The sequence below is a fragment of the Myxocyprinus asiaticus genome, chromosome 7 (assembly GCF_019703515.2).
Source record: "Myxocyprinus asiaticus isolate MX2 ecotype Aquarium Trade chromosome 7, UBuf_Myxa_2, whole genome shotgun sequence".
Lineage (NCBI taxonomy): Eukaryota > Metazoa > Chordata > Actinopteri > Cypriniformes > Catostomidae > Myxocyprinus > Myxocyprinus asiaticus.
The window spans coordinates 51,165,850-51,310,028 of NC_059350.1; positions in this window are offsets into that span (position 1 = coordinate 51,165,850).

Sequence of the window (144,179 nt, forward strand, 5' to 3'; positions counted from 1 at the left end):
GACAACTTAAATAATAATTTATTAAACAAAAACACACAACTAAAAACACAGCACAGCTGTCTGTAATTCTCTCTCTCTCGAACTGTCGTCCCCGGCCGCCTTTATCCCTCGCGCGCCCCACCAGGCTGATTGGGGACCGGGTGTGCCTCATTCCAGCCCGGCCCCGCCCTCCTCAGCTCTACAACTGTATAAATGTTTGGTGTGAAAAAAAAAAAAAAAAAAAAAGTAGAAATCTGTAAATTAATCCTTGGGACATGGGAGTGTCTGAAATTGAAGAAACTCCCTTTCATGAAATTGTATTTCACAATTCATTTTTTATTTTTTTATCCTTCATCAAATTAAATAACTTCTGAAACTATTTTCTTTTTTGGCTGACATCATCATGGCCACCCATGTTTCAAGCAATAATTCCATTCTGGAATGAAATGCCCAATTTTCACAGTCCAATCAATTCTAGACGGATAAAATCAAGTCCCGCCCTTCATGTATTTTTCTCATTGAGTATCCTGTGTCGTTCTCAAATACGTCACATCTCTTAAGTAAAACAAGTTGTGACCACTGTTGACTTTTGTGGCTTATCCATTCAAATTTCAGAATAAGAAATATGTATTGCAGTATTAATTAACCTCTTTTAAATCCCTACCTTTCATGTGTCTTTAAAATAAGAATACTTAATAAGAAATAAGAATTTAAGTGTTTAATTTAAAAGCTAAATTTTTTAGACTACTATAGCATTTTCCACTTTTTCACAAAATTGACTCTTTCAGAATGTGTTAATACCACCATGATGCATAATATAATGTTTAGAGGGCATTTCTCCATCAGAGTGAACCTGAGTGCAACAGAATTTTGGGTTCCTGTGGGAGACGTTTGGAGGACAGAGGTGTATTCTTGCTTGCGAAAGCAAACGGGAACGAGGTCTCTAGACTGTTCTCTGGTGATAAACTGCCTAAGGGTCTGTATAGAGGAGATTGAGACATTGTAAGCAAAGGAACAGGAAACATGAAATAGCACTCACAGTTAAATATGTATGAATTAAAGAGATTTCTTTTGATTCTAATCATTAGCATGCACTGTGGCAACATTTTAGCAAAATTACATTATGTGGTTACTTACACGTATCACAGCAGTTCCGAGGTGAAATGTCCACTTGAGTGGTGATAAAAGTAAGTCATTTTCTCACAAGCAGATAAGGTTATTGCTCCATCAAGTTTTAAAGGGATAGTTCACCCCCCAAAAAACGAAGATTCATGCCATACCAGATGTGTAGGATTTCTTTCTTTAGCAGAACACATTTGAAGAAAAAATAAAAATATCTTAGCTCAGTAGGTCCTTAAAATGCAAGTGGATGGTGATGAAGCATAATGTCATCCATACGATTCCACTGGTTACATTAATGTCTTCTAAAGCAAAACGATCACTTCTGGTGCAAAAAAGATCAATATTTAAGTACTTTTTAATTATAAATCATCACTTGTGGTTTGCAGCAGTACGCACATGTGACGTAATTGCGTTGGCAGGTTTACCAGCTTTACAAAGTGACAGGAGTGCATAATGGATATACAGTTGCACAGTAAATTTTAATTAGACTAGTGTTTTTTTTTTTTCACACTAATGATCTCATGTTAAAACATATAATGTTTAAATCTAAAATACACTTTTGTATTGTGTATTGTAACGCTTATTCTGGTGCAATGCCTCTCCCAATAGACTTTTATTGTAAGTGACTACTGATATTAAGGTTAATCTGTATCATTTAATACAAATCCTCACTAGAGTAGCTTGGACACTTATGGCGGTTATGATGATAAATTCTATACACTGACCTGTCTATGTGAGGCCCTCAGACATTTTCAGTAAATGAGGGCAGAAACAGTGATGTGAAGAGTTCACATTCTCCCACTGAGAGAAAAAGAGTGCTCATACAGAGTTGATTTGTTAGTCACAGCAGGGCACAACCCAATCAGCTATGCACAGACAGCAGGTCCTCTCGGTTTGGCATTTGAAAACATGGAATTTGCTTGCACAGTCAGTCTTATTGCCTCTTACCTGTTTGATTGATTTCCAAAAATGATTACCATCTCTCATCCTACTCCCCTCGCTGCTATTATGCTCTGCTAAAACAATATCCTCATTGTTATGTCACATGGTTTCTTCCCTTCTTGTTTAAACAACAGCAACAGTCAATGATTCTTTAATTATCCAGGACTTTATAATGTCCCCACTGGTCACTTGTTAAAGTTTGTGCTCACAAGCTCATTTACAAAACTACATTGTGCCATTATGCGTGAACACTAAACAGTGTTTAGACTGTGATCTGGCACTGCCTGGCTTTGCTACAGGAGAGGTACTTCAGACTGAACACTACTATTGTCACAATCATATTTCAAACTAATGAAAGTCATTATAACCAAGGCTAGAGCAAATAAACAAATATGTGATTGGTGCTTGACTGGGCAAAACTCAACGCCATATTACAAGGGTGTTGTGAGTGGCTTTGAGGGCATTGCTATGTGGTTGTTAAGGATTATGGTGCGTTGCCAGGTGGTTGCGAGGGTGCACCGAGTATGCACTTTTTTATTTTGCACATTTCTGCACACAGTTTTTCTAAGTAAATATTAATGGTATAAGACTAGGTAAAATCTACTTTGACATAATATTGATTTAAGTGAGTGGGTAAATTTAACTTTTTAACATTTAAGCAAATTCAGTCACTTTACTTACACGTATGATATACATGGTACTTTAATGGATAGATAATAGAGCTGCATACACAGACCTGAACCTTTGGTGCACAAAACACTATGACAGTGACAATGAACAAATAATTTTTTTGATCATGAATGGGTAATTTTAAGAATAAAATAAACTTAAGACTGAACAAAATATGAAGTTACCAAATGTAACAAAATTTACAATAAAAACTGTTTAAATAAACTTGCAAACAGAGAAGCTATGCAAACTCTTTAATTATTCAAGTCCAATGCATGCTGGGAACACCATCTTCAAAAAGTTAAGTAAAATGTACTGTAATATTAAATTTACTCAAATTAGCAAATGAATATGACACAGTTTTCTACTTTATGATTAAAACATGATGACACATTGTAAAAATAACAAACAATCATAAATAATGTTTACTTATAATCTAGAGCATAATGTTTTTAACATGTTTGAATGTAGAATTTACTTAATATTTCCAAGTTCATGTTTAAATTAACTTATTCAATGTAGAAAGTACTTAATATTTTTCCGCTAAATTTACTTAATCACAAAATCATATACTGTGTATATATATATATATATATATATATATATATATATATATATATATATATATATATATATATACATATATACTACCGGTCAAAAGTTTTGAAACACTTGACTGAAATGTTTCTCATGATCTCAAAAATCTTTTGATCTGAAGGTGTATGCTTAAATGTTTGCAATTAGTTTTGTAGACAAAAATATAATTTATTTCATTATAAAAATAAAATAAAAAAAAAAAGAAAGTTTTTGAAATTGACGACTTGGACCAAATAATAAAGAAAAGCAGCCAATAAGTGCCCAAAATAGATGGGAACTCCTTCAATACTGTTTAAAAAGCATCCCAGGGTGATACCTCAAGAAGTTGGTTGAGAAAATGTCAAGAGTACATGTCTGCAAATTCTAGACAAAGGATGACTACTTTGAAGATGCTAAAATATAACACAGTTTTGATTTATTTTGGATTTTGTTTAGTCACAACATAATTCCCATAGTTACATTTATGTTATTCCATAGTTTTAATGACTTTATTATTCTAAAATGTGAAAAATATAGATAGATAGATAGATAGATAGATAGATAGATAGATAGATAGATATAATAAATTATGAGTAAGTGTTTCAAAACTTTTGACCGGTAGTGTATATATATTAATATATATATATATATAGTGTATAGGGCTGGGTATCAATATATATTTTCCAGTTTGATTGATGATGACCAAATTTGATTAAACTGAATTCAATTCAGATTAATTTGGGTTTATTTCAGTTATAATACCAGTTTTGCTTGCACATGAAAGCAATGTGGCAATTCTCCCAATTTCGATACCATAAATAATTTGAATAAGCATTGTTCTCAAGTAATTATTCAAGACAAGAAAATAAAGTAGTAATAAAGTCAGTAATAAAGTAAAGACAAAAAAAAAAAAAAATTACAAGCAATAGAATAAAACAAAAACAGAAGAACAACGATACGTATTAAGAAATAAGTGCTTCAAGGTTTTAACATCAGTATCAAGTATTTAAGTAAACATTCATAAATTGAAAAAGTTATGAAATGTAACACACATCCAGTTAAATTACTGGACTTCACTGTATGATTACAATTCATTAATACTTTTTAAAGCTACTAAAGTTGTCCAGCCAACAGCACTGTTCTTCGTTTTACACTTGTTCATAGCTAAAAGATACAAACAGTCTATTAGAGAGAGGAATAAAGGGATTTCAAAGAAAATCTCTTAAAAAAAACACTCTTTATTCGCTCTTAAATGGATTACTCCTCAGGGCCTGACTCAACACGGCTGGAATGGTGGATAAGCTTGGTGCAGATTTGATGTAACATGCACACAAAGTCTAAGGATTATTTTAATAATGTGCACCGGTTGGAAGTATATTTTTTTCAGGAAAGCATCCTATTCAATGTCATGGCAATCCCTCTTGTTTTATCGCTATGAATACACTGACCAGTGGCCAATCAATTAGCTTAACACAACAAAAACATTCACAATCAGTCAGCCCCAGATTTTGCCTTTACTGGCAGTTGAGCTGAAAGAGATGGGACAGTTCAGAGAGGAAGAGAGCGCTTTGGGACTGCAGTCATCTCCTCTGCCTGCTCTTCTTTTTTTCTTCTCTGCCTTTCATTTTATTGCATGTCTGTTGTGCATGTTTTCTTTACCCCAGGCCCCCTCCTCTTCCTCCGAGCTACTGTTGTCTTAAAGTCAATTTGTGACAGGTTCGCTCTTGGTTCATTTAGCAGATCCTTGCAATCACAGGCTCTGTTTAACTGAACTGAACTGAATTCTTAAAGGAACAGTTTACCCAAAAATGATAACTCTCTTATTATTTACGTACCCTCATGTCTTCTCAAACTTGTATAACTTTCTTTCTTCCATGGAACACAAACAAAGAAAGGTAATCCATCAGACTCCAGTGGATTAATCCATGTCTTCAGAAGTGATCCAATTGGTTTTGGGTGAGAACAGACCAAAATGTAACTCCTTTTTCACTATAAACTTCACGTTACAGTCTCTAGGCACAATTACGATTTCAAGTTCTATTACACTTCCTAGCACTTGATACATGCAAAGCTTGAAATAATGATCACCAAGGAGACTCATGATTTCTAGTGAACAATTTGTTACATTTTCTTCTGTTCTCACCTAAAACTGATCAGATCGCTTCACCACTCGAGTCATATGGATTACCTTTTATGCTGCCTGTATGCACTTTTTGGAGCTTGAAATTTTTGGACCTCAAGGACTGTCAATCGATAATTTTTTTTAATCAAATTAATTACATGGTATGCCAATTAATTATCAGATATATCACAATTAATCGCCCACATAAATATTAGCTTTGAAAGGCCTTCAAATAACAATAATTCAATATATAATTATTAAATAATTATAAATAGTTATATTAAATTATAAATAATATATATATATATATATATATATATATATATATATATATATATATATATATATATATATAGATAGATATTATAAAAAATTATAATATATTAAAATGCATTACATTATATTGGCAGACACTTAAAGAAGACAATACAAAAAGTGGCTTTAGAATGCAATGTATAGTTTATTTCCATATTATTGAACATTAGCCTATTCAGGGCTCAACGCTAAGGAATTTTTCTACTGGCTCGGTCAGGCCAGTGCTTCAGATTTTTACTTGCCCTGCCAAAATTTTCACTGGCCCCAACAAGATATGATTTATGCCTTATGTAACCCCATATAAGTGCTTTACAGTTATTCATTAATTAATTCATCACATTAACCTCAGTTTTTAAGCAAAGAGTTCTGTGGAGCAATTTATGGGTTTTCAGTCATCCTTTTAGTCATTCTGTCAACTTTTGGGCCCTTTTGAAATATAAATAGAAAGAAACTATTGATTTCTTGTGTTTCTATGAGTGGATTACTAATTTTCACCAACATGTTCAAACGAAAAAAATTGGGAATTTCACGCACTGTGACCACGGAATGTGCAGGGATACTTAAAATTAGGGCTGAATTGATTAGTCGACGTTATCGACAACAAAAATTGGCAACAAAAATTTTCCTTGTCGAATAGTCGTTTGATGTCATTTAACGTAACATTAGATCACATTAAACTCAAATGATGATGCGTGAGATGAGCACTGCAGCTCGCACCTGACTGAGGAGAAGAAGAATTACACAGCTCACAGTCCAGACGCACACTAAACTTTCCAAACAGCTTCAGGTGATGCAGATCACAAAGTATGAGGGTATTATAAAAAAAATACCCACTTCTGTGAACCCACTGGAGCACTCGCAATAGAAAGACATCCAGTTGTGTGTGTGTTGTGTGTTGTGTGTTTGTTGTGTGTGTGTGTGTGTGTGTGTGGGTGGGTTTGGGTAGTTTACAAGGACTTTTTTTAGGTTACAAACTGGGTAATTACAAGGGTATTATGCTATACATGTGGTTTATGAGAACAATTATAGTGTCCCCATAATTCAAATCGCTTAAAAAAAACAAAAAACAAAAAACTAAAAAAACATACTAAACGATGTTTTATTGAAAATGTAAAAAAAAGTTTTTTGTGAGGGTTAGGTTTAGGGGTAGGGTTAGGGTTAGGGGATAGAATCTATAGTTCGTACAGTATAAAAACCATTATGTCTATGGAGAGTCCTCATAAGGATAGCCGCACCAACACTGACAGAGAGGCAAAACAGAGAGTAGTAGAGAGTGATTCTTACACTGAAGGGAATCTCGCTGTATTTATATGGAGTGTAGACTTGCAAGGTCTTAGTTCACTAGAGCAGAAGGGGGAAAAAGCATTGACTTACTGTTTATTTGCTGAAACTTCACCTGGTGCAGAACAATCTGGAATAATATGAAACAATGCAACAGTCCCCTCTATGCAGCCTGAACTTGTTCAGATTGTTGAATCTTTGTGACAACTGCGCTAAAAACAATCTAGACACAGTGCAAAGAATGAAACAGAGTGCAGGTGTCTCAACATGCGTTTTTGAAAATGTGAAGTTCTTTTTAACTTGACATGGTGTTTAAACAGTCTTGCACGAGACGCTGAAGAAAAAGCGAGACGCGGTGCAAATGTCAAAGACATTCGTCCAGCAAGTGTTTAAACAATGGGAAAACAGAACAGATGTGCGCAAAAACACCCTCGGTGTGAATGGCCCCTAACTCGTCCGTTCGCGCGTGTCTATGAGTGAGGGCGCTTGCGCGAAACAAGTTCAGGTAGGCCTGTTTATTTTTTCATTAATTACAAACCTGAACCCGACTCGGGTTCTCGAGTCCTGTCGGGCTGGGTTGGGTTGCAGACCTCTAAATCTTTCTAATAAACCATATATATTTAGGGGGACCGGGGTCATGCTCCCCCGTGAGATCTTTTGTTGTTGTTGTTGTTTTTTTTTGTTTTTTTTTTGCAAAAAACAACACCAAATTGTTCAATTCTGGTGACTGAGATAAGTATTTGTTTTATTTTCTCGAGTATGAATAGCATTCATGTAACTACTGACTAAAGCATTTCTTCCAGTAACCGTTCAGACAGACACGTTTTCGCGCTAAACGCAACGAGTAGTGCAGAACGCAGGTGTCTCAAGATGAGTTTTTATCAGCTGAAAACATTTTTTAACTTGACACAGAGTCTAAAAATGCAGCACTCCCATGAGAGATGCTAAAAACACAGTGAAACGTGACGCAGTTGCCAAAAGACATCCATCTAGTGAATGTTTACATGGAAAACGATTGAAAAACAGAGCGAGCGGACGCAAAAACATGTTCGGTTTGAACAGCCCCTTGTTCACATGACACAGCACTAGCTGAAGTTTCTCAAAATTACCACTCAAAAAGACAGCCTTTTGTTTCATTATTGTAAGTAAATTTACACTGTATCCAACGCTGTATTCGTAAATATCCCGATACTGTTTTACTGTGTGAGAAACCGCTCCAAATGATTCAGTGAGAGAGCACTCTGAACGAATTGTACTGAATCACAAATCGATTCAGACCGTTTTGCAAGCCCGTATGGCCAGTTCACTGAAAAGAACCGACTCAAAAGGATTATTCATTTGCAAATTGGGCAACATTAGTTCTTTTAAACAGCCAACAGAAATATGGGACACATTTCATGATTGATGAAATATTCTGAGAGTAAATATTTCTCAGGGCAGTCGCTCATGGTACACACAGTGCGTATGGCCATGCAGCTGCAGGCGCCCCTGATGTGAATTTCACTAAATTCGAAATCCAGTAACAACTATACACAAACATGCCACAGGCTGATGATGTTGTACAGTGTGATTGAGCTATTAGTTAGTCTTGTGTTGCCAGACCTCTGACAATGGCCAAGGGCATAGGTTTGATTGAAAAGTTGGTAGGGATGTATAGCATGGATAATATTAAAAATTTTCAGTTTAGATTCAGGCTGATATAGGAAAAATAGCATTATTACCTCATATAACAAATCTAATTTCTTAAATTCAATTTAGTTCATATTTCTCTGTCCCACCATATTATATATATATATGTTTTTTAAGAATTTCTTAAGAATAAAAAGATTAAGAACTGACCATGGGCTTCACGTTTAAGAGGAAAAATATGATATGCAATAAACTAGAATAATGTGACAGCAATATGCGATGCGATGAAATCAGATGTTATCTTTTTCAAGAAGATTTACCATGAGAAAATGATATACAAGGGACATGAAGTGACTTTCTGTTAAATGTATTATCCAGCATTAAACAAATGGAAATCTAAACAAAGGGTAGGGTAAATTAACAATGTACATGTGTAAAATGACATCACAAAATAAACAAACACATAATTTTTTATCATTTTGCTTATTTACTTACATTTTTATCTGCAAAAGTATGCCTTCTGAACAAAGTATGCTTTAAGCCTAGCACAAAATGAATGACTTTTTTTTTCTTTACCACAAATGCTTTATTTTATTGAAATATCTAGCATAAATATAACATTGGTATATATATATATATATATATATATATATATACAGTTGTGCTCAAAAATTTGCATACCCTTGGAGAATTGGTAATATATGTACTATTTTTAAAGAAAACATGAGTGAGCAGGAAAAACACATTTCTTTTATTTCTTATGGGATTCATATTCAACTGTAGGTTATAACAGAATGGCACAATCATAAAACAAAACATGGCAACAAAGAGAAAAATGAAATTACCTGTTCAAAAGTCTGCATACCCTTAGTTCTTAATACTGTGTATTGCCCCCTTTAGCATCAATGACAGCGTGCAGTCTTTTGTAATAGTTGTCTATGAGGCCCCAAATTCTTGCAATTGGTATAGCTGCCCATTCGTCTTGGCAAAATGCCTCCAGATCATGCAAAGTCTTTGGTCATCTTGCATGAACCGCACGTTTGAGATCTCCCCAGAGTGGCTCGATGATATTAAGGTCAGGAGTCTGTGATGGCCACTCCAGAACCTTCACCTTTTTCTGCTGTAACCACTGGAGGGTCAACTTGGCCTTGTGCTTAGGGTCATTGTCGTGCTGGAAAGTCCAAGTGTGTCCCATGCACGCTTTCGTGCAGAAGAATGCAAATTGTCTGCCAGTATTTTCTGATAACATGCTCCATTCATCTTGCCATGAATTTTCACAAGATTCCCCGTGCCTTTAGAGCTCACACACCCCTAAAACATCAGTGAGCCACCACCATGCTTCACAGTGGGGATGGTATTCTTTTCACTATAGGCCTTGTTGACCCTTCTCCAAACATAGCGCTTATGGTTGTGACCATAAAGCTCTATTTTGGTCTCGTCACTCCAAATTACAGTGTGCCAGAAGCTGTGAGGCATGTCAAGGTGTTGTCAGGCATATTGTAACTGGGCTTTTTTGTGGCATTGGTGCAGTAAAGGCTTCTTTCTGGCAACTCAACCATGCAGCTCATTTTTGTTCAAGTATCGTCGTATTGTGCTCCTTGAAACAACCACACTGTCTTTTTCCAGAGCAGCCTGTATTTCTCCTGAGGTTACCTGTGGGTTTTTCTTTGTATCCCGAACAATTCTTCTGGCAGTTGTGGCTGAAATCTTTCTTGGTCTATCTGACCTTGGCATGGTATCAAGAGATCCCTGAATTTTCCCCTTCTTAATAAGTGATTGAACAGTACTGACTGGCATTTCCAAGGCTTTGGATATCTTTTTATATCCTTTTCCATCTTTATAAAGTTCCATTACCTTGTTATGCAGGTCTTTTGACAGTTCTTTTCTGATCCCCATGGCTCAGTATCTAGCCTGCTCAGTGCATCCACGTGAGAGCTAACAAACTCATTGACTATTTATACACAGAGCACTAATTGCAATTTAAAAAGCCACAGGTGTGGGAAATTAACCTTTAATTGCCATTTAAACCTGTGTGTGTATGTAACAAGGCCACACATTCAAGGGTATGTAAACTTTTGATCAGGGTCATTTGGGTGATTTCTGTTATCATTATGATTTAAAAAGGAGCCAAACAACTATGTGATAATAAATGGCTTCATATGATCACTATCCTTAAATAAAAGACAGTTTGTTTTTGCATGATCAGTCATATTTTCATAAATCAATGCCAAAATTTCACAATTTCTGTCAGGGTATGCAAACTTTTGAGCACAACTGTATATACCAATGTTCTTCTCCAATGTGAGAAAATAAAACATTTATTGGGAGTTATACTAGCATCTTAAAATCCTGCAACTCTGACACAGTCGTTCAAATTTTAAGGTGTCTTTCTCAAGAGGGCGCTTACCGGCCAAAAAGCGGAATCCTACATTGGCCTGAATGCAAACCTCAGAACATTTTTTACTTGGACAGAAAACATTTGTACACGACAAGTATGCTTGTTTAAATCTATTAATTTCAAGGATGGGACGTAAGATACCAACGGTAATCCGCCCGTGTATTCACCAGAACATTTAAAAAAAAAAAAAATCTTGCAAACTTTGTGATTGGTGCATCCTGAACAGTTTTTGTAAAAGTGCTTTACACATTATTTGATCCCCTGTATCATATTTGTTTTGTTTTAGTTTTGCATTGCTGTTTTCCCTTTTCTCAGACAATTTTTTTGATGAGCAAAAATCTTTGCCTCCTTTGTGTGTTCACCAGTGCTACAAGAGAACCTTCTTCACACGAATACTTGCGTTGTTTAGCACAAAATATTTGCTGAATAGATTTGCGCAGAAAATTGACTTAAATTCCTGGTTGTTTCTCACGACAATCTATCGTATGCCTTCAGAAGACTTAAAATATGATGTGTCACACACTACTTTTATGATCTTTTGAGCTGTCTCATTTTGTATTTCACATAAGAAAGAACAGATGGCTTTGGAACAACATGAGGGCGAGTACATTTTTGGGTGAACTATTCCTTTAAAATGACTTTTGTTGGTGTAACCTAATGTAGTCAGGTTGATTCAGTAATATTAAATCATATTTTAACTTGACTGTCTAAAAATTGTAAACATCCAGTTCTTGATTTGCCAGAATCTACATTAAGCATGCTTTCCACGTTCTTTATAACATAAACAGCATATGAGTCTGTGTCCCTTTAGCGTTGGAATTAACTCCTCCCCAGCTGCAGGAGGCTTTAGTTTGACTGACAGCTGCTCGAGCTGCACAGACAGTGGTGGAATCTGTACACTGCTGTGCTTGTTCTTGGATAAATGGGCAATACAGCAGGAGTATCTTTCATTAGGCAACTCCTTTGAGAGAGAGAGACCCATGCACAAACCTTCATTAATTAGTGCAAGCCCATCACTAGCATCAGCCACAGAATGACAATGAGCTCTACTTAGCTCAAGGAAAGAGAGTCCCATCTGAATCTAAATCTCTCTCTCTCTCTCTCTCTCTCTCTCTCTCTCTCTCTCTCTCTCTCTCTCTCTCTCTCTCTCTCTCTCTCTCTCCCTCTCTCTTTTTTTTTTTTCATAAACATTTTGAAAATTGAATGACTTGAAATCTTTAATTTGATGTTTTTGCAGAAAACCTGAATTGTTGCCTTGTTTTTTTGGAGCTTCAGTTAAACCAGATTCACAAAACATGAATAAGATTCAAATTCTTAACTATTTTGTCCTTAATTTCTGACTTCATATTAGAAATATTTTGCATTCCATTCTCATCACCTAAGAACTTCTTAAAGGTGCATTCAGTAATTTGGGGCTATTTATTTGAATTATTATTATTTTTTTTTTTACCTGAATGGTGTACACCATGGGTATTCAGTTCAAGTTCCAAGAGGTCCAGTCTTTACATTTCCTTCCCAGGAAAGGTCCAGATAATAATACGTAGCTTGCATGGTGTCAGTAGTCATATGGATATGAAATTATATAATATAAATTTTTGAATAGTTTTAAGAACTTGCCACATTGGTTGAAATATTACTTTATAAAGAAATACAAAATAAATCCTAAATAGTCAAAATAGTCTCTTAAAAACTGGACAGGGATGAGGACGTTGGGGGCCCAGAGACAGCCAAAGTGAGGTATGGGGTATCTTCTACCAAAGGATTAAAATATTTCACCACGACTTCATCAGTCAAGGGCACTTGGATATGAATATTAAAAGAGAAATATTTCTCTCTAGTGCAAAATGCGCTATACCTGCTCCTCACGCATATACACGTATGCTTACACAATCACTTAGCCAGGTGTCAGATAACTAGCACAAATATTTAGATCTCAGGCTGGATTGAAGTGTCCTTCGGTCCGGATCCGGACCGGAGTCCACTTATTGAGTAACCCTGGTGTACACTCACATGAGATGAAGACTATACTCATAATAGTTTGTTTTTATTATACATGGTCACCTCCTTCAATGTGTTTCACCCACGGTGTTTCACTAAACGTCGAAGAATAGAATTCTCGCGCTTATTGGCTGCGCCTATGTAGATACACTTGGCTATGCTTAGAGAAGTGTTGTTTGGTGAAGCGAAGAGTGAAAAGAACATAAATGGAACATATTCATTTATCTTGCTTTAGCAGAAGAGACAACAGGATATTTAGTAGCTGTACTGCTGAAGAAGCGAAAAAGGTCTGAAACAAGAAGACAGAAAGACCGGCAAAGGCAAAAAAGTAGTGTAAACATTGGTACGGCACACTCAAGGTGGAAAGATTTGATGACGGAGAAAAACCGGAGTAGTGATTCTGATGTTGCTTCTTTTTGTGGGACAGGTAAGGAATTATTAATTGTTTAGACCACTCTCTAAAATAGTATCAGTGGAATTTACAGAAAACTCATACAAGTTATTTTAGTAATGGACAGTTTTCAGCTGTGTTTACAAATCAACCGGAATGCAACGTGCAATTTTCTTTTCTTTTTTATTATAGCTATAGTAAGCGAGGCCCTTCTACCTCCACCTCTATGAAACGGCATACATCTTTATTCGTCTAGTGCAAATAGCTTGGCACAGCGATTGTTGTGGATTTTGTGTAAACCATGACTTGGTTGCTTGAAAATAAAACAAGTTCACCAAATACAGTATTTATGTACATGCTAAATTTTATCATCAAAAACAATTCTAATCTTCCCTTTACCATGACATTCTGTAACGCTAGATAATTGAGGTTTATTTCACGCTAAGCAGTTCTCTAACAAAGCTAATAACTGTCTTTAGAAATAATGTGAAATGTTGACAGTATCCAAAGATTATTGATACGAGGGACAATAATAATCTGTCCTTAACTGTAGATGTTTTTTCGCTTGAATTCTGACTTTTGTTTTTAGGCAAAGCAATTACATTTTAGTACAAATATATAACTTTAGAAATTACCTCAAAGTTCGACATTTTCCAGATGCAAAAAATATTCCAGAGCTGGCAGGGGCAGCAGAAACGATCATGCTGATCCACATCGATAGATGGCAGTACAGCGTCTAACACCACTGTCGTATCGGTACTTTAAGTACACGAAGAAGAGCAATGTACACGGAGAAGAGCAATGCTAACGTTAGCTGGAGAACTACTAAATGCCCCTTTAAGATTTTTGTGAATGTGGGGCAGGATAAATTATAAGACGTTCGTAAGAAAGTATATAGCTGTAAACTTTGAAGGTTTAAGAAAAAAATATAAGAATGTAGGGCTTTACTGGTTGTTTAGATCAGTGTTACTATCAGAAATAATTAATAAATATTTCTTTAGTTATTAATTAATATTTAAATTAATTAATTGAATCTAACTCATTAAAACCTCATATGGGGCTCCAGTAAATGTAGTGTGCTACGTTTAGGAGCGGGTTTGGTTATTAGCAATAATTAATAATGATCAAAGATCATTATTAATTATTAAAATTAATAGAAAATTGATGAGAATCAATGTTAGCTTTTTTTTTAATCCTTTAAATCAACAATTGTCAAAGATAATCATTAATTGTTAACATCGATGAAACATTAATTAAAATTAACACTAGCTTATTGATCCTGCAAATTCAACAATCATCAAAGATAATTATCAATTATCAAAAATCAATAGAATATTAATAAGGATTAACATTGACGGGACACCACCCTGGAATCAGGGACTAATAACCAAATAGTATAACCGTCTCAATATTAGATTGTTTTCTTAGGAAAATTGACATCCGAAGAATATCGATTTTCAGAAAAAAAAACAATGAATGAAGGCTTGAATCCGAGCACTGACATGCCGTCAGCATGACACAGGTGTATGCAAAACAAACCAAAACACTTCTCTATGTAATATAAACAAAGTTTATTTGTGCAATAATATCAATTAATAATTAATACAATGCAGTCAATAAACTTCCGACTTACAACTACAAACTAAACAGTGATATGATTAGATATGGAAACTAAAATAATCCTATAACACATAAGGTGTGTGTGTGAGAGTGTGTGTGTGTGTGTAAGGAGGGACGCGCACAAAATGGCGGACGTGACTCTCGTGGAAATTATGTCACGTGAGACTTCCGGCCAGGGAATGTGACCGCGAATGGGGGCGGAGAGAAACCAGTCAATGGCGTCTACCAGTTACAGCGTGTATCCGCTGGTACGATAGCTTAGGGACAAAGCTGGGCTTTAGCATTAAGCTAACTATGAGCCAAAAATGTGTGCCAGAATGTTTGTGAGGGGCCGCGTGCATGTGTGTGTGTGTGTGGTTAGTACGAGAGAGAGAGAGAGAGAATAAAGTAATGGCCCTAAAGCCGATTTCGCGATCGTGGGAGAGAAAGCAGCTGTTAGTTTATTGCTCAGAGACGAGGTGGACGGCTCGTAAAAGTCCCGCGTTCTTTGACTCTTTAATGGACAACTCAGTTTGCTGGTTTCACCCGCGATGGCGAAAATGCACAACAGTCCAATTTGGTTGGACCACAATACAGCAAAACAAATTTGTGATAATTAATACCCTGAGTATTAATAATGAGCGGACATGGTGGTCCGTAAACTGTACAAGCAAAAACTTTGAAACACAAGAATAACACACTATAATATTCTATCTCTGCCCAGACATAAACCTCTTACTTGAATCGCATGAGGACACAGGTAGAATGTGTGTCCCTCCATCCTTTAATTCCGACCCGGTTCCTTGAGGCTCGGGTGATGACGGGAGGCTGTTTCCTCGCTCTGTTGGTGGGCACGGCTGTTGATTCTCGGTGGGCTGGCGGAGAACTCAGAAATGTCGACTTGATTGAAGATGGAAGAGAAATCTTTAATCTCTTTACTTCTGCAGGCAAACGGATGAAGATGCGGATTGCTCGGCGGTCTCCTTCGGATTCGTTAGAGTGTTCGGTTGAACACAGAGTAATCTCAACTCGTCCAGCGAGATGGAGATTGTATGGCCACAGTTTCAAGTCGGACGTTACTTCCTTGTGCCACGAGGTTGCACCTGAGAGCAGCGATGAGCTACGTCTATACCCGGTGAACAAAGTTGCTGGAAGCAAATCCCGGAAGCATTTCAGAGGTATTTCTACTCCTGATGATGTCATGGTTGAGGTGCGTTCTGTTGTGTGCCTCATCCAATAGGAGTTGAGAGTTCGATCCTTTAGTGAGCAAGGCTTCATGGGATTTGTAGTCTGTTTTGGACTCCCTTTGTTTGATTTTGGCGCGATTTTTATCAGTAAGATTTACGACTTGGTGTGTGGGGGCTGTGTAAGTCCTGCCTTTGTCTTCTATCTGAATACAGGAGGCCCAACAAGAACATTCTTAAAAAGTCTTGGGAACACAAAATACTCTAACCTTTTTTGTTTAGTTTGCAGAAAATAGAAGTTAAAGATGAAGTACATTATGTAAATTTTTCTTTGTTCAAATACTTTCTCATATCCCAGCTTAATATGCAGAGACAGCTATTAGTAAGCCATTCATAGTTTTGATTTCTCAAAAACTGGAAACACTGTGTTTCTGTTGCACTATAAAAATTGCTCTGTTTGTTTTTGAGTGACCCGGGGACTATGGGTGTGTCTCAACCAGTTCCCGATAAGTGAGTCAGCCATTTTTAGGGCAGACTCATTAGTTCCAGTGCACTAAAACATTCGCTCCCTAAAAACAATGCATTGTTAAAACGAGGGTGCATCGTTGCTCACTATATTCCCTTGTCGGAAACATCGTCATGTCTTCTTAGGCCTGTACCATGAAAGTCGCTGAACGAACTTAGGGTTTCAGGATTGGTTTCAGGTTGACAAATTCAAAACAATCCAATCAGGCTTAATTGGTTCCATGATGCAGCTCATTAACTTTCTCTGTCAACTCAGGCTTTGATCCTGACTTTAAAATTAGATTACGAGCTCGAGCACATGAATGAGTGACATTTGCAGCGCACAACCAATCGTGTGAGAGAATGCAATTCACTTCTCGCGAGAGACTCCGCGGGATTTACCTCCCTGCTGAAAGTTGATGATTAAACAAATAAGAATTTAAATTAATTTAAACTGTGCACACCATTGTTTTAAAAATATTTTAAAAAATGAAATGCATTTACACTGCTCAAGAGTTCAGCATGAAATCATGAAGACAGTACAAGGGATAACTGTAAAATTTACACAACAAGAAGAAACAGCGGCTGCTACGAGAGCTTAAAAGGACTGTTGCAAACTTAATGTGATAAAAAAAATGTTGTATAGTGAGGATGTCTTCAAAAATAATGACATACATTTATAGTGTCATACAAAGTCCAGTAAACATAAAAAAAAAAAAAAGAAAAGAAAAAAAAAAGCTAAATCAATATTCAGTGTGAGCACCTTTGCCTTTAAAACAGCACCAATTCTCCTAGGTACACCTGGACACAGTTTTTCTTGGTTGTTGGCAGATAGGATGTTCCAAGCTTCTTGGAGAATTCACCACAGTTCTTCTATCTATTTAGGCTGTCTCAATTACTTCTGTCTCTATATGTAACCTCAGAATGACACGATGTTCAGTGGGGGGCTTTGTGGGGGCCATGACATCTGTTGCAGGGCTCCCTGTTCTTCTATTCTAATCTTTTCTATTTGCAAAAGTAATGTTTGGGAGTCTAACATTTATATTTCATATTGACACACTAAAGCTGAAGATATAAATAACCATCTTAAGACAAATGTTTTTGTGAAACATCTTATGTGCCTAAGACTTTTGCACAGTACTGTACCATTCAAAACTATTACAAATAAATATAGGCTACTATTGATTGCAAAACGAATAGAGACTATAAAGATGAATATTCTCCCTAAGTTTATTTTCCTTTTTCAAAATCTACCAGTTAATATATCAAAAAGTTTTTTTTAGACAGTGGAATAAACTACTTTGTAAATGTACATGGGATAATAGGAAACCTAGAATTAGTCTTAGAATTCTTAAGTTGTCATAAAGGCTTGGAGGACTAGAATTTCCAAATGTAATAAATTATGATAAAACTGCTCAAATTCAACCTATATTGATTTGGATGAACGAAGAATCTAAAGTGAAATCGAGGAAGATGGAAATGTATCAAATGAGGGAACCTATTATTACGTATATCCCTGTTCCACATTTAAATCAATAGATAATATTTGTATTAATAGAACTTTTAGAATTTGGTTAGAAAAAAAAATAAATAGTAAAAATAAGAAAGATATAGTTAATTTACAAGAAATTGCTAAAGATCCTGATTTCCTGCCAAATAGATGAGATAATACATAATTATTGGAATGAAGTGACTAGACAGGATAATTTAATATTTAACTGCATAATAGAAATACATCCAGAAAACCTTATTTTGGGTAAAATGCCAATAAAACTGAACAAAATATATTTAGAGTAATCAGAATAGCAGCTTTGAAACAGATTACAAAAACAAACTGGCTTAAACCACAATTTCAAAGACGGTGAGAAAGGATTTCGGAAATATACCAAATGGAGAAAGTAACATTTAAAATTAATAACAAAAGTCTGGAATGTGAACATAAATGGGATTTGCTTAAAAATATTATAAACAAATTCAGATAGATTGTTTTCTTCAGATTCTTGATTTTTGAACAAAATTAGTTATTATATGAGGTATGATGTCCTATCTCATTTAATCTTTTTTTTAAAAAAAAGGAGGTGATGCCTTAACTTTCCACTTTATTTGAAATAAAATATAACATGCACATGAATGAATTACACATGTTATTTATAGAGGTGTGAATGGTTATTTGATATGGTTATTCAAAATAACATTGTTTTTTTTTTTTTTAAATATTTTTTTATTTTTTATTTCTCTTTCTTGATGCACAGTACAATTTGTATATTGCCTTTAGTTAAAAAAAAAAAAAGCAAAAATAAAAAGCATAAAAAAGGCTACTATTGATTAATTAAAAAGTGAGCACTTGGAATACTGTATGCAAAAAATTGGTATGCAATAATAAGATTTATTTGTTCCTTTTATAAAAGATATATTTTGTGTACTGCTTATATTGCTTATTGCTTATATTATTATAACTTCAGGTAAAATGCAGGTATCATATTAATCCATCTTACTGACTGTTTTATCGATAGCCTAATATGTTATGTTTATATTTTCAAAGATATTTTTTTGCTGTGGCTAAAGAGGGTAAATTAAAAGCAATTACATTTGAAATAAAATGCAACACAATCTGCTGAAAATCTACATGTATTTTCTCAAATAAATAATTTATCATGAAGAGTCGATTTTTTGGATTTCTAAGATTGTATTTGTAAAGTGTGCTTTAAGAGACACGGGGGAGTGACTTGATTGTGTCAGAGATGTCATTTTACTCACAGCTGATTGGTTCAGCATCTGTTAGCGATCTGTAATCCAGAATGAAACCTGCTACGGTGCAGATTAGCCATGTGGCGTAAATTGCTATGGCGATAAACACTGCAAAAAGCCAACCAACTTTCATAGTACCTAAAACTTGGGGTTGAGGCAAACTAATCTAAAACTTACCTGGTCAGCCACTGAAATGGTACAGGCCTCTCAAGTCTCTCAAGTTGTTAGAAGACGAGCACAAGTGTAAATATATGATGTCAAAGCCTTATTTCCGCTTTAAAAGAGAAGTTGTTTGTCTGTCATCCACAATGAAAGGGAAACAATCTTTTAAATATTAGAGTTGTTAAAAGAAGGTTTAAAATACAGTCCTTTATATTTTATTTCTTTACGCAATTTATCTGTTATAGTAACACTGTACATCTGAATATCTCCAACGGAAATGAACGATAGTGTCTTGGGATGGGCGATACCACTTATTTTCTTTTCGATATTATACCTAGTACTTTTAGGCCAATATCGCCAATATCGATATACCGATACCTCTATTAAATAGAATTTTTACGAATTCTTTGGATAAAATGAGTAACTTTATCATGACTTAATTTTGTTATATATTTATGGGCCTAAACAGAAAATTATTAGGCTGCTTTGTTTACCCTTCATAAATTAGTTGGTATAAGCCACATATAAAACCTCAAAATTAACCATAGGTATTATTATATGGTCACTATTACTAAAACCAAGGTACCATATGGATACTACAGTAATGCTGTAGTAAAACCATGGTTAACTGTATCAAAATCTTGGTTACTGCCAAAGAAAACAAAAACATGGTTACTACATTTGTGGTTACTATGGTCATGGTTACTACAATATTACTGCAGTAAATCCATGGTAAGTTTTCACAAAGGTATCAGTTATTAACGAGGATTGCAGATCATTATCAGTGTTTTAACAACTCTGAATTTAAATAAACCTGTAAAAATTTTCACATAAGCTCATTATAATACCTCACGTCCAGGGTTGTGAGGGTTACTTTTTAAATGTATTCCACTACATATTACAGAATGCATGGTGTAAAATGTAATTTGTAACATATTGCGATAGATTACTCAAGGTCAGTAACGTATTCTAAATACTTTGGATTACTTCTTCAGCACTGGTCGATTTTTTCACTTGTTTTGACTATAAAACTCTGCCAGTACAGTAAGACAAAATACACATGTTAAAAATACATTCTCTGAAAAACCGAAATATCTCATGCAGTGTTGTTTCTAAAACAAGATAAATCAAACTGATATTATTTTAAGGATTTTTTGATATTTTTACAGGAAAACAATAAAAAAAATTATATGAAAAATATGATTTTTGCCCTAATATCAAAGGTCTTACTAGAAAAAAAGAAATTATGATCCAACGTGAATTTTCATGATAAAAAGATATGATCGTGCCTGGTCACATGCATGTAAAATGGCTAGAAATAGCATTTTAGCTTAGCGTAAAGCTGACAATTTACACAAGGGTTATTTCTGTTTCTTCTGCTCCAAACTTACTTCAAACTTACTTCTCTGTCTGCTCGTATGAATGTAACACATCATAAGAAAGTGTTTCACCGCTGTTCAAATGCACTTTGGATCGCATCATTATATGAAACAAATGACAATAAAATGCAAAGTAATCTCTTCAGTAATCTAAATACTTTTTGAATGTAACTGTACTCTAATTACCGATGATTTAAATTGTAACTGTAGTGGAATACAGTTACTTATATTTTGTATTTTAAATACGTATTCCCGTTACATGTATTTCATTACTCCCCAACACTGGTCACGTCTAGGTTTGTGAATAACTCCAGATGCTGTTTTTCTGTCATTACCTCAAGAAAGCACTGCTCCCTCTTTGAACGAGCACTATGACTGAAAGGCTGAGCGCTGTCTGACTGCTAGTGTATTTTAGCATTTCTGCGATTCAAGATTAGCGGAAGAAAAAATAGTTCCGGTGCCATGCAACTATTCCCTAATATTATATTTTTTTTTCCACTTGAAGCTTATGAGATGCATTAATATTCATGTTATCTAAATAATAAGATCACTAGTTAAAAAAAAACAACTTTTCGATATTTTTACATGAGGATCGATATTCTTGATACCACATCAGTATCGGAAGTATCGATACTTCAGTATCGATCCGCCCATCCCTAATAGTGTCATTTATACATCGATGGTGCTGATTAATAACAGCTGCGCTTGAATGCGTGAGCTCCTTATTAAGTTTTCTGTTAACATTACATTTAAGTTGTGATGTGTACACCTTTCATCCACACTGGAACAGTGTTATCAAAAACAAGGACTTTTGAAAATGTTATCTTGTACCATATATATTGGTAAATTATAATGTTAGGAAATGAACTGAGTTTTCAACCTAAACGTTGCCTTATTGATAATTGTTCCATCAGCTCTCAAATTTAATTTGTGTTAATTAAAATATGTTGCATGAATACATCTCGCACCAGTGATTTTGTCTTCAGTCATTTTTACTGGCATAGCTGACATAAGAATTCTCAGTTTACGGTTATCTTTTCCACACTGATACGTTTTTGGTTAAAAATCCAAAAATTATCCACACTGGAACGCAATTATGGGAAACAAGCTTTTGAAAACTTCAAAAACAAAAACTTTAGAAAACGCTTTCTAGAGCCACATACTGTATTTTAGAAAATGACAGTGTTAGAAAACAGAAAAGTTTTCTTCCGAAAATATATTAGTGTGGACATAGCCTAAGAGGCATAAAAAATACAATAAAATAAAAATAGTTATCTTCTTTATTAGCCTTTTTATTTATTTAGTTTTTAAAAAAAAATTTTTATCATGTTGAAAAACTGATTTGTGGTTTTAGTTGGTTATTGTTCTTATGATGCCAAAAGGGGTGACTTCATTGCCATGTTCTCATAGTGATGGCAACATGTTTCAGTGCAAACAGGTCTGGCATACACAGCCATGATTTGGGCTCTCAGCATGTGCACAGATGGCTGAGAAGAGAATGTAGAGAATGACCATGTGTATGACCTATGGCATTGGCACGGAGCACAACTTGGGTATTTCCATCTACATATGTGCAAGACTACATATGGGCAACTAGTGGTCTTCATAAACTTTTATCTCCATGTTATGTTTACACAAAATACTCTGTATCATAAGGACAATTTCAAGACACTGGTTGTCATGCTCACAGCATCTTCCTCATTAGTGCCCAACCTGAATAACGATGTGCCTTGATGAGCACTGACTCTTGCCTTTGGGGGTCTGTTTGCTGAGATGCTGTTTGTCTGTAATACAGTAGAGCAATAGAGATGAATGGCAGGTGGGCACGTTTACTCCCAGCATGCATGTTGATGGCAAACGGTGGATGCAGTCACCCTACTGTTGTGCAAGCTGCTCTTATTTCTAAGACATGACCAAAGCATGTCAGAGGAAAGTTTTTTGTACCTTTAGCAAAACAGTAAGGTCACATTTAATGAAAAAAATAAAAAATAAAAAATAAAATAGAGTACATAGGGTTCTGAAAGTAAAAATCGTTAATTCATTCAATTTCTACACAGATTTTTTTTGCGATAATGTGTACATCTTTCAAGACAGACCTGCCATGAGCACCAAGATTAAGCAATGATATATTCTAATGTAGAAGTCAGTACGATTTCTTTACACTTCAGCATCATTTTTAAAAATCGTATTTAATTGCAAAATTCTCATTGAAGTTCTGTACTACACTACCCATAATTCTTTAGCGAGAACCACCAATCAGAGAAGCTGTTGTTACCATGGTAATAAGAAAGATCTGTAGTGACAGAACACTCATTTAAAACACTGAGAATGGCATAACTGTCCTCCTACACTCTCAACCAATATATACATTTGTATATTTCAACATACAACATTTAATACATTTTATGGACAGATTAAATACATTTTATGGACATATCACTAAATTACTTAAATTTATAGTGCATTTATAACATTGTACATTAATGAATGGACATATTCAAGGTCAGCCTGGCCTCATGCCACATATGATATCCCAAAAGCACAGCAATGGACAATTGTTATGTATCCGAATGTTTAATCAAATATGCTGTGTAAAGACGTGGCAATGATTTTGACGTATTTTTATTTTATTTTTACTAGAAAAGCTGATATAACTTTCAATTCAAGGTCATCTATTCCTTTAAAAAATGATTGTTTTGATACCCAATAATCTGATAATGAAGTTTTAGGCCACTGCCCCTCTAATACGTTTTTTGGTAAAAAAACATTAATTTTGCTAAAAATAAAAATGAACTAAATCTTAGTCATTTTTTTTTTTTTTCCAAGTAAATTTTTATTGGTATACAGTTAAGTAAAATCTACTGAACTTGATTAAATAATATTGACTGAAGTGAGAAAATTTTACTAAAGCGTTTGAGTTAATAAAGTAACTTATACTTACACATCTGATGTGCATTGTACTTAAATAAACTTAGTACATTTTAAATGAACATTTTATTCAAACATTTTGAACCTTTCTTATAATCACGTTTAATCATGTACCCCATGACATACAGAAACCTATCGCATGCAGGAAAGCTAAATGTATGCAATGTATGCAAAATTACCTGGCATTACTGGGTTTGGAAACAATATGAAGAGCTGGGTGTGCAGACCTCAACACTTGCACAAAACATCAACACTTGGTGCACAAAAACAAGATGGCAGTAAACAATCAACAGATTTTTTTAATTTATATTTTTTAACATGAACGAGTACGTTTTAGTAGAAAATTAACTTAAGACTGCACAAAACAAGACGCTACCAAACAGAACAACAAAATCAAACAATAAATAAACTCACAAACAGTGAAACCATGCAAGCTCATTAAATATTCAAGCCTGGTATATGCTGGGAACACCAGCTTTTTTTTTTTTTACCTATTAAACTTACGCAAATTAGCAAAAAAATATGACAACGTTTTATACTATAGGATTTAACTATGATGACAAATTGTAAAGAGAAACGATCATGAATACTATTTACTTAGATTAGTGGTGGTGGCGTAGTGGACTAAAGCACATAACTGGTAATCAGAAGGTTGCCGGTTCAATCCCCACAGCCACCACCATTGTGTCCTTGAGCAAGGCACTTAACTCCAGGTTACTCCGGGGTGACTGTTCCTGTAATAAGGGCACTGTAAGTTGCTTTGGATAAAAGCGTCTGCCAAATGTGAATAAATTTTTACATGTTTTAATTGAGTACAAATGTAGTATTTACTTAATATTTTCAAGTTCACGCTTTAACTTATTCAATGAAAAAGTCCTTTTTTTTTTTTTTTTAAACAAACAAGCAACACCTCAATTTCTCTGGGTGGTCTTGTGGTTCATCTAGGGTCAGTTTGGGCAAACAATAATGTAGTACATGGCATTTCATTATGCAAGTTGGCTTTGTCTAACTGTCAGTGGACTCATAGTTAGCTAAAACAGATGGTCTGTGCTTACACGACTGAGTGGCAGTCCTGCTGTTCAGCGAAGAATTCATTATGGTAAGCTGAACCATCGGTGCCATAACATGCAAATGGATGATTTTGGTTTGATATTTGAAGTCACTTTGGCTCTGTAGGAGTTGGCAAAACAAAATTCTGTTTGGTGACGCTAGTGCCTCAGAAATTACACCTTTAAGTTCCCAAAAACATTAAAAGTTATACTGAAGAGCTTAGATATTCATTTGTCCACAGTTAGACAAATAGTCTATAAATTAAGACGATTTAGTACTGTGGCTACTCTCCTCAGACGTGACCGTCCAGCCAAGATGACTCAAAGAGCACACCGCAGAGTGCTCAAATAGGGTAAAAAGAACCTTAGAGTGACAGATAAAGACTTGAAGGAATCATTGAAACTGGTTAACATCTCTGTTAATGAGGCTACTATACCGAAAACGTTAATTAACATCAACTAAATAAATTAAATTAAAAGTTTATTCAGACCATTTTTATTTATTTGAGCGTAACAACGCATCTCAGTGCTCTGTCAGCGTCTTTTGCCATGCATGTGCCGTTTTAAAGATGATGTGTCAATCAAAGGGCCATTCACACAGAACTTATTCTTGTGTAAAAAAAGCTAGACGCAGCACAATAATTGGCACAGATTGCAGGTGTGTCAAGATACACTTTTAAAAGTTGAAGTACTTTTAACTCGACATGCTGCGGTTGTGGCACGAGGTGCTGAAAACGCATTGAGAGGCTAGATCAAAGACGCCCATCTAGATAATGTTTACATAGAAAAACAATTAAAAACAGTGCAGAGGGACTCAAAAATGCATCCTGAGTGAACAGCCCATTTTGAAAACAACTGCATTCCTTTCCATTCGTTGCACTGCATCTAGATTTTTGTAATACAAGAACGTGTGTGAACAGCCCCTAAGATGTTTTGCTCTGTGATCTCAGTGATCTCTTACATGATACTCCCATAATGCGGAGTTAAAAGTAGATATTTAATGTTTTGTCTCAGGTTCAGGTCTGAGCCCCACAAGAAAAAACAGAGATAAAACAATTGGGAAAGATAGGATTGAAATGAAAATGTACAGTTTACAAGACCTTTCTTCTAATGCAGCATTAGAAGTAAATTCCTTCAGATTCTCGGATGTAGTTGTTAAGGACATACAATATAAATAGCATTATGCATGTGTTTATAAATGCATGTAATTCTTTTTCTTTTTTTTTCTTTTTTTTTTAAACATTAAATAAAAACTACTTGAAGTTTCACTGAAAAGTATAAACTCATAACACAAATAATTTTGTTTTGTTGACATTTACTGTGAGTATAATTGCATGTGAGTAATTATGGACAAACTGAGCAAGTAAAATGAGGGGAGTTCAGTTTATCCATGCAGAATGCACATATACCTCAGAGATCTGGGAGAACGACTATTTATTTACATATGGAAATTATGCAAACTATTTATTTGCATATGGAAATGATAATTAATCAGTCCACAAGTATACAAACTGTTTATTCTCACCATGTACAGTGAGCCTCCACAATCTCCTCGGCACAATTTAGCATGTGTTACTTATATGTTTGCAGTTAATTATGTCTCTGTGCCATTAAGTGACATGTTGAATATGTAGGTCTGTGGAAGACTGACCTGCAAGAGAATAAATTAAAAAAAGAAATACAGCAATACACTTGCTTTTTGAGCTATGCAATCCATATTAATTTCATAGCTCTATACTCAACTGTATGCCAACAGTTATCTATATTTTATATTATTTCTAAGGAATTTAGGAGAAACATCTAAGACAAAGTTGATACCTAAGTGAAAGTGAATGAAATCTCCATTAAGTTTGTGGAACTTCAAGAGTGCAACTCTGAGTAATCAAATGTTCCTTGTCTTTGCAGCACTGTTTGTTCTCATGTTCTGATATGATGATGTCATTACCATGCTATTATATACCATTATTAGATTGTGCTGAATAGGTACTATAGGCTCCGGGTGAAACATTGTTCTGATCATTTCAAAAGGTGTAGCAATTACTTTAATTGGTGCTAAAGACACCCAAGCCAAAGAGAGCCCAATATTTTAGCACTGCATTGAAATCCCTCTTCATAATTTTCAGCAATTAAGTCATTAATTAACTCATACCATACAATCTACAATTTTGTGTTGTAGATTATTTCAGATGAAGTAGCAGTACAGCGTAGTCATCATTGAATAGCATCACAGGAAACACATTCAGAATATTTATGGCATTCAGTCTTCAATGGCAAAAGAAAGCAGACATTCAAGAAAGTTACGAAAATCATTTGATATCTTTTTTATTTTTTTTTTTTTTTTTACAGAACTGGTTCTAAATAGGTCATAAAATGTAATCTCAATCAAGTCACAAGTATAGACAAAACACAATTTGCTTAAGCTAACAACATGCAAACAATAATGATCTGGATTTTTGATGTCTTTATTGAGCACATCTCATTAAAAATTCTCAGTGCTGTGGAAAAATAAGTGATCCCTTGGATTTAATAACTGGTCGATCCTCCTTTGGCAGCAATAACCTCAACCAAGCATTTTGGTAGCTGCAGATTAGACCTGCACAATGTTCGGACCATTCTTCCTTAGAGAACTGCTTCAGTTCAGCCATATTCTTACGACGTCTGGTGTGACCAGCATTGTGGAGTGTCAAGGTGGTCTTTGGCAAACTTCAGGTGCACAGCAATGATTTTGTTGGAAATCAGCAGCTTCCTTTGTGGTGCCCTGCCATGGACACTATGCCTGTTTGATGTTTTCAGTATAGTAGACTCATGAAGAGAGATGTTAACCAGTTCCAGTGATTCCTTCCAGTCTTTAGCTCTCACTCTAGGGTTCTTTTACCCTATTTGAGCATTCTGTGGTGTGCCCTTTGAGTCATCCTGGCTGGACCACCACTTCTAGGGAGCCATAGTTCTAACTTGTCTCCATTTATAGAAAATTTGTGTAACTGTGGAAAGTTAGACAAATGACAATCTAAGTTCTTCAAAATAACTTTGTAACCCTTTCCAGCTTTATGCAAAGCAACCATTCATGATCTGAGGTTTTCTGAGATCTCTTTTTTGCAAGGCATGGCCCACATCATCATCCAGATGCTTCTTGTGAATAGCAAACTCAAAATGCTTGAGTGCTTTTTATAAGTCAAATTAGCTCAAACCCACACCTCCAATCTCATTTCATTAATTGGATGCCAGGTTTGCCAGCTCCTGAATCTAATTAGCTTTTGCTGATGTCATTAGCCTAGGGATTCAATTACTTTTTCCACAGCACTGTGAATGTTACATGGCATGTGTTAAATAAAGACATGGAAGATTGTAATTGTGTGCTGTTAGCTTAAGCACATTGTTTGTCTATACTTGTGACTTTGATGAAGATGATCACATTTTATGAATAATTAATGCAGAAAACAAGCTAATTCAAAAGGGTTCGCATACTTTTTCTTGCCAATGTATGAATCATAGAAACACACACACACACACACACACACACACACACACACACATCTGTGTAGTTAAGACCAGTGTTGGGTAAAGTTACTTTTAAAAGTAACTTATTAGAATATTGCGTTACTCCTCAATTAAAAAGTAACTTTTTTTAAGTTATTTTTTTATTTTTTTATTTTTATGGAATGTAAAGCATTGCTTTACTTTTGCATTACTTTTTCTCAAAGCCATTTTCTCTTCTGCTATGCTATGCATTCCATACAAATAAGCCATGCATTGCATACAAGAGACATTACAGGTCATGCTAGCTACTGTACAACACTCATGTCAAAACAAAATAGTAAACAAACAGATATTTAGAAAGTAGGTCTTAACGTCATATTTATAATAAAGGATCAATAACATGAATATGCATTATTTGTTTTTCCATCAACATGGCAGCCAATATAAATAATGAAGAATAAACACTGTCTTACCTAAAGCAGCAAAGTCCAACACTTGAACCTGCATCATATATGTCATCATATGCTGTGCCCATTGACAATGTCAGAGTCAACTTAAGATGTTCTTCATAAGTCGGGATAAAATTCAGTGGAGAATGCCAGTGTAACATTCAAAGAATAAGTCTAATGAATAAATAAATATTCTTTGCTTAAGTCATCTCAGTGCATGCTTGTTTTGAGTTGATCCACAGTGAGTACAGACGCCACAACTTCAAAGGCGCATGTTGATACAACTTGAATGGAATCGTTTGCTACCAAAATGTCATAAAAACATGTTTTTTTCATGAATCAAATTACTTGTTTATAATAAAACAAACATTTATAATATTTTTAGAATAAGACATTTTCTCTGCGTACACAATCGATGTAGAACGTTGCTCAGAGCCACTGATCCAGATTCAGCTCTTCTCATCCCATTCTCTCAGTTAAGGGGAGCTGTAACACGGAGCAGTTGGGCTGCATAAGTCAGTGAATTGAGCGAGTATTTCACATTGTGTATCATGTCGTGGCCAGTGGAAGACTAGTTTTATAATCCCTCTGCCTAAACGCGTTTACTGATTTTTTTAATGCAGTGTGTATTAACCGAATGTTGACCTCATATTACTCTAAAACACGAAATGCGTATGCGCATTAGCGAGTTGATTGACAGGCGATGTCTGCATCTAAAAGGTGATTGACTCTTTTACCTGCAAGGTGGGACTTCCTTTCTACATCCATTGACTGTTGGGTGCTAGAGCTTCTTGGTTAGGCATTCCAGTTCCTCCCATTCATTTAAATAGAAGTGACTTGTCTCTCTCTGCTAAATAGCCTCTGGCCTCACACTCTGTAGAAATACAATGCCCCCCATGTCTCCTCCCCGATGTTTGCACACTTTTACTCCTGATTTCTCACAATACAGGGACAGCAGAGGTGTACAAAAACACCACTTTATTTAAAAAGTAACTACGATATTATGGTATAAAATTAAAAATACTGTGTTACTTTACTCATTACTCAAAGTAATCACATTACGTAATGCACGTTACTTTTATCGCGTTACCCCCAACACTGGTTAAGACCGAGCACAGACGTGTTGACATAATGAATGTCATGTTTGCTCATGCATGTGTGCAGATAGACAGACAGAGAGAGTGAGAGACACGGGGGAGTGTTGTTAAAGTCTCTGACTGTGCTGTGCATGTTTCACTTGTTCACCCCCTCAAGGGCATTAGGGTTATTTTTACGATCAATTCTTAAAGACATGCCCCATATAATATATCTATCATGGATATTTTGTGTCTCTGGATATACTTTCACCACAGTGGAATTTGAGATGATAATCTTAAAGGAAAAGTTCACCCAGAAATGAAAATTCTCATCATTTACATTTTTTCTTTCTTTATGTGGAACACCAAAATAGAAGTGTTTTGAAGAATGTTCATGGTTCATTGTGACCATGTCCGTCAAGATAAAAAAAAAAAAAAAAAACACCATAAAAAGTCGTTCATGTGACTCATGGGCTGCATTCCTAGTTTGGTTACTCATTCCATATTTATTTATGTATTACCAAACCCCAATGTTTGTTTTCTTCTGTGGTACAAAGAAGTTATTGTCATGGTAAGGTTTAGGGTTTGGGTAAGAGATTACATTTTATGGTTAGGTTTAGGTTTGGATTAGGGGTTAAACTAATAAAAAAAAAAAATCTTTGTTGGTTCATTGTTTTTCTGTTTGGGAGTAGAAGTCGTAAGTTTTTGTGCGAGGCGTTTTGGCATTAATGACGTTGGTTCACCAATTTTGTGTCTGAATGTGAACGCGGGCTTGACTCGAGCTTCGGCGGAGATAAAGATTTTGTAAGGGATAATGTACAGTTAGCCGGTTGTTATCGCAAAATAAACCCAGACAGGGTAATCAGGTCTTATATCACGCTGAAGGGATTCATTTTGTAATTACAACCAGATGACTGTACATTAACCCGCTTAATACACAGCTACTAACCAAAATAAATAAACTGACATGAAATATTGATTTTCGTTGAAACTGTGTTATTGTGCGAGAAGAAATAAATCACTGAACAGCTGATTTGCACCTCTGGTTTGCGTCTGAGTTCTGGTGGTGTTTACAGTATGTTGCGAAACTGACCGTCTGACTGTTCATTATCCAGCTCATTACAAGACTACTTGCTAAATAAATAAATGGATATGAAACATTGAAATGAGTTGAAAGAATTTTATTAGCTTGCTTGTACAGATCGCAGAGTGATATTAGAAGAGCAAAGATGACTCACAATACCCCGATGGCTGGTCTGATATGTGTTAGTCCCCGGATGTGCGGTTGTACTCAGAAATATCAGACTGCTAAATGGCAGCACTGTACAATCAGAATTGAGTATCCTGAGGTTTGGAACTAAATGAAGGTGAATAAATAATTACATCATTAAAATGTTTGGGTAAACTATCCACCTTTTTCCTGAATGCGGACATGTACCATGATTCATAACGGAAGTTTTCGCTTTCCGATCTCCAGTGTTTTCAGATGTTTTTAGTAGATAATATGATGTTAAGCGTATTGCATTTAAAAAGAAATTACGAAAAAAACAACATTTGGCTCCATAGAGTCGTTACTTTACGGAGTCGTGATAATCGTTTTAACAGTGGCCTCACTCGAGTGAATAGATGACATGAAGCGATGGCCTGAGGTTTGTTACGTTGATTTCATTAACTACTTTGAGTTGTTATGACAGCCAACAACTGCACAAGTTGAGCCTGAACTCATTTTTACTCCAACCAACACTCAAAATGGTTGTTGTTCTCTGTCTAGATTGCTTGTTTTGGTAGTTTTTACATTGCTCTTATGGAGACTAGAACCAGAAAACAATCCAGCAGCAATCACAATCATTATGGTACCACCAGTGGTTGGTCAGGAAAATTGTGGTTTCCTTTAAAATAATTGAAGGTTGGGTTCATTGAAATGTTTTGACTGCTTTAGGAACTCAGACGTTGTTTTACTTTGCTAAATAAGAAGTGCTGTTCCTCCTTGATCTTTTATTTATTGAGCTTAATATTTCCTCCTTCCTCTCTGACTGGCTTTCGTCTTGCCAGAGCATGAACGTGAATCCAGAATACAATTATCTGTTAATCCACATCTGTGTTGACAGGTGTGCTCAGATATGCATCCCTGACCTCACTGCCAGTTCCTTGTTGCCAGTTGCTCATACTTGGCAGCCCCACGGTGCACATGGGACCTGATCTGTGCCAAGTTGGCCACCAAAACCCACACAGGGTCTAATCTTAAAAAAAAAAAAAAAATAAAAAAATAAAAACAATCTTAAGCTCAGAGCATCCTACCACAAAATGCACCCACTCCCCAATGGAACAATAGCGCTAATTGCTCTTGTAAGGTAGGCGTTGTGTTAAAGAAAAGTTACCACTGGCATGTCTGTAAGTGTTCTGTGTCTCATTTAATTAAGTATTGCAAGCTTATAATTATCCTTCAAAGTGATAGAAGGCAGGCACTTTCTTCCTCTTTGAAACAGTGAATGTAGTCGCTGAAGAGAAATTACTGGAAATAATTAGTGCTTAAGTTATTGATTATTGCATTTGAGCACATAATCAGTTATTGAGGAGGAATTACAGAAGAATTCACTAAGACAGCATGGGTTTTGAGGGTATTATGTTTGGAAATTCAGATTGGTTATTTATTTTCCCCATTTGTTTTAAAAAAAAAAAGTTTAGTAATATGATATTTTCTAATATAGAACAACAGTACATTAATCAGAACTTATCGGACACATTAAAAAAACTATTTACATAACCTTGCTCATTTTCAAATATTTGATCATATGAATGATTCATATGAATTGATAGCTATTCATATTTATTAAATGAATAGTTCACCCAAAAATTCAAATTCCGTCATAATTTTTTCATCTCCATGTCATTCCTAAACAGTGCATTATGTTCACATAAGAACAATTTTTTATTCTAGATGTGAACACAGTCATTTGGATTTATTTTAAGGTGCTTTATACATCGATAAGACAAAACATTATAACCACATACCTAATATGCTGTTGGTCCTCTGCGTGGCACCAAAACAGCACTGACCCACCGAGGCATGGATTCTACAAAACTCTGAAGGTGTCCTGTGTATCTGGCACCAAGACATTAGCAGCAGATCCTTCAAATCAAAAAGTTGCGAGGTGGAGCCGCCGTGGGTCGGACTTGTTGGTCCAGCACATCCCACAGATGCTCAATCGGATTGAGATCTGGGGAATTTGGAGACCAGGGAAACACCTTTCCCGAACACCTTTCTCAAACCATTCCCCAACAATGTGTGCAATGTGGCAAGGTGCATTATCCTGCTGAAAGAGGCCACTACCATCAGGGAATACCATTGCCATGAAGGGGTGTACCTGATCTGCAATGATGTTTAGGTAGGTGGCACATGTCAAAATGATGTCCACATGAATGGCTGGACCCAGGGTTTCCCAGCAGAACATTGCCCACAGCTTCACACTCCCTCCACCGGCTTGGTGTCTTCCCAAAGTGCATCCTGGTGCCATCACTTCTCCAGCGCACACGAACACGACCGTCCACTTGAAGTAAAAGAAAATGTGACTCATCGGACCAGGCAAACTTCTTCCACTGCTCCAAGGTCCAGTTCCGACGGTTGTGTGCCCATTCTAGGCGCTTTCGCCGGTGGACAGTTATCAATGTTATTTGCTTCACCTGTGAGTGCTAACAGCCACACACACACATACCCCTTTTCACCATGCTGCTCATGTGAGAGCCACTTACAGGGGAAACTTCAGAAACAATCTCAATACCGGCCAGCTTTTCCTAAGACTTGAGAACCAAACAATGATTAAACTGACAACATTATTCCATAACCAGCCCACAAACACACATTGTGAAAGTCCCCCTCATGCCGCCAAAACAGCGCCAACCTGCATCTCAGAATAGCATCTCAGATGCTATTCTTCTCACCACAATTGTACTTAGTGGTTATCTGAGTTACCATAGACTTTAGTTCGAACTAGTCTGGCCATTCTCTGTTGACCTCTCTCATCAACAAGGAATTTCAGTCCACAGAACTGCTGCTCACTGGATGTTTTTTGTTTTTGGCACCATTCGGGGTAAATTCTGGAGACTGTTGTGTGTGAAAATCCCAGGAGATCAGCCGTTACAGAAATACTCAAACCAGTCCATCTGGCACCAACAATCATGCCATGGTCCAAATCACTGAGATCACATTTTTTCCCCCATTCTGATGGCTGGTGTGAACATTAAAGGAATAGTTCACCCAAAAATGAAAATGTGCTGATAATTTACTCACCCTCAGGCCATCCAAGATGTAACTGAGTTTCTTTCTTCATCAAAACAGAATTTAAGACTTTTAGGATTTCATTTCAGGCCTCCTCCTTTAACAATGCAAGTGAATGTACTCCATTTTTTGATGGTCCAAAATGCATATTTAGAGTGCCTGAAAATCCACACGACTCCAGTCGATAAAGTTCTTCTGAACGCAAATGTTCATTATTTTGAGAAACAAAACAATGCTTATATACTTTTTAACAACAAATGTTCGCTTCCATACATCATGTGACGTGCGCTCATGAGAGGGATGACGTAAGCTCGTTGGTAAGGTCACATGTCAGGTGGAGGAGGAGGCAGGAAGCGCGTCATTGTTTATTTGTCGACTGGAGTCGTGTGGATATTGAGGCACCCTAAATATGCATTTTGGACCGTCAAAAAATGGAGGACATTCACTTGCATTGTTTAGAAGGGGAGGCCTGAAATGAAATATTAAAAGTCTTAAATTCTGTTTTGATGAAGAAAGAAACTCAGATATATCTTGGATGGCCTGAGGGTGAGTAAATTCAGAAAATTTTCATTTTTGGGTGAACTATTCCTTTAACTGAAGCTCTTGACCCGTATCTGCTTGATTTTATGCACTATGCTGCTGCCACACGATTGGCTGATTAGATAATCACATGGATGATTGTTGGTGCCAGACGGGCTGGTTTGAGTATTTCTGTAACTGCTGATCTCCTGGGATTTTCACACACAACAATCTCTAGAATTAAAAAGAAAAAAGAAACATCCAGTGAGCAGCAGTTCTGTGGATGGAAATGCCTCGTTGTTGAGAGAGGTCAACAGAGAATGGCCAGACTGGTCTGAACTGACAAAGTCTACGGTAACTCAGATAACCACTCTGTACAATTGAGGTGAGACGAATAGCATCTCAGGATGCTATTCTGAGATGCGGGTTGGCGCTGTTGCGCACGAGGGGGACCTACACAATATTAGTCCGATCGGTGTATATCCATGTTTTGAATCACAATACAATAAGCATAAATAAAGAACTCTTACTCTATCTGTACATCCCAGGAAACCTCCGGCTCCACAAAAAATATAAACTCCAGCAACTTTCCTTGCATTCAGCTCCCGCATCGGCTTGTACCATTCAGAAGTGACCATCCCCATGCCCTATTCTCTTTAAAGACAATTACTCTCCTCTGTGAGAGTCAGATGGCTGAAAGGGGATAGTCAATCAGAACTCACTTTTTAAGCGAGTCTTATTGGAAAATCTGTTTGGAATGACCCTACAGTATGGATTGTGCTTCCTTCGAAAGGCATTATCTATGCCAAATCGAACACAGCCATGTGTGCTGAACAGATGGACAAAGTTTTTGAACCTCTGTGACGTCATGTATTTCCTTGAGTCTTTTGAGCCGGAAGAGAGAGACTGCAGATTTGAAATGCTTATATCTTCTGAAAATGACCGTCAACTTTTAGAAATAGACTAGCACATATATGACATTAAAGCTAATAGATATGGACTATAAGCAGCAAAACTTTAATTTCATGGGGTCTTTCATTTTGTTTTGTTTTTCTGTTGTACTTTTGAATTACTTAAAGTATTTTAATACCTTTAACTTGATCGTTTTAAAGTTATTAAATCCATTTATTTGTAGAAAATGCTGTAAATATTTTTTCAAAAAATGATGAAGCCAACATGGATACAAAGATACATTTAAACTATCGCAACGCATTTAAAATGTGCACTCAGTCATTTTTACCTCATTAAAAACTCCTAAAGGCATGAATTGTAATTTTGCAATATATGCAGGAAATCATGACCACTCACATTTAAATGAAGACTACTAGTCATATCAGTAACCTTATAAAAGCTGTTTTATTCTACATGGAAAGGGTCCTCACATGAAAGCTGCCATGTTAGAATCACATGACCAGCAGAATTCCACTGGCTTATCTCAGTAACCGTCCTGTTATTTGACACTTTCACTCACTGATTAAAGTAATCATGGCTGACTGTGAATACTAAATTTCTGCAATGGCATCTGAAACTGAAAACTATTGATTTTAAATTATGCTGCATCCAAGCTGCTAGGAGTCAAGTCTAAGTGCACCTTTAAACCAGGGCCCGTATTGCAGAAATTTATCTTAAAAATTAGGGGCATGCACTCCTAATTTTAGGACTCGTAAAATTTTCCTCTAAGAGTAATTGATGGCACATTTTAATGCTAAAAGAAGCTACTAAACCCACGACAGATTAGAAGTCATCCTGAGGATATAAAGTTGGTTGGTTTTAACAGACTTAACCATTAGGGGATGCCAGTTGAAGTCTAGCTCACCACAGATGTCCGATTAGAGACAAGAAGAATGCAGCTTAATGTTCTTTGACCATTTCATTATCACCACAATCTTATCCACAGAATGTGTCAATCAGTTATGAATGGGTGTATACTATGTGTGGTTTCTGAAATAAGGGTATATAACAATAATAATAACAACTATTATTAACTATATATATATATATATATATATATATATTATCAGAATGAATTAAATGGCTTCACTATCCCTAAACAATGTTCAACATTTGCATATAAATGTACCGACTATACACCATCCACATATCAAGTCCATTCTGTCTGTCAAATATAAAGTGTCCATTAAGGAATTAAGTAAACCAGGTAAGCATGGTATAAATGGAAAAAGTACCCATAAATCACTCAATTATCACATGTACCATACATATACAACATAGTGAGCGGCAAATACCAATACACAAACAATCTGATGTGAATCAGATGAATATAAACAGGCCTGATATGCATATACTATTCTTATTTCTTTAAATTATCACAAACCCAAAACAACCCTAAGATAAACATAACGTGTATAAATCCCACTTACTTGTTATATGCTGTACAAACAACACAAAAGTGAGATGAAAGAACTACTAACGATAATCCGTTTGGATTTAACTGGCTCCACGCGGAGCCACACACTCTGCAGATGCTAATCAACACCACCTTCCGGAATTAGGCTGAGCTGAGCATCTTTATGCGGTAGCGCTGGCAGCGCATTCAGATAGTGGCTTATTCTCAGCACAAGTCTCAGGTGCAAATCAATGAATTAATTATCTTTTTTACAGAGGACTTCTAACTCCTTAAGAGAGACTCACAAACAATCCGAAGCATAGCTGCTGTCGTCAATCCACATTAAAAACAATATATAAGAACAGCGCTACTCAACACGAGGCCCGCACGCAGCCCTCGAGCGATCTTCTGCGGCACGCGTTATTATATCATCATCAGAAACATATTTATCAGCAGCCTATCAAATCTGTATGAATTGTGAGGTGTCCATTTTCATGAGGATTTACGCTAGATTTCTATATTTCTGAATCACACTAGAGAGGGAATTCAACTGCAAGATGATGTTACAAATAAATAAATAAAAACGACAAATAACATCTGAGCATGGCTAATGTTATGAGAGCGGTGTTCAGTCTGCGCACGCATTCATGCACAGCACATGTGCGCTCACGCGAGGTCTGCCAATTAAACGTGATTTTGCAATCTCACTTGCTCAACACAGTGCAAATCTGTCCAATCTCTTGAATAGGTCATCAGAGATACTATGTGTATTCGTCAAGACAACAGTATTTACAGGGTGACGGCGTTTAGACGTGATCTACTTCGGAGCAAAATGCTAAGAGAGGTGAACAAATCTTTGAACAAATCAATGACTCTTCATTGAAGAATTTTTGGTGCTAATTTTGGATTTATCGCTCTTGTTTATGAACACATCTCTGGTGTGTGTGATGTTGAACACTCATGGTGTTTGTTAGTTGACAATCACAGTGACAACAGAACTGATCTACACTGGTGGCCAAAAGTTTGGAATAATGTACAGATTTTGCTGTTTCGGAAGGAAATTGGTACTTTAATTCACCAAAGTGGCATTCAACTGATCACAAAGTATAGTCAGGACATTACTGATGTAAAAAAACAGCACCATCACTATTTGAAAAAAGTAATTTTTGATAAAATCTAGACAGGCCCGATTTCCAGCATCCATCACTCTAACACCTTATCCTTGAGTAATCATGCTAAATTGCTAATTTGGTACTAGAAAATCACTTGCCATTATATCAAACACAGCTGACAGCTATTTGGTTTGTTAAATGAAGCTTAACGTTGTCTTTGTGTTTGTTTTTGAGTTGCCACAGTATGCAATAGACTGGCATGTCTTAAGGTCAATATTAGGTCAAAAATGGCAAAAAAAGAAACAGCTTTCTCCAGAAACTCGTCAGTCAATCATTGTTTTGAGGAATGAAGGCTATACAATGCTTGAAATTGCCAAAAAAAAAAAAAAAAAATGAAGATTTTATACAAAGGTGTACACTACAGTCTTCAAAGACAAAGGACAACTGAGCTCTAAAAAGGACAGAAAGAGATGTGGAAGGCCAGATGTACAACTAAACAAGAGGATAAGTACATCAGAGTCTCTAGTTTGAGAAATAGATGTCCCACATGTCATCAGCTGACAGCTTCATTGAATTCTACCCGCTCAACACCAGTTTCATGTACAACAGTAAAGAGAAGACTCAGGGGTGCAGGCCTTATGGGAAGAACTGCAAAGAAAAAGCTACTTTTGAAACAGAAAAACAAGAAGAAAAGGTTTGAGTGGACAAAGAAACACAGACATTGGACAACAGATAATTGGAAAAGAGTGTTATGGATCTTAACCCCATTGAGCTTTTGTGGGATCAGATAGACTTTAAGGTGTGTGAGAAGTGCCCAACAAGACAAGATGCATGTCACCTGAGTATCTAGACAAACTGACAGCTAGAATGCCAAGGATCTGCAAAGCTGTCATTGCTGCACGTGGAGGATTTTTTTGATGAGAACTCTTTGAAGTAGTTTAAAAAGTTCTGAACATTTTTTTTTTTTTTTTTCAAATTGTAATAGTAATTTTTCACAATATTAATGTCCTGACTATACATTGTGATCAGTTGAATGCCACTTTGGTGAATAAAAGTACCAATTTCTTTCCATAAGAGTAAAATCTGTACATTATTCCAAACTTTTGACCGCCAGTATATATCAGAAAATTTAACTGTTACACTCCTTATATTTAAAATAATTACTAAAAGATATAATTGATGCAAAAATGAAAAATACTCTCATTATTTACTCACCCTCATGCCATCCCAGATGTCTATGACTTTCTTTCTTCTGCAGAACTCAAATGAAGCTTTTTAGAAGATAATCTCAGCTCTGTTGGTCCAAACAATGCAAGTGAATAGTGGCCAGAACTTTGAAGCTCCAAATAGCACATAAAGGCAGCAAAAATCCATATGACTCCAGTATGAACTCCACCTTACACTTATCTTAAGATTTCCTTACTAAAATTGGCTCTTATCAGTTTTGTGAATAGGTTTTAAGTAAAAACTCCTAGTGGTAAGATAAAAATCTTTGTGAATACAGTCCCAGATTTTTAAATGATTTCTAATTTTTATCACCTCAGACAAACTTATTTGTCAATGTTCTTTATACTGTAGCCTACTTATTTTTGATTTGCACTTTGAACATTTCAAGAAATCTAATTCTTGAAACTGTAATTTTGAACTTGTCTTTGTGGTGGCATAACATAAGAGCTATGCTGTGTTTTGCACTGTAGGCCTACATCTATTAGGCTATATTGTAACCTAATTATGAGGGATTATGGGGATTAATCTGCATGTTAATTGTGCTTGTACTTGTTTCTTGTACATGTGGTGCAATACCAGACTAGGCTGTGGACAATGAAATTTAGCAGTAATTATTAAGAGAGGCTTTCATAAATGCTTTGATTCAGTGAATTATTAATGCTTGCTTAGTTTGCTAGCTTGCAACTTATTGTTGTAATGCTGCTTTGAGACAATATCTAAATGCATGCATCTGGCAGGCACCTTTATGCAAAAGCAACTTACAGTAAATTTAATGTATCCATTTATCAGTATGATTGTTTCCTGAGAATTTATCCCAATGCCTATGGCATTAACAGCAGAATACACTACCAGTTAAGATACAGGAACGTGATTTGTGAAGAATTAGATTGAATTGAAGTTGATAATGATGAACTGTGGAAAGGAAAAGTTTCACCTAGCTCAGCTTAAGACACTATTCAGGTAGCAACAGTCTTGGTCTTTATTGACCCAAACTGCAAGAAAGTAATTGGAAATGGTAGTGACCTGAGGACTGTTGGTTAGCTGAAATCTTAGCCATTCTGCTCAATGCCCTAGTGTAGTGGTTCCCAAACCTGTTCCTGGATGCCCCCAACACTACACTTTTTGGATATCTCCCTAATCAAATACCCCTGATTCATCTCATCAGCTCGTTAGTGGAGACTCCAAGACCTGAAGTGGGTGTGTCAGAAAAGGGAGATATACAAAATGTGCAGTGTTGGGGGGCCTTCAGGAACAGGGTTGGGAACCACTGCTCTAGTGGTACACAGATGATTGATGGGAGCCAGGTGTCCATTTTAAAATGAGTTTTGGCAGTGACTGAGGAGGTGAGAGCGCACTCAGTTTGGATGTGAAAGGTTGAACTTGTTGTTGAAAAAAGTAGGCCCACATCTTTGAAAATAACTTTTGATTACTTTGAAAATATTGATGCTCAAGTACTTAATTTTAAGCTATAAATAACTAGGGCTGTGAATCGATTTATTATTATTATTTGACTTATTATTCGCACAGTTTTCTGTGATTAATCGTGATTAATCATGGTACGCTACACAGTTTTGCTTTTGATACTGACTCAAATGACAGTGATGACATTTTGTTTTTCAGGCGATGTGAAAAAAAATGGCAGGAAGTGGGGAAAACACATTAGTGAAGGTTCAGGAAGTGAAAAAGAAGAATATAATAGAGTAAAATAGAATGTACAATTTTACTCTCTTATATTACATCATGTTTTTGAGAGTAGCAAAGGGTTCCTTTTCACTGCAGGGAAAGAGTAGTTTGAGATTGGACGTGAGTGTTTTACTGTAAGTAACAGGTACAGAGGACATAGAGGTCAAATGAGCTTTTTTATTTTGGTTTGTTTTGTTTCGGGGTTTTTTTTTTTTTTTTTGCATGAACACCTCGAGCGGTCTTTACTCATGGCAGCATAATTTGGTAATACTTTGCAATAAGGTTCCATTCGCTAACATTAGTTAATGCATTAGATATCATGAACAAATAATGAACAATTATATTTATACAGCACTTATTAATCTTTATTTTTATCAGTTAATTCAAATACAATTCTTAGTGCATTTAAGCTGCACTACATAATATTTTTTTTTTTGGATAAAAACTAACAGATTGCCAGTATTAATTGAGTACATAAACAATCAATGTTCAAAACAATGTCCTTACCTTACCCTAATTCACTACACTAAGCCTATAAAAATGATATATATGTTGAGCTGTCGGGTCAGATTTGGTGCAAAATCGATGGCTTATGTCGTTCATCCTTGCATCATTATGTCATGTCCGTAAACACAGGAAAAATTTAGTTTTTTCTCATGTTCTGGCTGGAGAAACTACATTCAGTTCAGTCAGTCACACTCAAACAGTTCAGGGCCCATATTCGCAAAGATTTTTAGCTTATCACTAGGAGTTCTCCAAAGAGTTCCTAGCTAGGTGTTTTTGCTTAAAACCTATTCACAGAACTCCTAAGAGCAAGTTTTACTAAGGAAATCCTAAGATAAGAGTGAGGCGGAGTTGACCTCGGTGCTATGGATGACATCACGTTTTATTAACTCTTTTAAATCGCCTTCAGTGATTGGTAGACAGGGAACTGCATCTCTAACTAGGTTTACAATAATGAAAACACCCTTGTGATTCAGGCGATACCTTTTTTAAAGGTCAATGTGAACATTATAATAGTATATTATTAAAATACATTGACTAAATTGTGATTCAGGCGATAACTTTTTAAACAGTCACTGTCATAATAATATTCTAATATATTGTTTTTAATGTGGATTGACGACAGCAGCCATGCTTTGTGAGTAGGCCTGTTGTGATTACTAAATAACCATCTGATCATGGTTATTTTATCTAACCGTGATTATTGTACACTTTAAATTCCAATAACATTTTAATGCCCAAATAAGGGAAGTTTAGGTGCATATACAGTATAAAAGCGATGAACGGTGCATTTGTGTGTCATTGAGTTAAACTCTGAGCATCACTGAGCCGCACTGCAGACGTCAACCGGAGGAGCAGCTCCTGTTTGGAAGAGCACATTACATTTTCAGCGCTCTGATGCGCACGCCATTAGCAGAGACTTGCGCCAAACTCTCCCGAAAGTATAAACGAACAAATATAAACTTTGATAGTGAACGTAAAGCACTCCGGTTTCACTTTAATTTAACAATCGTGTGATGGAACATGTTCCTGGACATATAGTGTTCATACACGCTGTGTTAATGACACAGTGACACAGAGGAGATGCAGACTTTTTCTGTGGAGTGATAAAATTATGAAAATAAATCTCAGAGGTTTTGCTTCATTAGAAATAAGGGCTTGTAGGTTTAATCAGAGCATTAAAATAATGTGTGAAAGTGAAGAAATTAGGACAGAAATAGTTTACTACTGCATAATATAATATAAAATAATTTGTATTATATTTTTTTACAAATATATATATATATATATATATATATGAAGATTTGCTTCTAAATTTCTGCATTAGGTGCTACTTTTAGCCTTAAGATTTTTTTGTGAATATGGGCCCAGGACTGCATTGTTGCAGTTTGAATGGATGTTTATCTGCTATCTGTTTGGTGAAGTTGTTTACCTACTATAATGCTTGGAAATGTTGTCTGGTGGGGTTGTTGAAGCTAATAATGCTTGTCATGTTTGTATGAATCGAACATTACTTGTGTGTTAACCGATAGCGAAGTATCTACAATGTCGGGGCGAGTTACTTTGACATGTTTACTAATATTTATGACTTCTGAAATTGACTTCTTGTAATTGTTAAATTGCATATTTAAGCATATTATTTTCATGTTTAATAAAGTATATTTTATGCCCATCATTACTGAATCCTTGTTTTGTGTTTTTAGTTTACAGTGTTATTGTGTGCATTGCATAGACATACTATTGTAGCATTACATTTCAGTTGCATAATCAATGGAAACCGCACAATAAAATATAAAAATAATGAAGCCTTCCACTGAACTTGTATGAATGCAAAACAAATACAAAGTGTAGTACAATATACATACAAAGTGTAGTACAATACAAATATTAATAGTAGATAAAATACTTGAATAATCAGATTAAAATATACTGGTAACTGGTGGTGATTGAGGAGAGTCTCCTGTTCTCTATGTAAAAGCGCTTTGAGTGTAGTGTCACTATAACATTAATTGTAAAATTAATTCATCATATGTAAATAAGAAGGTTTTTTATCTTGATCAAAGCAAGTAATATTTCAGATTTAAATATTTAATTGTATAACATATTATGAACATGAAAATAGCACGTTATGACTCTGGCTCTGAATATCTCCCAGTCATGATCACACACAAGCGACGTTCAGGTAAGCTCAAATTATGAGATTCATCCGCCAGAACTCTAATGCCGAAACACAACTGACGTAAAGTGTTCTTCCGCAAATTGCTTGCAATTTTAAGTTTAAACCACAGATGTCCACTAGAGAGCACAACGTTACGTATAGCAGCTTTAAATAATGTAAACATATAGGCGTGCAACCTTTGATTTTAAAAATGCATCACTATATGTTGAAATGAACATTAACCAAGATTAATAAATGCTGTAAAACTATCATTCATTGTTAGTTCATGTTAACTAATGTTAACAAATGGAACCTTATGTAAAGTGTTGTCAATTATTTTTTCAGTCTCTGAAACTGCCCTGATATTCCTTAAACTGAAGGGCAGATGGCACTGGAACAATTCATTTGTGCTTTTAATTTGAAACCACAGATTGACAAACAATTTGAAACATATTTTTGGAAGACACACGTCAAAACTGTTGTGTCTGGGCAAAAAGGCAGTTGGGCTCTGTGTTGAAGCAAATAAATGTGTATCTATAGGGCTGCTCAGTCATGATGTCAATTTGTAGGCCAACCCGTAAAGCTAATTTGCCAGTGAAATTACGTTTTCTTGCCATTTTAAACTTTCTTGCGATGTTCATAAGTGCATGAGAGAAGCTTGTTCACATGAGGACTTCTGCTGTTAAGCACTAAAAACAACCTTTCTGATCAAGCTTTTCTCACTACGCTTATGAGTGTCATAACGTGTCTTTTTAGCCCTTTTTTAAGCTTTAAAGTGAGACACACTGCCATTGTACTAGAAGACGTTCTGATATTCATTAAAACATCTCCTTTTGTCTTCCACATAAGAAAGTCAAATGTGTTTAGGACGACATGAGGGTGAGTAAATTATGACTGAATTTTCATTTTTGGGTGAACTATTCCTTTAAAGATTGTAAAACTTAAGAATCCTCCACTCTGAGTTGATCTGTTAAATCTAGCTAAAATGGGTGTAAACAGCACAGTTTACTTTCTTTCATATTTTTTAAGGACAATGTGACCTTAGCTATTTCTTAACTGTTACAAAAGGTAATAATTCTTAAAGTACAACTTAAAACTCAAATACTGAACTCTGGAAGGTCAAAGCAAGCACTGCCGGCACTATTAAAGTTGCGTTCAATAAAGACGACTGAATGGTCAGGCAGAGGGATGATTTTAGACCTGCTGTAAATTTTGGGCTTTAGTATTGAGAAATCTGTCAGTTTCAGTCTCATAAATCGACCCTCAGTACCCTGAACTTATGCTGTAGGAGAGAGGAATTGGTCCATGAAATGAACAGGTAAGTATGTTGGGGGGCATGTAAAAGTAGGGGATTTTCATAGTGCAATGTGATTTAATGTGATCAGATTAGTGCGTTCCATTTAATTACCCATGTACATCAATTTTGTATACACTTCAGACTGATCTCACAGTGAAATCGGAAACAGTAGACTTTTCTTCAGCTAAAATCGGTCTGTGCTTACCGAAATGTGAAACACTGCCCCCAGTGGCCACAGCGGTAAGTGTTGTTGGGTGTATGGGCACAAGTGAGCTCCATTTTCTGGGTGAAATGTCCACGGAGGGGCGACGAAAATGATTTGTTAAGTGAGTTGTCGCCACAGGCAAAGGTTGACATGCTGGAGCCGATGCAGTAATGTCTGATAGGAGATGCTGCTTGCTGGTGAGTTGGCATAATGTGGCCGCTCTTAGGGTACCGGAAGTCTTGGAAACAACATGCCGACTTCCAGTGTGATCATGTTGTACACTTTGGGGCAAATTCATCAAAGAGTTGAACTACTTTTGCACGTGGTATTTCAGCACAAAAACTTAAGTCTTATTCAGTAACCACCTTCAATCCAGTTTAACCAGACGAGTATTTCAATTAGGCATTTCAATTAGTTCATTGCTATGTCTTTCCATGCAAAAACAACTCCTTTCTATGTAAATTAGGCTCAAAATAGATTGTGTTTTATTCACAAAACTGTGCTATTTGCCTGGCGCAAAATATCACACTATTACCGCCCAAGAAAAGCAAGGATAAACTTTATTTAAAAGACATGTTTGTGTAAATTTTCTATCAATCATGGCCATAGAAATTCATCAAATAATGATCAAATGATGGAGAAGAGCATCATAACCTGATATACATTCAGATGTGTGGTGTAGTCAAGCACACTTTTGGCATGTTAAAGATAAGATTCAGGTATCTGGATCATAGTAGTGGAGTGATGCTGTACAGATTACAGCAGATCACAGTGGTCTGCTGCATCCTCCGCTATATAACACTCAGAACTGGCCAGCAACATTTTTATTACACCATGCAAATTGCATTCAGCACAGATTTTGTTGCCACATTTATCAGTCTTTGTCATCAGAATTACCGAAAACACTCATATAAATGAGCACCATACAATATATGCAAGTGTATTGTCATTTATGTGTCATTCAAATGAGCATACATCTGTAATCTAGGAACATTTTTGGTTCATGTTGCATCCGCCAGACTTTAAATAGATGCAAGTCCAAAATCGAAGATTTTAAATGACTTTTTTTTTTTTTAAAGAGAAGCTTTTTAATGAATTAGCTAGCAGTTCCAGTTTAAAGGATAAAAAAAATAAAATAAATAAAAAAAACGTTATTTTTTTTAAAATATCAGTTATTTGAATCACGATTGGCCACAATGAGCTGTGAATTATCGGTTAATTATCATATCGGCCCAGAAATTTTTAAGGCATGATTTTAAATTGCGTTATTCATTTAAACCACACAATGAGGACATTAAGATGTTACAGCATAGTTTTCTGTAAAGCTGCTTTGCAACAGTGTGTGTTGTGAAAAGCGCTATACAAAATAAAAATAAAAATAAAAATAAATATATATATAATTGACTTGACCCTTAAACCAGAGGGTAGCGATTGGTTTACAGTAGGAAAGTTATTTTGGTCTCTTACACTAACCCCTGACCCTCAAGCACTAGGTATACTTCCATTTTGATGCAAATGCTCAGCGTCTGTGTACAGTCGAACGCGAGCCTGTCAAAGTATACCCCATATAACTGTGCGCGCATAAACAGGCGGTTGGCACATGCGTGCTACAACTGCTATGAGACACCGGACTTTCTCTGCAGAAGTTTAGACCCATAAAGATGTCTTTATATTTCTTCAGACTCAAGCTATGTGTTTATCTTATGAGCACATTGCAAACAACTTGAGAAACTTCTACTTCTAATGTCTCTTTAGATAGAACTGTGTGGAAAATGTCAATGTTTGTAGTCCTGTCACCAATGACAAATCCAATAAGAGAGGTCTGGAAAATAGAAGAGATACACTCCAAGGCTTGCTATTGCAGCTCCACAAATCAAGAACATGAACTAAAGGGTCTGATATCTTTGTTAGATGAGTTATGTGTTCCAAATAGCCAATTATCTGTCATTTAAACTTATGATCTTCTGCCAACATTTAGCAAATCAAAATTTACAATGTGATATTTAGAGAACTGGAGGCATTGCCTGATTTCCTTTTTGTGTATATGCAGTTACAGATGCCTTTTCAAAGTTTGCAATATGGAGCTGAACTTGTTCGAAGTTTGTTGACTTTAAGGCTCTGAAAAATGAAACATTTTGTCTTGATAATAGCTTTTGTTTGCTACAATTTCCTTTTATGTCATCCCAAAGCTGCTGTAAGAAAGTATTAAGAAAGTAATAATAACTTTCAACAATATTGCCATCTCAGATGAGTGTCCTACAATAAATATGGTTTAGCTGATAAATCATATTTTCAAGACATATTGGCTAATTAGGAAATCCAAACAAGTAACTTGCCTGAAAGCTCTGAGATACAATGAAAACTCACATTAGTTGATCATTTTGGCAATAAAGTCATTCTTATCAGAGAACTGTCAGTTCAAGTCAGTTATGAGCAGGGTAAGCACTGACTGGTTTGGTTCCCTTGAGCGCTTCACACTTTACATAAATGTGAATATTATTGGGTATTAACATAGATATGTAAAGACAAATACTAAAAAACTGCATGTTCTAAATGTGTAATTAATTTGAAATCACTTTCAATCTATTTATTTCCAGATTCAAATGAAGACCATTCCAGAGTTTCAATGTGGTCTGAAGTGGGTTGCACATTGGACAAGAAGCTCCACATCACGTCATGTAAGACAAAGTACAGGTATCGCACATAGAATGCGTCAGTGCGGTGCATGAATGTGGCAGTCCAAAATACTCTAGTGAAGGGCAAATTAAACAGCGCCACTTTTGTGCATGGTATTTCAGCACAAAAATCATTCATCTCATTCACTAACCATCCGCAATATAGTTTAAGCAGGCGCAATAAGTGCTGAAATAGCATTGCATCTTGAGTATTAAAATGTAGTCATTGTCATTGCTTTCTGAGCAAACATGCCTCCTTTCTTTGTAAATTAGACTCATACACTCACCAATACCTTTATTAGGAACACTCTGGTCCAATGGACATGTCAATTGAGTGCCTTAGTGTGTTAAAGCATTGGTTCATTGTTTTAAGGATTGTGGGTTCATATCCCCACCTCTGCAAGTTATTCTGTAATTTTTTTTTTTTTTTTTTTTTTTTGTTCTGTTGATTTTTGTAATGTGCTTAATTGCTGGGCTTTTCCACAATCAAATTCTGAATTTGATCTCTGCTGAAAAGTTACATCAATAGGAAGTTGATCACGGTGACTTGTGCTACGCTGTAATAACAATTATTACCATAGTATGTTCCTTTTTGGTGGCTATCAATCTAATGGCTAAGTGGAGCAGTGGTTAGCGTTATGTAATGTCAAATGGAAGGTTCATGGATCAATACCCACCTCAGTAAGACAAGGCTTTTCCCAATCAAATGTTGATTTGCATCTTTTTTGAAAAGTTACATGAATATAAAGTCATGGTAATAGCTGTGCTTGGCTAAACTTGATTTGTTCCATTGTTAGCTAGCAATGCTGTGTGGTGCAGTGGATAGCACACTGAGCTGTGGAAAGGTAAGACATGGGTTCAAATCTGTCTGGTGGTAATGTTATCTATGCTTGCTCTGTGAGATCTTTGGGTTGTAGTTAGCCCTGTTATTGCTGCTTGCAGCTATATTTTTTGTTTATTTTTGTTTTTGCCACAATTCTGAGTAAACTCTAGATACTGCTGTGCATGAAAATCCCAGGAGATCAGCAGTTACAGAAATACTCATACCAGCCATGTGGCACAACCAATCACGCCACGGTCAAAATCACTGAGATCACATTTTTTCCCCATCCTGATGGTTGATGTGAACATTAACTGAAGCTCCTGACCCTTATCTGCATGATTTTATGCACTGCACTGCTTCCAGACAATTAGCTGATTAGATAATCGCATGAATAAGTAGGTGTACAGGTGTTCCTAATAAAGTGCTAAGTGAGTGTAGATCGTTATATAATTGTCTGGCGAAATTAACATCACGCTATTACCGCCCGAGGAAAGCAGGTGTTAAACTGAATTTTATTTTAGAGGCATTTGTGTACTGCTGAACCAAATAAATTTAGTTTTCCTGCAGTTCTCTCTCTCTCTCTCTCTCTCTCTCTCTCTCTCTCTCTCAACTAGTTTCATAGCCCTACAGACACAATGTAAAAACATAAAGCTCTGTAAACGCAAATTCAACATGTATCTTAATAAATACGAAAGATTGGTGTGTCTCTTTTGACTTTTTGCAACTAAAAGCACTTAAAATATAAACAGCAGAGAAAGAGCAAATGTTTACCTCAGGCACATTCACCTACAGGTGAATCGAGGTTGGCAACCGGTTGGTATTCACAGCCACCTAATCATAGTGCCAGTCCAAATTTGAACACACCTAGCCATTTTTGGTTATTATAATACTGTATATTTTCCACATGCGAAAATAATAGTAAAGTCATAAAACTATGAAATAACCAAAAATAGAAGTACAGGAATTATATAGTATCTCAAGTATTTTAGGTAAAAAATCTCTCTCCCTTTCATGCTCTGACTCTCTCATTCTGTCTGATTGTGAAGTATAGTAAAATTAATATGCATGGTTGATCTGTCCACTGCTGTCTTTTTCGATGTTAGACTGATGTGAATCTGTCTCAGTGACACACTGAAATGCACTGTTCTATACAATCCCTTATGCTTGTTTGTTGTAATGGGGTTATCATAGATCAAAGAGCAAGTGTCTTTCTGCATGTCTGATTCACCAGCTGTGTCTGCATTGACAAAGTTACAGCATATGATATTGTCATTGAAAATTAAGAAGAATCATAAATTTGATGATAAAGATGTTATCGAACATCTAAAAAAAATAGTTATTTATGAATAAAGATCTAACCCCTTCTAACCTCACAGGATGCATGGTATTTAAAATGTAAGTTAATTTGTTGTATATACTTTCAGAGTGGCAGGGAAGCTACTTTGAAACTTTAGCTACCCAAGCTACAAGCTACTCATAACTTAAAGTAGTTAACCTACAGTTAAGCTACTAAAAAAGAAAAAAAAAAGAAAAAAAAAGAAAAGAAAAGTAGTTAGCTACACTACAAGCTGCTTACAACATTGAAACTACAGTGGCAAGAAAAAGTATGTGAACCCTTAGGAAAAATCTGGTTTTCTGCATTAATTGGTCATAAAATGTGATCTCATCTTCAGCAAAGTCACAAGTATAGACAAACACAATGTGCTAAAGCTAAAAACACACAAACAAGTATAAGCTTGCACGTCTTTATTGAACACATCCAATTAAACATTCACACTGCTGTGGAAAAAGTAAATGATCCTTTGGATTTAATAACTGGTAGATCCTCATTTGGCAGCAGGAATTTTGGAACATTCTTCTTTATAGAACTACTTCAGCTCAGCCATATTCTTAGGATGTCTGGTCTGAACAGCTCTCTCGAGGTCATTCTACAGCATCTCAATTGGGTTAAGGTCTGGGCTCTGACGGGGCCACTCCAAAAGGTGGATTTTCTTTTATTTTTAAGCCATTCTGTAGTGGATTTACTTTGATGTTTAGGGTCATTGTCCTGCTCCATCACCCAACTTCTACTGAGCCTCAGCTGGCACACAGCCACCCTAACATTATTCTATAGGATATCTTGATAAACTTTGGAATTTATTTTCCCCTCGATGATGCTAAAGCGGTCCAGGACCCGAAACAGCCCCAAATCATGATGCTACCTCCTCTGTACTTCACCGCTGGGATGATGTTTTCATGTTGGTATGTGGTGCCATTTTAACACCATATTTCTGAGTGTTCTTTCCAAACAATTCAACCTTAGTTTCATCAGTCCACAAAAAAATTTCCCAGTAGGAGTGTCAAGGTGGTCTTTGGCAAATTGAGGCAAACAGCAATGTTTTTGTTGGAAAGTAGCAGCTTCCTTCATGGTGTCATGCCATGGACACCATGCCTGTTTAATGTTCTCCCTATGGTTGACTCATGAACAGAGATGTTAACTAGTTCTAATGATTCCTTCAAGTCTTTAGCTGTCACTCTAGGGTTCTTTTTTTTTTATTTTTATTTTAAATTTTTTTTTTTTTTTTTTACCTCATTTAGCATTCTGTGGTTTGCCCTTTGAGTCATCTTGGCTGGACGGCCACTTCTAGGGAAAGTATCCACAGTACTAAATTGTCTCCATTTATAGACAATTTGTCTAACTGTAGACAGATGGTTATCTAAACTCTTAGAGATAACTCTGTAACCCTTTCCAGCTTTTTGATCGTAGGTCTTCTGAGATCTCTTTTTTGCAAGGCATGGTCCACTTGTAAATAGCAAACTATTAAAGTAACTATCAAGGTAGCTCTAACCCACACCTTCAATCTGGTTTGATTAATTGGATGCCAGGTTTGCCAACTCGGTGAGTTGGCATCCAATGAATTCATTGCAAGTGAACTCATATTTAGGGCTCTATTTTTGTGAGTGCGCAAAGCTCAGCGCAGTGCGCTACGATTGTGAGCAACATCTTATCCAATTTTCGTGAGAGCGCTCCATGCCAGTGCAAAGCACAAATGGCCGTGGGTGGGAGTGTTTGCGCTACTGTGGGTGTAGGCATGCAAACTGTTGGTGTATTGTATGTAAATGAAGTGGCACAAAGTGCAATTTGCTATTTTCCTAAGAATTTGGTCATTGCGCTAAGACATTTCAATACCACCTCTTAACTCAGCGCAAAGTCCAAACTCAGTTCCTGCATTTGCAGTTTGGAGATTTCACCAGCAGGTGGTAATAAAGTTCATGTCCAAATTCTGAAAGTCATGAAAATAATGTCCCTTAAATCCTGTTGAAGCCATTTGTTGAAACAAAAAATTATGAGATCTGTGTTAAACTTTCTAGAGGTCACGGTTTATTTTTTCAATTATTATCCTTATTTTTATTGTTATGTTCATATGTATGATTATTCTTGTATATTTACAATTGTATTTATGATTTAATTGTGACTAGTAATTTTCCACCAGTTGTCATAGAGTGATTTTTAAGTCACTGCAAAAAGGGGCCGGTGAAACAATTGAGAGAGAGTAAAATGTTTAGATTTAATAAAAAAATTTAACCACTTCATTATTTTTTATTATATTTTTGTTTCATTTGAAGTGTAATTTGAATTTAGAAATATTTTTGGTTTAATATTTTTTTTTTTCATTTTTTTTTTTTTTTTTCATTTTAATACATTTAATAAAATTTAATTTTTCAAAATCAAAAAATTGACTGGCAGAAGTGAAATGCGTGCCAATACAATCACTGTTTATACTAGCCATGATCTGTGTGTCAGAAGATGAAAATGATTAACAATAATTACTCAATTCTGATGAGAATAACATTGTCCTTGTATATAAAAGGAGCACGTAACTGTCGTAGAAATATGCCTGACATTCATCAAGGACGCATTAATGCACAGAAGAACATAATTTTCAATTCTTCTAATTCATGGCATACAGTCCATTTACACTACCAACTTCTTATTAGTGTGCTGTCTTTGTTTAAATCATTGGTGCTTGAGGTAACGGACTATATAATTGGACACAGTCGTTGAATAACCAGAGAAGAACTTCAGAATTAAATGGCATGTGGTCACGCCTTCTGCGTGTTGCGTGGGCGATTACACCAAACCCACTTGCGCTTAGACTTAGCGCATGCTTGTACGAAAATACCAAAACTTTATGGCCATGCCCATTGACTGTGCGCTTATGAGCTAAGGCAGGATTTCCCAAACAGGGGTTCACAAGTGAACTACAGGTGGTTTGTGAGAGAGTGTAGAGATTGCATAAGAAAATATGCCCGTCATTTACTGATTTTTAAAAATTCCAAATTTTGACCGCCATTTAACAAATAAATCAAAAACAAAAGAAGAACATAACTTAAACCAAGTGCATCAATTTTCCTTTAAACCAAATTTGTGTCTATGGCTTCAGTGCAATATTCTTCCCTCAATTACATGAGAGCACTCTCTCTCTCTCTCCCTCTCTCTCTCTCTCTCTCTCTCACACTCTCTCTATCTATCTCTCTCCCTGTGTGAGCTGCATATGTGTGTGTGTTGTGTGTGTGAGAGAGCGAGAGTGTGCGCTCTCATGCAATGGACTGACGGTGAGAAATGGAAATTTTAATGCAAAAGTAAATTACGTGCTACTCTCCATACAATGATAGCATAATTACTTTCATTATCAGCCACACAATCATGTTTTAAAAGTAAAAAAAAAAAACCTTAACCTCACATGTTTGTTTGTCCTGTAGTCCTGAAAAGCAAGGTGATGGCTATACCTCCTTGCCTGTACTGTTAACCGCTTGTGCGCTGCTTCTGCTCACTGCCTAACCGACCGGTTGATGAATGCTTCTGTTGGTCAGTTAGGCGGCCGCCTACTATTCCCTTGCACGGCAGAAACTTAAAAAATATGCTAATCATGTATAATTTCATACAAAATATACAGTTGAAGTCAGAAGTTTACATACACTTTAGCCAAATACATTTAAACTCAGTTTTTTACTATTCCTGACATTTATTGTGAGAAGCTTATATGTTGCTGGAATTTTGGCGCATTCCTCCAGACAGAACTGGTGTAACTAAGTCAGGTTTGTAGGCCTCCTTGCACGCACACTTTTTCAGTTCTACACACAAATTGTTTATCAGACTGAGGTCAGGGCTTTATGATGGCCACTCCAAAACCTTGACTTTGTTGTCCTTAAGCCATTTTGCCACAAATTTCGAGGTATGCTTGGGGTCATTGTCCATTTGGAAGACCCATTTGCGACCAAGCTTTAACTTCCTGGCTTATGTCTTGAGATGTTGCTTCAATATATCCAAATAATTTTCCTTCCACATGATGCCATCTATTTTGTGAAGTGCACCAGTCCCTCCTGCAGCAAAGCACCCCCACAACATGATGCTGCCACCCCCATGCTTCATGGTTGGGATGGTATTCTTCGGCTTGCAAGCTTCACCCTTTATCCTCCAAAACATAACGATGGTGATTATGGCCAAACAGTTCAATTTATGTTTCATTAGACCAGAGGACATTTCTCCAAAAAGTAAGATCAAAAGTAAAAAGAACTTGCAAACTGTAGTCTGTTTTTTTATGGTGGTTTTGGAGCAGTGGCTTCTTCCTTGCTGGGCAGCCTTTCAGGTTATGTCGATATAGGACTCATTTTACTGTGGATATAGATACTTGTCTACCTGTTTCCTCCAGCATCTTCACAGGGTTCTTTGCTGTTGTTCTGGGATTGATTTGCACTTTTCGCACCAAACTACATTCATCTCTAGGAGACAGAATGTGTCTCTTTCCTGAGCGGTATGATGGCTGTGTGGACCCATGGTGTTTATACTTGCATATTATTGTTTGTACAGATGTACGTGGTACCTTCAGGCATTTGGAAATTGCTCCCAAGGATGAACCAGACTTGTGGAGGTCCACAATTTATTTTCTGATTTCTTTTGATTTTCCCATGATTAAAGCAAAGAGGCACTGAGTTTGAAGGTAGGCCTTAAGATACATCCACAGGTACACCTCCTATTAGAAGCTAATTGGCTAATTGTCTAAAGGCTTGACATCATTTTCTGGAATTTTCCAAGCTACTTAAAGGCACAGTTAGTTTAGTGTGTGTAAACATCTGACCCACTGGAATTGTGATATAGTCAATTTAAAGTGAAACAATCTCTCTGTAAACAATTGTTGGAAAAATTACTTGTGTCATGTAGTTTACTAATATTAAATCTCTGGAGTGGTTAAATGAGTTTTAATGACTTCAACCTAAGTGTATGTAAACTTCTGACTTCAACTTTAAATATAATATTTAATTTCCTAAAAATATTTCTAGAAGTAAGGGGGACATGTTCCCCCACCCCACATTATAACGGTTGTTGGAGCCCTGGCTTTGTTACTTAAATGACATTTTTTATTTATTGAAAATGTAAAAATTGGCTGTGTCATATCAAGATGTCAAATGTAGACTACATACACAAATGTTCATTTACAACATTAAACAAAGACAGAAAAAAACAGACAATTTGACAAGATTTTTATTCTTTGTGTGTGTGTGTGTGTGTGTACATGTTTATACTACATTGTGGGGACCAAATGTCCACACAAGGATAGTAAAACCTGAGATCACCTACCTTATGGGGCCCAGCCAGTGGTCTCCACGAGGGAAATGGCTTATTAAACATACTAAACGTTTTTTTTTATTTTTTATTTTTTTTATTTATTTTTTTTTTTTTTTTGAAAATGCAAAAAGATTTCTGTGAGGGTTAGGGTTAGGGGGTAGAATAATTAGATCTGTATAAAATCCATAAAATGCATGGACGTCTATGAAGAGTCCCCACAATTATATAAAAACAAGTTTGTGTGTGTGTGTGTGTGTGTGTGTGTGTGTGTGTGAGAGAGAGAGAGAGAGAGAGAGAGAGAGAGAATTTTAGCCTACTACTGGTAATGTAGTGCAATCTCTAATTGGGATAGACATGACAATGGTAAATGAAATAAAATGAAATGTATAAATATTGTAAGAAAAGAACAATTGATGTAATAAAGGTTCATTCAGATATAACAATAATATGTATAATAATTATACAATAATACAAATAAAGTGCAAAGATTTAACATTAATTATATTTCGGAAGGTTACCATTACTTAAAATATCAGGAGGTACTTCAAATAAATCATTTAGTTCAAAGGGTTTCGACTGACAAAAAATGTTTGGGAACCCCTGACTTAAGGCACTGCGTTGCACATAACATTTGCACTCTTAAAATAGGGCCCTTAATGTAAACATACACTATATTGCCAAAAGTATTCGCTCACCTGCCTTTAGACGCATATGAACTTAAGTGACATCCCATTCTTAATCCATAGGGTTTAATATGACGTCGGCCCACCCTTTGCAGCTATAACAGCTTCAACTATTCTGGGAAGGCTTTCCAAAAGGTTTAGGAGTGTGTTTATGGGAATTTTTGACCATTCTTCCAGAAGCGCATTTGTGAGGTCAGACACTGAAGTTGGACGAGAAGGCCTGGCTCACAGTCTTCGCTCAAATTCATCCCAAAGGTGCTCTATCGGGTTGAGGTCAGGACTCTGTGCAGGCCAGTCAAGTTCTTCCACACCAAACTCGCTCATCCATGTCTTTATGGACCTTGCTTTGTGCACTGGTGTGCAGTCATGTTGGAACAGGAAGGGGCCATCCCCAAACTGTTCCCACAAAGTTGGGAGCATGGAATTGTCCAAAATCTCTTGGTATGCTGAAGCATTCAGAGTTCCCTTCACTGGAACTAAGGGGCCAAGCCCAGCTCCTGAAAAACAACCCCACACCATAATCCCTCCTCCACCAAACTTCACAGTTGGCACAATGCAGTCAGACAAGTACCGTTCTCCTGGCAACCACCAAACCCAGACTCGTCCATCAGATTGCCAGATGGAGAAGCGTGATTCGTCACTCCAGAGAATGCGTCTCCACTGCTCTAGAGTCCAGTGGCGGCGTGCTTTACACCACTGCATCCGACGCTTTGCATTGCACTTGGTGATGTATGGCTTGGATGCAGCTGCTCGGCCATGGAAACCCATTCCATGAAGCTCTCTATGCACTGTTCTTGAGCTAATCTGAAGGCCACATGAACTTTGGAGGTCTGTAGCGATTGACTCTGCAGAAAGTTGGCGACCTCTGCGCACTATGCGCCTCAGCATCCACTGACCCCGCTCTGTCATTTTACGTGGCCTACCACTTCGTGGCTGAGTTGCTGTCATTCCCAGTCGCTTCCACTTTGTTATAATACCACTGACAGTTGACTGTGGAATATTTAGTAGTGAGGAAATTTCACGACTGGACTTGTTGCACAGGTGGCATCCTATCACAGTACCACGCTGGAATTCACTGAGCTCCTGAGAGCGGCCCATTCTTTCACAAATGTTTGTAGAAGCAGTCTGCATGCCTAGGTGCTTCATTTTATACACCTGTGGCCATGGAAGTGATTGGAACACCTGAATTCAATTATTTGGATGGGTGAGCGAATACTTTTGGCAATATAGTGTATTTTATTATCACTTGTATAGTTATGGTTTTTGAGGATGAGGGCATGTCACACAACATTTACATGCTTGCCTCTTCCTAAAGGACCACAACCAAGGCATTTACAGGTCACATTTTTATGTATTTCTAAAGTTTAACTTAAAAGCACAAAAAAATAAAAATAATAATAATAAAAAATAAATAAAAAAATTTTAAAAAAATTAAAAACAAATCATAAAAATATGGAAAACTTTAAAAACTAAAATGTAGATGTACACCAAAGTTCTCAAGTGTTTTTACCAGAACAGTTGTGGAACTGTAATCTGCATTGATTGTATAACTCAGCTTCTTCATTACATTGTGGCTAATTTAGTACAGTGATCAGACTAATCAGCACGCTAAGTCTTTTCTCATATTATAGTGCAACTTATTACAATTCTAATCAGTTAGTGTGAGAGAAAAAGAAATGGGAATATCATCAGTTGAGGTGATGATAATGAGAAGATTCCAAACAGTAAAGTTTTAAGCTCTGATCCAAAACCTGTTGAACTGCTGTGCTGCCTACTGCCTACATAGTCTGCTCCCTTTTAAGACAGCTTCCTAACCAAAAGGGATTCCATTTCCATTTTAATAAATTACCATTTCTAATGCACTACATAGGCCCCATGCCACCTCAAGTGCACAAGAGACTCAACAATAGCATGTTGCTAAGCTAACAACTCTAATCAAGATAACAATACACAGCAAATATTGAGTAAAGTAGTAAATTATTAATTAGAATGAACTTTTTAGCAATACTTTTCATTCTTGAATGAAACATAAGCATATTTAAAGTCAGTATTTCATAATTCATTATTATGCTGTCTGTTGTTTGGTACTGCCTTTGCAGGAGTGCACCTATAATGCCTTAAAGGGGTCGTGCCATGCCTTTATTATTATTATTATTATTATTATTATTATTATTATTATTATTATTTTAACATGTTCCTTTAGGTTCACTTATAATATAAGTAAAGTTTTTTTTTTTTTTTTTTTTGCCATGTATTTTGTCATTTATTTATAAAACTTGATAATTTTCCACCTTCATTCTGACCCTCTGTCAGAAACGCTTGGTCTTGGTGCTGCTTCTCCTTAAAGACCTGAGAGTAAACGCCCACTGTTATGATTGACTCTGCTCTTGACTGACCTGCTCTCTCTACTTGCCATCTCACTACTCACTGCTACTGGGTGAGCTATGGAAGTGATTAAAGGTAAAGTTGGCATTGATGTGTTGTTGTGGAAGCGGTCAACCATGGTGTGACATCACAATGTGGAGGGAGAAGAGAACGAATCATTTTGGCAGCTTGGTTTCAACAAATGCTCTTTTTGTAGTTTTTAGTTTTGAAATGTACAGTATGTATTCATAGTACAATAACCTCGTATATGTCAAAAGATCAAGAAAATGTTGATTCTGCAAGTCATGACTCCTTCCAAATGCTGTCTAGGTAGGCAGCTTACTTGTTTTATTCTCTGCTACTGTCAGCTATGGAAAGTTCTCTCGCTGGGGAATTAGATTTTTTGAACAAGTCTGCTCTTTTTGGGGCTGCTTGACTCACATACCAAAGGCACTTCTAAACCATGAGCACATGTTGAAAGAGTGAATCTTTTGAACACTTTGTGAACATTGAATGTCCATACAGTACATTGCAAGACTTTATAATGTTTCAACACTGATTTGTTGAGATTGTTACTGTTTGGATCTCAAACATGACCCCACTTATTCTCTTTCCTCAATTGACTGAGGATACTTTTGATTTTAAATCTTTTTTCAACCTCTCCTGACCGGGAACCACCCACTAAGACTGGAAGAGACCATCTGATTATACGGCAGCTAAATCTGAAATTGATTATACTAACATGATCAGCATGGGGGAAACAATTCTGGTAAAAACACAGTATCTTTCATAAATTTAATGCCACAAACCTTGCAAACTTTGTCAAATCCAGTGATTAGTTCTTCCTGAGTGATTTTTTTTTTTCCAAACCACTTGAGCGCAAGTCACACCCTTACTGAAAACTACCGTCAGGCTTATCTTACTGTTGGTCGGCATCGGATCCAATCATGATCTTTCTGGAGTCTGAACCATTCACAGGTGACTGCGTGATTGTGATGACCAATGAAAATGTTCCTGACGGTTTAGTCATGACTGCGGGGCATGGTTTGCGCTCAAGTAGTTTGGGATAAAAAAATCACGTGTTCTTCCTCATACATTGTACCTTGTAAACACGAGTTGCCCAGCAGTTACCCCAACTCCTGAATGTTACAGACAGCCAATTGAAACTTTGGCGATTTCAGCCACCAAGTGGCGCTACTGCGTGAGCAGCCTCAGAGAAACGGGTTCTAGTCCCATGGAGACCTGAACATTTTCCAACCTAGTCTCATAGAATGAACATTACTATAACTTAAGTTTGCAAAATCACTTTTACGTGCCATTATCCACATTTCGCTGCAGTTTCCTGATGAAATTAACACTAGAGGCGCTACAACAACTGTGCATTTTATTCACACAAATCACGACTACGACAGCTGATTATGACTTTATAAACACTTATTTTTCACACTATTACCGAAACACATCTACTATAATGCATCATTTGAAAAACTAAACATTTTAAAGAGCCCATATTATGCTAATTTACAGGTTCATAATTTTAATTTTGGGCGTCTACTAGAATAGGTATACATGCTTTAATGTTCAAAAAACACATTACTTTTCTCATACTGTACATATTCTGGCTCAAATGCTCTGATTTACCTCCAGTCTCTTTAAAGCCCCCTTTTTTGAAAAGCCCAGTCTGCTCTGATTGGTCAGCTGGCCTAGTCTGTTGTGATTGGTCAACTGCGTAGAGTGTGTGTTGGAAATGTAACGCCCCTTACCATAAGCGAGTTTCAGCTCCCGAGTCTTCCTGGGCAGCTCTATAAACAATACTGTAACTATGGTAACAGTGGCGTCGGTTTTTGCCGTACCAGTTAGAGCCCGAGTCTGATAATGAATGAAATAATGAAAGTTTGGAAGAACAAGCTGATCGACCTGAACCACCTTCGCAAGCACGACTTGAGCAGGACGTTTTACAGTGGTAAGTTTTAATTTAGTAGCTTTCTTACAAGTATACAGTTGATTATTGTGAACCTAACAAAGCTTCAAGTAAAAGACACATAGTGCATCTAAGTTAGTTATCTTTTGCTTGAATGGGTGTAGCTGAACTGTTTTTGTCCGAGATATGAATGGAGAACAGAGGCTTTCTCCCGGCTGGACATTATCCGGGATATTAGAGTGTTAGTGAGCAAGTTTGCCTTGGACTACCTTGTAATGCTGTGGATTACAGCTTGTAATTATATAATTATATAAGACTCTTGAGATTGACCATTTTGTTACACAGTTTTAGGTAAAAGCTGGCCCACAGCTGAATAGTAAACCCTTACCAAAACAATAACATGTCATAGCAAGTTACCCGGGCACTAACGTGGAATTGTGGCATTGGTTGTGGTTGTACTGCTGAGGAATATTGGTAAAAATAAATTTTAACCACTGATACTTCAATTCGTCTGTCTTTGGAAGTCCAAACAACGAGGTTTTGCTTTCGCAGTGAAGAAAACAGCATCTTCTTGACATAGCGACAACACTAACCCAACTCATCCTGGCCTCTGCTATTACTACAATTGTTTGAGAGTGGCCCAAAATAGCACAAAATAGCAAGTGTGTTACATAGTGACGTAGATACTTTACGGAAGAAATGGCTGGACTACAATCCAGCCTTTTCTTGTAGTTCTTGAGCAGTGTTGTCTGTGGGAGAGAATAACTCCCTTTTGCGTGGACTTTGTGCTTTGAAACTTTGCCTACCTTTTACATGCACAAACAGCTATATTACACACTAAAGGAAAGGTAAAATCCCAAAAAGCATAATAGGGCCTCTTTAACACTTATATTATAGACCCACCTACATTTACACATATATTCCATGTGTTTAGCTTACCCGGTAGCTCACCTGATAGAATGTTGGACTTTGGACTTAGAGGACCAAGTCTCAAGTCCAGCCAAACACTCAAGCTGACACGTTAGTTAAAAGTGCCACAGAACCGACACAAAATTTAGTGGTTACTTTAGAAAATTAGCTTTTCATTTACTTTTTCCACTCTATCGGTTAGGTTTAGGTATTGGTTTAGAATAAGGATGTCTGTAGTGTTCACTTTGCATTTAGTACACTTTTGGTTAGGTTTAGGTTAAAGTTTTAGGTTAGACTGGTATGTTTTACTCATCTAACTCAATCTAATATTCACCTTAAAACCTTTGTCTGATTACGACATAATTTCTCTCGCTTGTGGCACCCCCCACTGGACATTTCATTAGGAAACTGCAGTGAAACGTGTAATGAAGCACGTCATGTTTCCACGGTCACGTAATGTTCATGAGATCAGGCTGCCATTTTCACAGTTCACACAGCCACAATGTTATGCTTGGAAAAAAAAAATTAAGAACATAAATTTGTTAGCTGGGTAAACTACATGAAAGGCAACAACCAGCTTAATTTTAGTAAAGGTAATCCTATATTATATAGAACATATACAGAACTTATTTTGAACCCTGGCAATTTTTTAGTTAAGATCTATACATTTTTTATTTAACTTGTCAGATTTTAAGACTTAGATAGGAAGTTTCATTAATACAGCCCCAGAAGTCTTTATATGGTGTCCTTGTTGTGCAGGGCGAAGGCAGTATGGCCTGAGATATAAGGAAATTAGATAGGGGTCATCATCTTTGGCCCCGTTTACATCTGGTATTAAGATCCATTTGAAACAGGAAGACACTAAAGTCATGTGTTAACAAGGTCCAAAACGTTTTGAGATTTGTGATGACATTGTGCTCATTATGCATTCTAATGCATTTGAACATCAACGAATAGACTGATCTAACAGTGAAATCGGAAAGAGTAGGTTGACTATTCTTTAGCTAAAATCAGTCTGTGCTCACCGAAATTTGAAACCCTGCCCCCAGTGGCCAAATCAGTAACTGTTGTTGGACATAAAGGCACGTGTGAGCCCCACGTGGGTGCCAAAAGTGAATTGTGAAGTGTGTTGTTTTCAGCTGTACAGGCTGTAATACAGTGAAGAGTTTTAAAAATTGTAACCCCCAAACCTAAATCTAACCATCGGTGGAGTAAAAAAAAATTGTTAGAAGGGAAAATTCAACCTCTAAATCAAGCCCATTACTAAATATATGACCGCCATTACTTCTCATTATCAACATGGGATCCAAACCCTGGTCTCCCACACTTCTCACGCAACTCGCTTCTGGGTGCCAACTTCCTGTGTGAACACGTTTGTGGTTTCATGCAGCATTAAAAGGACATTTCTGATCTGAAAATAATTAAAAAAAAGTGCATACATATACATGCACAAGAACTTCACTGGACTTCTTCAGTGTTCATGCATTTGGTCGACAAAATGCCTGGTTTAATGCAACAGAAAACACAATAACAATATGGTGCGGCTCTTCACATGCTGCCTGCAGTGCTCAGTTGTTGAAAAGGAAGGTGGATCAAAAGAGATTAAGCTTCTCTGCCGTACTTTTAACTGTTTTTTTTTTTTTTTTAATATATATTCATTGCTGCACTGGCAAAATCGAAGCCCAATTCTGCAATTAAAAGAGCAAGACTTAGGGCGTTTTCAGACCTGTAACCTTTTTTTTTTTTTTTTAAATAGGGACTAAATTGTTACAATGTTGCATTTTCTTCTTGGTTCAGTTCGCTTTCACAAGGCAACATTTCAAAACGGACCAAAACTATGTCAATAAAAGTCACATGTGAGCAAGCTGTCCATTATTTGTCACTGTTTGTTCGCTGTTCCAGGATTAAGCTCATCCATTGATATACCGGTTAAAATTATATGCCTGTAAAAATGTCTCATCCATTACAAATTTTAGAGAATTTTCGAGCGTCGCTAGATAAAGGTTGTGCTCCAGATACAAATTATCCGTCACTCGGATGGATATGAGTTGTAAAGTTTCCGTCATGGTTATTTTTATCTGTCATTAGCTGCTTTTGCATTATTTCTCCATTGAAATGTGCCTGTTCTCACAGATCTCTCTCTCTCCCTCTCTCGCACATACACACATGCACACACACACAAAGAGCAGAGTAAAGCCATGTAAAAAAAAAATGTATTTGTCAAAAAGTTGCTAACGCCATCCTACCTGTGTTCTGTTCCTATCCAAAAGAAAGAAACGATCGTACTATCGTACAGGGGCAGTGGTGGCTTGGCGGTTAAGGCTCTGGGTTAATGACTAGATGGTCAGGGGTTCAAGCCCCAACACCGCCACGGTGCCACCGTTGGGCCCTTGAGCAAGGCCCTTGACCCCATCTGCTCCAGGGGCGCCGTATCATGGCTGACCCTGCGCTCTGACCCCAGCTTGGCTGGGATATGCGAAAACAGGGCAGTGGTAGCTCAGCGGTTAAGGCTCTGGGTTACTGATCAGAAGGTCGGGGGTTCAAGCCCCAGCACCGCCAAGATGCCACTGTTGGGCCCTTGAGCAAGGCCCTTAACCCTATCTGCTCCAGGGGTGCCGTATCATGGCTGACCCTGCACTCTGACCCCAGCCTAGCTGGGATATGTGAAAAAGAAGAATTTCATCGTATATGTGCAAATGTATAATGTGTGATAAATGAAGAAAATTATTAATTATTACTAAAATTACCTCAGGAATTAGAAAACAAATCCAATTTTAAACGTGCAATTATATCTAATATAGTTGTCAAAAAGCAATTTCCACGTTTTGATGATGAATTACAGAGAAGTGCTGATCTACAGATGTCTTCTCCAAAGATCCCTCAGTTAAATTCATGGTTTTTAGAGGGATATTGTTTGGTTCGTTGGTCCGTTGGGTCAGTTTGCATTCTCACCACAAGCGAACCGCACCAGAGTTCATTTGCAATCGGTCATTTGGTGTGGATCTAAGTGCAGTTACAGTAATTGTTCATATATGCCTAAACGAACCGAACCAAGGGAGAAAACTCACCAGTTCCAAAAACAAACGCTCCAAATAAGCCAGGTGTGAAAACGTCCTTAGACATACAAATAAGGTCTGTGACAGAAAGAGGGTAAGAAACAAAGATCCTCAGGAATATTTTTGGAATAATCAAATAATTGATCTCTTATCACAAGCAGAGCTCATGAAATTACATTTTTTGATGGAAGACATAGTCCGTAATGAATAATATTACAGAAACCACAGCTCCAAAAGAAGTTAAAAAAACATATTTATACTCTTTGTTATCAGAGACGCACAATATCTAGTGGTTATGATTTTCTGATACAGATGTAATTATAGAAATGAGTCACTATGACACTGTCCTGTCTTTCTCTCTTGGAATGTTAGTGGCCTAATTGCATTAGAACAACCTTTTTACAACCTTTTACAAATGAACAATAAAGGGAAAATTCATGGTCAGTAAATGATGAAAGAATTTTCATTTTTGGGTGAACTATCCCTGTAAATTGTTCACAAAGTGGTAAAAGTATTTAGAGATTGAAAGTCTTTGTCATCTATAAAATAAAATAAATAATTTAAATATTCTAATATTCACACACTGCATGAATTTAAATTTTAAAAATTGATCAAAAATATTGACACATTAATAATGAATGAAATTAGATGTCAAGAACAAAATGGACTTGATGATTTTACAACCAGTGATTTACACTTCACAGCTGTTGTTAAACTATCCTGGCACTCATTCAGCTGAAAAAAAAAAAAAAAAAAAAAAAGAAAAAAAGAAAAGTCATTAATTCCATTAAAAAAATTCTAGAACATTCACAACAACAGCAGGCAATGTTTCATTAGTAATGTAAACATTCAGTTTAGGAGCCATGTAGGTTGTCATTACATGCTAGAGGGTGCTTATACATTTCTATACATTAGCTTTCCATCATTTTATTTTGTGCAATTTCATACAAATGCTATTTTTAAATGCTAAGTAATGTGGAAAGCCTACAAAAAACATGTCTCTGGACATGGGCTCATGTCCAGAGACCCCATGGCCGTGCTAAGTCCAGAGACATCGAGTCATTCTTATGATAAACTCAAAGCTTATTTCTTTTTTCAAGATTTTCTTTTCTTTTTACAGTATATGATTTATTTATTTTTTTAATTAAAATTTTTATTGGTTGCTCCTCCAGCATGACACATAACACAACAAAACTTTAATGTACAGATTCAACCATTATCCCCCTTAAAAACCATTATTTCCCTTCCCCCTCCCAATCCCCAACCTCCAACAAACATCCGTTTGGCCAAGCCCGAGTACACACGCAGATAATATATATATATATATATATATATATATATATATATATATATATATATATATATATATATATATATATAAAATAAAATAATAATAATAAATACACACATTGAAAACTATAAGTCCCTCTCCACTCCGCTCCCTGAGAGCCCTCCAAAAATACCAAGTAACTGCCCCACTTTTCAAACAACTCCTGGTTGCCTAGCTTTCTATGTGACACCTCCTCAAATGCCACCACCCTGCCCATCTCTGTGCACCACTCCTGAAATGAGGTCAGTCCAGCTGACTTCCATCCCCTAAGGATGACCTGTCTGCCAATCATAACACCGGCAAGGACCCAATTTTGTATGTCCTTATCCCCTATATTAATGACTGCCCCATCGCCTAAAATACAGAGTCTGGGGCAAAATTAAATCTGAGTGCCCAATACGTCACACACAAAACTCTGAACCCTCAACTAAAATTATTGGATCCTAACACACCAAAAAAAAAACAAAAAAAAAAAAACATACTGGTTACTTTCGTAACCTCCGTTCCCTGATGGAGGGAACGAGATGTTGTGTCGATGTAGTGACACTAGGGGTCACTCTTGGGAGCCCCAAACACCTCTGCTTTTTGAAAAAAGGCCAATGGGAATTGGTGAGTGGAATTTGCATGCCACTCCCGTGGACATATGGGTATAAAAGGAGCTGGTATGCAACCACTCATTCAGGTTTTGTGCTGAGGAGCAAGACAAGGACCTGGCCATTTCAGCGGGTAGTTCAGTGTTGTGGCAAGAGGGACACAACGTCTCATTCCCTCCATCAGGGAACGGAGGTTACAAAAGTAACCAGGACGTTCCCTATCTGTCACTCACTCGATGTTGTGTCGATGTAGTGACACTAGAGTTCCCTATACAAAATGCCACAACTAGCTGAACTGTGTTACGTGGACTGGCGGTGCGAGACGGTCAGACCACTGTGTGCCTCATAGCCAGAGCAACAGGCCATCACGTAACCTCCCCCAACGCTCTTATGAGCATCGAATGGTCCTTCGGGAACAAGTCGACTGCATAACAAATAGGGACAGGCTAGCCCAGCCGTGGCCTCTCTTCCTCTTTTTTCTCCCCAAAAAGAGTGGAATTTGTTAACCGACTGGGGGCCATAAATGTCTACGTCGGGGGGGGGTGTCACTCCCAAGGGGAAGACACTGTGGAGACCACACCCCACCCAGAGAAGGGGGGTGGTATTTTGAGTGGAAATACATCACATGGTCTTACCGAGGCTTGTCAGAAGTATGTCATGTGGAGAAGTCATATGGTAGGTCCTACCCAAGGGGGGAGGAGTTTCTACAAACATGGTGACCAGGGGCAGAGGGGCCTCTGCCCAAGGAAGACGCAGTCTACCGACAGGGAAACAATTTAGCGGAAGATATCACATGGGGTAACCTACGGGGAACCAGCACATGTGGAGCACCTACCCCAGTACAGAGCCTAATTAGCACACGTACTGGGCCAGCAGCAAGTTTCTCCACAAACTCGTCTGCCACAGGGCTAAGGAGGAAAGTCATCCAGGAATCACAGCTTGTGAACACGACTGGGAGTCAAAAGCACACGTCTTCACCTCAAGGGAGGGGAGAGGCGCTATATGCAAGCGGTACACCCGGCCAGCTGTCCCAGAACTTACCTGCTCATATCTGACAATACACGGGACGAAAGCAGCTCTACCGGGAGATTGTAGAACCTCGCAAAGGTGTTGGCTGTTGCCCAGCCCGCTGCTCTGCAGATATCTGCCAAAGAGGCGCCACTAGTCAGGGCCCAGGAGGCCGCTACACTCCTTGTAGAGTGGGCTCGTAACCCCACAGGGGGACGGCACGTCCTGAGAGTGATATGCCATCAAGATGGCGTCAACGACCCAGTGGGTGATCCTCTGTTTGGAGACAGAGCTTCCTTTCCGCTGTCCACCAAAGCAGACAAAGAGCTGCTCGGAGCTTCTAAAGCTCTGTAACGTCTGTGTAAGATCAGTGATGGCTAATTACACTTGAAAAAAACTTTGTTTGAAAAAAACCTTTTAGCCTTTTGACATTTGCATATAAATTACTGACCTGGTCTCCACGTTTACATTTATATGGGTGCTAAATTGCAGATGGTCTTTATCACTATCAAAAGGATGCTAAAACAGGTCTCCTCTGAAGTGTCTCCATCAAGCTTCAAACACATTCCACAGAGAGGAGGGTGACCCCCCCCCCCCCCCCCGTGCCAGGCACCAGAGCAGTTGTCTGTCTCCAGTAATTCCAATACACGTCACACACACACCTAAAGACATTTTCTCTATTTAGGCCATAGTAAGCAGTTATAAATGTATCTGCTATGTGCATGTGTTGTATGTATATTCCCCTATCATATTAACTTAGTTAAAACCCTTTACTTGTATTAGTTAGACGTTAAATGCCTATATTCAAGTGTATGAGTGTATCTCTGCTTTAATATCGTCTGGAGGTTACCTTCTTGGTATCAAAATGATCTTCCCTTTATTTCTCACACAATAATGTACACCATGTGATCGTGAAATGCATCGAACAATTCTTACTATGTTTTGAATTAAAAGCTGCACTAGCGGTCCAGATCAGCAATAAAATGCGAATGGGCCATAAACGGAGACAAAGGATGTTTCTCCCGCTCAAAATGCATGCCTCTGATTGGCCACTCCACCCACAAAATGGGTGCGGCAATGAACTATCAAAACTCCAGAGCGCAGACTAATCATCGCTCAAAACTCTTCTTCTTGAGACCAACCCACTCCAAAACTCTCTCTTGAGTTTAACCTTCTGGCAGTGTTTACCTTCAAGTAACTTTGTGGATTTCCTGTGGACTTCTTCAACTCACTCCTAAAGAAATCGTCGAGAACCTCGTCTACCGCATCAAGACTCTTATTCAGCAACAAACCAATGCAAGTAACCATTTACAACTGATTAGATGCGCGTTTAAGTTTGAACCCCTTTTAAGGTGAATTGTGCCTCTGATGATTCTCATTTAGGTTGTGGTCAACTGACGTGAAATACTGCCATTCTGTGCTCTCTCTCTCTCTCTCTCTCTCTCTCTCTCTCTCTCTCTCTTTCCGTACGTTCCTTCATTCTATATATGTATGTTTTGCTTAGTTTGTTTGTATGTTAGTTATAGTTTCATTTATTAAATCCCTTATATTCACGATTGATTGTCTCTGTGTTCCGCTCATAATTCAAAGTCACTGAATGTTGCTCCTTGCTACATGCTAAACTACTGCTAACACTGTATAAGTAGGAAGGCTATTGTTCCTTGGCCAGGAAAGTAATTTTCCTAGAGTTGATAAATAATTATATTGTCTGCTCGCTGGACGGACAGATCAAGTAATTGTAATATCGATTCTGCTACAGTTAATTCTAAGATCTAATCTAAATATTTATTATTAATTATAACCAGTTATAATTAATTATAAATAATTCCCTTTTAAGCTAATTTGCTACACTCTGCAAGTGATCCAAATAGATGCGTAAAGCACGCACCGGACACAGCAACGCCAAGGCTGGGTCTGCCTCCCCCTGGGGCAGCGCTTGCAGGTTCACCACCTGATCCCTAAAAGAGGTCGTGGGAACCTTGGGCACATGGCCCGGTCGGGGTCTCAGGATCATGTGAGAGTAACCCAGACTGAACTCCAGGCACGATTCGCTGACAGAGAATGCCTGCAGGTCCCCTACCCTCTTGATGGAAGTGAGCACAGTCAGGAGGGCATTCTTCAAAGAGAGTGCCTTAAGTTCAACTGACTCCAGGGACTCAAAGAGAGTTCCCTGTATACCCTGAAGGACTACAGAGAGGTCCCACGAGGGGATGAGTCACGGTCTGGAGGGATTAAACCTCCTAGCGCCTCTCAGGAACATGATGATCAAGTTCATGATGACCCTAAATACTTACCATCCACTGCATCGTGATGTGCCGAAATGGCGGCCACATACACCTTCAAGGTGGAGGGGGACAGCCGCCTCTCCAGCCTCTCCTGCAGGAAGGAAAACACAGATCCGATTGCGCATCTCTGGGGGTCTTTGCGTCGGGAAGAACACCACTTAGCAAACAGACACCACTTCAAGGCATACAGGCACCTCGTAGAGGAAGCCCAAGCCTGAGTGATCGTGTCTACAACTGTGGGTGGTAGGCCACTTAGGTCTTCCGCGTCCCGTCTATAGGCCAGATGTGGAAATTCCGGAGGTCTGGTCGCGGGTGCCAGATGGTGCCCCGTCCCTAAGAAAGAAGGTCCTTCTTCAGGGGAATTTGCCGGGGGTGGGGCTGTTGCAAGGAGCGTGAGGTCCGAGAACCATGTCTGGGTGGGCCAGTAGGGTGCTACTAGGATGACCTGCTCCTCGTCTACCCTGACCTTGCACAGTGTCTGGGCAAGTAGGCTCACTGGGGGAAACACATATTTGCGTAATCACGGGGGCCAGCTGTGTGGCAGCGCATCTATACTGAGGGGTGCCTCGGTCAGGGCATACCAAAGCGGGCAGTGGGAGGATTCCCGGGAAGCAAACAGTCTACCTGTGCTCGACCGAATCGACTCCGAATCACCTGGACCACCTGGGGGTGGAGTCTCCACTCTATCTGCACGCAAGGTAGTGGCATTCTCGCCCTTCACCGAGGTGAAGTGGATGCCATTGAACCTGGGCGGGAGCCTGGCGAACCTGCCGAGTCGGATGGTCCGGGTCAGCTATCGCGACAGGTTGGAAAGTGCGAGCCACGCGTCCAAACTCCGGGTGAGGGGGACCAAGGGGACAATCAAGTTGGACGTACTGGCGGGTGGGGCCTCACGGCGGGGCGGAGACTGAGGCGCCACGTCAAGGGGGCTCAAACCCCGTGGCCGTGCTGAGTCCAGAGACATCGAAGCACTTACTTGGCTCCTGATGCCCACCATAAGATTGGTCGAGGAGGGGGGAGGAGGAATATCGTCCCTGCAGTCCGTTGGAACCAAACCGGTGTGGGCATGTTTGTGCCAAAGCTTCAGGGGGTCCACCGCTGGAGCGCCAAACCTGCCAAAATGGTGGACGGTGGTCGTGATGACGGCAGTGCGCACCTGACATGTAACCCAGGGAACAAGAAAACCACTCTTTTGTTGAAGTTTTGGGAACCGCATCCTCTTGGCATGCGACAAAAAATGAAACAAAATATTCTCCTCCCGGCCCTCCACTGGGGGATGGAGTGGTATGTCCACCAGCTCCATAGAAGCAGGTCTCCTCGTCCCTGGGTCACCCATCTCAGGGACTCTTTGAAGCCTTCCTTGGGTTCTTGGCGGCCAGCGTGAGATGGGTGGCGTCTGCTTCCTGTGGTGGGCTCCACACCGGGGCTAGGCCGCGGGGGCAGGCTTCGGCAGAGCCGGTGCTGTTACTGCAGGAAGACACCTTGGCGACGAGCAGACGGGGTGCAGATCTTGAGCTGTGCTGGGGCAGGATGTGCTGTATCGCCTCCGTCTGCTTCTTCACCGCTGAGAACTGCTGGGCGAAGTCCTCGACGGTGTCACCAAACAGGCTAACCCGGGAAATGGGGGCATCAAGGAACCGTGCCTTATAACATTTATAACATTTATCATTTGGCAGACTCTTTTATCCAAAGCGACTTACAGTGTATTTATTACAGGGACAATACTCCCGGAGCAACCTGGAGTTAAGTGCCTTGCTCAAAGACACAATGGTGGTGGCTGTGGGGATCTAACCAGCAACCTTCTGATAGGCCTTGTCAGCCTCTCTCATCTCGACCAGGTTGAGCCATAGGTGGCGCTTCTGGACCACCAGGGTGGACATCGCCTGCCCGAGAGACCGCGCCGTGACCTTTGTCACACGGAGAGCGAGGTCGGACGCCGAACGCAGCTCCTGCATCAGTCCCGGGTCAGAACTACCCTTGTGCAGTTCTCTTAGCACCTTGGCTTGGTGCACTTGCAGGAGAGCCATGGCATGCAGGGCGGAGGGGGCCTGTCCAGCGGCACCGCAGCCCTCAGTCGCCAGAGACAACATAACCCTACAGGCGCTGGACGGGGGTCTCAGGCGGCCCCTCCAGGTGGCCTTATCCACCTGGGGAATCGCAGAGTACCCCCTGGTAGCCCCACCATCGAGGGTAATGAGAGTGGAGGAGCTCAGAGAATGGGTCCAGGCTGTGAAAGGTGCCCGCCATGACCTCGTGAGCTCCTCTTGCACCTCTTGGAAGAAAGGGACCGGGGCAAAGTGGGGCGGGGCCCGGCCGTGAGCGGCGCTCCAGGCCCAGGAACCAATCGTCAGGCTGCGAGGGTTCAGGGTGGTTGAGGGTTCTATTCCAGCCCGACACATGCAGCCACCCAGACAAGCATGGCTGCCAGCTGCGCGTCAGGTTGCGACTGGGCGACCACACCCGAAGGTGGGAGCCCAGTTGAGTCCTCAGTGTCAGACTGGACAGTCCACTCTCCGATGCTACAATCGAGAGCTCATCCACTTCACGAGCGCCCACCCTGAGACAAGACAGCGGTCTCATCCCAGCAGGACAAACGAGCATACTGGGGAATGGGAGATCCGTGGGGAGTTACCCGGCGGAGTGGCTCCCATTGGGGTCCCCAAATTACCCCCAGTGCTAACTGATGCGGCCTCAAACCCGTAGGTAGAAGGACCAAGGCGGGGAGCCGCTGGGGTGATTTTTCCCTCTAACGAAGGAAAAACCACGACCGCAACGTTGCCATGGTCATGCTCTCGCAGTGAGAACATGACCCATCCACGAACGCTATCTCCGTGTGGGCAGTGCCCAAGCATGTAAGACCGCTATCGTGGCCATCGGAAGCGGAAAGTTAATGACCGCAACCAGGAAATACACACAAACGGAAAGGCATCTTTAAAAAGACACTCTCCGTTAATGCCACTCTTTTAAGAAGGGAAAATATACTCTATTAGTAGGAAGAATATACTCTTTTAGCTGATGAAGCGCCCAGGGGCGTTCTCTGCACTTCACCAGTGCAAGAGGTGGAGAAGCCACTTTAATGTGCCATAAGTCCAACAGCTTTTCGAGGTGAATGGATCGGCAGAGTAATTTAGCTCGCTGAACACAACCGCTCGGCTCCGAAGAGAAAATCTGAATGAGTGGTTGCATACCAGCTCCTTTTTTACCCGTATGTCCGGGGGAGTGGCATGCAAATTCAACTCGCCAATTCCCATTGGCCTTTTTTCAAAAAGCAGAGGTGTTTGGGGCTCCCAAGAGTGACCCCTAGTGTCACTACATCGACACAACATCGAGTGAGTGACAGACAGGGAAACATGGGTTGTGTCTCCATCTTCTGATTGGCATCACCAGCAGGTGGGTGTGACTTTAAGACCAAGCCTATACAATCTAGAGGGAAATCCAATAGAATCGATGTAAAATATTAAATTGCATAAGGTGAATCCTTGCATCTCTAGATGTAGACTTGATGTTTTTTTTAGAATCCTAGCCCACACTCCCTCCTCCAATACCAAGTTTAAATCTTTCTCCCATAATCTCTTGAGAGAAGTTGAAGCTCCATCCCACAGACTTTGAATTATCGGGGAGTAATACACTGATGCCTCATGACCTTTTCCAAAAGCAGTAATCACCACTCCCTGAGTATCTGTCGCTTTAGGGGGGTGTATGCTACTCCCAAAAATAGTACAGAGCAGGTGGCACAGTTGTAAATACTTAAAGAAGACCTAGGAAAATTCCAAAAAATTGAGACCTGGGAATTCCAAAATGTTGAACCATATTTTCAAAGGATCTCAACACTCCACTCTCATATAGGTCACCGAACGTATTTACCTCCATCACAATCTACTCTGTCCAGCAGAAAGGGGACTTATTAATACATACTTCTGGGTTCAGCCATATGCTTGAAGCAACATTTAAATAAATGTCTGAATTAAACACTCTGGACACTTTTGTCCATACCACGTGCAAATGCAAGATAAAGAGGTGTAACTTAACTTCTCCAGTTAGTTTGATAGAAAGGCTTTGCAATGCCAAAAATGGGGCAAGAACTTCCTGTTCAATACAAAACAAGGGAGGGGCTCTCTCAGGTGGAAGCAACCAATGAGCCAAATGTCTGAGATCGAATGCATAATACTAAAAATAAATCTTGGGTAGGCCTAGCCCACTTTTGTCAATCAGCAACTTACTGAAATGTAATCTGGGATGTTTACCATTCCAAATGAAGGACTTCGCTATGCTATCAAATTGCTTGAAATAAGCTAACTAAATTAACTAACTAAATCACACAAATTTGCTGGGAATAAAATACCCAAATACTTAACGCTCTGTTTGGGCCATTGGAAGGTTCCTGGCTTAAAAGTCATAGTATAGCAGGAACTTTAAAAAATGCTGCCTTATCATGCTTTATCTGAAAGTAGAAAGACATTAAGGCATCTAATAGAAGTGTCCACTGGATGATTTTTGAAGGATTTCTACCAAAAATAATCACTGAAGTCTCTAAAGCTCACTAAAAGAATCTCCATATTACATTAACATCATTAAAAAGTCATTGCTGTATTAAAATGCTGCAGTTTTCTCAATGGTCTTGATCATCAGAGGTTTGCATAGCAAAGCAAACTTTTGCCTGTGGTGTATGCTTATATTAAAATGTATTTTCAACAGTGCTTGATTCATGAGGACCTTCAAATTGTTTTGCCCAGTGGATTTTGTGACCACTGGTTTTGGGCAAAAACAGTGGCAAGAAAAAGTATGTGAACTCTTTGGAATTAGTTGCATTTATGTTTAAATTGGTCTTAAAATCTGGTTTGATCTTCATCTAAATTACAATAATGAACAAACACAATCTGTTTTAACTAATAGCACACAAATTACTATATTGTTCTTGTACATAGTGAATACATCATTCAAATATTTACAGTGTAGGTTGGAAAAAAAGTATGTGAACCCCTAGGCTTATGACATCAACAAAAGCTAATTAGAGTCAGGAGTTGGCAAACCTGGCTTCCAATTAATGATTAGATTGGAGATTGGAGGTGTGGATTAGAGCTGCTTTGACTTATAAAAAGCACTCAAACATTCTGAGTTTGCTATTCACAAGAAGCATCTACTGACTTGGACCATGCCTCGCAAAACAGAGATCTCAGAAGACCTACGATCAAGACTTGTTGCTGTGCATAAAGCTGGAAAGAGTTACAAAGTTATCTCAAAGAGCTAAGATATTCATCTGTCCATAGTTAGACAAATTGTATATAAATGGAGATGATTTAGTACTGTGGCTACTCTCCCTAGAAGTGGCCGTCCAGCCAAGATGACTCAAAGGGCACATTACAGAATGCTCAGTGGGGTAAAAAAGAAACCTAGAGTGACAGCTAAAGACTTGGAGGAATCATTGGAACTAGTTAACAACTCTGTTCAATAGTCTGCTATACAGAAAACATTAACCCTCTGGAGTCAACGGAGGCGCCGGCGCGATCACTTGGATTTTTTTTTTAACAACAGCAATGACTTAAAATACTCTGTCATTGATGGTCATACAGATAAGAGAGCGATATAATTCAAAACTGTAAAGAGGCTACTTTTATTTGTGTCCACAAAATGTTGTGCTTTTGTAAAATACAGAAACAAAAAACAGGATGCACTTGCTGCTGCTTAAATGTCTATTTAATTTGCTTAGAGCACATACATTTTTTTTTACTGAAACTCAGCGTATAATTGTCGCACAGACAAGATAAATATATCAGTAGAAACCTTGTAATGTCTACTTTTAAATGAACCAATTACAATCCAAAACAAATATTGTCTGATTATGTACTTCGTATGAAACTCAAGAGGTACAGTTTTTCCATCTCAGCTCATTAGCGTGGTCCAGGCACGGCCATTCACAGAGCCCGCTATGCATACGGTAATGATCTGACGCCCCCATCAGTGCTGTAAAATGGCATCAAGCTTCATCAGATTCATCAATTTTCAATCGCTTTTGAATGATGGGACACTACACATTCAATAAAGCTCTACAGATGATCCTGAACAGTGAGGAAGAATTACAATTTTCATCAGAAGAAGATCGAAACTGATGAGAAATGCTTGCATTTTAAATATCAACTTGATCCAGCGGAGGATATAATTTCTGATGAGTAAGTCATTCATTCTTCTATTCTTTTGTTTATGTACTGTGTGATAATAGGGTACAATGGGGCAAAAGGCTCTGCAGGGTAAAATGCTCCTTTTATTTTCTCCCAAAACACTTAATAGCATAAACTTTATTCCATACTATATATTATTCCAATATATTATTCCAATCACAGTGGAGGTTTATTTGTTTATAGAATACTTGAGAGGTAATGAAATATCAAACATGATTGAAATGAACAAGAAATGGTGCACCCTTTTCTAAAGTTTAGTTTGAACAAGCATTAACTTCACTTGATACTCTAAATGCATCTTGCTGTCTGAAACGTATTTGCAATATTTGAAAAATTATGCCATAACTATTTCCCTAATATTTTCACTATTTCACGAACAAAAACTAGTTATATTGTTAGTAATAGTTATATAAATTACATTGAACTATGTTGTCAAAATGTAAAAAAAAAAAAAAAAAAAAAAAAAAAAATAAAACATCTTTCTTCAGTCTTCTCACAGTGACATTCCACATTGATAGCCCCATTAGGGGTGGGCATTATCAATCTAGTTGTGAAATACATCAATATTCATGACCATTGACACAGCCTTTCTAAAACAAAAGGCGACTTTCAAAAGTTAAATACTTTTTTTGTTTGTTTGTTTAATGTGAATGAATAGACAGGATGGTCTTCACAACATGATGTTGCAAATACTTTGGTCTACAAAATTCAGCACTTAAGGTCTTGTGAAAAAAAAAAAAAAAAAAGTTTAGTATGTGTTGTATGGCCCTATTTCAGTATCGTAAAAATAAGAAAATAAAATTAACAAGGAGAGCCAAATCACGGAAACTGCCAGGACTGGCCACTGTAATGTCAGGTAAGATACTCACCTTAATTACTCTGCTCAATTCCGTAATGCAATAATTATATAATTTACTGATAAGTATTGTTTATTTCATTGGGTTTATTATAAGCAGCTGCTATTTTAAACTCATGATAATTTTTATTTTAATAGGCTTTTTTAAATAAGTAATTTATAATGTTTAATTTATAAATTACAATTAAATTAAAAAAAATATTTAAAATTAATTTCTAAAATGAAAAGTAATTCTAAATTTAAACTGATCAAGTTGAAAAGATATGTTAATTAAAGTACATTACATTAAATCTCAGATGTCGGGTGATACTAATTGTAACTCATACGTCATTTAGAAAACGAATCCCATCCGGATAGGGCTTTATGTTGAATTGTTTGGCAAGAACATACAGCACTATGTATGGCTTAAAAAGGGTACCACATACCAACATGAAAACATCATCCCAACGGTGAAGTACAGTGGAGGAAGCATCATGATTTGGGTTGTTTTGCTGTTTCGGGGCCTTGACCATTTGCCATCATCAAGGGAAAAACGAATTCCCAAGTTTATCAAGATATCCTACATGATAATGTCAGGGTGGCTGTGCGGCAGCTGAAGCTCAACAGAAGTTGGGTTATGCAGCAGGACAGTGACCCTAAACATCAAAGTAAATCCACTACAGAATGGCTTCAAAAAAAGAAAATCCAAATCCACCTTTTGGAGTGGCCCAGTCAGAGCCCAGATCTTAACTCAACAGAGATGCTGTGGAATGACCTCAAGAGAGTGGTTCACACCATCCTAAGAATATTGCTGAGCTGAAGCAGTTCTGTAAGGAAGAATGGTCCAAAATTCCTTCTGAATGTTTTGCAGGTCTAAACCGCAGCATGGGTGCCTGCAGGATTTAATCTGAGGGTATGCACAGAAATCTGCCTAGAAGTCTGCAAGGGCCTTAAAATGAAACCCGACCCGAACCTGAGACCCTGTGGCCTGACCCTACCCTGCCCGAATGATACCATCAGATTTTAAGCCCAAACCCGACCCAAAATTGCATACTATCTGATTTCTTCTCCTAGTTCCCTCTCCAAAACCTGTCGGGTTCTCGGGACCCATTGGGGCCGAGTCGGGTTGAAGACCTCTAAATCTGCCTAATAAACCTTATATCAAGGGGGGTCAGGGAGTATGCTCCCCCCTGAGAATTTTTTGTTGCAAAAAACAACACCAAAGCGTTCAATTCTGGTGACTTTGAGATAAGCATTTATTTATTTTCTTGAAGATGAGTAGCATTCATGTAACTATTAGCTAAAGCATTTCTTCCAGTGACCGTTCAGACAGACACATTTTCGCACTGAAAAAGCAAAACGCACCACAATGAATAGAGCAGAACCCAACTGTCTCGAGATGCGTTTTTATCAGTTGAAGAAGATTTTTTATTTGACACAGCATCTAAAAATGCAGCGCTCCCATGAGAAACGTGACGCAGTGGTCAAAAGACATCCATCTAGCGAATGTTTACAAGGAAAACGATTGAAAAACAGCGCGAGCGGACGCAAAAACATGTTCAGTTTGAACAGCCCCTTGTTCACATGACACAGCACTAACTGAAGTTTCTCAAAGTTACCTCTCAAAAAGACAGACTAGTAAATTTGCACTGTATCCAACGCTGTATTCGTAAATATCCTGATGCTGTTTTACTGTGCGAGAAATCACTCCAAATGATTCAGCGAGAGAGCACTCTGAACGAATTGTATTGAATCACAAATCGATTCAGAACGTTTTGCAAGCCCGTTTGGCCAATTCACTGAAAAGAACCGACTTAAAAGAATTGTTCATTCGCAAACTGGGCATTGTTAGTTCCTTTAAACAGCCAACAGAAATACGGGACACATTTCATGATTGGTGAAATATTCTGAGAGAAAATATTTATTAGGTCAGTCGGAGCGCTCATGGAATGCACAGTGCATATGGCCATACAGCTGCAAGCGCCACTGATCCTCAGCTACCAGAAATGCTCTGTTGTACTTGTGACTTTGATGAAGATGAGATCACATGTTATGACCAATTAAGGCAGAAAACCAGCTAATTCGAAAGGGTTCACATACTTTTTTTTTTTTTTAACTGAAAGGCTGGAGCATGTAAGCATCACTGCTGTAGCCATGTGATTATTATACTAAAATACACTGGCGATTTCTCAGGGCCAGCAAAGCCTCCTCTGCTGGTGTAACATGCCTAATAAATAAATATTTGTTCATCCTTTCATTCTCATTGACCTTTTTGCCTATGTATTTTCAGTCTCTTTCCACTCCTAATTAATCTACAAACAAATAGCAAAAAAACAAAAAAATGTATCCAATCAGAATTTATTCCTCGATGCTTACAAGTAAAGTGTGACAAGCCCGAAGCCGAAGCAGCGCGTGAGTCTGAGCTCCACCCCGTAAGGCCTTCAGAATTTCCACAGAATCCCTCAACAGTGTAAGTGAATAGGCATTTAAATTCAGATTGTCAGATTCATCAGCCAATTAGATTGATTTATTTGTTCTTGGTGGGTGTGGTCTTTAGGATATCTCCCAGTCCAGGCATTCTAGCTGGCCTTGAGTGACACAATCACGCTTTAAGTGATGTACATAATTTGAAAGCGAAGAGTACGAGCTCTTGCTGATGAGTCGGCTGTCATCACTGCCACTATCACCACTGAGAAATAGATCCTTATGGATTTAAAAACCTGAGATGTTCTGCATGATCGTGCGATTGATTAAGTAAACAGGAAAGGAGGACTGATTTTCACTTTAAACAAATTGGTCAGTGCTTTTTGCATTGTTATAGCAACATCACGAGTATTCTAAGTGTAAATTAGATTGCTTGAGCATTCAGTGTCGGATCAAGTTTTGAAAAGTAACCGTGTACGCTGTACTATAAAAAGGCATGTGGTGTAGTGTTTAAGGTTCTGAGCAAGTAGTTGAAAGGTTATAGTTTCGAGTCCCACCCATGAACAGTAAAACTGTAAAATGAAAGCACATTGCTTTGGAAATGTGACAGAAAATGCTATCCCACAATGAGGAACACATTTATTTAATTATTAAAATTAGAGTGGGGCACACTTTTTTCTTTTATTTTTAACACCATTTTTTTATGTTTTCACCCACTTGTGTTTTATAGATGAAATGGAATATTAAAATATTGGCATCTTCTTAAGTATTGTAAATGTTTTAACTGGCCTCTATAGCAAGAACAGCAAATTGTGGCAAAGTCTCAATAATACATGATTGATATCCCAATATTTGTCTTAAATTATCCAGCAGAACCACCTATAATTGGAATTTAAGTTGCACAGATGGTCTAATCTTTGAAGAGACATGCTTCCTAACATTAGCAATGTTGCAATGTTTTAATTCAGGAACCAGATGTTTTTTTTTTTTTTTTTTTTTTTTTTAAATGCAGAAAGAAAAATAAAGTCTGATTAGGCCCAGCAGCGACAAAAGCACATTTGTTCTGATCTAGCACCAGTAATTTATTCTCTTTCCATGTATGGTATGCAGCTTTTTTGGAAAATCTGAAATTGTCCATGTTACCATGTTTTCTCATATTACAATAAGTAAGATTTACTTATTTTTTATTTTGCAAATTTTTTGTATACATTGTTTCTAAGTAAATATTAATGGTATAAAACTACTAAGTAAAATCTACTTTATGACATAATATTGATTAAAGTGAGTGAGTAAAATTAACATTTTATTAAGTTCACTACACTCTTACAAATATGATATACATGGTGCTGAAAAATAAAACAGTAAAATTTAAATATAATTTTATTAAAACATGTCACGTTTTTAATATTCCTTACAAACACACTGTATGTTTAATTATGTACTAAATGACAACAAAGTTACCAAACACACACAAAAAAAAAACAAAAAAACAATGGTGTAAATAAACGTGAAATCATGCAAGCTCATTAATTTTTTTCAAGCCCAGCGCATGCTGGAAACACCAGCTTCGAAAAGTTCTGTAAAATGTACTGATTTTATTTACCAGTGAAATTAGCAAAGTAGTAGTTTTGTGAATGAAGATACATATTACGAATAACACTTTTTATTGATTCACACAATTGAAACAGGAAAGCAAAACATATATTAACAGAATCAACTTTTAACCCCCATTATTCCCTTTCCCTTTCCCCCTCCCAATCCCCAACCCCACCCTGACCCTCAACAAATATCCCTGTGGTCACAGCTTGACTATACACACACACAAAAAACAAAAAAACAATATATATATATATATATATATATATATATATATATATATATATATATATATATATATATATATATGTATCACGTGAGATATATATATATATATATATATAGTAAACACACACACACATTTAAAACTACACATCTCTCTCCACTGCCCCTCCCTGAGAGCCTTCTATAAAGGCTAAATAGCTGTCCCATTTTTTATTATAAATTAATCCAAGTTGCCTAGCCTTCTATATGACATTTCTTTGAATGCCGCTACCCTGTCCATCTCTGTGTACCACTCTTGAAATGAGGGCGCTCCAGCTGACTTCCATCCCCTAAGAATGACCTGTCTGCCGATCATAACACTGGCTAGGACCCAATTTTTTTTATGTGTATATCCCCTATATTAATGACCGCCCCATCGCCTAAAATACAGAATCTGGGGCAAAATTAAATTTGAGTGCCCAATACGTCACACATAAAACTCGGAACCCTCAACCAAAATTCTTGAATCTTAACACACCACCAAAAAACATGGGTTGTGTCCCCATCTTCAGATTGGCATCGCCAGCAGGTGGGTGTGTCTTTAAAACCAAGCCTCTACAATCTAGAGGGGGTCCAATAGAGTGGATGTAAAAACCTTAAATAGCATAAGGTGCACCCTTGCATTTCTAGATGTAGACTTGACATTTTTTTAGAATCCTAGCCCACACTCCCTCCTCCAATACCAAGTTTAAATCTATCTCCCATAATCTCTTGAGAGAATTTGAAGCTCCATCCCCCAAACTCTGAATTAGCATGGAGTAAAACACTGATGCCTCATGACCTTTTCCAAAAGCAGTAATCTCCACTCCCAGAGTATCTGCCGCTCTAGGGGGGGTGTATGCTACTCCCAAATATAGTACACAGCAGGTGGCGCAGCTGTAAATACCTGAAGAATTGAGACCTGGGAATCCCAAAATGTTGAACCATATTTTCAAAGGATCTCAACACTCCACTCTCATATAGGTCACCAAGCATATTAACCTCCCTCACAATCCACTCTGTCCAGCAGAAAGGGGACTTATTAATACATAATTTTGGGTTCAGCCATATGCTCGAAGCAACATTTAAATAAATGTCTGAATTAAACACTCTGGACACTTTTGTCCATACTGTGTGCAAATGCGAGATAACGGGGTGTAACTTAACTTCTCTGAATAGTTTGATAGAAAGGTTTTGCAATGGTGAAATAGGGGCAAGAACTTCCTGTTCAATACAAAACCAGGGAGGGGTTCTATCAGGTGGAAGCGGCCAATGAGCCAAATGTCTGAGACCGAATGCATAATAATAAAACAAAATCTTGGGTAGGCCTGGCCCACCTTTTTCATTTGGCCTATGTAACTTACTGAAGTGTAATCTGGGATGTTTACCATTCCAAATGAAAGACTTCAAAATCAAAATCAAATCTCTTTATTGTCACTCAACCATATACACAAGTGCAACAGTGGGTGAAAGTCTTGGGTGTGGTTCCAAGCAACATAGCATTATGACAATTACAATAAACATCTGATTTACACTTAACACAGTTTACACATCTTGTTACACAACACAATATACAATATACACCTAATAATATACAATATACAGTATACACAAGATAAGAAGGCTGTATACAATATATATATATATATACAGTATACACAAAATAAGAAGACTGTATACAATAAAAATACACTGTATTCAGTGGAAATAAATATGAAGTGTTGTGTTGACATTCAGCTGTCGGTTGATAGTCAGTTGCCAGTGTGTTATTAAGTGAAGTATAAAATGTGGGTCCAGTCTGAGGCTAATAAAGTGTGGTGCTGATATATGTATCGTGAGCGATCAAGAGTTGAAAAGTCTGATTGCTTGGGGGAAGAAGCTGTCATGAACTCGGCTGGTGCAGGTCCTGATGCTGCGATACCGCCTGCCTGATGGTAGCAAGGAGAGCAGCCCATGGCTCGGGTGGCTGGGGTCTCTGATGATCCTCCGAGCTTTCTTCACACACCGCCTAGTATAGATGTCCTGTAGGGAGGGAAGCTCACCTCTGATGATCACTTCGCTATGCTATCAAATTGCTTGAAATAAGAGAGGGGGACATCTATAGGGAGAGACTGTAGCAGGTAGTTGAATTTTGGAATACAATTAATTTTAATAACATTAACCTTTCCAGTCATAGATAAATGTAATGAAGCCCACCTGCTCACATCGCTCGAAAACCTTTTTATTAAAGGGTCAAAATTAACTCTAACTAAATCACACAAATTTGCTGGGAATAAAATACCCAAATACTTAATGCCCTGTTTGGGCCACTGGAAGGTGTCCAGCTGAAAAGCCGCTACCAGGCAGTATGCTGTCAGAGCCAAAGCTTCGGATTTAGACCAATTAACTGTGAATCCAGAGAATTAAAAAAATGAATTAATAATTCTGTGGAGGCAAGGCATAGATCTAGTAGGGTTGGAGACAAATAATAAAATATAATCTGCGTAAAGCAAAAATTTACAGTATGTGCCACACCTTCCGCCACCACCCCTGGTAAATCATCCTCCTTTCTTATCACGGCTGCTAATGGAACAATAAGGGGGGGAGAGGGCAACCCTGCTGGATGCCTCTATCCAGAATAAAACCGCTGCTACCTGGTGTTTATAAAGTAATTTAATCCACCCAATAAAAGTATTCCCGAACCCGTACATTTCCAAAATCTTAAAAAGATAATCCCATTCTACAATATCAAATGCCTTTTTGGCATCAAGTGAGATGGCATTGACCGGAGTCTGATCGTTCACCACTGCCCACATGACATTAATGAAATGCCTAATGTTATCAGAAGAGTTATGGCTCCGAATAAACACCACCTGTCACTTTAGGAAGTTTTAATGGTTCCACAAAGTTTCTAATATATTCATCAGTAGACGAAGACGTGGAACTATAGAGATCAAGATATAATTCTTTAAAAGCATTATTAATATCAATGGCTGAGGTAAATATTTCACCACCAGCAGATTTCACTGAGGGAATGGTAGAAAAAGACTCTCTCTCTGTTTTACATATCTAGCCAGAAGCTTCCCTGCTTTATCCCCCAACTCAAAGTATTACTGTCTTAGCCAAATAGCCAAAACTCCACCTTCCACAACAAAATAGTATTATATCTTTATTTCAATCGGCTCAATTCCCTGAGGCCATTCGATGACATTCAGTGCTTCAGCTCTGCCTCAGCACTTTTAATATTCCCTTCCTATTCCATGAGTTCTTGTGCTTTGGATTTTTTGGTGAATGAGGCATACTGTATGATCTGACCCCTAAGAACCGCCTTAAGTGCCTCCCAAGCCATGCCTGCAGAGGATACTGAGGACCAGTTGGTCTCTATATAGATATTGATTTCAGCCTTTAGCATTTGCTGGAATTCAGGATTTTGCAAAAGGGATACAATAAAGAGCCAACTATATGATTTCCTTTTCTCCATATGTGGCAACACCTCTAAACACCCCAGGGCATGATCTGAGACTAAAATGTTTCCAATTGAGCAATCAGCAACTGATGAAATGAGGGACTTAGATATATTTAAAAAATCTTTTCTAGAGTAAATCTTATGGACTGATGAAAAAAATAAATAATTTAGTCCCTCCCAGATGGGTTCAAAAGTCTCCAAATATCTGTAAGACCAAGATTTTTACACATCCTGTGAAGTGCCAATGCTGCTCTATGGGGCTGCATACTTTTGCTTCACTATGATCAAGGACTGAGTCCATCAAAAGATTAAAGTCTCCTCCCAATATTATATCATGAGGGGTGCCAGCAGCTTGCAACATCCCTTCAAGATCTATAAAAAAGCCCTGATCATCAATGTTAGGTGCATAAATATTGGCCAAAATAAGACTTTGTCCCTGAATTTCAGCTAAAACAATAATGACTCTTCCTAATTTATCTTTACTCTGTTTAAAACATTTGAATTGTAGATATTTACTTATCAGTGTAATGACTCCCCTACTCTTACTTGAGCCAGCACTATAGAAAACATGCCCACCCCATATCTTCCCAAATTTTTCAGCTTCCTGTGGAGAAAGATGCGTTTCTTGAAGAAATACTATATCATATTTAAGAAGAGAAATAACCTTCCTTCTTTTTATGAGGTGCCCCAACCCATTCACATTCGATGTGGAGAGAGACACTCCATTCATATTAACACTTGACATTTTGACATATAAGAAAAGATAAATTGTGTGTCAAAAACAAAATTATAAAGACCACATTCCAACATTAGTGCGACAATCAAAACCCCAACATCCCCCAGAACAAAACAAGAAGAAAAACATGCACATTAACCCTGCGCACAACAGCACCAACTGGCATCCATCCCTCCAAACTCAAACAGTCCATGCATGCCCACGAGAACCCCCGTGACAACCTTGCTGTCAGATTACTCAAATCCGGATTTTCTATATAAATTTAGTAAAACAGAATTACACAGCAAAAGATAATCTACAAAGCAAACTCCAGCGAATTGGCAGAACAAGCACAAAGAGCTTGTAGATTCATCCATACAACTGTCCTGAAGGTGTGTTACTCTACAAAATAAACTCCAGCCATTAGGCAGAACCAGCACAAAAAGAGCGTGTAGATTCCTCAAACAGTCAAGCGAATGTTCAGTGAGCCTGTCCACTCAAGCTGCAACGTGAGTTCAAACAAATGACTTACTCCAATGACTTTGTAAGAAGTACTCAATGAAATAAACTCCAGCCAATAGGTGGAATAAGCACAAAGAGCATATAGATTTATCCAAAAACTGTCCTGAAGGTGTGTTACTCTACAAAATAAACTCCAGCCGCTAGGTGGAACCAGCACAAAAAGAGTGTGCAGATTCCTCAAACAGTCAAGCGAATGTTCAGTGAGTCGGCCCACTCAGGCTTGCAAGATGAGTACAACAAGATGACTTATTCACTCAGCTGTGGGCATGTGAATGTTTTACGGCCATCCCTAGCATCTACTCTCAATTTTGTCGGGAATATCAGTGCAAAGGTGACCTTCCATTGATGTAAAGGTTTCTTGCATTCCTTGAATCGATCGTGTTTCTCTTGTAAAATTCGCAAAGTCTGGGAACAAGAAAATGCTGTGGTTCTTCCAAGAAAGCCTTCCTTTACTCCTCACCTCGCGTAACACAAGATCTTTATTGGATGATCTCAGAAATTTTGCCAGAATTGACCTGTCTCCCTCCACGGATCGCTGAGCAGGAACTCTGTGAGCTTGCTCGATTTCCAGCTTATAGCCTGCTATGTCGAGCAGATTCGGAAAGAGCCCATCCAGGAATTCTATCATATCCTGTCCCTCTTCTCCCTCAGGAACTCTGACTATACGGACGTTATTCCGCCGGCTACAGTTTTCCATGTCCTCCAACTTCTTCCAGACATGCTCCAAATCCACCTAGCGAATTAGCAGATAATTCCCTCTCCATGGCAGTGAATGATCAACATATCACAGCAAGATCCTCCAATGACCTTCGTCAGCATTGCCGACATGTTCAGCATCTCTCGCCGCATTTCCCGCACCTCCCCGACTAAGTTGACTCCCAGGCTTGCGGCCTGCTCGGGGGCATCTGCTTGAGCATGTAAGTGTTTTTTAATGTCTCCAGAGCCCGAGGATGTTGAATTCTTTGACATATTGTCCTCCTAGAACAGTTATAGAACAGAGTGTATTGAATCTCACCGGTTTATGTCATTAAAAGTATTCAAACTAGCAAAGTGCGCAGAGCTCGGCGTTCACACATCAAATCCACGCATCACACCATGTGACTCCCCTGAATGAAGAGAAATTCAATAATTTGAAACACTTTGTAAGAAGCCTCCCCCTCAGGACCCGGAAGGATTTCTTTGATTACTACAGTATGCATGTTGCCAAGGATTTCTGACTGATCCAAATGTGCCAAGACCTGAGGATATTATGTTACAGAAGCATTCCCTTTCCCATATGCAGTATCTAGAGATTCCACAGCAAAAAAACGAATTGTGATAAATAGCTAATCTGTACCAAATTCTTTTAAATACAGGTTTATGCGGGAAAACAATGCCGACATGTTTCACAGATACAGACTTGGAAAAAATAAAATAAAAAATAAAGCAATAATGAAGTAAAATGAAACATTTGTGCTTTTAAAGAGAAGAGAAAAAAAATTTAGCATATTTTTTGTGCCCATTCTGAAAAGTGTCTTATTAAAAATGAACCATTTTACGCAGTATTTGTGTGTGCTGTCAGCCTGTCACTGTTTAGTCTTATGTAATTATCTGTAGTTAGACATCTTGTCCTAATCCAAAAAAGATAGTCTCCACCTCCATTATGAACTTGTCTTTGCTATGATTGAGAACTTTGAGAGCTATAAACTTCATGATACAATATTACTTAACATTGAGGAAGATAACAAAAACTGCTTTAAATACTCTGACAAAACTGCTGCAGACCTACTGTATGAGTGGATCCTTTTCTCAGGTTTCAAGGTGACATTAATTTATTCATGCCCATACATAAGCTTCTTTGACTTTAGAATAAACAGTAAGAGCATCAAACACAAGCTGCCATTGCATTGCACAAAACTGAAATTTGAACTCAGAATCGATTCAGAATTTTTGAGAATTGATTTAGAATTGTTGGAGAAAGAATCATGATGCATCGGAGAATTGATTTTTTCTTTCATCCATACTGACAGATATTGTCACCATGAATTGTTATCAGATGGAAAAGAGCAGCGTGGAAAAATCTTCAGAAATGAATGACACAAGGGTGAATAAATTATGACAATTTTCAATTTTGGGTGAACTATTCCTATAAAATCATGGCTAACAAACTATGAGGTATGGTTCACTAGCAGTGTTGGTTCACAAGAGAGGCTTTCCAAAAGCACATCTAACCCATATACTAGCTTCATTCTTTTTCATCATGTTCCCATTAATCACAACAAGAACACTGTAATTGCAGAACCTTAAGAACCAGGGACATTTCCTTGGAATGTTTGAGAATCAATAAAACACAAGGATATTAAATTGACTGCAATTTACCCCTCAAGCCATTACACTAATGTAAGATTTTACCTTGACACAGTAATCAAGTTCAGAGCTTCAACTAGTTTTCTTTCGACGTAATAAACATTTGCCACATCCACCAGCCTTGATAAATACATAATGCGTCTCTAAAACTTCTAGTTTAGGAAATGACCTTGTGGCTGTTTGAAAACATATAAAAGTTATCAGCGCAGTGAGATACAGGGGAATAAAACGGCCAGAGCTGACTCATACAATTAGCCGCTAACTACTCAATGCTATTGTCTGGAAAAACACTTCCTTTGCAGACCTTGAGTTTTTACAATGACCTTTTTTTTCCAGCCTAGAGGTTCTTATTGTTGTCAGTGATTAAAGCATAGACTTTTGACAGACATGTGGCTAAGACTGAGAGTTATCTTGACGAAAGGCCTGAGGGAGATCGGTTTCTCAACAAACCTTATTGTATGCTTTCAGAACAATCATGAGTCTCATGGAATAATTTATTAGACTTCTGAATTATACTTTTGCTTTTTTGTTTTTTTTTTTAAGCTTGAAGTGATGGTCACCATAAACTGCCATTGTATGACATCACTGAGCAGAATTTCTTTTTCACAATTTCTCACTTTATATTAAGAAAAAGAAAGAAAGTTATATAGGGTTATAACTGCACAGGGGTGAGTAAACAATGACTGAATTTTCATTTTTGGGTGAACTAATCCTTTAAGTAGTTGTATTCAGATTTGCATGTTAATGCCAGGTTGTGGTGATGTGGACGTGGCCGAGCGACATCTGTGGAGAGCGAGGCCAGGAGATGAAGAGCGGTAAGGATTGACACCTGTGGGAAATCACCTCTAACATCTGTTTTGTGTTGCAGTGAGAGCTGGAGAGGGCTAAAAGGACAGTCCAAACCACCGGAGAGGGAGAGAGAGATGCATGCAGCCGTGTTCATGTGTGCCATTTTGTTATGCTGAAAAGCAAACCCTTTTGTGTCACTGAAAAGTGTAAAATAAAAGTCTTATGTTGGATGTTTGCCCACCTCCCGCTTCCTCTTTAACAAAGAAAGCTACAGACCTGTCACACAGGTTTAGAGGCAGCCATACATTGCTGAATCTGTTTTCACAAGGCAAAAATCTATGTCAGTATTTTACTGCCAAGGCATGTAAGTGTAAAAGCATTTTGTACTGTAAAATATTTTAAATTTGTGGCTGCCTGGAATTTGCATACATAACAGATCCTGTATCAATGTGTAATGTGTAATATTCCTAAATCTCCTTTCCACTAATTTTGTACTTTATTCAGTTTTGCTTAATGGAACCACATAGATTATTAAATGCTTTTATTTTCAGAAAAGATGCATTGATTTTAACTGGTGTATCCATGCAGATTTGCACATTTCTTTCCAATCTGAAACCTTTCTGTTGTTGGCTTGATTACTAATGCAGATGCACTCTTTAATTCAACTGTTATGTCTAAAAGGTGCAATTTAATCCTCCAAGTCCAAGACATTAACCAGGATTGTTTTTATGCTATAATTTATTTATTTCTCAGATTTTACCTCACTTTACAAGACACAGTTTCCTTTAAGCAGTAATGTTGACAGATTGATTGATTTCTTGAAATAGTGATTTTGACATTTTAAAATGTAATTAATGGGCTGAAAACTTTTTTTTTTTTTTTACTATTTGAAGGTCCAGAGAGATTAAAATGCAGTGAACTTGTGGTATGATGGTGTATCATACAGGTCAAAAGTGTGAACAACTGAATCTAACTGAATTTTGATTCTCATGATCTTAAAAAAAAATAAACATTCTGATCTATGATGTGTGCTTAAATACATTAGTTTTGTAGATGAGCAGAAGTTGTGCCTATGTATGGAGTTCTTAGTGCCCAGCATACATGGAATTTTTTATCAACCTTATGAACACACACAAACACACACAAAAAAAAAAAAAAAAAAAAAAAGTTATCTTTGGCTGAACTTGTTTTTATTGTGGACAGTGGTTCCACGTGTTTGAAATGAGTGTTTGTGCTGAGATTACTATGTAATCTAATCACAAACACTTTATGTTGAAAGAACTTAGTTGAACAAAATTCGATGTGTTAATGTAACTCAAATAAGTCTTTGTGAAAGTGAATGTTAGCATGCTTAATAGATGCTGGTTGGAAGCACTACAGAGTGTAGTTTAGTAACAATGCTATAGTTAGCACAGCAATTGCTCAGCAAAATGAGAATCAAATTTGTGTGGTTCATCCACCTGTCCTTGTCGTTAGCTCAATCTCCTCTCTTCACCATAATGATAACCCTCAAAACCCCAACATAACAGAAACTCTTGTAAATCTCAACACACACTGGCGACTAAACGTTTGGAATAACGTACAGATTTTGCTCTTATGGAAAGAAATTGGTACTTTTATTCACCAATGTGGCATTCAACTGATCACAATGTATAGTCAGGACATTAATAATGTGAAAAATTACTATTACAATTTGAAAAAAATAAAATAAAATTTCAGAACTTCTTAAACTACTACAAAGTGTTTTCATCAAAAAATCCTCCACGTGCAGCAATGACAGTTTTGCAGATCCTTGCCATTCTAGATGTCAGTTTGTCCAGATACTCAGGTGTCATTTCACCCCACGCTTCCTGTAGCACTTGCCATAGATGTGGCTGTCTTGTTGGGCACTTCTCACGCACCTTACAGTCTAGCTGATCCCACAAAAGCTCAATGGGGTTAAGATCCATAAAAACTCTTTTCCAATTATCTGTTGTCCAATGTCTGTGTTTCTTTGCCCACTCAAACCTTTTCTTTTTGTTTTTCTGTTTCAAAAGTGGATTTTTCTTTACAATTCTTTCCATAAGGCCTGCACCCCTGAGTCTTCTCTTTACTGTTGTACATGAAACTGGTGTTGAGCGGGTAGAATTCAATGAAGCTGTCAGCTGAGGACATGTGAGGCGTCTTATTTCTCAAACTAGAGATTCTGATGTACTTATCCTCTTGTTTAGTTGTACATCTGGCCTTCCACATCTCTTTCTGTCCTTTTTAGAGCCAGTTGCCCTTTGTCTTTGAAGACTGTAGTGTACACCGTTGTATGAAATCTTCAGTTTTTTGGCAATTTCAAGTATTGTATAGCCTTAATTTCTCAAAACAATGATTGACTGACGAGTTTCTAGAGAAAGTGGTTTCTTTTTTTTGCCATTTCTGACCTAATATTAAGCTTAAAACATGCCAGTCTATTGCATACTGTGGCAACTCAAAAACAAGCACAAAGAAAATGTTAAACTTCATTTAATGAACGAAATATCTTTCAACTGTGTTTGATATAATGGCAAGTGATTTTCTAGTATCAAATTAGCAATTTAGCATGATTACTCAAGGATAAGGTGTTGGAGTGATGGCTGCTGTCTAGATTTGTTCAAAAATGACTTTTTTCAAATAGTGATGGTGCTGTTTTTTACATCAGTAATGTCCTGACTATACTTTGTGATCAGTTGAATGCCACTTTGCTGAATTAAAGGACCAATTTCCTTCCGAAACAGCAAAATGTGTACATTATTCCAAAATTTTGGCCGCCAGATTATCAAAACATTAAACTTAATTTTAAAATTTACTCTCCCTATCAAGTCCCATGCAAAGCATGCTGGGATATGGAAATCCCCTGCACAGCTTCATCAATGCTACATTAACACCACAAAAAGTATTCATGTAGTCCCAACTCAAATGGATTAAGTAAACTTCCATTTTACAAACTTAAATGGATAGAACGCAATGAAATCAAGTTGTGACAAAATGTTCTAGAATTGTGTTGCTTTAGTACATTTTAATTAAGTACATTAAACAAGCAGCATATATATATATATATATATATATATATATATATATATATATATATTATTTTTTTTTTTTTGAGTTCGTTTAGAGAATGTGATCTGTAAAATATAATTAGTTGACTTTAGATTTTTCAAGGCAATCAGTTTGCATGCTTTTCTAAGTAAGCATACTTATTTGGCTCAAGTAAACTGAATTTAAGTATCATTAACTAGTTACAAGTAAACTTAACACATCTGTGATTAAAATATCACTGTTTTTATTTAATTAATTAAATAGCACCTCTTACACAGTATAAGGTTAATTATGATGGCCTATTATGAATATCAATTAGCCATATGGCACATTGGATTCTCATCAGTATTTTTTAATCTGTACTTTTGTAAAGTACAACTGAGTAAAGATGAATGGCTTAAACTGAACAGGCTCCAAGTTCACCAGAGGTAACACTAATCACCCTCATTGTGACTTCACAAAATATAATTATAATTATAAAATTATAAACCAGCTACAACAAAACAATAACATGAGTCAGTCAAAATAATTAAAACTACATACATATTTAAATAACAATTATTATTTTTTCTACATAAGTTTCCTTGTTTTGACCAAACATTCATAATTTATTCAAGCGCAAGGGCTTATGGGTATTCCACACAGCCACTGTTTTGTACTTAATAATTTTGAGTTAGTAGTGCTCGAAGGCAAAGTTTTTTTTTTTTTTTTTTCAAACTTTTTCTCACCAATTTGGAGTGCCCAATTCCCAATGCGCTCTAAGTCCTCATGGTGGCATAGTAACTCGCCTCAATCCAGGTGGCAGAGGACGAATCTCTGTTGCCTCTGCGTCTGAGACTGTCAACCCGCACATCTTATCACGTGGCTTGTTGAGCGCGTTACCGCAGAGACATAGCGCATGTGGAGGCTTCACGCTATCCTCCGGGGTATCCACGCACAACTCACCACGCACCCCACCGAGAGTGAGCCACATTATAGCAACCATGAGGACGTTACCCCATGTGACTCTACCCTCCCTAGCAACCGGGCCAATTTGGTTGCTTAGGAGACCTGGCTGGAGGCACGTCCTGGATTCGAATTCGCGACTCCAGGGGTGGTAGTCAGCGTCTTTACCTGCTGAGATACCCAGGCCCCTGAAGTTATGATTTCAAAATGTGACATTTCAAGTCCTGTTTAATTAGGACCACTAAAATGTTTTATTAATGAAAACTAGGATTTAGAGAGTAACGGTTACTTAATTAAAACTAGTAAGAATAGTAAAAACGTAAGCTTGAGTTAACTAGTTAAGTTAAATTGAGTAAACTATTTTATTTTATATATATATATATATATATATATATATATATATATATATATATATATATATATATATATATATATTTTTTTTTTTTTTTTTTTTACAATTTGAGATAACAATTAAGGCTGGCTACTGTGAAGAATCTAAAATGTAAGAAAGTTTTGATTTATTTTATTTTTATGTCAATACATAATTCTCAAACTTCCATTTGTGTTTTGATTGCTTGACTGTTATTTTCAAATGTGGAAAATAGTTATGAGAATGTGTTGGTGTCCAGACTTTAAGCTTGTAGTGTACTTTACCTTCCAGCTTTGTGTGGACCTCAGTTGCTTCAATGGTTTGATAGATGCTCTTGATTTATTTCTGTGGGAAAAAATGCTGCAAATAACTTTTTGCAGAAAAATCCATCAAACAATTTAAAAATATCTATTTCTGTAGCATGTTCTGTCAACTGGTCTTAAACCAATGATCATTAAAAACATTATTCTTTCTGCCTAATGGAGATTGTGTCAAAACCAAAGTGCATTTTCAGTTTCAATTTCATTGTTTTTTTGGGTTTTTATGCACCTTTTTACACATTTTAATATTATTATAATTTCCCCATGGTAAACGTCCAGATACTACAGCAAGACCTCTGAGTTTTGTGGTCTGAAAATTCATTTGTCTCAGAATATAAAAAGCACAGCTGATATAGCAATCGACACACGGACCAGCACTTTATAATGCTGAGTCTGTATTTGCCAGAACATGCTGGACATCAGGCAAGGCAACTACAATGGACACATTGGGTTGTTATGCAGGAAGATTGTCAGAACTCATTTCATTTGTGACTTTGCCTAGTTGTTTAGGGAGGCAGAGAATTCAACCTTCATTCCGCAAGCTTGACACAATTCCCAGCGCAGAGAATACATTTACTCTATCAATGTACGATATATAGTACACATCGCTTATCACCAGACAGAGCACATATGGGTGTTTCTTCAACAATGGACCCTAAAACACTCTTCAAACTCTCACGCCTCTAAAGTTGTTCATATGTAAAATGATAACGTTTTAGATGCTGTCAATACGTCAATATTATACCTTTCTGTGTATATAAAAACTCAAACAAATACATGTGCTAGTGCCACACATATTCAGTGAATCATATGCACAGCATACATTACAAGGCAAAAACATTTTCATCTGTTAAATTAATTTGTATAATACCCATTCATTGAGTGCATAGACGCCCCCTCATTTGTTTTCTGTTTGTAGACAACATTCATTTGTCTGATAAAGACTAACATAATACACAGAAATGAACTGTGTCTTGTTGTTAAAAGCTTTTTGTCACCGCAAACACGGTGCTCATGATTGTGCCAAATGGCTAATGGGGTGAAGCAGCATTTTCATAATGAAAACTCAAAGCAATAAGGAAAAGGAATGACTCCATTCATAAGGCCTGTGTCTGCGTCTTCCATTTAAAGGCATATTTGCCACACGCCCAAACAAAATGTATTGCTCATTAAAACCTGGGCAGCCGGAGAAGTCATACTTGTTTATATTGAAACACATTCATTGAACTAACTTTGTTTGTCCCTTTATACACATTTCTTAATGGACTGTGTGCAAGTCAGTGAAGTTATGAAATCAGTTGTGAGAATCAATCAGTTGTGTGGTGCAAATATTTAGCCATGAGCAGTAATCTTCTTGTTTTATGCATGTGCATGTTTGTGTTTTTCTGTAATTATGCATTTATTTAGACCACAGTGGTAAATATTTTATAAATTATTATTATTTTATATCGTTGTCCCTTTACCAAGGGTACTAACCAATTTTGTAAGCAGTTATTTTGCAAGGACTGTAAAGGTATTTGCAACTTGGATCATCCCATGCATTATTCGAACCGAGAATCTTGTAGTTACAGGCCCACTAGGCTCACATAGCCAGACTTTTGACTATCAGCATAAAGTCTGGTCTCATTTGCATCTCAGTCTGGCCAAGAACCACCGACTTTACATGTCTGTTAATCAGGAAGAAGATGTAAGCAGTGTTATTATTATTATTATTTTTTTTTTAGTCATAGTTTTAGTCTTTTGAGAAAAAAAAAATATATATCCTTTCAGTTTAGTCAGTATTTCATCATGTCATATTCATTTATTTTTGTCAGATTACTCTTTTAAAATGGCATATATATATATATATATATATATATATATTATTTTTTTATAAAAAAATTTTTTTTAAAATAACATATTTTAGTTGGTGATAATATGCAGAATGACAAAAACGCATACAGTATTAAACCTATAACAGACCAAATTCAAATATTCAAACATTTAAAAAAATTTAATAAATAAACATTTAATTTAAACGTGTACAGTATGAAACATTTAAAGGATACAACAAATTACAACTGTCCTTGTTTTGAAAACCTGCGTGAATAAAGTGATTAGTTTCATGTTTAAATAGGATGCGTTTGAGTGAGGTAATTAACCCATTTGTTAAGAGGTTAATTTTACCTGTGTTCAACTCTTTCTGTTCACGCAGCTCAAGTGGAGAAATCCTCAACATACTGGATTATTAAATTAGATAAATCAATTCTTTCTAGATATTTTTTTCTTCAAAAAACAAATATTTCTTTAGATTCTTCTTCTTCTGTCTGTGCACTATTTTTATATTGCTGAATCATTTTTTTCTCATCATATTTTCATTAAAAGTTTGTTTTAATGAAATTAAATTGTCATCAATTTGTGTATTTATTGTCTTGTCTTCGTTATCATCGACAATCAAAAACCCCTTTGTCAACGAATATTTTCATCAGCAGTTTCAATGACGAGATAAACACTGTTGCCCAAGTAAAGTTACCAAGCATAGTTTTTGTTTTAACCTCCCATTTAGTGATGAGATTATTTGAAAAAGATAATCAACATAGACCACTGTGGAAAAAAAAAAAAAAAACAGCATAGCAGTCTTGGTCTATGAGCTTCTGTGCAGAAAACCTCGAAAACATAGCAAAAAAATGTGTAGACTTTGGATCAGATTTTTGTCAAAAGTAATAAGTACTGATTATTTCATGAATATGAATATGAAAATAAAGCTAAATATACAGTTCTGATCCCTCATGTTTATCTAGCTAACATGCTACTAATCGCCTTAAACAAAAGCTCTGAATATTTCAGATATTTTATGCCCTAAACATTGCAAACTTTGCCAAATCCAGATATTTGTTCTCCTTCCAAAATGCTCATTGTGACCTTGTAAACACACACACACACACACACAAAATCTAGGCGGACTAATAAACGTACATCTCTTGGAAGTTGCATAAAGCCAGGTTTGCCATGTTTACATACTGATCTCATGAAAATTATGTGACAGTGGCAAACATTTTTCAAAAATATATTACGTGATTGTTGACACGTATTGTGGCAGTTCCGGGGTGAAATGTCCAATGTGTGATGATAAGTGCGAGTAACATTTTCTCCAAAACAGATGTTTTTTAAGTGTAATGCTCTATCGAGTTTTAATTCAACAAAATCTACCTCCCTACCCTAAACCTTAAACCTAACAAATAGTGTCATAAAAAGCAAATGAGTGATTAAAAATTCAACTGCTGAAGCAACCACATCATTTTGCAGTCTGATATCATTACATTCACGTGACAATGGCAACATTTTGCAAACCAAAATGATGTGCTTCATTACACGTTTGGCAGCAGTTTCCCAGTGAAATGTCCAGCTGGGGGCACCAGAAGCGAGTGAAATGATGTTGTAAACAGACAAGGTTTTTAAGGTGAATGTTAGATGAAGTTTTAACAAGTAAAATGTACCTCCCTAGCCTAAAACGTTAGCCTAAACCTAACCAATAGTGTCCTAAAAGATAAATGAGAGGTGAACAAAACAGACATCTTCACCCTAAACCTAAACGAAAGTGTTTTAAAAGCAAATTCTACATTAAAAGACACATTTACTAAAGCAACCACTTAATTCTGTGTCGCTTCTATGACACTTTTATTTCACTTTCACTCCGACCATCCTTAGCTGGGCTCGAGCCTTGGTTTCCAAGTCCAAAGTCCAACACTCTATCATGTGAGCTACTATGGAAGCTAATCAAGTTGTAATAAGTGTTTAAATGAAGGTGGGTTTGTAATACAAGTGTTAAAATGTAGCGTTTTTCAAATGATGCATTAGAGTAAAAGTTTTGCCATATCATAACATAGCAGGGTGTGAGTAATAGAGTGAAATATTTGTGTTTATAAAGTCGTAAACTGCCATAGAATCTGTGATTTGTGTGAAAGTGAATAAAATGCACAATTTTTGTTACGCCTCTAGTGTTAATACTGTTAGTTCACAAGGAAACTGCAACAAAACATAGAAAGCGGCATGTAAATATTTCTTTAGTGGTGCTTCTATGACACTTTAAACTTGTGTCAACTCGCCAACTACTCAGTGGCGTATCCAGGACATTTTTACTGGGGTGGCCAAGATGTGGCACAGACCTAGTGTGGGGTAGCGATACCGGGAGAACCTTTATGAATGGCACATGCTCAAAATGTGTAAATATCGCATTGCTTTGCTTCAACATCTACACATGTAGAATAAATGAATTCTTAAACTCATGTTAGCATTCACTGAATTGTTTGTATTCAATATCAGACTGTTGTTTTCCTGTTCTATTTCAACCTATTACAGTTTCTGGGAATCTCTGGTTATTTTAACATAACATCCATTTTTAAATCAGTAATTGTTTAGGAAAAGTCATTTTTAAGAGCTATTCTCATTGTAGAGAATTAATCTGCGTATAACATCAGGCATAGTGTATAATCATAAAAAGTGATAACTGATTGAGGCGCAATTCAATCAATCATTCAATCAATTATTCATTCATTTATTAGCTATAACTGCACTGTCCAGCAGAAATATTGTTAAATTGGGTACAAATCAGTGTGTGAAATTGGCTACGAGGGCTTATAGGTGTCTGTCTGGAAACCCCAAACTTGCAGATTGAGCTCTGAATACAGTAAAAAACAAAACTCTATTTACAGTGTCTACTCAGGTTTATTTCCCACATGTTCTGATAGCTTCAATTACTTTGAATATTACCAAATAAAATAGTTAGTGAAATCATTTGCAGCATTTAAGTGCAATTTGCCCTGCCTCTGCATATTTAAAATGTCAAATAAAGTATAAAAACTTTGAAGATTTTATTGGTCTGACTGACCAATAATACACATAAAGAGCTCATAAATAACTCATGTAAAGATTTAAAGTACAGTCACAGCACAAACCCTTCCATTTCACACACAGGTTAGCCATACATATAACTTTAGCTATTGAACATATATATCTATAAAACGCTTTACACACCTTTACACATTAAATCAGGAAACATGGCATTACATATTTCATGCCAATATAAAGATAACATGCTGAATGTGGTGTAGGGTCTAGCTTACTCTTTAACCTAGCTACTGTAGCAATGAAAAAATGTTTTCACATTCACATGGAAATTTGGGATAAATTAAACGTTAGATTAAATGAACATACCTCTCAAATAACAGCTTTCTTTTTGACCACATATCGACGTCGTCAACTCATTGGAAGTTGGAGGTAGACGCTAGCTCGTATCAGCTTCGTGCTTCTGACCAACCATTATACTCCAGACCTGGCGCCCGCTGCCCGCGACCTGCGGCACCTGCCTGGCCACCTGCGGCCTGCCCCTCCCCCAACTGATCAAAGATCAGCTCACACAGCTTCAGTCCCACCACTACTATAATGGTCAGAAATATAAAGCTGACCCTGGGTCAGTGTGGCTCTAAATCAACAAATGACCTGAGATGTCATCTTTTTTCTTTTTTTTTTTTGGGGGGGGGATTTTTCCCCTTTTTCTCCCAATTTGGAATGCCCAATTCCCAATGCGCTCTAAGTCCTCGTGGTCACATAGTGATTTGCCTCAGTCCAGGTGGTGGAGGACAAATCCCAGTTGCCTCCGCGTCTGAGACAGTCAACCCATGCATCTTATCACGTGGCTTGTTGAGCGCGTTGCCACGGAGACATAGCGTGTGTGGAGGCTTCACGCCATCCACCGCGGCAACCACACTGAATTCACCACGCGCCCCACCGAGAACAAACCACATTATAGCGACCACGAGGAGGTTACCCCATGTGACTCTACCCTCCCTAGCAACTGGGCCAATTTGGCTGCTTATGAGACCTGGCTGGAGTCACTCAGCAGGCCCTGGGATTTGAACTAGCGAACTAGCGAACTCCAGGGGTGGTAGCCAGCATATTTTACCACTGAGCTACCCAGGCCCCTGAGATGTCATCTTTGATTGACAGGTGTTTCTATTGGTTCTTCGTTCTGTGCTGATGAACATGATGAACTACCAATCAGTTCTGGGGTGGCCACAGGGTGGCCAATGAGATTTCAGGGGTGACCCAGGCCACCACAGGCCACCCGCTAAAATCGCCACTGCAACTACTCAGGACCACGGTCCATTGCTATCAGTTGAGCTACCACACAATTTGTTTGCATTGGAACAAGCTTGTAAATGTAATTGTTCATGTAATGCAAACATTAAAATGTATCACCTTACAAGTCATGCACTAAAGTAAAAGTGATAGTACAGTGTTTATGAACTGATAAATTGTGAATTGTCTGAAAGGGAATACAATCATTGTTGTTGTAGCGCCTCTCGTGGTGATTCTATGAGACCAGGTTGGTTTGGTTTCTTCCTTTTCGGATACATTCTTCTTTTCTCTAGATCTATCAAAGAAAATAAGCAACACTTTCATCTAGAATGCTGATCATGCTAATTAACTTGTTTATCCTGTGCAGGGACACTTCTAACACTCTTCAAACAGCCTCTTTAATGCGTGGAATGGAGAGGGTAAATTAATGTGTACTTTCAATTGCTCTTGTACATTCACCGACCTGCAATTTATTTCGGCACACATTTTCTACATCGTCAAGCTTTTTCTTTTTCTTTTTCTGCAAGATTAAGGAATCTTGTACTTTGTTGATCTCAGCACCAGTGTTATTCCAATAAATTCTTAATGACCTTTCAGATTCTTATATAAGCTAATAAGCATTTCTCCTTTTTGTACAAGAAACGAAAAGTTTACAGAATTTCATCAAATTTCAGATGTAGTTTCTGATTTTAAAAAGCCTTCCCTACCCACTTCGGCTTTTTTGAAGCCTGATCCATCAGTCTCAAAAAAGATTAGACATTATGTTAGTCTTAGTCACCTTTCACTCTCATTGCATCTTTTATTTTCCCCCAATTTTTATTATTATTATTTTTATTTTTTTTTCCAAATAATAAAGTAAGTCATACGGGTTCGGAACAACATGAGGGGAAATGAGTAAATGATGACAGAATTTTAATTTTTGGGTGATCTATCCGTTTAACAACCTCAGAGGTATTTGTTGGTCAGTCTTAAAAGGTTTAAACATTTTAGTTTCTCTATGAAGAAAATGAATGCTCTTTTTCCCCTATTGGTAACAACAATACAGGCCCAACTAATGGCTGCCAACATGCTATCTCACACTCAATAGGCCAGTTTGTTCCACACCAACACACTCTTACCTGTGAGAGGCTGATGAAGATGTTGACAGGGTGAGAGCTATTTTCCTCCCACACTGCCAAGCTGTGCTTAATGTAATTAATGTGAAAATAAGTTTTGTGGTGTGTGGGATCAATGGCTCCTTTAGCTGGCTCATTTATTAGCCTCTTTTCCACACTGCTGACCACAGTAGAATGATCTACTCAACCAGCTAACAGCCCAGAGAGAGAGGCTAAGTGTTTCTATGCATGGGGCATTAGAATGGCACAACTAATGAAGCCATTTGGATGAGTGGTGAAACATCTTCAACATATGGATAAACACATTCTTAAGCTACAGAATACATTTTACTTGGCAGGATGATTTGAATGACTGGGAACCTTCATAGATGAATGCCATTTGGATATTTTACTTCTTTATAGTAAAAGGAACAAAGGTAATTAGTATCTTACAATACCAGATGCTCCTTCACCCAAAAAGGAAAATTTGGTTATCACTGACCCTCATGTCATTCCAAAGGAGATGTTAGGCAGAGTGTTAGCCTCAGTCACTATCCACTTCCATTGCATCTTTTTACATACTGTGCTATGAAAGTAAATGGTGACTGAGGTTAACATTCTGCCTAACATCTCCATTTGTCTTCCAAACACTTATGGTTTCAGCATAACCAAGAGTGTTTGGTGTAAATTGCATCAAATGTGGCAGGACACATTTAAAGACATGATTTTGTATCTTTTTTTTTTTTTTTTACAACTTTGGAACTACATAAGGGTGAGTAAATCATTTTCATAATTCAATTTTTTGGTGAACTTTTCCTTTAACTTGTCCAATATTAGTTTGAAAACAATTAAAAGAACAAATTTTTTTTTTTTTTTTTTTTTTTAAATGTGTTATGGTTATCAAAATATGTGTCACACACACAACAGGCTGCTCCACATCTGGCTAATTGGTTGTAGCACAGCAGGAATGAACCTCAAAAGTGAAAATCTTTCAATGGCTTTGAAGAACAAATGAAATGGATGCTTTGATGTGAACAGGATCATAGCTAATTTTTCATCTAAATATATTGTTCACCAGTATATGATAATCTAAGCTGAAGTTAATGCTTTTTTATGGGTTACGGATGATCATATACTGGTGAACAATGTCTTTAGATTAAAAAAAGTAAAAAAGTAACCATTGTGGCCATTAGTAAATTGATAGTGTTTTCCTTTCTTTATAATTCGCCTTGTGTATTGTATGCAAATTATTACCTATAGAGCAACACACTGGTGCAAGTGACAAATAAATGATAAATTCTTTCTCATTATGATTCTACGAAATAATATAATTAACTGAGTAGGCCCATATTTAGAGGATTCAGATTAATGAAATGTCTGATCACAAAAAAAAAAAAAAAAAAAAAAAATCTTAACTGAGAAGAAAATACTAGTAATAATAATACAGTGATCTAAAAGGCTACAGGTCCATTTATTGATTTAAAGGGATAGTTCACCCAAAAATTAAAATTCTCTCATCATTTACTCACCCTCATGCCATCCCAGATGTGTATGACTTTCTTTCTTCAGAGAACACAAACACATATTTTTAGAAGAAGATTTCAGTTCTGTAGGTCCATACAATGCAAGTGAATGGGTACCAACATTTGGAAGCTCCAAAAAGCACATAATGGCAGCATAAACGTAATCCATATGACTCCAGTGGTTAAATCTATATCTACAGAAATGATATGATAGGTTTGGGTGTGAAACAGGTCATTTTTTAAGTCCTTTTTTACTATTATTTTTTCTCCCTGCCCAATAGGTGGCGATATGTATGAATAATGTGACTTGCCAAAAACAAAAGAAGAAGACAGTGAAAGTGGAGATTGATAGTAAAAAAAAAAAAAAAACAAAAAAAAAAAAAAAAAGACTTAAATATTGATATTTTTCTCATCCACACTTATCTCTTCTTTATGGATTCCACCACTGGAGTCGTTTGGATTACTTTTATGCCTTTGTGTGCTTTTGGAGCTTTAAAATTTTGGTACCCAAACACTTGCATTGTGAGAACCTACAGAGTTGAAAAATTCTTCTAAAAATCTTTTTTTTTGTGTTCTGCAGACGAAAGAAAGTCATACACATCCGGGATGGCATGTAAATGGTGAGTAAATGATGAAATATTTTATTTTTTATTTATTTTTATTTTTTTTTGGATTAACTATCCTTTTAAGTAGCCGTATAATAAGCGGGGTAATGCACAGCTAACTGGTCATTACTGCAAAATAAACAATGAAGATTATAGACACTATCAACTGTTGTGGCCAAATAATGCGACAGTGATAGTCATGTGTTGGTGTAACATTTTTAAAGCTTTGAGAGTGCACAAGGAAAGTAAAGAGTTGAGAAGCTTTTGGAAGTTAGAAACCTGTCAGTTACTTTTAGAGCTTGATTAAAATCAATGCTACAGTCTCATGTTTATGATTGACTTTAATTCATTGTCAAAGCAGAATATCACAGACTTCACACACCCATACTGATAAAAAAAAAACTAAAATAAAAAAAACTTAAAAAAAAAAACTTTAAAGTATAAAATTAAGTTTCACACTAGCTTAATGCCTAACTTGAAGACTCACAGGATGTTGATTTGGGGAATTGAGGAACCTACAAACAGCAGAGCTTACTGCAGCATTTTAAAATCCTTCAGATAAACAATCATTCATTTTTAAACACTTCCTTTTAATCAAAAAGTAATGCTGTTCGAAAATGTTCCCTCAACATACTCAAGACTTGATCTTTCTTTAATAGAACTGATCTTTGCTCTCAAACTACACTGCTGCAGCATGGAAACCACCCCACCCCCCTGAAATCCGATTGGTCACCCAAGATGTCCCTGCTACTAGATGACTTGTGATTGGCTTGTTTTTATATCAGTCAGATGGGTTTGTTTTGTTAAAGCTACACTATGTAACTTTTTTTTTGTTAAAAAATAACAAATGTTATTAATGAGAGAGTGCAACAAAAATGTATCTTCCAAACCATGTCTTTACCCAGATACTGATAAACCTATAATAATGATTTAAATTTTAGAGCTGTTGGGACGGATTTCGCAGGAAATTGCATACGTCATTCGACCGTGCGTGTTGACGTCATATCTGTACACAGAGAAAATAAGCTCCGGCTACTGTAGATATGGTGTTGGGGTAGCATGAAGCTGAAAGTTTGTTGTCACAACGAACGAGAACAAATTGACCATGGATCATTCAAAACAGCAAACCTCCGGGGAATCACCGGTTGTAAAAACAAAGAAACCCCGAACAGAGTCTACAAGCAAAAAGGGAAAGCAACAGAGTCCGTAATAAAACCCGAATCAACATCGGATTGGCTTTTTAGAGGTGGCGACAACTCTGAGATCTGAAAGGATTTAAAAGCGACCCAGAGATGGCTTTTTTCTTAATCAACAGGTAAGATATTTTATTGATATTATTTATGTATAATTGTGTAATCACACACACACACACACACACACACACACAGAGTGCAGAACTTCTCACTTGCTAGCACACGTGTGTATTTTTCTTTATATCGGCAATCATTTATCTAAACAAATCCTTTAGTCCTAGGCTTGCCAAGGACATGTGAGTCTTGAAATGATGTTGACCACTGGTTGGTAACAATGACAATCTATAAATCTGTTACTACCATGGTCTATTTGGCCAGAATATACTGCAGTTATGAAAAATGTACAATGTTATGTCTAATGTTAATGAATGTTGCCTAACTTTTGTAACGTCATTCATAACAAAACATCAGTGTTTCCAATAAGTCAAAGCAACAGCATAAGATATGGCACTTACCTGCTCAGATGACATGTTTTCGGATATCTGTCTTTTCCTTTCTTTCGTTATTTGTTTGTCCATTCGCTCTGATAAGATGTCCTGTATCCATGTGTACAATGGTGCCTTGAACCACATTAATCCGTGCAGAGGAGCAGAGCCGAAGCACATCTTGCGTCATTACAATGTTATAAATATTATATACAACGTTATTCCGCAAGATGCATGCAGTTTTATTTTTTAACCATTAGAGGGCCAAAAGTGACATAGTGTAGCTTTAATAAAGTCGGTTAAAAATATAGGTAGTTGAGGGGTGTTTTCTTTTTAATTATTATATTTTTTTTGTATGGATCATTTCCATATTACAGTCTCGGACCGCGATGCATTCGGCAATTGCTGTCTCGAGCATGTGCACGAATTTGCTCTTCTCATATGAAACCTGTGAGTACGCCAACACCTCCCAGTTTATTTACCCACTCAGGGCAGAAGTAACCTGGACACAAGGTAAAAAGAGGTAAAAAGTGAAATTCTCAGTTGTTTCCTAGTCTTCTCTGAATGATTATTAGATATGATGCTCAGTTTTTTTTTACATATAATTCACAATTACACATCTAACATTTAGGTGTTTGTGTACTTTTTAAGATTTTAGGGTTAAATGTTGAATAATCTTTTAAAAACTTGCGGCTGACCTGAAATTTCAAGCACTGTCAAGTCTTATCATTACTTTGCAATTTCATGACATTGTTACTGATATAATACACTGAATTTTAAAATGTGGTTAAAATTGCGGAAAATTAATGTCCATCCATCCCTCTTTCTTTTCCATCCATCCATCCTTCTATCCATCATCCCTCTTTCTTTTCCATCCATCCATCCATCCATCCACCATCCACCCATCCTTCAATCCATGACAAAACAAGGGTGTCCTCCAACATGATGATGATGATGATGATGATGATGAAGTATTTCTCTATTATCTCTATTATCATGTTAAGCTGTTTGCACCAGATGTTCTGATGTGTGATAACCAGAAAGAGAAGCCTAAACATAAAATGTCCTGCCATGATGGCAAAACCCACCCATATTAAACACCTGATATTTTCTGAGCCAGGAAAGACAGAGTGTTGCTATGGTCTAGATCAAAAGTGAACTTGCAAGACTGAATTTGACAAACTTTGCTCCAAGAAAGGTCAGTATGTGCATTTAGCCTGAAAAACAACATTTAGTTTCTCATGTCTATGAATGTGGGAAAGTGGAGCACCTACACATTTTTCCCCCAAGTCTTGAAAAGCAATGTCACCTTCTGAACTGCCCAAAGGGGAGGTTCTTAGTTTTTGCACTGGGATATGCTTTTCAGATTTGTAATCACCCCAGACTAAAAGCTCTTGTGATGCTGCAGGGCTCTGGAACACAAGAGACCCCATCTCTTAATCTTCTATGTGACTAAAATTGCCTCTGGTTATTGTCATGCGACCACTGATCCTAACTATATGCTCTGTGATTGTCATCAGAAAGACAAATTCAACACACTTAATTACTTATTCTGAATCTCTGGAGACAATGGTACAGTAGATGCAACGTCCAGCCATAGGCTTATGTTGTTGGGAAGTGTTTTGTGAAGAAATTAGCCTTGATGACTCAAATATTCTTCAACACCAATCCGGCGTACAAAGCATGACAAAAGCTCCATAAAATACCATATTGTAAAAGTGATAACCTGCAACTGTTACCTTAATGTGCTATTTCTACATGATTTAGCCTAAACCTTAAAAAATGACTTTTGTTGGTGTAACCTAATTTTGTCAGGTTTATTCAGTCATATTTAATCATTTTAGCATTTGTTTAAAAAAAAAAATAAAAAAAAATTTGGTTACCTGACTAATTGTTTTTGGATAAAATAAGTTTGTACAACTCATGTGCTATATAGGCTATGTCTTACTTTATTAGGAACACTATGGTCCTAATAATGTGCCCAACATGGTCTTCAAATTTTTTCCCTATTCTGATGCTCATGACCCATATCTGCTTGATTTTATGAATTGCACTGCTGCCACACGACTGGCTGATAATCGCATGAATAAGTAGATGTACAGGTGTTCCTATTAAAGTTCTCAGTGAGTGTATATACATTATACTATATTCAAACCTGGCGCATCAGAACGTGTCACACCAGGTTTGATGTTAATGATCCCAAATGCTATTGGTTCTCATGTCCTCGTAACCAACTACAACGTAAACTTTTCCTTTAAGATATCATTGCAGAGATTATGACAGCTGTAACACCAGAAAGAGGAAGATATACATATTAAGAAGTGGAAAATTTAATCATTTTCATATGAAAAAGCTTTTATTATCTTACCATACAGATTAATAAAATTGATGAAAATGTATTAATGTCATGGAGCTCTGCGTAGGGCATCAATTTGGCCAGCACTGTTCAGAAGAACTCAAGTGTGCAGAAGATGCTGGGAAACCAAAGAATGTGCAATACATGGATGATTTTTGTAAATAACAGTGGGCAGCTTTAATGCTCAGGACAAAGCAGGGACCCATGCACAACTATAACAAAATCACAAAAAGTCATTGATCATCAAGGAAGCAACACACCATATTAAGAACCAAGGGGATGTAAAGTTTTGTGCAGGATCATTTGTGAAAATACAGTTATTATTTTGTCTTGTTGTGGAAAACATGTAAATATCTGTTATGTCAAACAGCTTCATCAGGGCAGCAATTTTATGAGCTCTCTTATTTTATTAAAATGATACAATCTTGCAGAACTTGCAAGGGGAATGCAAATTTAGGGAGTTAGAATGTAGGTTATAATGTCTGTAAAGATTGGTAGAGACACAGCAATTAACAAAATGCATTTATTGTAATAAGATTTTAAAATGAAATAATCATAAAAGCAGTTATCAAGAGAACAATTCAGAAAATACATTTCATAACTATATACAATGACATCAGTTCCTGGGTCTCTTCCTATTTAGCTGGACAGGCATTGGTTCCCCACTGGTGTCAACTTCAATATGAGGAACATGTCTCTCCACAGAAGGTGCACTGAAGATCTCTGTGATGCTGAATTGACCATCAGGCTGTAAGTTGGTGATCAAGGTGGGACAGTCCAGTGCATCCCATAAACACTGCTTTATCTTCCGTCCTACTGACAGGTTGTAGCGTTGGTGGTGGCCAGATGACGTACCAACCAAAGGATCCAGTACAGAGTGATAGATGTTCTTATACTCTGTTACAGTGTGACCCAGCATCAACAGAGGAGCCTCCTTTCACACTCCTGTGGACTCTCATTCAGCGCTGCTTTCCTTTTTACAGCAGTCTAGATCATGAAGGTAAAGTCATGTGAATATTCATACTGATATTCAACTTAACACCTAATCATATATAAAATATTATAAATAGTTATTATTCACTGTAAATCAATGGAGATTGTTGACTCACTCGAGTAGTTTTGCACACACAACTGTACGTGTGGTCCAGTCTGCTGCTGAGCACTTGTGAACAGACCTCTGTGCTCTCAGACTTGAGACTTCTGGGTGTTTTCACACTGTCTAGCTGGTAATCTCTCAGTCTTGTGGATGGAGCAGTTCTTATTGTGAGGCCGTATCTCACACTGACATTTCTAGTGTCCTACATTAAAAAATAAATTCCAGAGCAGATTGTCTCAGTGATCATGAAAGTTTGGTGTGATCTGGTTTGATCTGGTTGGCTTTGACAGTGTTGAAAAAATTTGTTATAACACACAGATTGACCAATAGAATGATGAGATCAGTTTGAATGTAAACAGTTTGAGGGTAAACAAAATGCAGCCCAGTCAATTTGAATGTAAACAACATAATTCCATGATGACTTTAAGCTAAATTACATCCAGTTTAGATTACTTATCTGTGTTAAAATGCAAAATACACTGTTTGTTTCTTTATTATTATTATTATTATTATTATTATTATTATTATTATTATTATTATTATATTTATTAGTTTTTACTATACTGTTTTGTGAACTATTTATAAAAAAATACAAAAATAAAAAAAAATGACAAAAAAATTTTTAAATATCACTTCACACCAGTATCAAGAGACCTGTTTTTGTGGATGGGTTAAATATGAAAGGCATTTTTTTTTGTTGGTTTTGTTCTCAAGCCAGTTGAGTTTGCTGTTTTTTCTTCCATCCTTAAAATCATTTAGTAATTTCCAGTTACTAATACTGACACTGAAAAACATAGACAAAACTGTTATGTGTATGTTGCCAAAACCATCTGTGTTTTGAATATGTGACCACAAGAATGAACTGAAATACTGTACGTCTCATCATGATGTTGTTGGTATCACAAGTTGGAAAAAAAGTGGTTCCTCCATTCTCTTGCTGTGCACTTTGGTTAGGATAGAACAGTATTTAAGCATGATGGGTGAGACGAGGGAAGTTAATGCATTTAAAATGTTTAAAAATAAATCTTTAGACATTATTCAACTTTTAAAAAATTCTGATAGATTGATGAATTTCAGTACCACATACTGTATGTCTACAGCTCCCTTTAAAATGAGCAAAATCCTTTTCTGAGTTGTTTTGCATTGCTTAAAAAAAAAAAAAAAAAAAAAAAGAGAGAAGTATTGGTGTTGTATTTAGATGAATGTTGCTCTTAAAAAAAGTTTTTGCAGCACTAAAAAAGTATTTTTGTTGCTAACTTTTCTGACTGTAAATTATGGGTCTGTTTCATAAATTAAATGTACTTTCTCAATGTAATGAAAGGTTTCTCTGTTGAATGACTAAAAGACTCATTTGCTTATTCAGTGATGTATTCCTGTGTTATTGCTTTTTTCCTGTGTGCTGGTGATCCATTAATTGAGTTAATTGTTAGTTAATGAGCATGGATTAATGGGTGGTTTTAATACTGGATGCTTCGCGTTATGGCCGCATTACCACCTAGAGGTGTGCATTATCTTTAAATAATTCAACGGTCCATTGTCAGTTACTCCTTACATGATGTGGGAGACAAAGACTATGATTTCTTTGAAAAAAAAAAAAAAAAAACATGTTTACAAAAATTTTAACAATACAAAACAAACATGTTCAGATGTTATGCAGCTTTTTGATTTATTTTTTTACTCTATATTTTTATGAAATATTTCAGTAAAATTCTGACATTTTTATCAGTCTCTCTTGAGCAGATTGGCTACAAAACAAAAAGCTGATTTGTTTAATTTTTGTTTAAATGTATGCCTTTATTTGTCAGGTCAATCTAAGCTGGTTGTCCTGCTAGTTGAGTGCCTCTACATTTTATTTTTCTGTTTGATTTCAGTCTGTTCAAGATTTTAAAACATTCACTTTTTAGATTCCCTTCAGCATCACATCTGTGAACAGCTCCCTTCAAAAATGCACCAAAGCCTTTTCTTAGTTGTTTTGCATTTGCTAAAACCAACATCCAAAGATAAATCCTAGTGCTGTGTTCCTGTTTTAAGAAATATATATACAGTACTGTGCAAAAGTTTTAGGCACTTGTGAAAAATGTTGTGAGGATGTCTTCAAAAATAATGAAATAAAAAGTTTTCATATATCACTTAATGTCAAACAAAGTCCAGTAAACATAAAAAAAGCGAAATCAATATTCGGTGCGACCACCTTTGCCTTTAAAACGGCACCAGTTCTCCTAGGTACACCTGGACACAGTTTTTCTTGGTTGTTGGCAGATAGGATGTTCCAAGCCTCTTGGAGAATTCGCCACAGTTCTTCTATCTATTTAGGCTGTCTCAATTACTTCTGTCTCTATATGTAATCTCAGACTGAAATGATGTTCAGTGGGGGGCTCTGTGGGGGCCATGACATCTGTTGCAGGGCTCACTGTTCTTCTATTCTAATCTTTTCTATTTGCAAAAGTAATGTTTGGGAGTCTAACATTTATATTTCCTACTGACACAATAAAGCTGAAGATATAAATAACCATCTTAATACAAATGCTTTTGTGAAACATCTTTTGTGCCTAAGACTTTTGCACAGTACTGTATGTATATATATATATATATATATATATATATATATATATATATATATATATATATATATATATATATATATATATATATATTGATATTGTAATTTATATAGATTATCTGTACATATCTTAAACTTGTCATTGCCACATTTATTGTGACATTTTAGGGTAAGCCATGCTTCCTGAATAGTCCTAAAGCAACCGCCACTGATCTGTGTTGAATCCCTTGGTTTGTCTAGTGTGTATCAAGACAGTTATCTTCTCTTGAGAGGACATTTTGTAACTATATACAATAACATCAGCTCCTGGGTCTCTTCCTCTGGCTGCACAGGTATTGGTGGACACAGAGGCACAGATGAGTAGTGGACAGGTGTCTGAAAGATCTGCAGCATTCTTGATGAAACACTCGTCCAGAGGCCTTTCACACTCCATTTTTGTTTTCAGAAAAATGAGAAATACTTCTTCTGGTTTTTTGAAATTACACTCTTCAGATTTGTTCTATAAGGGGATTTTAGTGGATGCTTTTATCTCTCTAATAATCAGGTCAAGCTAAGCTGGTTGTCTTGCCAGTTGAAAGGTAATTTACTACAGTGTCCTTAAGTGTCTGCACATTCTTTTATTTTAATGTGATTTGAGTTAGTTCAAGTAGATTTACTGCTGCATGTCAACTTCAGGACCACAAACGTGGACGGCTCTTTACAAAAATGAACCCAATTCATTACCTCTGATTCATTTATTCTTGTGTCTCAATCCAGTAACACCATTTACTAAATGCAATGCAGTAACATCTTCATCATATACTGTAAAACCTGCTCAAATGTTCTTCATTGTAGGGTCACGTTATCATTCGATCCATGTAATGAAAGGGGAGGTTTCACTATTGTATGACTTAAAGGCACATTTGCTTTTTCAGTGATGTATTCCTGTGTGATTGCTTTCTTTCTGTGTGCTGGTGATACGGTAATTGAGTTAATTGTTAGTTAATGTGTCCATGCATTAATTTGTGGTTTTAATGATATTAGACCTGCTATTGGGATAAATATTGTATCTTATGTTTTATTTACATTTTTACATTGTAGAGATATTACATGTAAGATATGCTATGAAATTATGTTATAAAAGATGTTTGAATTTAGTATCTGTTCTTGACATAATAGACACTTTTTAAATCAAAATATGCAGTGGATTGGTAGAGCCACAGATCATGACACTGCAATAAACAAAATGCATTTATTGTAATCAGAATGTAAATGGAAATACCATAAAGCTGTTATCAAGAGAACAATTCATAAATCACATTTTATAATTATACTCTCTTTGGCTGCACAGGCATTGGTTCCCCACTGGTGTCAACTTCAATATGAGGAACACGTCTCTCTTCAGAAGGTGCACTGAAGATCTCTGTGATGCTGAATTGACCATCAGGCTGTAAGTTGGTGATCAGGGTGGGACAGTCCAGTGCATCCCATAAACACTGCTTTATCTTCCGTCCCACTGACAGGTTGTAGCGTTGGAGGCAGCCAGATGACGTACCAACCAAAGGATCCAGTACAGAGTGATAGATGTTTTTATACTCTGTTACAGTGTGACCCAGCATCAACAGAGGAGCCTCCTGGAGCGTGTGGTCCAGTCTGCTGCTGGGCACTTGTGAACAGACCTCTGTGCTCTCAGACTTGACGCTTCTGGGTGGTTTCACTCTGTGTAGCTGGTAATCTCTCAGTCTCATGGATGATGCAGTTCTTTCTCTGAGGTCTTTCTCATTTCTAGTGCCCTATATAAAAAAAAAAAAATAAAACATTTTAAAAAAATGCTATAGGTGTTAAATAAATATATATATTTTTTAAACGTTTCTAAATATGTCTATTTAAAAAAAAAAAAGAAATCTTAGTAGTGATTCATTTACTTTCTCCATAACAATGAATATGCAGCAAATATATTTTTTGTTGAAGTTTTTATGAAGATTTCAAGAGCAGATTGTCTCAGTGATCATGAAAGCTTGCTGTGACCTGGTTTGATCTAGTTGGCTTTGACAGTGTTGACAAATGTTTTATAACACACATTGACCAATAGAATGATGAGATCCATTTGAATGTAAACAATTTGAAAGGAAACAAAATGCAGCCCAGTCAATTTGAATGTAAACAACATAATTCCATGACAACCTTAGGCAAATTTACATCCAGTTTAGATTACTTACCTGTGTTAAAATGCAGAATTCACTGTGGATTTCTTTATTTTATTATTATTTTATTTTATTTCTTAATTTTTTTTTTAAACTAAACCGTTTGGTGTCACTAGTATTGCAGAAGTTAAACTGCACCTTTAAGTGTTTATTTCAAAATCTCACCAATTCTTAATTATAGGGATGCACTGGTATGAAAAGATTTGTCTGATACTGATTTTATCTAAAAGCTATGGGCCGGGGGCCTGGGTAGCTAAGCGAGTACTGACGCTGACTACCACACCTGGAGTCGAGAGTTTGAATTCTGGGTGTGCTGAGTGACTCCAGCCAGGTCTCCTAAGCAACCAAATTGGCCTGGTGCGTGGATCGCATAGAGTAGCATGAGCCTCCACATGCTGTGAGTCTCCGCAGTGTCATGCACAACGAGCCATGTGATAAAGATGCACGGATTGGCGGTCTCAGAAGCGGAGGCAACTGAGACTTGTCATCCGCCACCCGGACTGAGGTGAGTAACCGCACCACTACGAGGACCTACTAAGTAGTGGGAATTGGGCATTCCAAATTGGGAGAAAAGGGGCTAAAAAAACAAAAAAACAACTATGGGCCGATACCGATATTTTGCACTTACCTTATTTTTTCCTTAGATCACTGTTTTTCTTAGCATAAACAATAAATAAAGAGGTACAATAGCTTTTTTTACTGTTTTAACAATAAATAATTTCCAATATATATAATTTTCAATATCTCAGAAGTCAAAGTGCGCTGGTTTCATAGTGTTTTGAATGGTTTCCCTCATCATGTAACCTATAGGTAAGTGCCGCTTTATCAACTTTCACATCCATTTACGGCGTTTTTTTGTTTTTTGTTTTTTTTTTCTCTCATATTAATTGAGGCCATGCATAAAGCCCACCACTATCAACAGTCCCTGGGCAGTTGCCTCTGCTGACTTGGAGCTTCTCTTAATCCTTTTCCAACAAGTGTTTTCTCTGTCATTCAAAACATTTTGGAAACTGGCAACTTAAAACCAAAACACTACACATGTTCATTCTTAAAGTTTAGTTCACTTAGATCTATTCAAGCAGTTAAGACTCAATACACCTTGAAGACTTTTGGAGAAACTTGGGCAACAAAAAAATTAGATGGCTTTGGGTTCCAATCATCTGCTGTTATTGGCTCTGTCTCAGTAGCTTGAGCAGATATAAGAGAGTATTAGGAGACTAAGCAACAGAACACAAACTGAATTGTTACTTTTTCTCACCTAAACGTATTCTTGTGAACTGGAAGTTTGCATAAACTGTCGTTACTCTCTTGTATCCCTGTATTGCTCTGCTTATTTAATCTTATAAATTCAAATATGAAATGACCCATTATACCATTAGTCCAAAAAATAAATAAATAAATTATCCTAATGTTAAGAGGTGTGTATTTGGGCTGGGCGATAACATAAAAGGATGAGATGACATCATTTTACTAGATACGGAACATTATAAACTGGCAAATACACACAGCAATTTCACTGTCAAAATAAAAGCCGCAGGTGAAGGTGAAGTCAATAAATCTAATCCTCAAAATGATAATGATAATTCAATATTGTATTATAATAATAAGCTTGACTTAGTCCCACAGTAATAGTATTAGATTAGTATTATGCAATATTCAATTGGTTTACAAAAAATAAGTGAGTGAAGTAGTTTTTTGCACACCTTGTTCATTCAGAAAAAAAAAAATAAAATAAATAAATATAGTAAAACAAAATTTGAAGCTAAATAATGCTTTTTATTGAGCTTACTATGTTTCAGTGTATATGGAATATAAATATAAAGGTGCATATCAATGAAAATTATTAAATCTCATTCTTCTAAAATAATATCTCAGGCAAATTAGCTTAGTGCTGATGATAACTCATTTCAGAATCTCGAACTAAAGCCAAAAAGGATTTTATCACTTATGTAGTTTCTGCAGAAGGAAGAAGAAAGTAGTTTCCTGTAGATCAGCTTGGTGGTGCATGGCTCGAGCAACACCAATACCATGGTTCCAATTCCCAGGGAACACACAAACTGATAAAATGTATTCCTTTAATTCACAGTTTCCATAAAAGTGTCTGCAAAATGCATAAATGTAAATGTAAAGAAGGAAATGCTTCACTGTCATTGTGCTGACATTTCAGATGATGTATAGAGAAGAAATTATGAAGAACTAAAGAAAGAATGGGAATGTGTATCTTATTCCTGGATCTGAAATATTTTGACATTTGGGTCAAAAGTTGGTCAGCCTTAACTGTGAAAGCTTTAAATAAATACCAGGTCATATAATAAAACGTTGAGCTGTGATATTAACTCTCAGACTTATTGAATTTGCATTTATTCCTGCTTGACTTTCTCTCAAGATACTGTGTGATTCTTCGCTGAGATGAAAATGAGTAGTAGAGAGCTGTTTATGAAAGTACAAATGTAAATAACATAAATGAGTGAATACAGTGCTGAAAAGACCAGCTAAACCAACAAGCAATTCCCATGCTGGTCTTGGCTGATTTGGTGCTGGTCTTGCTGTTTTAATTATGGATTAAGTTGGTGACTGGAAAGCATTTTAATACCTTTTTCATTGATGATTACAGCACTTGACATTTACGTCATTAATTTATTTATTAGGATTCCTCTGGTAGGAGGAAACCTATTGTTTTTGTTAGTATTCTTATTCTTGTTATTATTCCTGTAGCCCTAAATTGCCCAATAACTCAAGACCTCCTTGGTAAAAAGTTTTGAAATTTGGCACATTGATACTACAGACCATGAGTAACTAGCACACCAAAAATGGCCTACGTGAGCCTATAGGTGGCGCTACAGGCCATGCCCCAATTTGTCCATTTTCGAAGTGATGACATTTCCACCCCAAAAGTTCAGAATTTCTGAAACCTGGTATATATGCCTCATTTCTCATGAGGAATAAAAAAAGCCTCTAGAACCCATAAAGTCCGCCATGATGGATTTTCCTGTACAATACAAATTTGTCCAAAACTGCAAAAATCTACTCCTCCTGAACCGTAGCTCCAATTGACTTGAAACTTGGTACGTACACTACCGGTCAAAAGTTTAGGGTCACTCATTCTTTTTTTTTTTTTTTTTTTCACATTTTAGAATAATAGTAAAGCCATCATAACTATGGAATAATAGAAATGGAAATATGGGAATTGTGTTGTGACTAAAAAAATCCTAAATAAATCAAAACTGTGTTATATTTTAGCATCTTCAAAGTGGCCACACTTTGACTAGATTTAGCAGAAATGTACTCTTGGCATTTTCTCAACCAACTTCTTGAGGTATCACCCTGGGCAGTATTGAACAGTATTGAAGGAGTTCCCATCTATATGCTGGGCACTTATTGGTTGCTTTTTTTAATTATTCGTTCCAAGTCAGCCATTTCAAAAACATAGTGTATGTGTAGGATACATGTCTTTCAATTTGATATTCAGCAAAAATGAATACAATACAAAATGGCCGAAAGGTGCGCATTTATGTAAATGTTCACATTGTCTCAATATCCACATGTCCAAAAAATCTAATGCCATTTTGACTAATGTTTTTTCCAACCTAACAGGCTTCAAGATGACATCACTCTGAAGTACTGTGCAAAATGTCACCTTGATATGTCAAAAGATGACAGAATTACAGTTTACTATTATTTATCTCTAACGCTACAATAATGCTTTACAAATCCGCTAGTCATAAAACAGATACTTTGATTCAATCACCAGTTCATATGAAGACTCTTGCAATGTTTAATAACAAATTAATGAAATGTTGTGTACATGTGTGAAGTACATGTCTCTACCATGTCATTTTTTACATAATTTGCAGTTTTGAGGAGGAATCCGCATTGCTGCTTGCAGCCAGCTTTAATAAAAAAAAAATTCTTGTAGATTTTTTTCCCCCAAAATTAATTAAATCAACATACATTAAAGATTAAAATTTTACAAACTTGACATGTGATTCAAATTAGATTTTTAAAAGATTTCTCCTTTTTATGACCTCGTGATAAAACAACTTTCACTATCGTTATACTGAATCCTCCATTGTTCATATTATTCAAAAATGTATGCAAGCAAGTTAACTTAATTTGTGGGACAACATGAATATTTTTTTGTTTGGTTAACTGAAATGGGCAGGGGGATTTCTAGTTCCTAGCATGCCTTATATGAGACTTGATAGGGACAGTAAATATTAAAATAAAGTGTTTTTGTGCAAGATTAATATAAAGGGGGATACTTTTTTAGTGTTAAATGTTTTGTTATGTTGAGATTTAGAAGAGTTTCTGTTATGTTGGAGTTTTGGGGTTTACCATTACGGTGAAGAGTGGAGCTTGAGCTTACAATGAGGACAGGTACATGTGGCATATGACATTGGTTGTTCTCTTTGTTGAGAAAGTGCTAACCAAAGTCTATTTGCTAAGCTACACTTTGTAGTAGTGATGGGAAGATCGGATCATTTTACTGACTTGAATCTTTAAGTCTCATTCAGCAAAATGAATGAATCTTTATTCAAGTCATTTTGTTCATTTGAGCAGAATTAAATAAAAATGTTAAATTTTCAATAGCCAAATCCCCCCCCCCCCCAACACATCTACTTACGCAAACTTTGATTATATTCCCAATAAGGAAAAAATATTATAATGCAGCCAAGGACAAATTACAAGAAACAGAAATAATTAGTTCACCTCTGAAATCATCTTGCCCGAATCGTTCGTTCTTTTGTCACTTGACAACCGTATGTGCATAGCGTATACGGCTGTCATGTGACAAAAGAATGAACGACTCGTACCAGAAGACTCGAGAGGTGAACTAATAATTTCTGTTTCCTGTGTGAGCAATAAATAGAGAATACAGCTGTCACGTGACAAAAGATTGAACGACTCGGACCAGAAGACTCGAGAGGTGAACTGATCACTTCTGTTTCCTGTGTGAGCCATGCATAGCATATACGACTGTCACGTGACAAAAGAACGAACAACTCGGACCAGATGACTCGAGAGGTGAACTAATCATTTCTGTTTTCTGTGTGAGCAATGCATAGCGTATACAACTGTCACGTGACAAAAGAACGAACAACTCGGACCAGATGACTCGAGAGGTGAACTAATCATTTCTGTTTTCTGTGTGAGCAATGCATAGAGTATACGACTGTCACGTGACAAAAGAACGAACAACTCGGACCAAAAGAGTCGAGAGGTGAACTAATCATTTCTGTTTCCTGTACAGCGCCTATGTGGTTTTCAGGTAACAAATGAACGGAGGTTGCGCAATGCACTTGCGCGGCCAACACAAAATGAACGAATCACTCTCTGAGACTACTCATTCTTCTGATTCACATAAAAGATTCATTCAAAATGAACGAATCATTCATGAACGACCCATCACTACTTTGTAGTGCTTCCCACCAGCATGTATTTAGAATGGCAACATTCACTGTTACTAGTTAGTTCAAAAAGAAAAAAAATATTTGTTACTTTGACATGTCTAATTTTGTTGGGTTTAGTCAGTTAAATTAGATTCTCTCTACATAAAGTATTTGTGTTGAGATTATATAGTAAATTCAGCCAAGGAGTTATTTTTTTTGTGTGTAGCCTTATTTGTCAATGACCAGTTTTCATTGTGTCTCCCTTTTCATTATACATGTATACTGTATCTGTGTATATTTGCACTAAAACATATAGATTATTGCAATGATTAGAGAGCCTGATTGTTGGATATCCTACAATATCCTGTGATATCCTACAAATCAGTCACTGTCCCACACACCTAACACTACACCTTATTTCTTATCTGTGCCTTTCTCTCCACTGTCTCTCCCTGTCTCACACTTTCTCTCCCTAATCTATAATCTAATTTTATCTCCCTGGTCAGCAGTGAGAACATTTGGTAATTGGATGCAGAGGGATCTTCTCCTCAGCTTTAGAGAAACGCTAACCTCCAGGAAAGCATTTATAAATGATCGAGTACATTATACCTTGCATAGGGATGCAACACCAAAGACTTCCATTCCAGAGAAACATTAAGATCCACTGAACCCACATATACTGTAAAGAGCCTCATATGTAACATCTTCTTGTCTTTAATATCAGTTTACTATCTTGAAAAATGGTGGTGTGACGAAGTGCCTGAAACTCAGGGCTGATCAGCAAAAAGGTGGCTGGTTTGAGCCCTGTAAGGAGCAAGCCATTATTTATTATAAACTTGCCTTGAGTAAAGCACTAAACCCTAGGTTGGTCCATATCAAGAGAACTATAGTTGCAGGAGAGTACTACAGGGGGCCTTTCATCCATCTGCGCTGTTTTTTTTTTTCATTTTTCATTTTATTGTTTTTCTATGTAAACATGCGCTAGACAGACGTTTTAAAAACACCCTGTCAAAATATGTTCTACTATATCAGTTTATTGTTCATTGACAACTGTTTAACTATAAGTAAGCCATTGGTGGGTTTACCTTCCCCAAAATTATAAACACTGAACCTCCCAGGCACTATCAAATCATTGATGTTTATATTTTGAGTGGGGTGCACAGCTTCATCCATCCCTTTCTAGCTCAACCTATAGCGTGAGTTCGGAGCGTGGCAACTTGAACTAGCTGTTCAGCCAGGGGAATATGAACAACCGTGGCAGACGTGTACTGAGGAAAATACATTTAGCTTCGCCTACGGATGTTAAAGCCACAATCTGAAGACTTTCTAAAAGACACAGAGACAGAGAATGGAATAAAAAAAATGAGTGAACATTGGCGTTGCATTTACAAGATCGCTCTGGCCAATGGGAGTGCCAATAACAAGATCGACGTGCAATTCTCTAATACACCACCGCCTCCCCACCTTCAACAACAGTGATCTCGCCTAGGGCCAAAATGGTCAGAAATGCCGCTGTCGTTACGCTTACTAGTTGCCAGAAAAATCATCCTACTTCATGTCCTGGATCCCTGCACCACACCACACAGCTGCCGTTTGTGTTGGCAAAGGTTGTTTGAAAACATACTTTATTTTTGTAATTCTGTTTGGTGCAACTAGTACTGCATAAATTACATACTTCACCTTTAAAAGAACTTGGGCCATGGCAGCCCGGATTCATGCAAGTTTTAACAATAGTCCGAGATGGCAAAATTGTAAGAAATCATATGAGTTGGCTCCTACAACAATGCATGACTTGTACTCCCATAGAAAAAAAAAAAAAAGGAAAGAAAAATGCTATCATGATTTTTCATAAGTTTAACCCTAAACCCAAACCTAAACCCAACTATAAAGTGTAAGCCTCTACCCTTAACCTAACCATGATTTTAATCCAAAAATAACTTTGGTGTACCACGGAAGAATGCAATCACATGGGAAGCATATTACATGTTATCAACATGGAATGAGCAACCAAATTTGTTAACAGATGTTTTCTTTCCTAAAATAAAGTTGAATAGGAGCTTTTGTATCGATTTGAAATTATGTTTGTTGATTGGTTGGTCAAAAAGTTTGAACTTTTCATATGAGCCAAGTCCTACAATATCTTAGGATTTCAGCATCTCGTGCAAAGTTTTACAAATTCTTATAATATTGTTTTGGCCAAGTCCACACTAATTCGTTTTCTATTGAACGTGTTCAATTTCCTAACGTCAACGATATCCAAAGTTAGCTGTGCTTCATCCGAAAACATTTTAGTGTGTGAACTTTTTAGTGTGAACTTCTTTTCAAAATGCTTCTCGAGACACCTGACTCCTGTTTACTTTGTTGCGCCTATCTATTTTTAGCACAAGAATGTCTAAACAGCCCATAAGTGTTTTGGATAAAAGCTTCTACAAAATGATTAATTGCTTACTAAATAAGCCACAAAACTGAAGTCTTTTGTCTGGTTATATCACTTATGAGAACTGATAGACAGAGTCATTATTTGGTTGGAGGCTCGGTGACACTTCTGGTTTAACAAATAATGTCCTAAGCAGTCTTTTACCATAGTACATGTCTAATATTGGTCTTATTACAAAGACATATTGACAATAGATTATCCCCCATGTCCCACATGGCAAATTGTTCCACATCTCTAGTTCATGTTAAAAATAAATTAACATGGCGGTAGGTCATAATTACTACATAGCATGTAGTCTTTTTATACCCATCAAAAGGAAATTCATCTGCTCAGAGACTCTTGCAGGATTTCCCTTTTTATGCTGCTCTCTTTTTGCACAAAAGAATAAGATGCATTATTGGGCTGTATGCACCATAGATTTCTAATTCTTTTTAAGCAGACACAGAGGATAAATAATGTGTGGTCTGAGTGTCCGGGGGCTTATTGTAATCAACATCCCTATTGATCGGCTGCCCAGGCTCCCAAAGTAATCTATTTTAAGTACACTCTCAGTAGCGCCTTTTTCCCTTATTCCATTGTAATTTTGTTGGCTGGACTCCATTCTGGGCTGGAGGCAGGATGGGGAAGAGGGGCAAATTTCAGCTTTTACTCTATTCTCAAATTAGTTGGAGAGAGGGAGGGAAAACAGCATTCCTTAAAATGTTACCTGTCTTTCCTCAAGCCTTGTGCAAGGATTTAAAAAAATAAATAAATAAATAAAATAAATAAATAAATAAAAAATAAAAATAAATATATATATATATATATATATATATATATATATATATATATATATATATATATATATATATATATATATACAACAATTTAAAAATGACATATTGCGTTGTGGGCTAGATTGTATGTGGGTGTTTGTGTGTGATGTGAGTGTTGGTGTGTGTGTGTGTGTGTGGGTGGGTGGGTGGTTAATACACACTGTGTGCATTGCATGCATTGCCACTGAATGGCAACTTTAAAAGCAGCTCGATAATGTACAAGTTTGTGACTGCCTGTTTTATTCATTAATATATTATTAAAGGGTTTAGAACAATATGGCCTTAAATGAACTCTGTTTCTCAGTTTTTGTCTTCAAGCTTTTTCATGTCTACTATATCTACCTACAAGGCTAAATGTCATAGATAACAATGCTTAAACAAGTGAAAACAAGATTAATGAGTGGATAAATGGATGCTGAATGTAAATACATGACCATCAAATGAGAGATTTCAAAATCTGGTCTCTCTCTCTATCCTCTGTGAGTTTTCATTTTTGTATTTGCTCACTAGTGTATATAATTAACATTAACATGCTGGCTGGACATCAATTTTCTCGCTGCCTAATAATCTTGAAAATCGATAAAATTACACACTAGAATTCAAATAATTTTGTAACTAGCGTTGGAACAATGCACTCTCACAGCCAGACAGCCTTACCAAAGACTGTGAAAATATATTTTATGCTCAATAGCAATGATTTCCCAATACTCTATATCTGCCAGTGCCAGACTCTGAAAATGGCAACAAAAAAAAAACAAAACAAAAAAAAATTATAATAATAATAATAATTACAAATGTTTTGAAACATGCCCATAATGTCGTCTCTTCAGCAGATACCTTTTAAGAAGTAGATTTTTGATATGTGAGCCCAAACAGTGCTTGAAGTACATGTAGATGAAAGTCCTTGTCTCCCTTATGAATTATGTTTTATTACTGTTAATTATCTATTTAATTAGTTTTAAGAATATTTTAAGGTTCCAAAGTGCCAACAAGAAAACAGAGTATTACTATTAATCCTCGTGGTCTCATATTCAAAACACAGATGGTTTGGACAACATACACATAACTTTTGTTTTTCAGTGTCAGTATTAGTAAACAACTTGAAATGACTAATTGATTCTATGGATGTCAGATAAGAGAGCACATTTAGCATGCTTGAGAACAAAACCATTAGTGCTTTTCATGTTTAAGCCATCCATAAAAGCATTTGTTTATTATTATTATTTTTTTTTATATATATATATATATCTCAAACCAGTATAGTAAAAATGTACAGAATAATAATTAAAAAATAATGATAATAACAATAATAATGAAACAAACAGTGTATTTTGCCTTTTTACACAGATAAGTAATCTAAACTGGATGTAATTTAGCTTAAAGTCATCATGGAATTATGTTGTTTACATTCAAATTGACAGGGCTGCATTTTGTTTATCTTCAGATTGTTTACATTCAAATGGATCTCATCATTCTATTGGTCAATCTGTGTGTTAAAACACATTTTTTACAACACTGTCAAAGCCAACCAGATCAAACCAGATCACACCAAACTTTCATGATCACTGAGACAATCTGCTCTTGAAATCAAAAATCACCTTTTGCAGCATGTTCAACATTATGGAGAATGTAATTAAATCACTATTAAGATTTGTTTTATAAAATATACATATTCTTTAGAAAAGTTAGGAAAGTTAACAACAAAATACTATTACGTTGTATTTATTTTTTTTATATGTAGGACACTATAAAAGTCAGTGTGAGATACGGCCTCAGAGGAAGAACTGCATCATCTACAAGACTGAGAGATTACCAGCTAGACAGAGTGAAAACACCCAGAAGTCTCAAGTCTGAGAGCACAGAGGTCTGTTCACAAGTGCTCAGCAGCAGACTGGACCACACGTACAGTTGTGTGTCCAAAACTACTCGAGTGAGTCAACAATCTCCATTGATTTACAGTGAATAATAACTATTTATAAAATCTAATATATGATTAGGTCTTAAGTATGAATATCAGCATAATATTCACATGACTTTACCTTTATGATCTAGACTGCTGTAAAAAGGAAGGCAGCGCTGAATGAGAGTCCACAGGAGTGTGAAAGGCCTCTGGATGAGCGCTTCATCCAGAATGCTGCAGATCTTCCAGACCTCTGTCCACGACCCATCTGTGCCTCTGTGTCCATCCCAGAGACAGTCTTCATGAGCCGGCTGCTGCTCCAGGAGGCTCCTCTGTTGATGCTGGGTCACACTGTAACAGAGTATAAGAACATCTATCACTCTGTACTGGATCCTTTGGTTGGTATGTCATCTGGCCGCCACCAATGCTACAACTTGTCAGTGGGACGGAAGATAAAGCAGTGTTTATGGGATGCACTGGACTGTCCCACCTTGATCACCAACTTACAGCCTGATGGTCAATTCAGCATCACAGAGATCTTCAGTGCACCTTCTGAAGAGAGATGTGGGGAACCAATGCCTGTGCAGCCAAAAAGGAAGAGACCCAGGAACTGATGTCATTGTATATAGTTATGAAATGTATTTTATGAATTGTTCTCTTGATAACTACTTTTATGATATTTCCTTTTAAATTCTTATTACAATAAATGCATTTTGTTTATTGCAGTGTCATGATCTGTGTCTCTAATAATGCACTGAATATTTTGATTTAAAAATTGTCTTTTATGTCAAGAGCAGAAAGATACTACATCCAAACTTCTTTTCTAACATAATATAAAGAATATCTTACAATGGTCCCTTCTACAATGTAAAAATTAAAATGAAACAATTGCATAAGAAAAATATATATCCCAACAGCAGGTCAAATATCATTAAAACCACCCATTAATCCACAGACACATTAATTTACAGATTAACTCAATCTATAAATGTAATACATTTATCACCAGCACTCAGGAAGAAAGCAATCTCACTGAAATACATCACTGATTAAGCAAATTCAGTCATATGATAGTGAAACCTTCCCTTTCATTACATGGATCAGAGTCACTGTTTACTTTCATTTTACAGCAAAAAGACGTGGAGATTAAAAAAAAACAAAACAAAAAAAAAAAATAATCATTTTGTGTTACACAAAAGAAAGAAAGTCATACTATTGGCCTGTGGAACTGTAAAAAACAAACAAACAAAAAAAAAAAAAAACAGGCTGACTTAATTCCCACCATTGCTTGCCAATTAGGTCTCAATATTCTGGCCCTGACTGAGACCTTGATCTGCAGAGTTGTCGCAGACATTGTTAAAAATAAATAAAATATTTAATTTCCATGGTCTCTTTCCCCAAATTTGAGTTCTAAACTGAAATGAATAGATTGTGTTGAACTAGTTAATAAAAAAAGTAGATTTTACATAAAAAAAGAAAATAAAAATAATTTAAAAAAAGTTAGGCACACCTGGGATAACCAATGTCTGTCAGCTGGAATTATAAATATTTTAATATTATTGATCTTCTTTGGGTGTCTGTAGGTTTTAGAGATTGTTTGCACATTTGTTTTGTTGTTGTTATTCAATCGTAGAGTTCATAATAATGTAGGCTATTGAATGCATTTTAGCCAAACATGACTTCACCTCGACAACATTATGCTAGTTAAATTTCCAATTATTCGATTAATCGTCAGAATAATCATTAGATTATTCGATTACAAAATAATTGATAGTGGCAGGCCTAGTCTCATCCTCTCTTCCTTCCTCTAGTCAATTCTCCTCACCCGATGTCAGTAATGCTTCTAACACTCAATGCACCACTTTAACATCTTGTCTAGACAGCATCTGTCCTTATTCCTCTAGGCCAGCCTGCACTGCACCCTCCAACCCCAGGCCATCTGATGTTCTTTGTGAACATTGTTCCAAACTCAGGGCTGCTGAGAGAAAATGGTGCAAATTGAAAGACCTAGCTGACCTGAATGTAGGTATCAGTCACTGCTCTCTTCTGTCTCCGCTAATGGTACCACTGCTAAAACATGTTAATATCAAACCAAAATTAATAGTACCGACATGGGCCCCCTCTTCAAAACATTCACCTCTCTCTTCTGCCCTCATCCTCCCCCTCCCACATCCTCTCTAACAGCTAATGAAGTTTTTTCACTTTTTAACAGACAAAATAACAAACATCAGCAGTCAATTCTCCACACCACAAACCCACAAACACCCTCGAACAATACACAACCCCCTGCTCTACAAACTTCACTCTAGCCACCCTACTACCTGCCTCTTTGATCCTATTCCCTCCCTTTTCCTCCAAGCCAGTTCCTCTTCAATCCTACCTGTACTCACACACAATATTAACATATCTCTTCTCACTGGTACATTTCTCACCACATTTAAGCAGGCTCAAGTAAACCTAATGCTTAAGAAACCCACACTAAACCCTGTGCTCTTAGAAAACTACAGACTAGTCTCTCACTGCCCATTCATAGCAAAAACACTTGAATGAGTTGGGTTCAACCAAAAGAGATGCTTCTTTAGTCCCTATAGCAACTTTATCCCTGCACCACTAAAGTGTCCACATTTGTCCATTGTCTGCATCACCAAAACATTAACATCTGTTAGTATTTTAAATGTCACACTGATGCTGTATTCAACTCATTTTGGAGGATTACAATACTTTACCAAAGTCCATATTTTAAAATGACTTGCAAGTGACAATAAACAAGGAGTTACAATTGAAATTATTTTCAATTAACTGAGCAGAAAAAAGAAAGAAAAAAAAATCGCTGTGAAAAATGCTTCACAAAGTACCTTAAAATAAAGTCAGTAGTTGTCTGATTATTTTTTCAAAGAAGTATTCAGTAAATAATCCAAATGCAATTTGAGATAATTAGTATTTTGCAGTGGATTACTTTTCAGTATTTTACCTAACACTGTTAGTGAATTAGCTTTTAAATTGCAAGACATCAAGCTTAGCCTCACCTGATTAAAACATTTACATTTTACATGTAGTCATTTAGCAGACAGTTTTATCCAAAGCAACTTACAAATGTGGAACATAAGCAAGTTGTCAAACAAAAGTAAACAATATCTGCAGTATAGCACTGCCAAACATCAGCTATTTGTTACTTATTAATTCTGCAAATAATAGTAGAAAAAATAAATTGTTATAGAGAAGGTACATTTATTTTATGAAATAAACCCATTCTTTAGAAAAGTTAGAAAAGTTAGCAACAAAAATGTTTTTTTAGTGCTACAGACACTTATAGCATTTTTTCCCAAAGAGCAACATTTATCTGAATACAACACCAATTTTTTTTTTTTTTTTTTTTAGCAGTGCAAAGCAACTCAGAAAAGGATTTGGCTCATATTTAAAGGGAGCTGTCCACACACGTGGTGCTGAAATTGACATGCAGTCAGAAATGTTAAAAGTATTGGTTTTAAGTTCTTAAATGGACTCAAATAATATAAAACAATATTGTTGAGGCGTTTGATGATGGTAGTTTATTAGCTTTCAAGTGGCAAGACAACCAGCTTAGCTTGATGTGGTACCAACAACACCATGATGAGAAATATTACTGTTAATCCTCAGAAAAAAAAGATTTGGCTAATTTTTAAAGGAAGCTGCCCACATCTGTGGTGCATTTTCCATGCAGCAGAAAATCTAAAAAAGTGTTTAAAAGTGATTAAAATCTTGAATGGACTTAAGTCATAGTAAAAACTACATAATAAGAAAAAATAAATAAATAAATAAATGATGACACACTTGAGGATGCAATGTATTAGCTTACAACTGGAAAGTGAACCAGCTTAGCTTGATTTGCTTAATAATAAAATAAATGTATTTTTTTTTTTTTTTTTTTTTTTTTTAAAGCAGCTTTTTATTTCTTAGCCATTCTGCTAAAGAGCATCTGATAAGCACTTCAGATTTTTTTTTTTTTTTTTTTTTTTAAGTTGCAATACGTCTGAAGATGTTCTTTTTTATAGTTAAAAATATTTTAAAACATTTTAAATATATTAATTAATTATCCTTGTCTCCATCATCATGTTTTACTACTGTCCTTTAACTATTTAATTTACTTTTAGCCATGTTTTAGGCTCCAAAGTGCACAGCAAGAGAATGGAGCCAACAACATCATGATTAGACGTATTTCAGTAATTATTGTGATAAAAATCCTGGTGTCACTGAGAACTTTCAAATCATTTTAAGAATTTGAGAAAGATTTATTCATTTGTGAAATTTGTAAAATATTATTCCAACTTTTTGTACTTGCTCTTTGAGAATCTATTTGTATGTTTTAAATTGTATTTGAACTGTGCCTTGATACAAATTTAATTGTTACTCTTTTACCAGGACACTTCTGTAACAGAAATTCTTAATCTCAGTGAGTTTTATTCCTGGTTAAATAAAGGTAAAATAAAATAAAAATTGAGGTGAAAATAAAATAAATGCCTTTCATATTTAACCCATCCATAAAAGTATGTGGGCAGTGGTGGCTCAGCGGTTAAGGCTCTGGGTTACTGATCAGAAGATCAGGGGTTCAAGCCCCAGCACTGCCAAGATGCCACTGTTGGGCCCTTGAGCAAGGTCCTTGACCCTATCTGCTCCAGGGGTGCTGTATCATGGCTGACCCTGCACTCTGACCCCAGCTTAGCTGGGATATGTGAAAAAAAAGAATTTCACTGTATATGTGCAAATGTATAATGTGATAAATAAATACAATTAAGAAAAATTAAAAAAAAGTAGGCCTCTTGATACTGGTGTGAAGTGATACTATTATAGAGGTTTTTATTGTCTTTTTTTAATTTATTTATTTATTTATTTTTTATATATAATAAGCTCTCAAAACATTATAGTAAAAACTAAATGAATACATAAAAATAAATAAATAAATAAATAAATAGACAGTGTATTTTGCATTTTTACACAGATAAGTAATCTAAACTGGATGTAATTTAGCTTAAAGTCATCATGGAATTATGTTGTTTACATTTAAATTGACAGGGCTGCATTTTGTTTATCTTCAAATTGTTTACATTCAAATGGATCTCATCATTCTATTGGTCAATCTGTGTGTTATAACAAATTTTTTCAACACTGTCAAAGCCAACCAGATCAAACCAGATCACACCAAACTTTCATGATCACTGAGACAATCTGCTCTTGAAATCAAAAATCACCTTTTGCTGCATGTTCATCGATATGGAGAAAGTAAATGAATCACTATTAAGATTTGTTTTATGAAATATACATATTCTTTAGAAAAAATTCCAACAAAATATTATTTAGTGTTACAAACACTTCTAGCATGTTTATTTTTAATGTAGGACACTAGAAATGTCAGTGTGAGATACGGCCTCAGAGGAAGAACTGCATCATCCACAAGACTGAGAGATTACCAGCTAGACAGAGTGAAAAAACCCAGAAGTCTTAATTCTGAGAGCACAGAGGTCTGTTTACAAGTGCTCAGCAGCAGACTGGACCACACGTACAGTTGTGTGTGCAAAACTACTCGAGTGAGTCAACAATCTCCATTGATTTACAGTGAATAATACCTATTTATAAAATCTAATATATGATTAGGTCTTACGTATGAATCTGAATATTAATATTCAAAAGAATTTACCTTTACGATCTAGACTGCTGTAAAAAGGAAAGCAGTGCTGAATGAGAGTCCACAGGAGTGTGAAAGGCCTCTGGATGAGCGCTTCTTCAGGAATGCTGCAGATCTTCCAGACCTCTGTCCACGACCCATCTGTGCCTCTGTGTCCACCCAGGAGACAGTCTTTATGAGCCGGCCGCTGCTCCAGGAGGCTCCTCTGTTGATGCTGGGTCACACTGTAACAGAGTATAAGAACATCTATCACTCTGTACTGGATCATTTGGTTGGTACATCATCTGGCTGCCTCCAACGCTACAACCTGTCAGTGGGACGGAAGATAAAGCAGTGTTTATGGGATGCACTGGACTGTCCCACCTTGATCACCAACTTACAGCCTGATGGTCAATTCAGCATCACAGAGATCTTCAGTGCACCTTCTGTGGAGAGACATGTTCCTCATATTGAAGTTGACACCAGTGGGGAACCAATGCCTTTGAAGCCAAAGAGACTCAGGAATTGATGTCATTGTATATAGTTATGAAATGTGTTTTATTAATAGTTTTTTTGATAACTACTTTTATTAATTTATTTTATTTGTCATTATTCCAAATCAAATGTTTTGTTGATTGCATCATCATGTGTTTCTCTATTCATTAATTGCAAAATTGCATTACACATATTTTGTTTTACATACTGTATTGCCTGTCTGTAACCCCCTATCACAGTTAAGACACTCCTATAAAAACACATTTATTTCACTTATTAAAACACCAAATTCATGTTGAAATTTCAAATTTAAGAAAATTGATTGCCAAAAACATTCTAAACAAAATGATGCAAGCTGGAAAAATGTACACTTTGAATATACTGTAAATGAATCGTTGCTTGTCTTGTGCTACAGGTACTATAAGCACTGTACCTGCAAGTTCACTAAAGAAAAAAGCTATTTATTGAATTGTTTTACTCTGTATGAAATCAATGACAATAAACCCTGACCTGACGTATATTTCATCATGAGAACTCTGCAAATGAACAGATGGGTCAACTGTTGTGTCACATAATTTACAAATGTATCTCACTAACAGAGTAAATGAGAGGAGATTATGATCAGGCACATTAATTCTAATTACATGTGGACTGTGAGCTGTTTGTGATTCAGGTCTTTGAAATATTAACATCCTATAAATAGTGAAAAATCAGTGAAGATGAAATGCACTTTGATTGCCTGTGTAATTATGACTCATTTGGATGATGCATTGTGGTGTGAACAATGGTTTTAAATTAGTCGTGTGGAAATGAGAGGCCAAGCAAAGTGAGGCCAAGCCAACCAAATGACTGTCAGACATTAATGACATTTCCACTATCGCTGTCACAAGGTCAGTAATGCATTTTAAACTGTTTTAAGTGCTGGAGGCCAACACATTTGAGTGTTTCTCTGTTACAGTAGGTTATAATTGGTTCAGTTTTGGCCAGGTATGCTAGGACACCATATCAATAACTGACAAAGAGACTTGACAATTTCATATTATATATGAGGTTTTCCCAAAGAGGAATTAACAGATCCAAAAGTAATTTGCATTAATGTATTTACACATATTCATTTAGCAGGCACGTTTATCCAAAGTGACTTACAAATGAGGAAAATAACAAGTAGTTTATCATAAGGAAGCCAATAATATAACCTTGTCACAATACTGGATTTTAATAGGCATCCATCCATCCATCAATCCATCCACCAAAAGTTACAATTAATGTACAATAATTTACAATTGCAATCAACAAATTGCTAAATAAAAAAATATAATTATTTTTAGGGGCCAAGCCCCAAAAGAGCTGTGACACCAATTGTATTTGTTCGTTTTCTTATTAGGGGCCAAAAAGGTGGTATTTGTTTTCTTCTTCTTCCTCCCCAATGGATGTCTATGGCAGCCCTATGAACCATTCATAGGAAAATGTTGAAATTTGGCACAGTAGTAGGGGCGAGTAATAATAGCCCCCAGACTAAATTTGGGGTCTCTAGGACAAATTCTATAGCGCCAACACCAGTTAAAATTTATTTGGCGCGTATCTTTTGAACTGTTTGGCCTAGAATGTTTTTTTTGTTTGTTTTTTTTTTTTTTTGGTCTGATTACTCTCCTCCCAATGATTAAGATGGACCTTTATATTAAAACTCCACCCATTACAATGGCTGTCATCTTTTTTTTTTATGCCGTTAACAGTTTAAACTTTTCACTTACTTCCAACTTCATCTAAATCGCCTGAACAAAATTTTAGACCAAGCCACACAACTCACCAAACAGTATTTTGATTTGTGCTACCATTCAGAAGTTATGCCAATGCAAATTTAATAAGGTTGATTTAAAACAGGAAGTGAGGCTGTATATCAGCAATGCTTTATCATATCAAAGGGTAACTTGGTAAAAAATTGTACTTCTGTTGACCTTTGAGTATTCACATTGGGCTAACTACAACATACGCCGTACTTCTTTGCAAAATTCCTCATTAAATTCAAAACCATTTAGCTGCAATTATAACATTTTCTCAGCCATAGTTTTGTTCTCTCAACTTAGCAGTTTCCTTTTCGTGACTTATTTTTGTGGCCAAATAGTGCAGTGGATTGTGCACTAGACTTGAAATCGGAAAGGTTAGATCCCTACTTGGGGAAACTAATAAAGCAATGTGCATTTACAATGTACATCATAGCTACACTGTGAGTCAGATAGGCCTGTAGGCCATTTAGGTGCTTGGCCTTGTAATTGCCGCTTGCAGGTATGTTTATTATTAGTAGTACTATTGCTATTTTTAGTTAATGTAAAGTATGCAATGTTGCAGAAATCAGTTTTAGAACAGTGCCATTGTCTGATAGATTTAAAAGCTGAAATATTTTTCTCAAATTATTATTCTATAAAAATTGTTAAAGGTCACCTGTTAAGTTGCCTTGATATCTCCTCATTTAATAAAGGCATCTTTACACAGACAGCCTGCTCTGTGCCTGCTCAAAATTCTATGTGAAGATGCAATAAAATTCAAAGCCAGACTAAAATATGCCTGCTTACCCACCTCAATATCAAAGGCCGTTCTGATGCTACTTTGGTTCTGAGTAAATGAAATGTAGCATTAGAGCATCCTTATACGTTTTTGTTGCCGTAAAAGAGCATATACTGTATTTAATATTCAGTTTCATATTTAAAAGTATAATTTTATATTTCTATATACATAATTTAATGTTTAATCTCATAAAATTATTCATGCAATTGTAATTATGCATTCATGCCACCTCTGAGCAGCATTACACCTGCTTGTGCAACTACACCTACAGATGCACCGTCTGTGCCATCTTTGCAGTTTAAAGATGGTTTAAGACAGAGTGGGCAACTATTTTGGTACAGGGGCTACATCAGGCTTTAAGTAGTGCATAGGGGGCCACATCGTTCTCCTTTTGAGTGTATATTTGACTAATGGACTATTCTGCAATTGCCTAGACTAAAGTATTGTATTGCCCTACAAAGGTAGATAGGCATACTTTTCTATCAGGCATTAAAAAACTGAATAAATGCTGAGCATAATAATAAATTATTTATTTTACCATCTCTACTTCCCTGGTAATTTATTATTCAATTTAACACTCTCTACATCAGGGATATGTAAAAAAAAATAATAATAATTATAGAACTATTTATGTTTGTCGCAAAGCAGGCCAGTTCACTTTTTTATTCTCAAAGCATTACCTGTTTACACGCTGCAAGTGTCATGATGCTGGTCTAGTCAATAATTTGTCCGCCAATTGTTTGGCTTTCCATTCAGCACACAACTGAATAAAACACTATGACTATGATAAATTATTACTGCAAGAGTTAGATTAAAATACAGGTGTGAGCAGGGCCGGAGTGGGATTCATATTCAGCCCGGGATGTCATGTCCAAGTCAGCCCACACCCAAAAGGGGGGTTGGAGGTGAAGATGATAACAATAAAATAAGATCACATCAAAAATGTGCAATATATGTAATTACTTGAAAATTATTTAAGCTCTCCATGTCATTATACCACATACGGCATTCACTAAGATTTTCACTTTGTCATAAGACATCATTGTATGTGTTGTAAAAATAAGTGAATGTTAAAGAGATATTTGATCATTTCCTCACCCTCATGCCATCCCAGATGTGTTTGACTTTCTTTTGCAGAACATGAATGAAGATGTTTAGAAGAACTGTTGGTCCATTCAATGCAAGTAAATGAGAAGCGGTGAGAAACAGATCAATAATTAAGTATTTATTTACTATAAATCTCCACTTTCACTTTCATAAGCACTCTTCTCTCTTAAGAGTTCTTCTTCTGTTTTTGGTGATTTACATAAGCATATCGCCCCCTACTGGGCAGGGAGGAGAATTTATAGTAAAAAAAAAATAATAAAAAATAAATTAAATTAAATTAAAAAAAAAATCATATTGATCTGTTTTTCACCCACACCTATCATATCACTTCTGAAGACATAGATTAAACCACTGGAGTTGTATGGATTTCTTTTATGCTGCATTTATGAGATTTTTGTACCTTCTGATCACCATTCACTTACATTGAAAGGACCAACAGAACTGAGAAATTCTTCTAAAAACTTAATTTGTGTTCAGCAGAAGACAGAAAGTCATACACATCTGGGATGGCATGAGGGTGAGTAAATGATGACAGAAATTTCATTTTTGGGTAAACTAAGTTTATCTTAAAGACTATCTAGGCACATAATAACACTGTAGAGCTGTAAATGTTTATAACTCTTTCAAGATGTACAGGCTCACACTTTAAATGGTCAGTGCTTTGTATTTTAGATAATTAAAATAGTAACTGATCCAGTGAAACAATTAAGGTTGAGTGATTGTTTTTACATTTTTACATGCCATTCAAAAACGTGCCATTTTACAATGATAAGAGTGAAATAAAAGACAAAAAATAACACAGTTGTACTTTTCTTTTACTTGGAATGTAAATGTTCAGGACAAAGGCATAATGGTTACTGTCTCTTTAAGAGGGTTTTATCGCATTATACAACATTGAAGGCAATCTGTGCAGTTTGTTTAGTTGTGTTTAATCTTTTGAGAGCTGTAAAGTCCCATTATTTTCGTACCGTGTCATGCTGTTGCATCTGTATTCATTTACTTTAAGTATTCTGTTATTTTGTGACAAAAAATAAGTTTGCTATTATCATTCTGCACTGCTAGGGAAAAGGATTTCAGAGATTAATTGATTGAGATTGTGAGACTGCAGTCAGTATTAAACTTGTGATGATCTTGTACCTGAAGCACGTTCATCCATTCAGCTATTAGTAGCCTGTCTGTTTTCGATGGATCTAACGTGATCCTTCCCGCGCTGTCAGGTGAAGCGGCGCAACATCAGTTTCGTCTCTCACAGGCTACTCTCTCATTTATTTGGGTGTGAGATGATAAAATACAGACTGCGTCCCCTATAATACAGAACACAATTCTGATCCTTTAAATACCGGATGTTACGGGCTGTTGGCAATTGTTATGCGACATATGATGAAAGTTTGTCAATCAACATGCGGACCTAGCGGGAATTCTCCCAAACTTCCCGATTGCCACTCCGGCCCTCGGTGTGAGGGACTTCAACAATTCTAAATTACACAAATAAAAAATACATCTACTCTCTCTTGCTTCTGTTCACGTGTCAATGATGCCGATATCTATGTTTATATTTTATTAAAGTTCAACACTGAGAAGGTTTGCCTGCAAATTTAGTAGCACCAAACAGGACAAGCAGCCTCAAGAATGGACACAGAGTGGCCATATCACACTTTTCCTTGAGCAGAATATTGCAATAGAGATCACTTATTTTGTACAAAGGGGAAAGCAATAGCTAGAAAGAGCCCACTCCCATGCATGGTTGCCACATTGCACAAAATAAGTACAACAGTAGGTGGAATATTTCCAATTTACACAAGTATAAATCTTTAACTGGGGGAGTTGCATCTCATATCTGGCAACCCTGAGCATGTTAAACATTTGTTGAGGCATGTTAGGTCCCAATGCAAGATAACTGTAATATCCAATGAAAAAACGCTTTTAGGACAAATGAGCCGCGGGCCAGATTATACCATGTGGCGGGCCGTAAATTGCCCTTGTCTGGTTTAAGAGAATCTCTGGCTCTGCCATAAAAGAATACTGGTCAACTTGTGTCACGTGAGACTTTTAAGCCAGTCATATAATAAGTAGACAGCTTTTTGGCGGTTTTTGTCATCGTAGTCGTACATCAGGCTGACAAGAAGGATACAATGTATTACAATGTCTGTTTATGTCATATGTTCTTCTGATTATTACCACAGAGAGTCTGACAACGGTTTGATAACGTTAATAACGTAACCCAATCAGTTGTAAACAAGAAAGTTATCCCTTTGCAGACATCATGAGAAAGTTTACAGCATTACAGCTTTTATCGGAGTAATGTTGTCATGACAAAATATCGTATATAGTCGAAATATTGTATTTAAGTTTACACAGAGTAATCAAATTTTATCACCCTAGAGTCATGTTAACACATACTGTATTATGCTTAGGTCAATTGGTTATACTTTTGAAACAGAGTGTATTTAATGTTTAATGAATGGGCCAGTTTCTTCCATTGTAAATTCCCAAGAGGCCATTCACACCGAACGCATTCTTACATCCGTCCGCGCAGTTTTTTAAATGCTGTCCTGTGTAAACATGCACTAGACGGACATCTTTGACCGTTTTGCGGGGTCTCGCTGTCTTGTCAGCACCTCGCACAGTATCACTGCATTTTTTAGAGGCCTTCTGAAGTTAAAAATAGCTATTAACGCATCCCGAGACACCTCTGCATCTCGCTTATTGTTGTGCAAGGATGTGTTGAGTGCGATGTATTTATTAAAATAATAATAATAATAAAACAGAAGTGTTTTAAACAAGCTTTTTTTTTTCTTGTAGCAATCAACATTGTGTCACTAATGCTGTCGTTAGTGCAGATTGAATGCAACCTGGAACATTCCTTTATTCATGGCCTTAAATCTATCATTATGATTTTCCAGATTATGCCTTATTATGAAACATAAATAAAAGGATATGGACTGATAAAGGATCATCTATTTTTTTTTTTTTTTTTTTTTTTTTTTTTTGCTCACTTAGAGCAGGGTTTTTCAAACTCTTTGATTTCAAAGACCCCCAAATTTGACGATCCCCCCCTCTTTAGAAATAAAAGCAGCTGTATATTCTAATGTATAAAAAACATATATTGGCTTATGTTTGAGAAAAATAGTAAGCATTACATTATGAAGACATGTTGTTTCCTAACTTTTTCCAAATAATATAACTGGCCTTTATATTTTCAAAAAAAAAAAAAAAAAAATGCTGATTTGGTTTTAACTTTTTTACTTTTAAAAACTATGGCTATCAATAGAATATGGCTATTTATAGAACTTTCTTTTGGAGTTTGACAAATGACAAAAGGCCATCAGAGACACATAGAAATCCAAGTGATCCCTAAATTAACCTGCCTTCCATAGAATTAATGGAATTAGTTTTATCTATCATAAATCTATGGGAATATATATATATATATATATATATATATATATATATATATATATATATATATATATATATATATATATATATATATAAAAAATCCACCATAATAAAGCCTTTTCATTTGTATAGGCAAATAAAAAAATCTATGAAGTGGCTCAGATATTCATTAGAAATTCAAGACAAGTCATTGATATTCCTTTCTTTTCCCTATGGTGTTCCGTAGCATCCATATTATATTATCTTTCGACAAGCGGTTATCACATCAGTAATCCTGCTTTATAACAACAATATATCTTATAAAGTACTCCAGATTCAAAAATGACTTCTGGAGACAGAATAAATGTAAGACACTGAAAAATGTTGGAGGCATCATGATTCTGTTTTGACACAAGTGGGCTCATCCGCTCACTTCCTACGAGAGAGCAATTTTGTTAAGTGTGCCTCGACGTCACATTGAGATACAAATAATGCTCCTCAAAAGTACTCCCAAGATCATAAAGTAGCTAATAACATACAGTACTCATACTCGATGGACTCTTAAATAACTTTTTTTTGTTGTTGTAGATAATGGTGTTGTCACTGTATTTTCCCAAACCTAGCAAGCTACCTACCAAGATAGCATTTTATGGCATCATGGGTGTGCTCCAGACATGAAGGCTGTTCCAAAAGGTAGGCAGCAACATCATGCTATTGTTTACCTAAATAACAGAACCACAAATTCATGGCTATTTTGGTCGATTCACTTTTGAACAGTCCCCATCAGTCATGATGCACCAGTATCAACTGATGTTGACTGTTTATCCAGACTGTGATCATTTCCACCTTTTATTACCTGATCATAGAAGCAATGTAAAAACCAGACTCATCAGTAGCTCCTTTGTATCAAGAGGAATGGAAAAGCAGGTCCTGGACACTGTATGCAGTGTAGCCCTTGGCCCTGGTTTCATTACAGCTGCCTCAGAGTGCAAATTGCAGGTTCGCCACCAAGACAATGTTGGCCTCAGTTTAAAGACAAAGAGCCAGACTGGTTATTTACTCTGCTCTGTGTGACGTTAGACTTGCTCATGGCTGTGCATCTGTTATTTATCTCTTGAGCGTATAACATGCTCGGTTCCAGGTCAGTGGGTGGTTACGCTAAAAAAGGTGAGGATGTGAGGTGTTTGACTATGCAACATTGCATCCATGTTACTATTGCATATTACAAAATAAAAATAATAATGAAAAATATACACTGATGAGCCAAAACATTATGAACACCTGCCTAATATGCTGTTGGTCCTCCTCGTGCCAACAAAACAGCACTGACTTGCCGAGACATGGACTCTACAAGACCTCTGAATGTGTCCTGTGGTATCTGGCACCAAGATATTAGCAGCAGATCCTTCAAGTCCTGTAAATTGTGAGGTAGAACCGCTGTGGATTGAACTTGCTGGTCCAGCATCTCCCACAGATGCTCAATCAGATTGAGATCTGGAGAATTTGGAGGCAAAGGCAAAACCTTGAACTCTTCCTCATGTTCCTCAAACCATTACTGAACAATGTGTGCAGTGTGGCAGGGCGCATTATCCTGCTGAAAGAGGACACTGCCATCAGGGAATACCATTGCCATGAAGGGGTGTACCTGGTCTACAACGATGTTTAGGTAGGTGGTACGTGACAAATTGACATCCACATGAATGGCCGGACCCAGGGTTTCCCAGCTGAACACTGCCCAGAGCATCACACTCCATCCACCGGCTTGTCGTCTTCCCACAGTGCATCCTGGTGCCATCACTTCCCCAGGTAAACGGCACACACGTACATGGCCATCCATGTGATAAGAAAACAGGTTTATCAGACCAGACGACCTTCTTCCACTGCTCCAAGGTCCAGCTGGCTCATCAGTGTATATACAGTATATATATATCCTTTCATTTACAAAATGTATATTTTTGTCTTTGTTTATTTGAATATCAATTAACCAGCCTAAAACAAATTTCCAATTTTTGGGCCCATAATTGAAACATGTAAGTACAAATCCATAGATTTAAGATTGTAAGTGTTAATAACTCAAATGATTGAGTACAAAATTGAGACTATGAGAAATAAACACAATGCCTTGAATAGTTTAATTATGTTTTCTTGATCAAAGGGATTCATAGAGGTTTTGCAGTTTTGTTGGTCTTTTGTTGTATTATTTATGTTGTTTTGTTGTAAATAGTTGTTGTGATGTGATGTGTGGGTGATCTGTGTGCCCTTTGGTCAAGTTGGACCCTGTTAAGTCAACCTTAGATTTCCATGTGCATTTGCAAATGAAAAACATGTATATATACAATTCTTTCGAGAATTAAGTTTATTAAATGACTGACCTAGAATCAGTTGTAATCTTCTTTATTTGAGCTGTCTTGTTATATGATCTAAATTGAAGTAAATGCAATTCAAATCATAAAGTACTGATTTAAATAGCGAATCTTAGTTAAGTCTGATGATGTCATTATTTGTTATTTTTAACTGAACACACACACACACACACACACACACACACACACACACACACACACACACGTTGGTGCAGCTATCCTTATGAGGACTCTCCATAGACATATTGATTTTTATACTGTACAAACTATAGATTCTATCCCCTAACACTAACCCTACCCCTAAACCTAACCCTCACAAAAAAACTTTCTGCATTTTTACATTTTCAATAAAAAATTGTTTAGTATGTTTTTAAGAGATTTGAATTATGGGGACACTAGAAATGTCCTCATAAACCACATTTATAGCATAATACCCTTGTAATTACCAGTTTGTAACCTAAAAAAAGTCCTCGGAAACCACTTAAACCTGCCCCCCCCCCCCCCCCACACACACACACACACAACATTTCACTGACCACACTAAAGTGTTTTCATGATAACTGACATCCAGACTTGACTGGAAGCAGAATCATCAAACCTAAAAAAATAAATAAATAAATAACAATAAAAAAAATAAATAAAAAAAAGCAGTCATATATGAGTAAAATGGAGACTCCAAAGACACAAGCTCAGAGATTCATTTCTGCTTTAGAACTTCAGCCTAGAATGATGAAAGACGGCAAGGTGAGGGGATGCTGATAGAGGTTCTGGATCATTTACCAATGGGGAGAGAGAGAGAGAGAGAGAGAGAGAGAGAGAGAGAGAGAGAGACAGAGAGAGATAAAGAGAATTAGGCTGTTAGACTGTAGTGATAGAGAAGCATGCTGAAGTCTAGTGTGCTTCCACAGCTCTCTGTATATGTGATGTGTGTGACTAATTTGACAGGAGAATGTCTGAGCACCTCAGGATACTTCCATAAAAAACATTCACAAGCTGTACACATGTCTATCGAATCATTTAAGATATGTATGAGTTTCTTAAAACCACAAACCACAGCTAACCTCTCAATCACATAGTGATATTCTCTGAAAAATGAGCTGTATTGTGTCATCTTGTTTCTAGTAATGTTATCCTCTGTTGGGACCCATGAATGAGTTGCTGTACTCTCGAATATTTTGACAACCTTCAACATTTGTAAGGAGTTTCATCATTGTTGCATAACATTGTTATATTTTAGGTCCATTTGTTGTAGAGAAAGAAAAAAATGGCTTTATAACGAGTAGTTCACCCAAAAATGAAAATTCTGTCAGAATTTACTCACCCTCAAGTTGGTCCATATCCACATTCCTTTTTTATATGCAGAACACTAAAGAAGAATTTTGAAAATATATTTCGATCAGTCTTTGAACACAATGGCAGTTCATAGTGACTAACTTTAAAGGTCTGTTCACACCAAAACCGTGACGATTTTTGCGAAACGTACTTCCGACGAAAGGTCTATTAACACCAAGTCTGTAAAAATGAAATAAAAAAAAACTATTTCACTCCCTTTACAGTAGGCGGTGCTGTTCTACAAACATTTATCCTAGTCTCCTGCCTTCACCCTTCAGCTGTAAATACTAGAGATTAATACAGTGTATTGAATGCTGTTAAAGTATTTATTTGCCTAAATTTGCATAACTGTAACATTATGTTCCTTCCATAGTGTTGATGCATTTTGAGGAGTATATAATCTGTGTTTTTTATGCGAGTGAGATGAGTGAAGAGCACTGTTGCATATTTATTGGGACATGTATTTTTCTCCGATATTCCAAACGGACTCCCGAACCCAACTTCTCTTTTTATAATGCCTGGATTAATGCCTGGATAATATAACACAAGGTATCTACATACTGTAAATACACGTGGAATAATGTAAATTAAGAATAACAAGTATAGCTAAAAATATGATGTGTAATATTAAAAGCAATATAAAAGAAAACTGTCTCACGGTCTTTTCTTTATTTACATTATTGCAATACTTTGTTATACTATCCTTGCAATAAAAATAGCAGTGTGGTTCTGTAATTCATTTGTCTACAGTAACATATTGCATGTAAAGAGACTTTTTAAAGGATATTTTACTTCGAGCTTAGTACAACTGAATTGCAGAATCTTGCTGCTCTTTTTAGTGCCATGAGAATATAACAGGCACAGTGATATACTGATAATGCACATTAAGACAAAACACCATAAGTAGACTTAAAAAAAAAAAAAAAAAAAAAAAAAGAAAAAAAAGACTGGGTTTATTTTTATAGTACACTGGGTTCATGAACTGCAACTCTTTATTTTGAAGTATATAATTTGTGGGGGTGTATCAGCTGAAATGCTGGTGTTTGCCAGCTGATTTGCGCCACCAACGCGTTGGATAGAGCAGCTGCAACGAGTTTGGAAAATTACAAAAAGCTCTAATCTCATTGGTCAGTCAGTTTTCATCATAGTCCAAAGAATAAAAAATGGACCACTCTCAAACACCGGATTGTCGGCGGACGATTTGTCGGACCTGGTTTGAATAGTGCCATGAGAATCTATTGTTCTAGTTCAAAAGCTCGTTCGGAACAAACAATGTACAGTACATTAGGTTTGGTGTGAACAGGCCTTTAAGTATTATAAAATAGTCCATGCAACTCATGCGTTATATTCCAAGTTATATGAAGGCATACGGTAGTTTTTGGTGAGAAACAACCTGAAATTTAAGCCATTTTTCAGTGAAATCTTGATGTTCATTGCCTGCAATGTGTATACAAAATGGATAATATTTATAATTCATTCAGTATCGAAAAAATATGTAAATTAAAAGTTTTATTCAGGGCCATCATCATTGAGGGACAAAATCAGTTCTTACATTTTTTAAGTATTTAATGATTTTATCTTCACTAGTCTTATTTAGTGCAAGTCGTGGCATTGAACATGTACATCACTGTACTTATCATAGCAGCTCCGGTGACAAGGAAGCAGTATGCAGGTACATGAATCATGGTTGGTTTCACCTGTCAGAGTGTCTAGCAAAAGCAACAGTGGAGCATGTTGTGTAGCTCTGAAAGGCTGCTCATGTCTCAGTGGGACTTCGGAGGCTTGGACATGTCTGGGTGCCATCATCTTTTCTACCATGCACAGATTTTTGTCACTCCTATCTGTACTTCCACCTGCTTTTCTTACCTGGTTGTTCATACCTCATTGCTTGCCTCTGTGGGCTTGTCAGTTCCTGGACTAAATATTTGTTTTAAGAAAATCATGACTTCATAGCACTCATTGTTGTTGGATGTCATTTGGTTTGAGGTAGAGCAGGCTGTGTGTGTGTGTGTGCGTGTGTGTATTGCAGAAAAAAAAAAGTGCATATAAATCAAAGTTGACATCACTGAAAGTACTCTTTCTAAATAGATGAATTAACCCACAATCTAAATGCCTAAATTAAGGCATTGTTGTGTCGTGAACTGTGGTGGCCTCATCTCATTTGCATCACAGTTTACATTGGCAGCTCATTATAATCCGTTGTGACAGCGCGCTGGTCCGCTGGCCCGTAGCAGCCCGTCTCACAATGGGAGGCTGACCTGACAGCACAGTCACACCATGTTGTTGTCCCCTAAAAACACATGCACACAATTAAGCACTTCCGGCTGAGTAAAGGCCTGCCGGATAGGTCTGAGTCATCTGGTTTTCACTATTAATGTTTGAAATTTGCTAACAAAGGAGCTCATTGACCAATAATTGTATACAAGTGTGCTTATGTATCACAGAACTGTACAGGCTGCATTTTTATGCAGACTATCCCAGATTGAGCTATAAAGCAAAAAATAAAAAATAAAAATGTGTTACTCTGACATAAGCGAGACCCACTGTAGGGTCACTTTGTTATGCAATGTCTAATATACATATTCAGGGCTGGGAGGGTTACTTTTTAAATGTATTCCACTACAGATTACAGAACATATGCTGTAAAATGTCATTTGTAATGTATTTCGTTAGATTACTCAAGGTCAGTAACGTATTCTAAATACTTTGGATTACTTCTTCAGCACTGGTAGATTTTTTTCACTTGTTTTGACTATAAAAACTCTGCCAGTACAGTAAGACAAATACACATGTTAAAAATACATTCTCTGAAAAACCTAAATATCTTATGCAGAGTTGTTTCTAAAACAAGATCAATCAAATTGATCTTGTTTTAAGGATTTTTAGATATTTTTACAGGAAAACAATACAAACATTATTATCAAGAATATGATTTTTGCCCTAATATCAAAGGTCTTACTAGAAAAAAAGAAATTATGATCCAACGTGAATTATCTTGATTAAAAATATGACTGTGCCTGGTAACGTGCATGTAAAATGGCTAGAAATAGCATTTTAGCTTAGCGTAAAGCTGTGCTTGTGCTTCAAACTTACTTCTCTGTCTGCTCGTATGAATGTAACACATCATAAGAAAGTGTTTCACCGCTGTTCAAATGCACTTTGGATCACATCATTTATATGTATACATTTTTCCATCTGAAAGGACTAAATATTAAATGAAACAAATGACAATAAAATGCAAAGTAATCTCTTCAGTATTAAAAATACTTTTTGAATGTAACTGTATTCTAAATACCAATGATTTAAATTGTAACTGTAGTGGAATACATTTACTTATATTTTGTATTTTAAATACGTAATCCCGTTACATGTATTTTGTTACTCCCCAACCCTGTATATACTGTATATACAGTACTTTACTTAGTATTGTTGCTTTGCTGTCCAGTTAAAGATATAGTGGAAAGAGAAAAAGAATGTGAACCCTTTGAATTACCTATATTTATATATACATTTGTGGTTTGATCTTCATCTAAGTTACATTAATGAACAAACACAACCGGTTTTAACTAATAAAACACAAATTATTGTATTGTTCTTGTACATATCAATACATCATTCAAACATTCACCGCATAGACTGGAAAAAGTATGTGAACCCCAAGGCTAATGACTTCAACAAAAGCTAATTAGAGTCAGGAGTTAGCTAAACTGGCATCCAATTAATGAAATGAATTTGGAGGTGTAGGTTAAAGCTACTTTGACTTATAAAAAGTACTCAAACATTTTGAGTTGGCTATTCACAAGAAGCATCTGCTGACTAGGACCATGCCTCACAAAATGAGATCTCAGAAGACCTACAATCAAGAATTTTTACTTTGCATAAAGCTGGAAAGGGATACAAAGATATTCATCTGTCAACAGTTAGACAAATTGTTTAAAAATGAGACGATTTAGTACTGTGGCTACTCTTCTTAGAATTGGCCTTCCAGCCAAGATGACTCAAAGGGCACACTGCTGAATGCTCAGTGAGGTAAAAAAAGAACCCTTGAGTGACAGCTAAAGACTTGAAGGAATCATTAGAACTGGTTAACATCTCTGTTTATGAGTTTACTATATGGAAAACATTAAACAGGCATGGTGTCCATGGCAGGACACCACAATGGAAGCTGCTGCTTTCCAACAAAAATGTTGCTGCACACGTGAAGTTTTCCAAAGACC